Source organism: Coturnix japonica, chromosome 3, assembly GCF_001577835.2.
Source record: "Coturnix japonica isolate 7356 chromosome 3, Coturnix japonica 2.1, whole genome shotgun sequence".
Lineage (NCBI taxonomy): Eukaryota > Metazoa > Chordata > Aves > Galliformes > Phasianidae > Coturnix > Coturnix japonica.
Window position 1 is genome coordinate 41,809,327 of NC_029518.1, and position 144,179 is coordinate 41,953,505.

General features: G+C 39.4%; 3 protein-coding genes and 2 long non-coding RNA genes across 28 annotated transcripts; 2 read left to right on the plus strand and 3 right to left on the minus strand.

Moving 5' to 3' along the window:
* Positions 1 to 3,520: 3,520 nt before the first annotated feature.
* Positions 3,521 to 41,763, minus strand: EPM2A (EPM2A glucan phosphatase, laforin). 6 transcript variants are annotated; one of them, XM_015858171.2, is made up of 4 exons: positions 41,428 to 41,763; positions 32,391 to 32,565; positions 9,875 to 10,116; positions 3,521 to 8,442 (listed from the first exon to the last, which is right to left on the minus strand). In XM_015858171.2, the coding sequence occupies exons 1-4, from the start codon at positions 41,687 to 41,689 to the stop codon at positions 8,162 to 8,164; spliced, it is 960 nt and encodes a 319-aa protein (XP_015713657.1). In that variant the 5' UTR covers positions 41,690 to 41,763; the 3' UTR covers positions 3,521 to 8,161. The 6 variants fall into 6 exon arrangements, with proteins under 6 accessions (XP_015713657.1, XP_032299752.1, XP_032299751.1 ...); XM_032443861.1 differs by lacking the exon at positions 32,391 to 32,565 and adding an exon at positions 39,248 to 39,385 and having other exon boundaries at positions 41,428 to 41,546; XM_032443860.1 differs by lacking the exon at positions 41,428 to 41,763 and adding an exon at positions 39,248 to 39,375.
* On the plus strand, positions 41,647 to 44,241 carry LOC116653237. The gene is made up of 2 exons (XR_004306773.1): positions 41,647 to 41,719; positions 43,165 to 44,241. It is a non-coding gene; the product is annotated as an uncharacterized LOC116653237 (long non-coding RNA).
* A 6,887-nt stretch (positions 44,242 to 51,128) lies between these two features.
* On the minus strand, positions 51,129 to 69,543 carry FBXO30 (F-box protein 30). 14 transcript variants are annotated; one of them, XM_015858148.2, is made up of 5 exons: positions 69,412 to 69,543; positions 68,851 to 68,924; positions 64,571 to 64,675; positions 55,969 to 58,051; positions 51,129 to 55,111 (listed from the first exon to the last, which is right to left on the minus strand). In XM_015858148.2, the coding sequence occupies exons 4-5, from the start codon at positions 58,033 to 58,035 to the stop codon at positions 54,908 to 54,910; spliced, it is 2,271 nt and encodes a 756-aa protein (XP_015713634.1). In that variant the 5' UTR covers positions 58,036 to 58,051; positions 64,571 to 64,675; positions 68,851 to 68,924; positions 69,412 to 69,543; the 3' UTR covers positions 51,129 to 54,907. The 14 variants fall into 14 exon arrangements, with proteins under 14 accessions (XP_015713634.1, XP_015713635.1, XP_015713636.1 ...); XM_015858149.2 differs by having other exon boundaries at positions 69,346 to 69,539; XM_015858150.2 differs by lacking the exon at positions 69,412 to 69,543 and adding an exon at positions 69,052 to 69,248.
* A 20,696-nt stretch (positions 69,544 to 90,239) lies between these two features.
* SHPRH (SNF2 histone linker PHD RING helicase) lies at positions 90,240 to 132,345 on the minus strand. Of its 6 annotated transcripts, none has more exons than XM_015858130.2 (30): positions 132,238 to 132,345; positions 130,233 to 130,906; positions 129,636 to 129,765; positions 127,659 to 127,871; positions 126,948 to 127,026; positions 125,459 to 125,609; positions 125,192 to 125,297; positions 124,435 to 124,691; positions 123,342 to 124,010; positions 119,735 to 119,986; positions 118,253 to 118,331; positions 116,165 to 116,328; positions 115,821 to 116,077; positions 113,044 to 113,165; positions 110,412 to 110,500; positions 108,764 to 108,853; positions 108,467 to 108,574; positions 107,779 to 107,921; positions 106,080 to 106,253; positions 105,450 to 105,512; positions 104,189 to 104,414; positions 102,830 to 102,973; positions 102,377 to 102,478; positions 101,492 to 101,563; positions 100,333 to 100,521; positions 97,223 to 97,315; positions 96,406 to 96,492; positions 95,757 to 95,935; positions 94,982 to 95,062; positions 90,240 to 94,148 (listed from the first exon to the last, which is right to left on the minus strand). In XM_015858130.2, exons 2-30 carry the CDS (start codon positions 130,872 to 130,874, stop codon positions 94,052 to 94,054), a joined length of 5,058 nt encoding a protein of 1,685 aa, XP_015713616.1. In that variant the 5' UTR covers positions 130,875 to 130,906; positions 132,238 to 132,345; the 3' UTR covers positions 90,240 to 94,051. The 6 variants fall into 6 exon arrangements, 5 of the variants coding, with proteins under 5 accessions (XP_015713616.1, XP_015713615.1, XP_015713614.1 ...); XM_015858129.2 differs by having other exon boundaries at positions 127,656 to 127,871; XM_015858128.2 differs by having other exon boundaries at positions 127,653 to 127,871.
* On the plus strand, positions 132,338 to 132,836 carry LOC116653236. Its single transcript, XR_004306771.1, has 2 exons — positions 132,338 to 132,601; positions 132,750 to 132,836. It is a non-coding gene; the product is annotated as an uncharacterized LOC116653236 (long non-coding RNA).
* Positions 132,837 to 144,179: the final 11,343 nt, after the last annotated feature.

The window sequence follows — 144,179 nt, forward strand, 5'->3', positions numbered from 1 at the left end:
GAACACTGCACTTTACTTGGTCACATCAAAACCAATGAAGGAGGTGAATATCTGCTCCTGTCTGGGGGGTCACATCTCTGCCCTTTGTGCACAGACTGCAGCAAAACTTCCAGTCAACTGGCTTGACATCCTTCTAATTGACTGTGAAATTATGCAGATCAAGGGCGGTTTGCCCAGGAACGTCCAACTCAAGCATGGTGAATATTGGCTGTAGCAGTACTCTGGATCATGAGGGCTTGCCTGGATTTTCCATAAGCACCTGAAACATACTTAGTGTTTGCATTCCCAACATCCCGCCTGCTTCACAGACACAACATCCAGCTGCAGCAGCCAAAGGAGCTTTTTGCATTGGCTGCTCTATAAACAAAGAACTTGAAAATACTTCCCTTGCCAAAAAGCATACATAGAAATCCAGGTTTCCACAGGTACGCATTTTTTACCCATTTTTGGAGAGATAAAAGGAGCAAAGAAAATAAATCTCGTGTTTCTGAGGTCAGTGCCCTGAAATCTGTAGGGACAGAAGATGAGCCAAGACAGAGGAAACCCAGTCCCACATCACAAGGTGCCCTGGGGGCAGGAAGCCCTAGCCCAGCTCTGCCCCACCAGGCAAGGTCAAAGCAAAGACCCTTCTGGGTGGGTCATCTGGGATCCTGCCCGATCCACAGCAAAGGGTTTTCCCTGCAAAATGCTACCTGAGCTCCCTCAGCTCCCTTGTCAAAATCTCCCACGTGGGAATCAGTCACAGAAAGGAGGTGAGATACAGGGAAAACCACAGGGGAGACTCATCCTTCCTTCTGTTTTGTATTGAATTACAGATGTTATAATGTGAAATACTGTGATAGGGGTATGCATTATTCCCTCACGAGTGTCTCAGGGGAGGAATTCAAAGAGGAATAGAGCAGAATTTAGGTCTGCTAGTTACAAAATGAATATTTGTGGGGCTGCTCTTAGCCAAATGCAAAAGCATTATCATATATTTTAAAACACCGAGCCTATGGAATAAGCAGACTATAACTAACATAAAACTTAATACTAAACATAAAATTTTCTTCAGTGGATTTCTGTATTTCCTCTGCATCATGCATATATATATATATATATATATTTTTTTTTTAGTCAGCATGACACAGAATACATTAAAGATGTAAGAAACAGATTTCTTGTCTTTAGAACTGAATGCACGCAGCAGACTTTGGTGCATATGCAAGCAACAGACATTTATTAGATGCTGCAAAAACAAAGATCTGGAAAGCCAGAGCCTTTTATTTCTACCTCCTCGCTGATTGTGGGAACACTGTGGCAAAGTCGCTGTAAGGGAAACTGGTAATCACAGCCTGAACCTCTGATTAATCAGCTGAGGCAACTGTTGGGTCAGCTGTGGGAGCACAGGTGAGAGTAATTCAGCTGTGCTCCAGGAAGGGGTGGAGCTTGATTCCACCTCCTCTAGACCTCATTTAAGGGCTGACCACCACTAAGGCAGTATCTCTTGGAGATTGCTCTATGGTGGAGATTGCCTCAGCATTTCCCAGTGAAGGCATCCATATTGGTGAGTTTTTCCTCATAAACAACCTTTTGAATATCTGTTACCATCTTAGTATCATTCTACTTACATTTGCCAACCCACACGCAGGGCAGATTGCATATTTTCATATCCAGTCCTCCTTTGCCTTTCTGTCTCTTGTTACATTTTCAAGATGGCTTCTTCATTTTCACAAATCTAAATGGCAGATTTAATTGCAATATCCCAAATGTGTTCTATGACAACTCTTAAAAGCTTGGAGGCTCACACAATATTTTTAAGCCCTAATTAGCCTCGATTTTTGTGCCAGGCTGTAACAGCTGACGTTTCATAGAATCACAGAATGGTTTGAGTTGGAAGGGACCTCAAAGCCCACTCAGCCCCAACCCACTGCCATGGGCAGGGCTGCCCCCTACCAGATTTAGGCTGCTCAGGGCCTCATCATACCCAGCCTTGAGTGGCTCTAGGAATGAGGCATCCACAGATTCCCTGGGTGGCTAGTTTCAGTGCCTCACCACTATCTGACTAAAGAATTTCTTCCTAACACCTAACCTTAAATCTCCTAACCCCAAAATCTGGAAGGAGAATCTTTTTGCCTCCTGCCTTGCCCTCGGGAAGGCAGATTAATGGTAGGATAAACATACCGATACTGATTTTCCCACTGATGCTCATTTTAAAGCGTTATTTTTGTTTTTCATACAGTTTTTAACACTGTGAGCCTTGAATATTTACAGTAGCACAAAAACACAATGTTTTCAGCAATGCTTCGAAACCCAGCTATTTTTTGGGGTATTTTCTGTGCTACCCAAGTATATGTTTTAGCTTGAAATACAGGACAGTGGTGAAGTAAAAAAGAAGATAATTGTATGTTCTAATTTCAGCAATGCTGTAGTAAACACGGATGATGATAATTAGAAGTACAGAAATTATCTTAGATCTGTATCATTTTAACCAGTTTTTTGTGTGTTTCCTGGAGGCTTTTTTTTTCCATCTTTTTAAATCTCAACGCAACTGAAAGGCATCCTGAAATTATCGCTATTAAAGAAAGCAAAATAAGAACTATGTACACAGTTAAAATGAAGTTATTGATTTCATTTCCATAAGCAGAAAAGCACGAATGGCTCAGCTCAGCATTTTTCAAAGTGTTCTCAAATCGTGTTCCCAGCAATCAAGAGAGACTTAATCAAATTTTTTCTTCTCAGAAATAACGATCGTGGCAGATTTTGTTGAATAGCTTGTAAGGTTTTGCTGCTTCAGTGTATATCACTGAGCTTTCGTTGGGTGCTGAGATGGATTTGTCTCGCTGCCGCATCTCAACAGATTGATGCTTTCTTTAGGTCACGTATTTCCCACTCCTCCTTGAACATCTTTCTCTGGTGTGCAGGCCCAGTACATACCTAGTTCTTACCTTGGGAAACTTCTAGTCCTTTGCATGAAACTTGCAGCAGAGTAACACATGTATTTTACAACTAAGGAAGGGTGAAAGACATCAAAACTGACTATTTTCCATTTTGGTTGTACACAGAGGTAAAAAAAACAAGTAACCCCCCACAACCACTGTGGGTCGATGTACTGAGAATAGCAGTTGTTGTATTCAATTACTGACAGTAAACTGAGGTTAAGAATTCTTCACATCACCGCAAGACCCAAAATGTTGATCACATTTTCAAGTGAGTTGTGGTGTTTGTTATCCCAATTCAATATGTTTTTCATTTACATTAGCCGCAGTTATACTATGTATTTATGTACTTTGCCTTTCTGCAAATACAATCCTTATATTCTTTTCCTAACCTCTGTGTTTATGTATTTTACTGATTTTTTGGAAATTAAATTCCTTTTCAGTGTTTGGTTTGTTGCAGTGACTTTGGGCTGGCTGCCCAACTTAAATATGGTTGCAACTCTTGGATGATGGCCTGGTTGTTAATTATTTCCTTTCTGAAACTGTTAGCACAAAACAAATTTTGTTATAATGACGTTAAATAATGACCACAGAAACCTGCCTGGTGTTAGAATTTTTTATCTTGGCAGCTGTTTTACACTTTTTCCTCACATCACATAAATTAAGAATGAGGTTTCATTTAATATTTTACCAGCTCATGAATAAACAGGCCTTCTATTTTCTTTGATGCAAATCTAACATCAGTATGGAAATAATTACCAAATAATAGACATTATCTTGCCATTTTTATAAATTAAGTCTTCTGAATAAGACAACACATTTAAGCACACAAACACAAAAAAGCTGAACTATATAGAGCTAGGGCTCATTATATCACCATCCTTGTTTTACATGATATAGCTGTTATTATTTCCACATCCAAAGCCAAGCTTTGATATGCATAAAAGGGCTTAAAATACTTCTTACTTATCTTTACAAACATGGCAATTTTTAGTCAGGAGCCCTTTCCAACTAGTCAAGACTGGGATGGAGCATCTTGATCTGGAAGGGTAGAACAAGGAAAAGAATCTATCTCATTGAGAATTAATATCCTATAGGTTCAGTGTTAACATAACGGAAGGTTCAAAAACATGTTTTGGTTGCTTATATCGCAACTATGCAATTATGCTAACATATGGCAACGGCATTGCCCTTGAAAAATTTGCTTTCCTTTGTTAATTTAAGAAGAAGATCAATAATAAATTCAAATGATTTGGTCTTGCTGGTGATGTCATTGCTGTGTCACAGAGCAAAGGAAGAATGATTAATTCTTTTAACTTCCACTGTTCAAAAAGCTGCTCCCTTAGAGCTGCTCCTTTAACTTTAAGCTATAAACATGTGTAAAATAAACCATAATTCTTTCCAGCACAATATTTTAAAGAAGCAACTGCAGAGGTGTTGATTTAACACATGGAATGTAAACAGCTAGAGTTGGAGAAAGTCATCTATATCCTGTCCTCCGCTACATTAATCCAATTCCATTTTAGCTAAAGGCTGTCTGCTGTTCATTATTCTACAAGAAGTTAGGGCTTGCTTGCCAAATATATACTTTTGTGGTAGTTATTATGCTTCCAAATATTTATTCACAGCTTCCCACTGCACAGTCTCAGTGCATTTTTTTAATGAATTAAGATTTTTGTTTTAACTCTACTATTGATATGAAACCTCTTGCTGCAATTTAATGAGGAAAAATAAAAGAAGAGGCAAGGTAATAAAATTAAGGTAAATTTTTTTATGATTTTCAATCAATATTTCTTCTCATTAGGAGGTCAGTAAAGTCCATGTGTTATCCTATAAATTAGAACTCAAAAAGTAGATCTATTTTAGCTAGAGAGTCTCCTTATGGTAATGTACATAGTTCCCAGGTGTGTTTTCTGGTGTGTTGTATGTTTTTGTTATAAATGGTCAGTTCATTTCCTGCTCCTGCGCAACCTACAGCCTAACCTCCATCACACTTCCTCAGGAAAGCATGGCTGGGAGCCTCAAATCCTACTTCCACCCTGTCCTGTTGGGACACCCCAGAGCAGAGACAATAACGCTGTTTCATAATAAGCTTTTGTGCCACACATACAACTCAGTTGCCCACTGTAAGACTTTCCAGCTACTCTGGAGCACAACCTGGTACAAAACCAACAGTCCAAGCAACATCCAGAACTATGCTGTGCTCAGTGCTGGACAAGCAGACAGGGAAGACTGAGAGATTCCAACCTGAGCAGACAAGTACCAAAGGGACCAAAGTTCAAGGTGTGCACAGGAGCAAGGGAGGGTATATGGAAGCCCTGCCAGCAAGCCCAGCATCCTTTATTGAACTGCATCTCTGTCTAAAATCTCATGCAGGAGGTCCACATTAACTGCTTTCTGATATCAAAAGGCAAAATATTCATGAAACCAAACCACTCAGAGCTCAACCTATTCATCAAGGGCTGTGTTTATTATAACACTACCTGTAAGAGCTAGCTGTGCTCAGATCCTTCAGGTACACAGCCATGGGAAAGAACATGCACTTATTGCTGGGCTTATTAATGACTCTGAAGTATTCTGAGTATCCTGAGTCACAAATGGCCCCATCCCATGTAACATGTTGTGCTTTCTTCTTCCATCTTGCAAAGGTGAAAAACTGCTAGAATAGGACAAAGAATACTAATGCTCTTACTAGCAGATAACCATTTTCCTTAACTGATGCTTTTCAATGACAATTTATAACAATATTTCTACCTGGTTCCTGTTACTGTCTGTTTGGCTTATTGGGTGCACTGTAAAATGAGCATTATTGTTTATCTGTGTGTTATTCTTTCAATAGGAGTTGCCCTTCTCTAAGTATCACAGCACGTTTATGACTAAGCTAGTAAAGTATACATGGATGTAAACAACAGAGCTGTCCTCATCGTGGCATCCAAACTGCATAAGGAATCTAGTATGAGGAAACAGCTAATCAGCAGAAGAACATACTGAAAATTGCAATTCTAATAAATAAGCAGTAGATGCAGCTCTATCGTGTAATTATACATTCTATTTTCATATTATTGCTTCTTCTATTACTGTAGCCTGTTCCGATAACCTCTTCAGCATTTAAATTCCCAGTGGCTTTCAACAGACAGAACTTATAATGGATGTTACTTGACAGAGTGGCCTCCACTGGAGAAGGCAAGGAGGTGGCAACGAGAAAACAAAGTGACAAGTCAGCACAAAGGAATTACAAGTCACAAGAACTCACTGCATTTGTTGTTAAAATGATATTGACAAGCTATTTTCATGTATGTTATCAGCTAATGTAATCTGTTTATGGTACACCTCACTACCAGTTTAACAGACAAGGAAACTGAAATGGCAATAAACAATGAACTAACAACCCCTTGCTCAGGATTCCTTCAATATATGGCTTCTATATCATTTGAACTCCTGTACTTCCAGGGATGAAGTCTGCTTCAACTGCCAAGAAAATGAGTATTAAGGAATAACCAATGCAGCATGGTTATATCTTAGCTATATACTCACTCGTGTGCACCATATTATGCACTGTTCAGCCCCCAAGAACTCTAAACAAGAAATATAATCAGCTATGAAACTAATTAAATGCCAGGAACAAAACCACAAGTGTTGGTCACAATAGGTAAGTTGCATCAAATCAAAAGGAGACACGCTTTAAGCTCAGGGTTTCAACTGTGTCCCAAAGGAACTATAAAACTTCAGCAAGCTCCAGTTTCTGCTCCTTGTGGCCTCATCCTCCTCTCAGTGCTTGATTGAGAAGGGCAGAGAGCAGACCCTCAGAACTGGCATAGTGTAGCAGACAAGCAACAGATCATCATCATCATCGAAGTGGCTGGTCCCTCCCCCATACAAAGGTCAGTCATCACCCTTCCTGCTACGTATGAAATTGAGCATCAAATACATAGGACAAAATGGACTACTGCAATCACCACGGTGTTATTTAATGAGTAAACTTTCTCATCCAGTTTTTAAACAGGCACTGTCATTGCAAACCAAAACCAAAACCAAACAAGCAAACAAAAAATGTTAAAAAAAAAACAACACAACAAATCAAAGTCAAAACCACTCATACAGAATAACTTAAACACTTTTTTCCTTTTGAAGACTACTGAAATAGAAGATAAATAAAACATACTGTATAATGCTGGGCATTCTCTATTAGCAGTTCATATCCAAACAGGCAGTATTACTTCAAAGCAAAAACAAAGAAACAAGCCAGAAACGGAGTCGTGATCAAAACAACACATTCAGAATAACTTAAATTGCCACTTCTGAAAATAATTAAAGTAGAAGATAAATAAAACATCATACTATGTTATGCTGGACTTTCTCCATAACAGTTCATACCCGTTTCTATATTAAATATTCAGATAAACTAAACTTATCAGTTATATTACTCTGGCACTGACTGGGTCTTTAGAGGGACAAGTCAGTTGGCTGGGAAAAAAACTCACAAGATTTCACTGAAGAACAAATGTACAGAAATTAGTTTCTTAATGTTTATGGATCCTTAATCCTCTGTTCCCTAGAGAATGCTTTTCCTCCCTTGGTCCATCCTGGACCTATCCTACAGCAAACTGGTTTTGCCCAAGCAGGACTGGGAGCTCTCAAAATATTTAACATTAACAGGAAAAAAAATAAATAAATTAGTTGACTGCATTTTATATTATTTTTTTGCTCAAGAAACTCAGATGAAGTCAGTTTCTGGTCTTTTGCATTAAGACCATTTTTCTACAAAATTACTAGAAAACACTTCAATAATGGACACTCTAAAAAAACTGAGCAGCTTTGACTATCCTCAGCTCCATCCAAATCTGAACCGTAACTCCGTCAACCTCACGCTTGTCTTTCTGAGACCATCTTCCCTTTCTTGTCACTAAAATACTGCCAACAGTCATTATTTTATTTCAAGACTTGCCTTATTATGTCTACCATAACACTTGGTTCCTGTAGGCAAATAGTTAAAATAGAATCTTAGTCTCCTTTTGCAGACCTTTGTCTCATACTTGCAGCAAAAGGTTTAGAAACATGAGTCATATCAGCTTCAAGAACGCAAATGAAAAACACTCAAAGGCACTTCTTAACAAAATTCTCAGGGCTGTTAGGACAAGTATGCGATCTGATGAGGAGAGGCACAAGTCTGATTCATGATTTCTTAATCACTAGGATTCGCGTGTAAGCATTGCTCTTCACCTTCCTTTTTCTCTTCTGCTTTTCTACTCTTCCACTTTACATGAGGAACGAAGAGGTCCAAATTTCTGGAAGAAATCATCTTCAGCACGAATCAGAGCTTCCTCATCTATGTAGACAGCCGGCCTCCTGGAAGCCAAGAAGTACTGCACCTTCCGCAGGCTCCATCCCATCACATACTTCAGCCAGCCACTGACAGCAGCCGTAGACCTGCCAACACCAGCATTGCAATGAACGTAGACAGTGTGTCCATTCTGCAGCAGCCCATGCAGGAGGCAGACAGCCTGTGGCAACATCTGTATTCTTCCTAAAGATAAAAACAGGGTACAGTCACTAGCATTTGGAAAAGTTAGATTCATGGCAGAGATTTTGTTTGCACAGCCTGATGCACTGTAAATCACAAGGGCAAAATGCTATATATTTTTCTGTTTTCTCTCTCTCTTTTTTTTCCCCAAATGACCTTCTACTCTAACCTTCATTTCTTCTTGCAACGTAGATCCACATCATACAAAACCTGTAAAATGCCCACAGTCCTCTCTAAATATACATTCTGATTAACACTGAATGTGCATGGCATATTCATTTTACTGAGATAAGGCAGGAAATTACATCAAGCAGCAAATCTTTTATAGCATTCATATCAGCAATCAAAAAAATGATTTTTTTTAAAGTTTTTTTTATTTCTTTTCCACCAATGACTTGCGAATCTACCCATGCACTGCTGCTTTCCAAAACCCTGTAATGAAGACACTAATGTCAATTTTAAGGGAGGAAGGGAGAAAATAAGAGTGTTTTCCTGTACAACTTAACACTCTCACAATCTAATTGTGTACTAAGCATATGGTTAAATAGTCTGTGAATGATTAAGAACTGTCTTTCTCACTCCCGCAGGGTGTATATACTGTGTTTCTTGATACCTCTCCCTGCTACCCTGGGAACTGAAGCTGCAGACATCAAAGTGTAACTTTTACTCACAGCATAGACAAGCACTGACGTTAAGCCCTTTCAAATCCCTGTCTTAAGGTCTCCTGTCCTTCCTGATGTCCTATTCCTCATGTGACAGCTCCCAGTCCATGGAATTGAACTACACTCTGTTTGAATGAGTAGCCTACCAGCCAAACACACAGTTCCTACCTGCAGGCTAAAAGCAAGATTCTGAAATGAGCATTCCAACCAAGGAATTAAAAATATTAATTTATGTTATGATGCAATGCACTACGGGTATTCTAAATCAATTGCAAATAATTATAGGAATGACTCCCACGGAGTTGCATCAGACTGGGATACTATAGATAAAGAAAAATAATTTGCTTGGAGAAGGGAGTGAATGCACCAGACCTGCAGCACTATCTCTCTCCATTTTTAACCAGCAAGGATGGCAAGCTGTCCTGCTGTGCAAGCTTGCAGTCTTCCACCTACACAGCATGTTTTTGTTATACAAGCTAAATGCACACTGAAAGCACAAGCAGTCAAGCAGTTATCAGTGTCTGGTGGCTTCAACCTCAAATAAACATACTCTGCCAGACACAAGGTAGTTTACATGGCCTCTCCACCTACTAGAAAATGTAAGTAAAACAAAAAAGATTCTTGTGTTGTAGCTGTATTTTCACACAAAACTTTTGCAAGGACAAAATAAATAAATAAATAAATTTTTAAAAAGGCAGCCATGACAGCAACAGCTTAGTAACTCAAAGGTTTTATTGCAACTAATTTAGCTGCAAGACTGGTCTGAGCATTACCTTCTGTGCTCATGTCTGGGGTTGGCATCCAGACATAGGCAAGACCTTCCTCTTTGTACAGTTTCATGAGGACTTCAGGGCTCATAGGTTCTGGGTAGCGATTGCAGCCCCAGGAATTCTGAACAATGTCCCACTCGGTCTGGAAGTTCATCACTGCTGTGATACCCAGTTCATGCTTTAGCTTGACTGTCACATGCTCCAGCTGCCGAGGGCAACTTCCCAGCCAGATGTTTGGCAGAATTCTAGAATGGAGAAGAAATTGTAGTGGATTTGATTAAAATAGGTGAATGTTAAAACTGCCAAATTAAGAGATGTTCTAGCTCAAAACCTGCTTAGCATCAACACATGAATACTCTTAAGAGCAACCTTTCATTTCATGCAGGGAGAAGCTTCCTCATTCTTTACAGTTTAGTTGGTAAGGGTTGATGCTGGGGATCAAGCTCCTTATCTACTATGAAGACAGTCTGAGAAAAAATTCTGAGCAGTTACTAGCACAGGTCCCCAAGGAATGTATCATTCAGTCTGCAGTGGAAACTTAGCAACATCACAAATTAGAATAAGAGAACTCTTTAGATTCATGCAATTTGCAGTGAAGAAAGAGACCCAAGAGATTCACATGATCCAAATCAGAATAATAAGACAAATCACGGAGCTCTTCCAGCTTTGTAGCTACCACCATAATGAGGACAGTAGACAGAGGGGGAAAAAAGAGAAGAAAAAAGACAAGGAAATAAAAACCAACAACCCTTAAACTTCTCTTCTGTGACAAAACTCAAAAAGGAATTTAATTAGTAATTTTCTTCTCCTTGTTTTTCCTTACTAGCAGAGTCCAAGGGGAACCAAGTGCAGAATTTCCCTCAAGGTTTAAAGAACTAGATATTTTCACATGAAAACTCAAGAGATACAGGTGGAATAGATAAACATCCACATTTCCAGTATTTCTTCAAATCAAACTTCAAGACTGCTATCATTCACCCACTAATAATTATCATTAAAATATCCTATGTATGTCCCAACAAATTTTTACATAAACAGAATGCTACAAGCCCTGTTTTTAAATGAGAATATTAAATCTGCATATACAGTTATATTTATGTTATCTAAAATGGATTATTTACATGCATAAATTATTAGTGATTTATTTTTTCTGTATGCATAAACATCTATTTTAAATATGTAATTCACAAACTACAGTAAATATACTTAATAGTTGAGCAAAATTTATTAACAGCAACAAAAACTGAATGTGAGCTATATCAAAAACAAGATCTGCAAAATAAAACATCTGCCATAAATTTCTTAAGGGTTTTTTTTTTTTTTTTTAGGTTCCTCAATTTTAACCTCAGGGACAAATGGGAAAACTCGTTTTTAATCGAGGAACAGTTACTCATATAAACAGCCCTTAAGTCATCAGGCAGCTATTTCTATTTGATAAGACTATGACAGAAATAAGTGCTAACTAGGACTTAATTAAGCCCCGCAATTGGCAATGATTAAATCCTGCTACAGTACTACAGAAAGATAGTCAAACATAATAAAGCACTCTAGAAAGCATGTTTTATTGTTATTGTTTCTTGTATTTCAGCTGCATCTACAGTGAGAAGCATACAGCTACACAAACACAGCCAACAGTCCCACCAACCCCCACATCAGTGAGACAAGGACCCCAATCTCAAGGTACAGTACCTGAGTATGGTAACTGTTAAGTCATGGCCTGAACCACTGCTTGAGCACCTGGGGAATGGACCCGGTCAGCCCTGGGAGCACAGGTGAAGACAGTTCTGCTGTGTGAACAGAAGGTGTGGAGGCTGGCTGCACCTCTCTTAGACCTCATTTAAGGGCTGGCTGCCACTGGGAAGGGTCTTTTTCTGGAGATTGCTCCTTGGTGGAGCTTCCCCTGTTAACCTGGAATCTTCTGATATGGGTAAACAATCTTCTTCCCTTGTAGCACTTTACTATCATGTCAATCCTTTACACCTCTGGTGAAACACCTTTTCCCATCATATCAATCTGTCCAATTGCTACAACCTGAGTCTCAGCTTTCTGGCTTACAGACAGTGAGTGAAAACCAAATAGTTTGGATGACTATATTACATAGCCAATGATCATTTTAACCTGTTGCTTAAAAGAAAAAATGGAAATATTGCTAATGCTTTGTGACTATATGAGGATATTCTTTCAAGAACTTCACTGTCCTTCCTCCAAAGGCTTTCCTGGAGATATACACATGTAGTCTTGATATTTTTAGAATTTTTAGAATTATCTAATACAATAAGTTACTTAATAGGACAGCAAAGCGTGTTTTCTAGCATTTGATTAAATCAGGAGCGATGAATTCCTGAGATAAATAAAATCCTGGGTAATACTCCTGCTTACATGTAAAGCAATAGCTAACAACTTTCTCCCCAGTGATTATTTAGTTGGAGAATAAATCATAGCTGCACTATCCACAAGACCACAGAAATACATACCACTTATTTATTCTGTTGTTTTTTTTTTTTCAGTCTAAAAGTCTAGTTTGCGACAAAACCTTCTGTATTTACCAATAACAATCGTATTTACTTAGTTTTTATCACACTATTTCTCTGTAATTAACCAAACCAATGTTGGCATCCAGAATGACCAGATCAACTGCAATATCCATGTATGTAATACAAGTATCTCTTATGTACTGGTTTTCTGAATAGATCAGAGTTTTGCCTTTGACAGCTTCAAGGCCAAGCTTGAAGCTTGGTATTCAAGCCTCTTATTTATCCAGTTCCAATGACTGTGAACTCTTGGCTTTGCTGGACATGGCTTAGCTGCTCTTTTTCTTGGAAAACAGTTACCCCCACAGAACAGAAGGGCAGAGCTCTCCTATTGACCCACTGATATTAAAGTCTTGGGATAATTCCACAGTACCCATATTTCCATTTGGCTTTAGCTGGTTCAAACCTTAATTTAGTCTTTTATCAGAAGGAAAGGATTGGCACAAATGCAAGTGTGGCAACTGATGAAGAGTTTAGCAGCTGTGTTTTATATAGAGATTACTGACAGCCATACTGAGAGCTGGATTGTGCCAAGGACCATGGAAGTGTTAATTTCAATTTTACATCTCTTACTTTACTAATAAAAAATTCTAGTTTCTTTTTCCAAAGTGCCCTTTCTTCTTCAAGCTGCCATTGTACTTCAATAGCAGCTAATTAGATTGTAGCAATGGAGCTCTTGGCATGAGGAAGAGACCTCTTATTTTCTCCCCTCAACTGTCATGCAAGCTACTTTGAGCTGCTCAACAGCTGCTGCTTTCCAGCTCACATGTGGTTGTTTTCCAGCAGTAGATTAACTGATCCTTACATACAGTCAAAAAAATCCACAACATTTAGGGATTATGCGTGATTGGTAAACCTGTACTCAGTCATTAGTCCTTTTCATATTCCCCAAATATTACAATAAGATCATGTTTAAACAAGATTTTACCTGCAATCCTGTTTTAATAGTAAGCACTCTGTCACTGTACGTGTAAACTCTCTGTTACTAAGGACAGTATACCATACCTGGACTCAGAAGATATGATCAATTCAGTCACAGTTTAGCAATAAAGAAATTACCTACAGCAACATCAAAACATTCAGCTAACCTGGCAGGGTAACATCTATGGATTTTCTAAAAGCTGTTTCCTTAAGGCTGCTTTCTGCAAAGTTTATTTCATCCTGCCTTACAACTCAGTTCCCCATTGGGAATGTGAACATGATATTTACCTACCTCAAGAGGACTTTAGGGGGGGGGGAAGTGCTGATCTGTGGTAAAAACAACAAAATGTGAGACAGGGATCTACTGAATTTACTTGGCTTACAGATCCCAGACTGAAGGCTTACATCTTTATATATATAATATATTTATAATTATTATTATAAATTATAAAAATTATTATACAATTATTTATATATTATATATATATATATATATAAATACTGCATTTTGACTTATAAACCGAAAAACCCAATAACAATTTATCATTACTGAGGAAAAATTATTATAAACACCCTGAAATCACTTGTATCATTATTTGCCAGCTGCAATCACACTTAAATTATTTTTAACAATGCAGCTATACATTGTACTTTGTTGCTTCCCCCAGGATTCTGAAAAGTCCAGATTAAATTTAAACTATTCACTAAGAATTCATCTGGAACAATAAATGCATCCCCCGTAACCAATGCATATACAAATGGTCTTCCCATCCATAAGGGCAAAATGAGTCTGAGGCAATAAAAGATTAGCGTTCTGATACTTTCATTTTTAATGGAGCAGATTGTCATTTTCAGGCTAGAAGAAATGTACCCAAGGAATGATGCACTGAGCATTTCAATCCTAGACCTCCACAGGCAGCACAAAAGCAGTTCAGCAGCTGTGGGGCTCTGGTTCACAGCACAGGTGACCTGCTACAGGGGAAGGTACTGAGTTACTGCATTCAGCTGCTTCTTCACACACTGGTGTTTATACTACTGAAGAAGCTCTTGTATTATTGCCATTGTTTGCAGTTTAAAGTAAACAGACTTTGAGTTTTCCTTAAAATGCTGAGCTATAAACTAGGATGACTTGGGTACTGTTTCCAGGTCCATTGAGTCATTAGTGCATTAGGAGCAATCATGTTATAAAGTCTCTTAAGTTCAGTCAGCCCTTCTTGGGAGTCATGGCTTTTACAGAAAAGTGTAGGATTTAATCCTTTGAGGAACACATTTCATTGGAACACTTATCAGGGACAATATTGCAGATGTCCATTTAGCCGTATAGTTGCCAGATTTAATCAAGAAAGAGGACTTCATCAAACCAGAGGTTTTTTTTTCCACTGGTTATTGGCAACAGAGAGTGATCCATTAACCACTCCATTTGTTTACATTGATAACGTTTTTTGATCAAGATCCAGCATGTTATTTTAAATGAAAAGTGATGGATTCATCCTTTAGTGCCAGCTCAAGATGTAGCCCAGTGTTAAAGCTTGCAATTCACTTCAGTTGTCTGCAATACAGTCTTCTCTTAAATCACATTAAGCATCTGATGACAAGCAGGGATGTGATTTAGCAGAGGGTTGTTAGGGTAGTATGGTTAGGATGAGGTTGGAACTTGATGATCTTGAAGGCTTTTTTCCAATCTAAGCAATTATATGATTCTATGAGTATTAATATACACACAGGGCAGAACAACTTAGTTGAAACTAAGAAAAAAAACTGATTAAATTGGCTGTGTTCTCTCTAAAGGCTTTGGTTTCTTAAAGGTGTAGTATGCAACTATGGCTACATGCAACTTGCTGCGAAACTTATTTTGCATTCCATAAGAATAACATATACAATTAAGTCAATTTGCCCTCAGAGTTTAGTGGTGCTCCTATGCAATATGGTTTTGTACTGATGTGATGCTGTTACCCTGATAACAGCACAAGAAAGCGGTCCAAGGGGAACTTGGCCCTGAAGTGCAACTCAGATGTATTTGCAGCTCAGTAACTACTGGAAACTGCTTCAAATTGCAGTGCATCTGCTCTGGAGACAGAATTTTTTAATAAGGTGGATTTTCAATGGAAAATATCAGTCTGAATCAAAAGACTACACTGCAACATTTTAGTTTTATACAAGTTTAAACTAGTTTAATGACTAAATGTCTGAGAAATAAAGGAAGAGTGAGGAATATAAGAAAAAATTCCTACCTCTTTTCTCTCTCACTTGACAGATAAGAGATTTCCAAAAGTACTGCTTTGGGCATATTCAAAATGAGAATATAGGAAATCTCAGTAGCTGTAGCTGAGATGCTCTTTCATCTTTTCTCTACACTCTGCCTTGTGACAAGACACACACTGAACAGTAATACCACCAGATCATGATGATCCATAGCTATTATGCTGTATGTGCTCTCTGTTCTACCACTAGCATTTTTTTAATACCACACTGCAGCTTATTTTTAAATACACGTGCATCTTCCCCAAAACACCAAATTAGATATCTCTTTCCTGGGCCTTACTTGCTCTTCTCTCCTGATGACTTGCTAGAATTCAAACAGGGTTCCTGTTATTTAGATTCCTATCTGAAGTCCTGGAATACATTTACAAGCAAAAAAAGGTTTTTCAGATGACCACACTGTGACCTCCAATTGATGATGTGAACACTTTCAAATATTGCTTGATATGTAAAAATACACTGACTATCCCTGACTCCAGAAATATTCTCCTAATGTCCAATGTGAATAGAGTAGTCACAGGTTACATAAAATTGTTGTCTCCACTGTGGACATGCAGAACAGATTATTCTCTTCCACTCTTTAAAATCTTACATATCTGGAAATTACTAACACACCCACACAGCTGTGCCTTCTTCACACTAAAATAAAGTAAAACAAAAAATAAATTAATCTTTCCTCACTTGTTATATAGTCAAAGTATTCAGTGATTCTTGTTTGCCTTTGGACTCTCCAGCTGATGAACATCTTTCTTAAGATGCTATTCCCAGTATTGGAAAGAAGCTCTACCAGTTCAGAGCAGAACCAAAGAGTAGTTATCTCTTGTGCCCAAAGGCTACCTTCCTATGTTTAGTTCTGTTTTTTTACAGCACGATACCGTCGATCTATGTTCAACAAGAAACTCAATTTTCAAGTTAAGATCCCTCACAAGAGATGAGTACTCAAGAATGGAACAAAATCTCCCTGAAACAGAATTATTTAAGATCTTATTAGTTACAACTGCCACCATGAAATAAAACTAAATGAACATGCAACAAGAGCGCAGCTGAGATTCACAGTTGATGGATGCGTCACAGGAATACATATTGGAATAAATAATCTCAGCCACTCACACACATCACTTGGGTTTAAGTTAACTATAATCAATTCCAAAAGGAAACAGTACATCCTAGAAGTTATGCTTATTATCAGTGTTTCTTCAAAGTAGTAACGTTAGCTTGAACAAAGAAGTGAACTGAAATATAAGATTTATAATAACCTTCTCAAATCAATGATCTCAGTCTGTGCACTAGAAGTTTGAACCTTCTATTAACTAGTGTACCTTATAAAAGATATAGAAAAATGAAAACAGTGAAAATACAGGAGATACAATCTGTTACCAAGAAAATAATTCCATATGTAAACAGACCAGGAATGCAGAATATTTAAGAGAGAATTAGATTACGGTTTATGGATAAAATAAATTGGAGAGATAAATCAAGTGGCCCTATCTACATAAACAAGGTAAAGATTCTCAGCTTCCATACAGCTTCACCTACACAGCAGCTGCTGAGAGACTAGAAAAACAGGCAGGTGCTTCATTTTTGGGGGGTGGTTTGTTTGTTTGTTTTCTTGTTATTTCCCCAAAATACTGACAACATATGTGGATGTCAAAGCAGATGAATCCCTGGTTTGGTCTTGTACAGCAATTCTGACTTCACTCCAGTCTCTTTAAATAAAGGACACCTCTCACCAAAATGAATCCTTGCCACTGAAATATGACATAATAATGCAGATCTGAGGGGTTATGACATTGACAATTCATTGCATATCACACAGGGCACATGGGTAAATTATTGTGGTCTTAATCCCTTCTCCTGCTGACTTACTGATGAAGTCTCCTTGCAGAAAAAAAGCTGATGAGGCTTTGTGATGAGAGGCTTGACTTAAGTAGGATTGAATGAACACAATCTGATGCACTCAGTGACCCAGCATGCAGGCAAACACTAATGACCACAGTAAGAGAGCAAGGTTTGATGACATTAAGGTTTAACTCACAAAACACCAACCTCTAATTGCCAGGCTTAATAACATCACTCTTCTTAATAAAGATGGGTTAAATGGCTGTAACATCAGCAGAATCTTCACAGAAAAGCACTGATTAATGATAAAACTATATCCTGCTGAAATGACACAGCTGTACATCTTGTAATAACTAATATTTTTGAACAAAAAATTACTTTTACCTAAATGGCAAACACAGAATAAGTCGTTGTACAAATTGCTCTGCACTGTAGCTGAAAGCACGCAGCTTATTTTGATGTCAAGAATTCTACCACAGGGCTTTAAAAGAAGAGAATTAAACAGACTACAGTATATATTGTGTGGTTTGGTTCGGGTTTTGTTTTGTTTTCTTCTACTTATGATTTGGCACTGTGATAAAAAGTAATTAAGCTTGGGCAAATGTTGTTCTTAGACGTAATTTGGTCTACTTATCTAGCCACTCACATGGGAGCATACTTGGCAACAAAAAAGAAACACCTGCTTTTATCACCTTAGAACAACACTCTGTCACCTTAGCAATATGCAAAGTTTCTCGAGCACTTGAGTCCAAGTGCTGTGCTTAATAATATTGCATTTATTCCATGCTCACAAATGTATGAAGGTAGCATTAAACAACCCTGTTTACTGATATGCAGAGCAAACAAGCCACTAAGAACTGAAATTAAGCTGACAACGTGCTAAAATGAAAACAGCTAATAAAAATACCAGAGTGATACCTGAAATACAAGGTTACACGTTCAGACACAAAGCAGTTCCAGTAGTACAGTGACTTAGAAGATTTCTGCAATACAGGGTTGATGGAACAACGGGACTGTAGTCTTCACCCAACAACCTGCATTTCAAGGCCACAAAAATGAACTAAAGGCTGGAGCTCATCTCCTGTGAAGACAGGTTGAAAGAACTGGGCTTGTTTAACCTGGAGAAGAGAAAGCTCTGGGAAGACCTCATTGCAGCCTTCCAGTACTTAAAGAGGGCTTATATAAAAGATGGAGATCAATTTTTTACACAGGCAGATAGTGACAGGGCAAGGGAGGAACTGTTTTGAACTAAAAGAAGAGAGATTTAAATTAGATTTTAGGAGGGAATTCTTTATCAAGAGGGTAGTGAGGTGTTGGAACATGCTGTCCAGAGAACTTATGGATGCCCCATCCCTGCAAGTGTTTGAGACCAGGCTAGATGGGGTCCTGGGCAGCCTGATCTAGGTAACCCTGTGGTGGTAACCCTGCCCATAGTTGGGACACTGCAACTGGATCATCTTTAGGGTCCCTTCCAACCCAAGCCATTCTACAATTCTGTGATTTACTGCTGGTGGTATGATGACTACAAGACAAAATACAACCACGCTAATGTCTAAGCATAACTTTGCACCTCATTCATAATCTTCTGGTGGATTCTAGCTGTGGCAGAAGCCTGTAGGCCATGCCTGTTCTATGGATTGTTCTAGCTTTGAATGCATTAGGAACACAGGATAAAGTAGAATCCACCTGAGCAAAATTCAAGTAATTCCAATACCTTCTAAAGGATGCCTAAACAAAACAGCAGTTGGTACCAGCATTACTCAGAAATGACATAAAATAGGAGCAGAACTAAGGTTTCATACATGTAATCGGGGCCACTGATATGCTAGCATGTGTGAAACACAAAAAGTCAGCATTTTCCATGCTAGAAAGCCAGATTAATTTGAAGCATTCTGGCATTGTATGTGACAGAGTATGAGGAGACTCACTCCTATTCCACTGAATTATTTCTTCATGTACACACAGCCTTGAAGATTCTGTTACTCTGACTCAAGCATAAATGCTCTCCAGACCACAAACTGAACTTGCGCAGCTTAACATCAAAACATGGAAGCACAGAAAGTTAACCAACTACAAAATTTTCTCTCCACACTGTACAACTGCTCTTAGTCTCAGATACTTCAGAATAAGTCAGTAGGACTCAAGAAGCCAAATCAAATAGGCATGAAACTTTCTCATCGCTTTATTCACAGAAATCATAGGACAGGGGATTACCTGCCTAAAGATGCTATAAAATGTAATGTGATAAATGTAATCAGTAAATACTTACAAAGCATCCTTACAAATCTTTTGCCAGGAAACAACAGCAGTCTGATAAGGAGTCTGATGTACTAACAATAATCTGAAGACAGTTGAGAAACTTTCCACAAAAACATCAAGTACTTTGGAAGAGCAAAAAGAAATAGAGAACAACTGACAAGAGCAATCAACAGCACAAAGACAAAAAGGGAGCCATCTGCTTAGCTAACAGACCTAACAAAAAAGTAGATTTATTGTTAATAATAAACCAAAAAATACTGAGATGTTTCCAACTCATCTATTATGTAATTCTGTGAAAAAGGATAGCAGTTTCCAAGCATATAAGAAATGGCCATGAAGGAGCAGGATATTAATCTGTGCTCCATGTCTGGCGTGGAAAGGACAAGAAATAAACTTAAATGGCAAGCTCATAACATTAGGAAAGCATTTTAATGGCAAAAATAGTGAGTTAATTGAATGAAAGAATGGGCCGTAGAATCTCATAACTGAGATGAGATCATGTGTAAGACCACACTGGATAAACTTGGAATTATTTAAATATAATTGAGACTAAGTCAGAGCGAGAAAATGGACTGGATGTTTTTTTAGGTCTCTTTGAGCCTATGATCTATGACACTACAATCCTCTTAATCTCTCTCTCTGGGATCACTACTTATATTTACTTATCAACCTCCATCTTTAAATAATTTAGGTTCTTTGTAATCCTTGCCCTGTTTGAAAGGTCATGCCAGAATTCAGCTACTATCCCTTTGATGTCAGAAATATCATTCTAGTTTACAATCTAAATTCAGAACCAATTAATATCCATTTGATGTAATAGAAAATTCTTACTTCCTTGTACTAATTCTCAAATGCTTTTCACAAATAGAAATACATTTTCTATCTTAATTTAACAACGCCATCTATCTCAGACACTCAAGGCAGACAAACTATGGAAGTACAAAGTTCTTTGCAAGCAAATTTACTTCACTACAAGTTCAGTGCCGTGGCAAATTTAGGTTGAATATTAGGAAACACTTCTTTACAGAAAGGGTAGTTAAGTACTGGAATAGGCTCCCCATGGAAGTGGTTGAATCGCCATCCCTGGATGTGTTTAAGAGCTGCTTGGATGTGGTACTCAGGGATATGATTTAGCAGGGTTGTTAGAGGGTTTTTAGAGTTAGGGTACTATGGTTAGGCTGCGGTTGGACTTGACGATCTTCAAGGTCTTTTCCAACCTGGGTAATTCTATGATTCTATGACAGCTACGTAGCCTCTGGAAGACCCCTCATTTATTCCAAGCTCAGGTATCTGCGCTTTCCCCACTAGCAGTTTGTGTTGAAGGCATATCTTATGTCAGGGAATCCAAAAACAATGTTCCATATTTAAATACATTTGCAAATCCAAATCCTGTCATTCCCACTGAACTGATGATACAAAGAAGACGTAAAGTTCTTCCAATCAAAAGTCTGAGGGATTTTTTTTTTATTATTATTTTCCAGGGGTATCTGAGGACCATGAAGTTTATCTGAAGACAACAGAGATGAGGAGAGATGAGGAAATGTATCCCCATTAACAGAGGTTACATCATTACTTCAAAGGTTAATTATTGAGAGAACTGAAAAAACAGCCTGATGCAGCTGACCTCTTCCATGGAAGGACTAGAACACGACCCAAATTCATCCCCCTTGAGAAACTGAGTGCAAAAGGAACTGTAAGCTATCTTTGCTCTTCTGTCACAATAATAGATAAATGAAACTTAATTCTGCCTCAGGGATAAATGGGCATGCTCCAGTGAATTCGGTGGAATTGTTCTCATTAAGCTCACAGTATACTGCTATCTATACAGGGAAATAAACTTTTCTATCTTCTCATTCACCTCACTCCATTAAGAAGCTTGAAGCCAATGAATTTATATCTCATGCATTTTTAATAATCTATTTTATCTCTGTTCTAGAAATGATCTAAAATAACTTGGTCATACAAGACTTTACACACATGACCAAATTTAAATTATGGAAGATAAAATTTTATCATCCCTGTGTTCAAAGTGAAATATTTTATGTCATAATTCACTGTGTTCTTCTATCATGAAGATAAGATACTGTGAAAATAAGAACAAAATCTTATCTTGCACATTGATGCCTTGTAAGACGTCTACATCCAGCCTTATAGGATACAGTCAGTATTTGTTTCTGCTGATTCGTAGGAGCACACTGTATGCAGGAGAAGACAGTATTTGCCTTTACAGAGAATGACATCTCATGACTTCCTTTGTATAAATGCTATCTGAAGAAAATAAAGTGGCAATTGCAAAAATACAGCCTGAGAAGAGAAAAAAGTTCCAAAGCTTGCACTGAACAATCTCAGGACCTCATTCTGGAAATGACTGCTCATTTGGCTTGTGGGGATTCATATTTAAATGCTCCAGTTTTAGAATCTTGTTTCATAACTGGCTGCCAATGGTTACTTCCTACATATGTCTCCATCAGGTTGCCAACATTCCCATTTGTTTTGAATTAGAACAAATACTTAGAAACGCAAGAACAACCGGCTGCTAAACTAAGCCAGATAGTAATGAGCCATGAATCCCTTGGCAAAAGGAAGGAGAATTTCTAACATTAAAGCTTAGTAACAGGAATGGTGCCACTGCTGGCATCTGTATGTTAAGGCAACTTTGTTAAGATGACTTAAGCTTGGATGAACTTCAAGTTAGTACCTGAGAAGTGTTAGTAAAAATATCTTTCACATTTTTTCAGTGTTTTTTGATCCAATGGTAATGTGTACACACACGCAGTGTACTGGAATGACCTTAGAGCTAGGACACAGACACAGGAAAAAACACACTCATTTCTCCTGGTACCATCCAGACACAACAGAGCAGATGGACATTGCAACTGTGTTCATCCCAGATAAATAATTTATCCAGAACTTCCAAAATTTCAACAGTTCATTTATATTTGTTTAGAAGAGGGAGAGGTGCATTCTAGTGTACCACAGACTGGGGAAAACCATTTTACAAACAGTGAGGAAAAACTGAATCAATTCATCATTACAGTCAGAAATATCTAAAAGAGTAATCCTCCACTAAAAAATGTCTAGTCAAAGGGACAAAGGCTATCTGGTAATATCATACTAAATTGCCAGCAAACAATTTTAGATGGAATACCTGGATACTGAATCATAAACCTGAGATTAATAACCCTGGTGAATGAGTTACCAACCTATGACAGAACTCATATTATAACAATCTCTTTTCCCTTTATTTTTTCCTGATTTTGTGTGTACATGCATGCTTTTCAGCCTAATTAGCTTTCTCCAGGTCCTAAAAAATTAACAGAAATAATAATAATTTAAAAAAAAAAAAAAAAAAAAAAGAACTTTGTCTGCACCCTTCACCCTGACATAAACATCTCTAGTACCTAAAAGTCAAGCATTATAGTAATTTCAATTCTCAGGTCTGCAAACAGGGTCTGAATAATAGAGAGGCAAACATGGGGATGGAGCTGTAGAAAGCACCTTTGCAGAGCATGCTTGGAGTGCTGCACAGATTAGAAAAGAGAAGCTCAGTTAGTACAGTACAGCTGCAGAACACTTCCACAGACAGCTACCCTGCTTCAGGACTTAAGCTAACTCATCTACTGGCACAATTCATGAAGGACAAGTCTAGCTCTGTATTTTCTCTCCTGGCTCCTGGAGGAGCTGAAGAAAGGGGGGAAAAAAACACAATTTACTTGACATTTTATAAATTAACTATTCTGCAGTTTTTATGGGAACCAACAGATTAACAACAAATACTACAGCTTGTCTAATCACAGAATCACCAAGGTTGGAAAAGAACTAAAAGATCATCCAGTCCAACCAATAGCTCCCACTAAACCATGTCCCTCAACACAACATCCAAACATTCCTTGAACACCCTCAGGGTCGGTGACTCCACCACCTTCCTGTGCAGTCCATTCCAGTGCCTCACCACCCTTTCTGAGAAGTAATACTTCCTAACGTCCAGCCTGAATTTCCCCTGCTGCAGCTTGAAGCCATTCCCTCCAGTCCTATCACTAATGGCATGAGAGAAGAGGCCAACCCCCAGCTCACTACAGCCTCCCTTCAGGAAGTTATAGAGAGCAACGTGGTCTTCCCTGAGCCTCCTCTTCTCCAGGCTGAACATTCTCAGCTCCTACGACCTCTCCTCATACAGCCTGTGCTCCAGACCCCTCACCAGCTTTGTTGCCCTCCTTTGAGCACGTTCCAGGACCTCAATGTCTTTCTTGCAGGGAGGGGACAAAACTGGACACAGTACTCAAGGTGCGGCCTCACCAGAGCTGGGTACAGAGGGACAATCACCTCTCTGCTCCTTCTGGCAACACTGTTTCTGATGCAGTTTTTGAAACAACATTTTTCCAGCTTTATTTCTTTTCCTTGTAGTATCATTTTTGAGATTGGAGCATTATTACAGTATCATTGGAGAATTTAATTGCAGGCACTTGAATAAACCTATTAAAGTCAGCTACTGTTACTAAAGTTCTTGCAAATGTGTTTGTGTTGTCAGCTGAAGCATAACTTCGTAAAACATTACTCAGTACTGGATAGTCCTCTACCATCTACATTTATGAGAAGGTTTTTCCTCTTTCATTTTATCAGATTGAAGCAACTCAGTGTGAGAAGAAGCCCAGCAGTTCAGTCTTTGGCAGTGAAAGCGATAGTTAATGTTATGTTTAGGAATGGCCTGCACAAGGCAGACCCTTCTAGCTGGCAGCCTGGCACGAGAAAGAAGAATGTTAAGGAAACTATGAAGGAAATAGTGTTCTCCTCATCAGACTTCCATCCTGAGACAACAAAGGCACAGGTTATAACTGTCCTGCAGAGTTTTGAAAAGACAACCCTGGAGGAGCTAGATAAACTAAATTAAAAGACTCTAAGAAACCCACAAACTTCAATACCAGCACATCATGCCTCTAAACTGAAAGACTGAGCCACTGAGAGTCTTGTCCCTGGCCCATTGCTGATACTCCATGCTGTATGACATCATAAAAACAAACAAACATAACAAAAAACCCACCACCCTTGAAAAATGGTGGGGTGTTGGTCAGTGTGTGGTGAGCAACTGCTTGTGCATCACTTGTTTTGTGAATTTATAGATATATATATAAGTATCGTTACTGTTCTCTTTTTCGTCTTCCTTTTCCATCATAGTAAATAGTTTGTATCTCAACTCATGAGTTCTACTTTGTGTTTCTTTTCCTCTATTTTCAACCACATCCCACTGGGAAGGGGGATTAGTGAGCTAACAACTGCATGGTGCTCAACTATCTGCCAGGTTATACCACAACACTATTCTTCGCTCAGCTACTTTAAACTACAGGTAGGTAGACAGGTAAGTAGGTAGGAAGGTAAACAGATAAAGCAGACATTCTACTTCACTGATGATCTAAGTTAGATTCTCTGTTCTTGTCTCTGTATTAAAACTGAAATGCATATTTGCTCCTTTCCCTCTTCTTGCATGCTTAAAATCATCTTTTTCTATTAGCAGGTTTTTCACATCAAAGTGAAAGACATTTCATTTAAGCTCACAAACCGCTGTATCTTTTGAGCCAAGAAAGAAGAAATCCATATTTCTTATAACTTGGTAACCTTTATGACACCTGACTCAATTTTTTTATCTCAGTTCACAAGAGGACATGCATTAAACTCATGAACAATGTCACGAATTATGTACCTGACTCCCTGAAATTAAATTTCCTAAAGTAGAAGCGTAAAAGGAGGGAACAAGAGAATTTTTCAGTACAGCCTCTTAATGTGCTTCCTAAGAACACAAACATCATTCGTTTCTTTGGGTTTGTTTTTTTCTTGCAGACAGTAAATTATACACAGGAAAATACAGCAGCAATTTGATGATGTTTACTTGCTCCTGGGAAATAAAATAGTTAAGCTTCTGAGACAAACTTGTAACAGAATGGAGCCACATACAAGTTTTCCTTCCTAATAAGTAATTTTTTATTCTTTAAGCAAAATTCCCTGTATTTTTGTATAGAGGACCTTTTTCAAAAAGCATCTAGAACATTCCAGCACAAAAGCTTGTTTTAAGTCTATTGGCACTTACAGAAATTAAAGACAGGGGTAGAATTTGTAATTTCATACCTTCAGGTTGCTACTCTTTTAAGTGAATTATCTTTTACACTTTTCCCATTTCATTCATATTGAAACAGGAAAACAGTGTTGGTTTTTTTGTTTGTTTGTTTTCAGATATTGTGACTTTGAGGTTGCTGGTTTCAGAATTAGAGTATATACTCAGCAAGTAAATACCAAGCAGTGTGGTGGAAATAAACTAAGTAGGTTGCTCCAAAAATAGTACTTTCTATCTATTGGAAAGTACAAGAGATACAAGAACAGGACATCGCTATTTGATAGAGCAAACATCCAGCTACAAAACACTGTTTTTCAACAGTCACCACATTAGCTGCATGTTTTTGCCAGCAATAAACAAAAGCCTGCATACCATGCTTGTCAAAATATGTATATGGCAATCCAGAATGCAGCTTGCTTTTCACATTGCTGTCACCACTGCTGAAACACAGCACCCAGTGCCTCACTGTGCTCACATCCACTGGTTTGTCTACACCAATGTTCAACAAGCATCAATAAATGTCAATGGGTGCAACTTTTTCTTGAATAGAAAACCACACCTTTGCTTCATCCGCACTTCCATAACAGATACCATTGTGTCAGACTACCACCCTGCTTCCATCTGAAACACAGCAACTACAGTAATAGAATACTGGCAGGAAGGTTCAACCTCTAATGCCATACTACCAACATCTGCCTGTGATGTTGTGGGCAAACATAAAAAATACAAGGAATTACTTTTAGAGCACTCCTTATATCTGGTGGTGTCACCTTTCCTATTTGGAGACTGGGACACCTTTAGATTCTTCTCTAAGAGAGTCAGCTGAAGGCCTGCTGGACTAGATTGGCCCAGGAACTGTACCTGTGAAGACCACAGAAAGGTGATATAGGGACAGCCTACATTGCAAATACCAAGTCCCTGGTTCAGCTGTTTCTCTGGTTGTAAATCTTGAGGTTTTTTTAAAATGATATTCTTTCAATAACAAAAAACTTCATGAGTATCTCAATTCCCACCTCCCTGATAAATAATAATAATAAAAAAAAAAAAGCAAGAAAATTGAGTGTTCAGTCTCTCATTTTGAAAAAGAGCTTCTGCTATCTTGAGATAAACTACATTAAGAAACACCAGAGATTACAGTGGACCTGACAAATGCATGTAAAAGATAATGAGAAATAAATACCTGCGAGACCTCTGGAACATCCTCTTTGGTGAAAGCACTGTGCTGCCTCCCTCCCTGCCCGCAGCCCAACTGTGAGCTAAATGGAGCAGGATTTCACCATCTCAAGCAATTTCATTCACAGCCAGCACCACCAGCAAATTGCTTCCCAATAAAGGCAGAGCTTTACTCTCTCACTGACCACCTGAATGCTAAAGACTAAAGAAGCAAGAGAAAGGGCTGAAGACGTTCAGAAGAAATACTGGCAAGGGAAAGGAAGGCTCAGTAAAACAGAAAAATAATCTAGAAGCAGCAATAGGTTTTGCTCCCTAGCAGTGATCCCTGCATAAAATTCATACTCGCTAGACTATCAACATTTGTCTGTTCTATCCCACAGAGAAAAACAGAACAAATAAGTACGTTTACTCCTCAGGTTTCCTTCATGCAGAGTTCCTGGGTTTTGCTCCTGGGTTTTAAGCTTTTCTTACAAGAGAAGGAAATTATTTTGTGCAGCGACACAGCTAGGAAAAGATCCATTTAAAAAGGCAACAGTGGTTTTAAGAAAATATTACCCATTATCAGACAGTTGAAAAACATTCAACTTGCCAGCAACAGTCAGGCTCTGTTTGCAGCCATTTTATTAACAAAATACTCATTTTGTGAACAATCACTTCCTCCAAAGAAAGAATTCTCAGTCAAGCATCAGTTCCAAATATCACGTATGAACAACAGAATGGAAAGAACAAGCAAACAAACAAAAAACAGACAAAACTCACAAGACTATCAGAGCAGCACACTAACTCCCCCTTAGGTCTTGCTGGACACATCCTATTTGGAATTTATGTAGTTGAATTACCATAGTTCACTTTTCTAAAGCACCCTGCAAGTCACAGGCTCTCAGCACACGAAGGAAACTTTTACCTCCATAAAACATAGCTGGTCTTTGTTTGCAGCTTCCTCTGCCCCTGCCATGTCACAGCACTCAGTTCAGCTCAGCTAGAGACTTCCTACCAGGTACACCTGCACACAGCATATAACGCTTATCATTTAATATTATTAATGTAATTCTTGATCCTGGTGATAAATACAATTTTGAAAATTTGCCAACTTTACCTGGCTGCTAAGAAGCACACTGAGCCATGCTCAACTCATGTATATACACATGATCTGGTTTCTAGAACTCACTCTAACAACTGCTGCCCTTCTGAGCTTTGTTCAGATGTGGATCCTTCTAGTGATCCCATTGGTTTTGTTTTTGCCATTCCCAGGTTGACAGTCCAGAAGTGGGTCTACACAGACCTCAAAGTTCATGCCATCCCTCTGACAGACAAAATTATATACTTTTTTTTTTTTTAATAGCTAACAAATGCAGGGGAAAAAAAGTGTGTTTACTACCTCTCCAGAGCTCCTTTCCAACCCCCATGAACCTGTGACTCCAGTACAGGGAGACATCCAAATAAATACAAATCAGATAAGGACTATAAAAATTGGTTAAGTTATCACAGAATCACAGAATTGTAGGGGTTGGAAGGAACCTCTAGAGATCATCGAGTCCAACCCCCCTGCCAAAGCAGGCTCCCTACACCATGTCACACAGGTAGGCGTCCAGGCGGGTCTTAAATATCTCCAGAGAAGGAGACTCCACCACCTCCCTGGGCAGCCTGTTCCAAAGTTCTGAGCTTACAATATGGTTCTCTTCCTGCTCCTCTTCCTTCAGACAAACTCACTATACAAATTCTGCATTTTCAAGAACTTGAATAGAAAACTGCTAAAAAAAAATAAATCACTTCTTACACTGATTTGAAACGTTTTCTTCCCCTCCAGAGACTAGTAAAATCATTTCATAGCTCCAGTTGAGAGTGATAATGAGAGTGATAAAAACCTGAAGATATACATGGGACAAAACCTCAAAACTATTTTTAAACCATTCTGTAAAATATTATTCTCACTGGCAAGTAAACTGTGGACCTAATTTAGACTAGTTTATAGCTAGGTATATTGAAAGCAAACTTAAACAGGCAGTCAGATGTCCTAATTCATGGGATGCATATAACACAAAATGTGGCTTAGAATATTTTAATAACTTAATGAAAAAAGGCCAGACAATTTCACAATTAGAGCCAGTACTGAAATCAAAGCATGAACTCATATTATGTTAAGTATTTTTAATCGGGATTGTTTTGCTAGAATACAAGGGAAAACTTTTGATCTGTAGCTCATTTCATTCTTATTCTTTTCTCTAATATTACCACAAGCCTCTTCTCCAGGCACAGGGGACCGCTAGCTCTCAGCTTTTAATGTTAATTGCTGTAATCTCAGTCGACATCATCACCTCTTAGTTCATAATGTAGGCAAAAAGTATCAGTGTAGCTTTCTACTACAGCAGCACAGTTCACTGCACCAGAGGGTTTTTTTTACAATAACTTCTTCTTTAAAGCTTCTTTTTTCTTCTTTTTTTTTGTTTTAATAATTCAGTAATAAAAGAATTACTTTAGAATGACACGATATAGAAAGGCATTTTGTTCTTTGAATGAATTAAAAACAGTTAAGCCAGAAGAGAAACTCTCCCCAAATTAAAAAGCAAATAAAAGCACTCTCTCTTGTATTTTTCCAGTTGTACAATTCAAAGGTAATTCTGGCCCCATACTGAATTGAGATGAACATTATTCGTTAATGCAGGCTAGGGAAAGATCAGGCTCTTAGACCTGAGGTGTCCTCTGCCATAGCAGTGCTCAATGCATTGTTTGGTTCAGTCTTCCTAACATCCCAGATGTCCTGTAGCAACAGGAACATCTGCGTGGCACTCACAGATGTGACCAAAGAGCTATAAAAAACTATGTTCCTGCAATGTACCAGCTGGAGGCCTGACAGTGAACTCTAGACCATCTGCAATGACCGCAGACATTCAATTTCAAGCAACAAGACACAATAACTGGGTGTTTAAAAGCATCGTTATAAACCATAGCATTAGCATAATCGATGTAGTTTAGAGGCCATTTCAGTTCTTCAATTCACTGCTAAGCAGACACCTAGTCACTGCTCTATATAGACATCCAGAGTCAGTACTTAGCCTTAAAATGAGTACTACCACAGAAGTCTTTAAGAATATCTTAAATTCATCAGTCCCAGCACTTGCAACATACAAATAGCAGTAAATGCAACACAACTAGTTAAATGAAGTTATATTCTTTTCTTCTCTCCAGTGATTCTCAGACAAAACATACCCAATAAGACTGTTTTCCACTCAGACTAAAGATGCATGTCAATCAAGTAGGTGCACATTATCTTCACAGGAGAACTATAAAGCTTTAGTTTAGCTATATCTGACAAGATTCACTCTCTTCACTCAAATTTGCTATTAAATTGCTCACTCTTAGACTCCTCTACAACATAAAGAACAGTGTGATAAGTAGGAACGATCAGGAAAAGTTACATAAAATGTGCAGCCCTAAAATCTCAGTGTAGATATGCAAGTGGATGAGGAATAACCCATTTTCTTGTTTAGCTTTTGTTTACAAAAAACAAAATTAACTAGCCAGTACCATCAGGCTACTTTGTTATAATAACTGGGCATGTGAATCTGTCCCCAGCTATTAATAACTAAAAAGTAATTTAAGGCTGTGTATCTTCAAAGTATTATTATGTAACAGCACTGTTATGTGATATGCTCAATAACTTAATAAAGCTTAAAGATATGAGATAAGAATTACTTACTGAAGTTCTATATATAATACTGTCTTGCAATGGAGATACATGCACGTGAGAGGCAAAGACAGGAGATCCTCTTTGGGCAATGACTACATAACACAGAAAATTTTCTCAAAATACTCTTTAGTGTAACCTGTAGGTTTTTACCTCGTTTGGGAAACATACAGGCATGCAGATAACACAGTATTAAATGGATCACTGCTGCCTCTGGAAAGGAAGATAAGTTAGCCTTTGGTGCTTAAGTATTCTCTTTCTGACAGCTGTTCCTCTTTCTCACAAACTTCCTCTGCCAAGAGAAGATTATTTGGGATTGACAAGTTTCTGTTTTGGAGGAAACAAGATCATTTTTCTGACAGGATGCTGGAAATGGATGCTTAAGATACAGATAACACTCTGTCAGGAGTATTACATAGCTTGAGGGAGTCTCCAGGAAACTGTACCAAGTAAAATATCAAGTCAAATGCATACCTCCATATGCCTAAGAGTGTTTATGAATCTGTAATATTCCAAAAGATCCTAAGAGGGAAAAAAAAAAAAAAAAGAAGTCTTTCCCTTGTTCTCTGCAAGTCTCATGAGAAAAAAGTTCTGCTTCCTCTATTCTGTCACAGTTCAAACATAACAGCTAAAGGTGGAGACAAAACAGTAAATATAGAGTAGCTAAAAGAGAAATCCACACAAAGGAATGCCAAGACCCAGTGAAAGTACAGACTTCGACTTCTTCAAACAATAGGTAGCCCTTTAGGACCATTAACTGCTCTATAGCCAACATCAGCACCACCTGCCATATCAGGGTTGCCCGTGATACAACCATTGTTAATCAAAATCCCTTGCCACACCCAGAACTGGAGACAGGGACAAAATTACTAATGGCCCCCAAGTCCTTGGTGCATACTGCCAGCCAACAGAGCTAAGGCTGCTGCTCTAAATACAACCTCCGCTTTATGTGCAGCCCCAAAGGGTGCATACTATCTTCAATTGAAGCATTGCTGGCTCCTAATTCAGGCCATGGGTTTCACTGGTGAGTCAGCAGTGAGGCATGACAGACTATTTTTAAGCGAATGCTTCAGAGGTATCTGTATCCTCTCATTCTGTTTTCCCTCACATAGCAGCAGTGGCTCTAGCAGCACTTCTTGAACCCAGTACTTCAAAGATGAGCTATGATTACAGCAACCCAAGCTTGCATGGGTCTTTTAGACACAAAAAGCTGTGGGAATCAGTTGGACTCTACAGAACCCCAGGGAAGAACATAAATTTTAAGATTTTAAGACATCCTTAAATTTTAGCTTTTTTTTTTTTTTAAGAGTTTGCATACACTATGTTTAAGATGTATACATATACCTATAAGAGCTGTCACTAATTGCCATTGCTTTCACACATAAGCAATAATATATTCTTTTCTCCAAATAATGTCCTTCAGCAAAATAACCCCCAACACAAACACACTAGATATGTGTTAAATAGATGCATATTTACAAACACTAAATAACTGACAAACATTTTCCTATCTGACACAACAAACAGTTCCTCATAGGCTGCAGGCCTCCTTGGGCACAGAATCTCTTCTTTTAATTGCAAAAACATGATACTTAATTGCAAAGAGGTGTTTAATCTTTCTTCCGATTTCCTGAGGAACTGCTGTATACATATTGCCATTCATTGCTTCTAATGCAAAAGTTTTCTGATGTCACATTGATTCCCTGTTTCAAAACTTGACACTAGACAAGTCTCAGACCACTCTTTTACCTTGAGTAATGGATAGCTTGATGGCCTGCAATATTAAAATAGAAGTCAGTTGTATGTTTCATCTCATCAGTATGTCCAGAGACTTCAATCCAGTGTGCTATTGGGAGGCAGTAAACTCCATCAACTATGTTGCTCTGGTTATAAACACAGCTTCGATCATGATGGGGCCCATTACCTGCAACAGAAGAAAGGACAATCGTAGGCTGCGTATCCAGAACACTTTCCAAAAGATCTGCAGGGGATGTAAACTGAATATTTAAGGCAAGAAGTGATGTTTGCTATATGTTTAGACTGCATTTCTAGAACATGTGATTAACACATTAAATAGCTAGAACACAAGAATGGCCTCAGAACAAATGTTCAACATTACAATCAATTATTGTTAATGAATTAAAGACAGCATTAGGCCACTGTCAGGTTCCCAAACAGTGAACTGTGACACTCAGAATTCCAGGAATAATTAATTTCATTTAAGTTCCTCATCTGATGTGTTGACAGTACTTGACCTCAGCATGTAACATTTCTGCTGTGTGATCTCTCTCTCAGGGGTTCAGCTTTCTGTGATTCAAGGTCTAGCATTGATAGAGCACAGCCTCATAACCCTGCCTCAGACTTCTAAGGAAATTGCTAAGCTATGAGACAGACCTTGGATACACAGCACAGCCACGCAAGATAAGAAAGGTACAAGTGCAAAAGAAGGTAGGGCTGTCAAGGCTGGATTGTTACCGGACAAGGATTCAAGAGAAAAAAAAAAAAAATGGCACAGAATAGTATAAAATCTCACAGGAAGAAAAAGTAAGCAGGAGGAAGACAGCAACTCAGAAGCACTGAAGACCTGGCCAGCAAAGACTGCAACATCCTCCTGGGGATCACAAGCATGCTAATACGTAGCCTAGAAGCCCATTACATCCTACTTGCCTTTTACATTTGCTAATCAATAAATGATTGCTTTCTATTCTTTGGAGTCTCACTGTATACAGGAAAAGTTCCCCAAGGTGATCCAGAGAGAGACTGCTATAACAAGTGAGCACTATTACCTTAAATGATCTAGACTAAAGTAAGAATTTTTTATTACAGTTATCCACTATCTACTATCCATTACCCCTCTGACTTATCTTACATCAAGTCAGAGCTTTATTACAGGCAACCAATTTTTAATACCATGCCACAGTAAGCTATCTAAAATGAATAGGCTCATGTCAGTAGTGAAAAGGTTTGCCAGCTTCCAAAAATCTAGTACATGTACATTCTTCCCCCTCCATTTTTACAGGCTTATTATAATACTGACTGCCATGTAGGAGTTATTGCACCGATTAAAAATGACCCAGTCTAAGGCTTGCTTTTAACATAAACCTGTTACATTTATACATTATTAATAATGTTAGAACATTTTGAGGTAAAACGATGCCTGCAAGAATGCCTTCAATACCATGTAAATGCTTCCAAGCATCATCCATAAGAAATTTCCTAAAGAGCATTTTAGGAGATGTATTAATGCAATGATTAGAGTGTAAGACAAACATTTAATAATCAAGCTGAAAAATACTCCTTATTTCCAGATATAATACAGCATTCCTTATCATATTATAAAATACTATTACTTACCAACCTAAGAAAAGAAAATACTAGGCAAAGGACCATTTTCTCTTTCTATACTTGTAACACTATAATGAGACAATAATTGCAGGGTGGCAAAGTCTTTAGCTACAGCAAACAAGAATGTGCCCAAATACAGCAGGCATGGATACAGAAATAAAGGAAAAGAGCTGCTTACCTTCGGAAGGCCTCAGGTGGGCAGGGATCTCTGGCAAGAGATGCCCTCACCTCCACTGCCAACCCTTAAATGAGGTCTGGGAAGGGGTAGATCCTGGCAATCAAAGCACATTCTCTCTCTCAATTTCTCCTAGGATGCTCGTAAGCCCCAGAAGACATGGAAATCTTCTCACTCTTCAAATCTGTGATCACAACTGCATCACTAGATGCTTAAGAGTTGCCCATTTCCAGTTGCTTCTGCATGAGGTTCATGCACTACCATTTGCCAGTTCCACAGCCCATCATCCTCCTTCAGCTTCGATTCTCAGCTCCTTTCTTCTCTATCATCTGCTCTCTTAAATGGCAGTAGCCTCCATGCCTTGTAATCTTTTCACCTTCACCATGATTCATTTCCTTATCTAGCCTACAATCACACACAGCAAAGCCAGGAGTAAACTCCCTCTATAGACATCTGCCTCATTTGTTCCCTAAACAGAGTTTGTCAACTCTTGCTCTTGAAAGCTCCCTCCTCTAACTGCTATTAATCACTGTTGATTTTCTGCACCACTCAACATCACCTTCCTGCTGCGGCCTACATTCAAACAAGAATCTCTGTATTTCTGTTTTCATCTTGAGTATGCAATAACAACTTGCATTCATAGCACTTTTCATGAGAGCTGCATAGCTCTTTATTTCTCTTAACATTACAGGCTGATGTATGAATTAACACCTCTCTTACTGAAAAATGATGGCTGTGAAACAAAATGAATACAAAAACAAATACAGCAAGATGATTTCAAACAGGAAGGGAAAAGGATAACCACATATAGAAGAATATTACCATAGGGAAGGAAGGAAAAAATATCATAGTGAATTTCTCAGAACACTAAATGCTAAATTCCTCTTCCAAGAGCTATGAAAGAATGCAATTCTTGGTACAAGAGACCAAGATCTCAGTACCCTGGTAACATCCAAAGATCCTACTTCCCCACACAAGCGCTTCCTGCCACCACTTGCTTCAGAAGATGCTGTTAAGAATCAAGTCCTTAGAAAAGTGAAGACTGTTTTATCAGTTTACATTATGCATCTGCTAGCAGAGTTTGCCATAGGAAAACTAATTTTTCTGGTTACTGTGAAACAACAACACAAGGAACGTTTTTTTTATGTACAGCCACACTACAGATTTAGAAGGAAAATGTAAATGATAATTTAAAGCTCCTATAATAGGGGTAAAGATTGAATTCTCTTAACTTTTATCTCACAGAGTCATTTAATATAAAAAAAGAGTCTGACAATTAAACCAGCTTTTATTCAAGTTAACTGATCATAAACAGTTCTTTAAATAGAAAACAATTAGGACCACTTACATTTTCTTCTTACACATTCTATTATACGCCTGCAGAACACATACAACTATGCAAACAGGCACAGCTTGTGGGATGAGCAGAAAATATTAACTACACAACCATCAGTTCTTCCTTCTGCAGCCCTGTTTCTATAAACTTTTTCTCACTAATAACCTCTGTTTGAAGCAAAGTGCTTCAACCTCATGGCACGCTCAGGCTAAGCATAGGAAGTTCCACATGAATGTGCGGAAGAACTTCTTTACAGTGAGGGTGACGGAGCACTGGAACAGGCTGCCCAGGGAGGTGGTGGAGTCTCCTTCTCTGGAGATATTCAGGACCCGCCTGGACGCCTACCTGTGTGACATGGTGTAGGGAGCCTGCTTTGGCAGGGGGGTTGGACTCGATGATCTCTAGAGGTCCCTTCCAACCCCTACAATTCTGTGATTCTGTGAAAGCATGCCTTAACTTACCCATCTCATTTATGAGAAAGTTAACCAACTCTATCGCTCTAAGCCCAGCTCAAGGCCTCTCAGAACAGGAAGAGTTCATGCAAAGAATAAAATAGCTACCAGAGACAGGATAAAACTTTGGTACTGCTTGTGAAACACTTACTGTGCTCTCTCTTGCCACTACAGGCCAAACAGATTATTTTCTGGATTTAACTACTTGCAGCATAGGGCTTCCCCAGACTACAAGTAAAAGAACCAAGAGACCATCACTTCCTCACTCTGGCCCTTTGTTGTTTGTTTGAACAGTATGGTTGGTTAGGGAGGAAACAAACCGTGATGAAGGTAATGATATCAAGCTTAACAGAATTTGAATCTTAGTGCACTGAGAAAGTGTTGCTGCTCTTTTTATTTCTTACCCTCTGTTTAAACACCAGAGAGAAAAGTGGCCAGGGCAGAAAGAAGTGCCATGAGACTATCACATGCAGAGTCTAGACATGAGCTCATGACTGAAGCTGCTCATATCCACATCAACATCCTATTCTACTTAACCCTTCTATTTGCCCTACTCCACATGTCCCAATTGTCTGAAATCCCAGCTCACATTAGATCTTCTAAGTGACTTCACTAAGTCAGTCAGCAGCATACCAAACAGAAATGGTACATTCAGCACAAAGTATTATTTACTCATTTCTCAAAGCATTTTATAATTGCACACAGACTGTATCACAATTTGGAAGAGACGTGATAAGCTAAAGCTTGATCTTTAAAGACAATGAGTAAAATCTAAGACAACAAAATTTCTCAACACCATTAAGTGTCCTGAAGAAAAACACATGAATGAATGAAGAAAACACAAGATTAACTTTTCCGGTGTCTCTGCAGACAGTGGCTTTACAGCAAAGCTGTTTCACATATTGTCTAGCTGCAGCCCTGCCAGCTCCCAGCTTATTGTGCTGCTACTTGGTAGAAGTTTTAATTTTTATCATTTAAGATGTGAATGAAGTGGTTACATAGAAACTACACAGCACAGAGTGGTTGTAGAAGCGCTATGAATCTTATTCTTGCCCTAGACAGAACCTAAACCACATGACTTCCTTTTCCAAACATCCAAGTCCAAAAATGTCAGCGTACTTCTCAGTTCAGAGCTAGCTTTGAAAAACCACAAGGCTACTTAAATGACTTCAGATACACACATTAGCTTCAACGGCAACAAACAAATCCAAAAAGAAAGTAGTCAGGTAACTTTCAGATCATTTACTTTCAAATTAGTGAGAGCAAAAACTTACTCTTTCAATCTTTGTCGTAACTTCTGCATGAACCAGCAGGGTTACGCACGTTGACTCAATTTTTTTAACTATGCTTAAATACAACAGATAATTACACTTGAAATATTAAACCAGCTCTCCTTAAAAAAGGCAAATGAATACCTCAGGTTCAAGTTCAGAAGTTACACTGGAAGAGTTTAGTAACATCATAAGCACTACAAACATTCTTGGAGTAAGGAAATGGAGAGGTATTAAAGAACTGAAGTTTGGCTGTTTTTTTTTTTGTTGTTGTTGTTGTTGTTTTTTGTTTTTAATAATAAAGCAATGGGAAATAAAGGAAACACTGAAAAACTTCTGAAATGAAGGATTTAAAAGCCTAAGTATTTGCTACCTTCTTTACCTTTCATATCTATATGACAGTGAAGAAAATCCTCAAGTTCTCTTTTGGACACAATTCTTACAATTACTTGAATATGCTGCAGTGTAATGTCGTTACCAGACAGTATTTCAACTGGACTTCCACCACTACACTAGCAATATTCAGACTTACTATCCTTTACATCAGATTCTGCCATGGAAGTCCCCCTACTGCCCATTAGAAAGGTATTCAACCTTTCATGTCTGGAAATATGACCTGTCTCAATCCCATCAAGTCTGAATTGCTATTGATTGCTAAAAACCAGATAAGGGAAGCTGAATTTCCCTCACTGGAAAGATATTTCAGGTCAGATATTCCAGCAGTCTGAGTCTGCCATAGACCCTTAGATAGAAGTCCCACCTTTCAAGAATCTAAGCAAAGTCCCTTCATGGCTGGCCTTTATTTTAACATTTCAGACAAATACTTTCAAATAACACATTTGAATTCTGTGTGTCACGTACTAATCCTTACTTGCATGCTCTGCTTCTTAATGCCTTTTCTGTTGTCACTATTCTGTCTCCCCCTTAGATGCAGAAAACAGTAGGCATAATTCTATTTCTTGTATTGCTGCAATACGTAATAATGCTCAAGAGAAAATTGTTAATTTGCCACACTAGCTCACTAACTCCTTGTTCACGCCTGGTTTGGTTTTCAGAAACGTTTCCTTGCACGCGCTAATCCCCTAAAAGTATCCAAAAAGCAGAAGACCATTTCATGGTGAGTTTATTTTCTATGAAACTAAAATAGTGATGATTCAATTTCTCATTCTGTGGACTAATATACATTACCAACAAAATAAGTTTGAAATCTTGTCAAAATCCAGATTTAATTCAAGATTTTTTTAGCCTATTATCCTACCCCTAAAAACATTCCTTTTATAGATTCTAATTACACTAACATTACAAATAAGCGGCCTACAAGAAAGCCCTCTTCAGCACTTAATGCTGTTTATCAACAAGAACTTTTTTTTTAATGAGAAAATAAAAACTTTCTAAGGCAACTTTCAGAAACATCTGTTGTATTTCTCTAAGACTGCTTAAGCACAGGTGTTTCACAGTGGGAGCTGCAGCTATACTAAGGACTTATAGCCAAATGTCCAATCTGATGATATAGACTAAGCCACAGAAACGCAGCTCGAAGGCAATTCAGATCATGAAATGAATGCTCTTTTCATATGGTGGAAATAAGAACAAATGCAAAGATAAAATAATGGATGGTAATAACAAAATACATAATGTAGAAGTCTTACCAACTGCTCTGAAACTCCATATGGTTTTGTACTGTATATTACTGTTTGCTACTTAATAACAAACCAGAAAAGATCACTAAATTAAAGTCAGGAAACAAACTATATCTAGACTGTAACTATGGCAAAATCTTAATCAAAAGATTATCCCAGTTACCTATTTTTCTACTGCTCAGTGCTTTTCAACACTGAAAATAAATTATTGACCCATACTAAATTCTGCTGTCCCTTAGAAGTGAGGAGAAGGAGTGGATAGCAATAAGTGAGGCATCTGCATAATCAATACATTTATTTCATCATTATAACCACAAATGTTTAATAGCCTTTCACAGCAATCAGAGTTGCCCTGCAGTTGTCACTGTGGGTAGGGATGACACATACCTGTCCAATTCATGTGTATGGATTTGGCAAATACCATTGCACATGCTTATTTTCACTCTTCTAATTTTGCAGTTTCTCGGGCAACTCTCCATTGCTTTATACATCTCCAGTCGACTGCTCAGCTTAAGTTGCTTAATGCTGACATACAGACAGAAAGGAAGAAAAACCTTGTTACTAATCATGTCATTATATGTGCTGAGGGAGCTGAAGAACAGAAGACCAGGAGCTACTGTACTTTGTAAACAAAAGCTTCTCTCCATTCATTATGCTGTATTCAGAAGCAGGTTTCAAACTTATTCAGTTTTGCTCATAGCAAAGTTCCCTCGCAGCTGAAAGGTTCTCGAGCACCCAGTACCACACAGGATGCAACAGGCTCACACAATTATTCAGCTATCAACATCCTACTGCACTTTTTGTTCCTTCCTAGACATTATCTTCTTTAGAACAGGACTAGAATGGAGGAAGGAAATAAAACCCCGTGTTATTTTCAAAAGCAGAACAGATGATGCTGGACTAAATACTGATGAGATTTGCGAGCAGTTGCAAGAGAAGCAGCCCCTGGCTGTACACAGCTATACACAGGTAAAATGGCGACACCCAGTGGGAGCAACGCTGCATAAAGCAGCTCCATTAAAAGGGCTGAAGAAACGTTAAACAAACTATTAACAAATCAACAAATTTCCCTTTCCACTTAATCTACGAAATTAGTAGCCAAAGCCAAAATAAAGAGAAGCTACACAGACACTGAGCCACAATCCCCTACAATGGACCATACCAAGGTCAACATCCACAGCCAGAGGCTGCTTCTAAATTGAACTGAAGACTCCCAAGGAACCACAGAGAACCATCTGCCCCCAAAGTAATGTTTGTTATGTGAACATGGATCAACATTTACTTTCCCCTCCTCAAAAGCTCAGGTACCAAGAGACCATATTGCATCATCTCAGAACAGTTTGGGGCATACCCTTAATATCTCCTTTGTTGTTCAGTGGAACATTTATCTTGCATAGTACCTACAGTTTATTTGGACCACAGACTGAAAGAGATGTATAAATCCAGTTCTAAAGAATCTACACCAAAAACAGATTACAGAAATACAGAAAGGATGTTGCTGAAAAGAAGATAGCATTGATATTCCCTTATTATTCTATTGGGTAAAATTCTTCTAGACTCTGAAGCTCAACATCATTAACTGGTTTTTGATAAATATCACACACTTAATCTTCCTGTATTTCAGGCCTTTCAGCTGAACTCACAGCAGGTAAGCAAAGTACCATTGCCAAAGAAACATTATTTGGACCACAGCACATGCAGGAATCACAATGTGAGCCCAAAGGGCCCGATGGCTTTAAGGCACAGGCCCCAGGTGAGCACCAGCATCAGTGTCATCACCTCGGGTCACTGCAAGCATCTGACCCTTTGGGGAAACAACAGCCTCCTCTCCCACCTCATCCTCCTACCGAGAGGAACCAGTTCCCCTCAAGACACAGGACACAAGCCACCAACCTGTCACTCCCTGTGACAGAATCATAGTATCATTTGAGTTGGAAGAGATCCTTAAAGGCCATCTGGACCAACTGCTCTGCAGTGAACAAGAACACTTACAGCTTGAGTAGGTTGCTCAGAGCCCGTCCAGCCTGACCTTGAGTGTTTCCAAGGTCTGAGCTCCCACCACCTCTGGGCAACCTGAGATTGGCTGCTTAAATACACACCCCGAAAAAGGATGAGGAGTAACTGCTCTATAACGTGCTATTCTCTACACGGATTACAAAACTGGATAAAAACGTGGTGAATTCTTTAATCATCCGTCTTCTATTCACCAAGTCTGATCCTTTCCTCAGTGAGGAGAGGTGAATTTCACAGAATTGTAGGGGTTGGAAGGGACCTCTAGAGATCATCGAGTCCAACCCCCCTGCCAAAGCAGGCTCCCTACACCACGTCGCACAGGTAGGCGTCCAGGCGGGTCTTGAATATCTCCAGAGAAGGAGACTCCACCACCTCCCTGGGCAGAATTTACAGCTTCATACTTCTGTATCTACAACAACAGCTCGTAGAAACTGACTAAAGTAACTGAGCTCTTAAGAACACAAGAGAGAAAAGCAGCCCCCGCAGCCCTGCCTGGCCCGGCCCGCCGCGTCAGCTGCCAGCCCCACCCCGCTCCGCCCGAGCCCCGCCTTTACCTTCCCATAGAAGCTGGCCGCCCTCCCGCCGCAGGAACTTGTACCAGAAGGGGCTGGCTGTGTCCTCGTCCGGCAGCAGCACCTCCCCCAGCCACAGAACCGGTTCCTGGGCCGCCAGCGCTGCGCTCGGCCGTGCTGGCTGCATGGGCACGGCGCGCTGCGGGTCCCACTCGCCCAGCTCCGGCCGCGAGCCGGCCACAAGCAGCGCACCGCCGCACTCTGCGATGCGGGCCGGCAGCACCACGCCGAAGCGGAACAGCATGGCGAGCTGTACCGGGCCGAAGGCGGCAGGGTATGGGGTGGGGGGAATGAAGCCGTGCCGCCGCCAGGGGCCGCCCCGCACCCTCACTTCCGGAGGGGGGACCGGGGCGGGCGGGGCGCTCCGGCTGGGGCTGTGCCTCGCTTTGGCTGCCCGCTGAGGGCATGGGATGGGCTGCTCGGCAGCACGGCCTCAAATGTCAGAGTTCAAGGAGTGTTTGGACATTGCTTTCGTAAGGTTTGATTTTGGGAGGTGCTGTGTGGAGCCAGGGTGATTCTTGTGGGTTCCTTCCAACTCGGGCTATTCAGTGCATCCGTGACTATTATCCCAGCAGATAACTAATGAACTGAGATTGCAAAGGGTTGCTCGTTACGTATATTGACTTTAGCGAGCATTACTGCTTTGTTCAATGAAGCTGCTGCAATTAGTCCAGAGAGACTTAATTTAGTGCTGCAAACACCTCATTAAATCACTGCTATACCTGCGGTGTTACAAACAGCCTCAAGGTTTGGTCCCAAATAACGTGCTTAGTGCTCAGGACAGTTATACCTCCTCTGTAGGCAGGGAGATGCCAGCCATGGTGAGACCAGGAATGTGAGGGACTGGTGGGGGCAGCAGGTGGTAGACAGCTCTTCAACAATTCTGCTGCTCTCAATTGCCTGCATTCTAGCTTGCCCTTCTGGCTGTAATTTGGCAGCTCCTACATGTAGCAATATTCAGGGCTTGCAAAGACTGAGGGAAAGGATGCGATCCAACCATTTATAGGACGGTCCTTGTCTGAATACACCCATTTCAGAAGCGTTTAAAGACAGAAACAGAGAAGTAGTAACTTTATTTAGGTCAAGTTCTGGGAACAGGATGAAGGCCTTTCAGTGAGTCAAAAGAAATCCTGCTTCAAAAGGTGGCTGCTTGTTTCCTGTGTTCGATGGCGATGACACACTGAAGAATATGTACTGCCAAATGTATTTTTAAGAATGCTTGAGCTCATTTTCACTGATCCCAATTCAACTTTTGTAAGTGATATGCCACCTCTGTTCCAAACATAACCAAAGTGAAGGGGATTCTGGCAGCCCTCCCCCTAGCCCTGTTGCTTTTGTGGAACAAAGCAACACATTTTAATCCTTGTTTTTGCTCGACCTTACAGTCAAGTTACCTGCAACCTGTCTCATAATTATCCATCAAATATCTACCCTTGTAGCATACACTTTCATTTTAGTATTAAGGGCAGTACAGAGAGCGATGGTAAACTTAGATTTTCTACCTCAAGCGTGGCAGTAGTCCTAAAAGCATCTTGTGTCTACATAAAACCCCAAAGAAGTGGTGGAGTCACCATCCCTGGAGGTGTTCAAGATAAGGGTGGATGTAGCAGTGAAGGATGTGGGTTAATGGGATAGCGGTAGCAGTTGATGGCTGGACTGAATGACTTAGAGGTCTTCTCCCACCATAATAATTCTGAGATATGCAACTGTTCATTCCAGGCACCGTTCGAGCTAAGAAGCTGCAGGATCCAGTAGCGCATCTGATAATTTAACTCCTGGCTGTTGTCTAAACCTTAATGTAAAAAGACCTGCAACACATATGTACCTTTAAAAAAAAGCTTCTTTATGTGTCAAACCCTCATTATAGACCTGCAATAAAAACTATATTTTCAGTCTTGTGCAAAATATTAGCGGTTAAATTAATTGTCCATTTCTTCTCCATATTTCACCATGATCCGTTTTGTACACACCAGCATTGGGTGCTGGATTAAGGTTAAAAATAGCACGGAGTGACATGCTCGAGTTCCTGCAGTTTTTATTGTTGAATAGTTTTTATTGATGAATACTACCAAACTGTGAAGTGTAGACAGGATGATATGGGTCTTCATTAGATCTAAGACCACGCAAACAAGACTATGTAAGTACCATAAGGTTTGGCTCCAAGCTCAGAAGTAAATGGTTCGCTGCGAGCTTTACGTAGTCTATGGATTTCTCATCTCTAAACTGGTGTTTTATATAAGAACCAAAGGATGAAGGGGCAATAGGGAGCTTACACGTGCTGCTGTGTAGTTGAATATTGCAGGAATTGAAGAAATACTTTCACTTCTGGGCCATTGCTTTAAGCCTAAATTCCTAAGGAATTAATGATAAACCAATTTCCTTTGAAAAAAGCCTTATCCTCATACCGCATGACCAGCACTCTGTCCCTGCACTCCTCAACACTGTTCTTAAACCTAAAAGCCTTTTCTGTAAGCCAGTCATCTTTAACAGCCACAAATGTAAACAGGACGATTTCCTGGTTTTGCTATATTAAGTCCCATTCCAATAAGCATGCCTTTCAGGTCCAATCAAAAAGCTCTGGCATAAAGATGCCCAAACCCTACTAATTAAATTGCTTTTAGCTGTCCCAGAAGCTGTTGTTTTCATTCATATGGGAATAAACTACCATCTGAGCGCACCATGGCCCATCTGATTCTGGTAATTGATATTGTGCCTTTGTGTCCTTGATGGCACTATAGGCTGTAGCATTAGACTCAGAGCTGCAGCTCTGTGTGCCTCAGTCTTCCTTAAATCTAACGATGCAGTGATGTTTGTTTTCCTTACTCTACAGAAATCCCTTTGATTTCTTTCTTTCACCATCTCTTCCTGGCATAAAATTGTCCCGGTGCTTTCATGAACTCATACCTTCAAAACTTTCATTACACTCATGAAACTTGGCAAGTCAATTCCTTACTTACAGAGAGAGAATTGCTGGCTGAAATTATAATAAAGACACTAACCAAGAAGTTTGAGAGACCACAATTCAGCTTTCTAAGTTGAATCTTCACCATGGTTTTCTTACTTGAAAAGTGTCTACTAAATATAGAAATAGAACACAGCAACGGATGCTACTGAAGAGGCAGATGTAATTCCATGGTGTAAGGCAGCCTCTGTCCGTAGCATGCATGTTCCTTAGTGATTGTAAACTTTTATACCCTGGGCCTGTTTGCTGCCTGGCACAGCTTTATCTGCTGTTGCTGTACAGTGTTCTCAAACAATAATATTTCCAAGTAGGGCAATGTGTAGCGAAGGCAGAGATTGAAAAACAAAACCAAAACACAGATATCAAAAGGATCTGGTTGGAGAAGGGATGACATTTAGATGTGTTTTTCTTTTTTCCCCAATTGCATGTTTTGGCTGATGTTTAGATCAGCTGTGCTTCCTAGACTCGATTTTACTCCCTTTTTTGGTCATTTTCTTTCTCGTGAAGATATTGGGAAAGAGTTACTGCAATATCTAAATGTTTATTATAGAAAAGAGGCAGCACACTGTAAAAAGAAATCCATGTATGTTACATGGTAAAATCTGAAGACAGAAAGAATTTTAAATACTTAAAGATCCTATTATCAGATAAATGCTGCTATTCCAACTTTTTCATTTTAGCTGCTGCTTCAGAGGAGCGATAACTCCATTTACTGTTTTAGCTGCTTAGTGCTAATAGCAGCTTTCTATGCAGGCTAAGCCAGCTCCCAGTAGGGTTCTGCCTCCCCTGGGGTGTCCCTGCCTCAGGGACCCTCTGAGTTCCACCATCCCCATACAATGCATTTGTGCTGGAGCAGTGGCCTCAGTGAATGGGGTGCATCCCAAGCCCACCTGGAGCTCTGGCAGCCCTCTCATCAGCAGGGCCCTTCTGCCTGGCACAAACAGGCAGAAGGCAGGCCAAGGATTTATTCAGAGGGCTTGCGTAAATGCTTACTGGACAGTAAAGATTTAACGACCGCTAAGTACCTTGATATTCTCAAGTGCAAATTAGTATGTAACAGTAAATGGTTACAATACTAAACTCATTATGAGGTACCCTGTTTGAAACTGACCTTTAACAACCGCTCTTGAGTAACAGATCAAGCAATCATCTTTAAAACATAGGTAAAGTGGTAGGAGGAATTAAAAAAAACTCCAGAAATCACCCTACCTACCCAGCTGTCCTACCACACAACACAAGAAGAACCAATTGTACCACTAGCCAAAGCTAGTGAAGAAGTAGATTTAACACTTAGATAGACAACAGTGTAGAGGGATCTTGAGTATTTACTCCATCATCTGTCTTCTATCTATTAATATGGTATTATACTCACTGTATAGATCTCATACATTGTAGCTTCCTCATTTTCTTGATTTCTTGTATTTACCAGTTTTTCAACTATAGACTTCTCATTTCTCTTTTTGAGAAACTTTATTTCAAGCTAATCTGGCCAGCTTTACTGAATTCACTTACCCAACAGAAATAATCCATGTAGAGGAACAAACACTGTTTTCAACCAGCTTTAAAAACAAAACAAAAAACCACCTTGGAAATATGAAGTGCAGTCAAGAATGAGCGTATAAACAGTCTGAAGCATAGCAACTTTCCACAGGTCATGGCAACAGTTCTCAGCCAAGAGCCAGAAAATGTGTATGGCATAGTTTGGAGACTAGGTCATAGACAGGGGACTCCTACTACTTAATTTGGCGTGTGTATGTTGCTGTGTATCATAGTGACCTGTTTCCACTGGAGCTCGAGCCCTCCCACAGCTGCCTTTCCATTAGCACAGCCAGTCCCCTCAGGGCAGTTCCAGCAACAGGAGCCACAGGTGGCTTCTAAGGAGCAGTACCTCCACTGTAAGTCACCAGCTGACCATTTATCATTGATTTCTCCCACTCCACACCTGTTTTGAAGGAATAAAAGTTTGGAGATGAACCTGAAATTGAATCTGTCATGTTAATGAACAATGTTATACAAGCCTCTGAAGGACAGGAAAGTGTACTTCATAGTACGCATATGAAGATTTCTCCTTGAAAAGTTGCGCTTGTCCACTTCATGTATGAATTCCATTGCCTCAAACAGATATGAGCACATATGTTTTCAAATAACAAGATCCTTGTCAGTACTTACTTTTTGATCCTTATTGCATGAAAATACAGTTGTACAAGCTATCTGAAATTTGCTATGCCCCCCCTCCACCTTCCCCAGTGCTTTGAAATTTACAGGAAAAAGCACATAGAGTTAACTAGATTCCTTCTTGGTTTGCATTATCTGCATACTTACATGGACACAATACTCCTAAGCTAAGATCATTATGGAAGACTTGATACTACAAAAATATTTTCGCCAAAAGCCTCTCCTGCTCTGAGATAAACACAATCAGAAATGTCTATGACACAGACCAACATTTAATAGTCCTTGAATACGTCACATGAGCCCAAACATGTTGTTATTGCAATCACATGCTTTTACACCTTACTGATTCCTTATACTGACACATATTTAAGTGAAACTGATTTCTTAAGTTAACAGAATTAGTTCATGCTTGATAGCAAATTCCTTGTCTTGGAAACTTGTACAATAAATCCTGCTCTGATCTTTTACTTTTCAAGGTGTACAATGACAACAATGTAAAGATGGTAATGGCACAAGAGAGGTGGTAATAAATATCCAAAAGGTTATCTACAGGAAAAACTCACCTGTATAGAAGCCTTCAGTCTGCTAGAAAACACTGAGGCAATCTCCACCAAGGAGCAATCTCAAAGAGATGCTGCCTTAGTGGCGGTCAGCCCTTAAAGGAGGTCTAGAGGAGGTCTAGAGGAGGTGGAGTTAGGCTCCATCCTGTCCAGGAGCACAGCTCAATTACTCTCACCTGTGCTCCCACAGCGGACCTACACTTGCCTCAGCTGATTAATCAGAGGTTCAGGCTGTGATTACCAATTTCCCATACACAACGTCATGCCCACAAAATAGTGAAATTGAGTTTTTTAGCGTACTGATGTATAGATCATTTTAACTAGTCCAGTGCAAACTTTGAGCACTTGAGCTGCTGTCAGCCAACCAACATTTCTTTGTAGTGTGTTGTGGGGTACAAAATTCTACGTGGGGTAGAATTTTGTGTTCCAAGTTCTCAAGAACTTAATCTTGTTTAAAAAAAAAAAAAGTTACTTACACTATATACATTTATCAGCATGTCTGACTTGTTACTAACTGAAGTTATCCTAGAGGTTAAAATATTTTTTAAGGAAGAAAAGGAAAGGGGAATAATATAATCAAGCTACTGCAATGGCCAGTCTGAACTGGCAACCGCAGCACAACAGAGCATTTGATGACGAGCTAGATTTGCCTCTAATATACTTCCTTTATAAGCATCTGCACTTCCATTGACTTAAACTGAAAACAACAAGCAAGCCTGTATTTTCAATTTACACTGTAGGTTTGAATATGTATATATAATTACTATTGTAAACATTCACTAACCTGATGTGTTAAATGGCAAAGAGTATGAACTGTATCCCTCAGCACTTCTAAAAGATCTAGATGTGGTAACTCTACCTGTTGCTTCCATAATCAGAATTTCAGAGAGTGTCAGTCCCAACTGAGTCAATGTTGCAGTGGTGCTGAATAGTTTGTCCTCTGTCAGAAACAGCAGTAAATTAAATGAGGTACTTACTGGCTGTTTATTCCAGCTATAAAAGACCAGTTCCAGCTACAAGGTCCCCTCAGGGCAGTTCCAGCAACAGGAGCCCGTCTGACCTGGTTTAGAACACTTTGAAAACTGCATGGAAGACAATGGAATCGACTCATTTCTCCCGGAACACCTATTTTTCTGTACATTTACTAATAGCATCACCATATGCCGGAACATGAAAATGTACAGCACAAGCATTCTGATTGCTAACAATCTAAAGCCTGTTCTTCTGAGCCCACAATACTAAAAAAGTCTGTTGAAAGTTTTGTTTACATAACAAATCCAGCTGGCATCATTTTCCACTCAAGTACTTCAAAGTCAGATAAACAAGTTGCTGACATTCTTTCCCAAGTAAACAAATTCTATTTAGATTTGTCTGTACTGCTGGTGAACAATTATTTTTGTCTTACATGTAATGTTCTGAATTTATTAATACATGCTTTTCTGTAGCATATATTTGTTCAAACATTACCACCTGCATAAATTCAAGGGAACAGAAACTGACAAACATCTGACACACTGATCAAACTAAGCATAAAGTGCACTAACACAAATGTCACACCTTTAGCATTTCGCTTCATTTTAATGTGATTAAATCCATGTGGTCTGCAGGGAGCAATACATAAATAAAGTTCTCTGTCCCCTCACCCAAGCTGTACTATGGATGAATTAGTCAGAACATCCACTTTAAACATAACAGCAACTTTACAGATCATTGTAATGCTGGCTTTGGGGAAAAAAAAAAAAAAAAAAAGAAAAAAAAAAGAAGTCTTCTACTGTTAATCTCACACTTATGTAAAAAATCAGCAACGATAGAGTGGCATTTTATGCCACAGAGAGAATTAGAAATGACAAAACTGCTGGGGGAGTGCATTTGGCTATGATGTCATGGGCTAGATTTTGGCTCCTAGCACATCCTGCTGCAAATTCTGTATAACAGAATCCCAGGGTGAAACATTTCCTTTGGAAAGGCAGGATACCATGCAAAAAAAAAAAAAAAAGATCAACCATACAGGCTGAATTTTCTAAAATCAAAAAGGCTGCCATCTTCAACAGAGGGAAGCAGATGGCCACTGACTTAAAATAAGAAAAGTCCAGAGATGAGACAGGATCAGATTAAACTGGTGATAAGAAACATCCTACTCATCTGCATCAAAAACCATGTGCAAGGTGAGATCCCATTTGAAATTCTTCTCACTGTAGAAGTAAAGCCACCTTGCTTAGACAAAGAGGTACCCACTCATCCCTCCCTCACACTTGAAACACACAATGAAGTGTTCCCTGACAGCTGAGGCTCATAAACAGCTGCCACTGTACATAACAGCCATGTTTTACCTTAGCCACGGTTCAAATCTCATTGATGCATTACTTCTCATCTGCTGCCAAAGCCTCCAGAATTATATATTGAACATAACAATGTAATCACAATACAAAAAAAGTACACAATATTCAAACGATAACACAGTACATAACTGTCAAACTCTAGCACTTCTGAGCAAAGTCCAACAGATATCAATGTCAGGTCCTTGATTGGTCCTTTGCTAACTGGTCAGTAATCCGATTAGTTCTGTTCTACTGCTTACCCCTTTGCTGTGATGTTCATGTGAAAGTACTAACAAATCTCAGCTTTCATGTTGCTAGTAGAATTTTGTCCATTTAAACAACAATAAATTTGAAATCAGCCCCCCCTTTTTTTTTACCTGCTTGAAAATGTAACTTAGAGGGAAAAAAGCTAATATTAAAAAACATCTATTACAATCTAGACTTTGTATTCCATTACTTTTAACACTGTAAAATACTCAGTTCAATACCACTTCATGACGCTGTCAAACTGAAATAATGCTCTATCAAAAGATATATATCATGATATATAAGATATACAAGAAATGTCACCGTAGTTTAGGATGAAACTAAACACCAGAATATTAAAATACCAGTAAGACAGAAATCACATTTTTCTGATTGATTTTATAAATCTAGCTTTAAAGTGAAACATACCTGAGTGCTAGTTGTTTTGTTTACTTATGGGTTTTGGGTTTTTTTTTTTTGTGTGTGTGTGTGTGTGTGTGTGTTTTCCTCCTGTATTTTGCAACTGATGCCCATTTTGCAGACATTTTTCTACCACCTGTTATCAGTCTGCATATCCACCAGTACATGTTGCTGAATTTGGCTTGTCAAAATGACAGAGGCATGGACTTCTGCTGTCCCATACTGTAACGCATCTGATGATGACTAAAGATGTTTTCTACTAGCAAGTTTTTAGCAAGTGACAGCTATCAGTCTCTTTATTTTGCTTCTTCCACATCTTTGTTCCCCTTTTCTGTGAAAGGCTGATGAAAGCATGCAGGTAAATACTCCATATCAGAAGGATCTTATTGTTCTATTGCTCTTATGAATTACTACCTCTGACACCACTAGCAGGTAGAACCTGCAGCAAATAAATATTTGTATTCAGTAGAGAGAATTGCATTCAACATAGCTAATACTTAATTGGGGAATACAGGTAGCACTTGAAGACAGATTATAACTGAAGTGTAGCACAGAGTAAAAGTAACAGGGTACAGGAGCAGGGTAACTCCTGTTATTATAGAAAGACTGATAAGCCATTAGTAGAAACAGCTGCAGAATGTACATCCTGAAACTCTCTGTACTCTCAGAAACAGTCAGAAGAAGAGTTTTCTGTGCTGGAAATGGATGCCTTTTTTAGTACGTTGAGCCCATTTCTCCATTCAGTATTCTTCTCTAGTTTGGATTTCTACAAAATTCACCACACACACAACAGCCATGCTAAGAAAACACCATTCTTCAAACTGCCTCTAATTACATGCCATAACTTGTTTATAAACACTAACTGAATGCAGTATTCCCTCCATGCTCTTAACAACCACTGAGCTTTGTTCATCAGAAGATGATCAAAGATACCTGAATGGACCTTTTGACTTTACAGTAAGAATTTGAATCATCTTTCTGTTATTATAGCAAGAATCAAACTTTCCATTTAATTTAGATCTTTATTTGGTAAAGTGCATTCACTATGTAAGACCCTATGAAGACAGTTTTAGTAAGGACATTTAAAAACTAGAAAAAGGCAAAATATTCTGGAATACTTGAGGCATCGAGGAAAGTAAAGCAAGACAAAACTGATTTCCTTACATAGCAGTATGCCCAAATACACTTATGGAGAGGAAAATACAGAAGGCTAAACATGGCACCTTGGGTACACTTGTACAAAAAGTAAAATAGCTCCAAATGTGTAACGGTGGTTAAAAACAGCTGTGAGCCATAGCACAATACCGAGCACAGTTCAGATTCATTCATCAGTTATCAGAGTTATGTAGGATAGGTACATTTTTGTCCTTTAAAATCGTCAGTTTATTCATTTTAGCAAACTGCAGGGCCAACAATCAGTTCCTGGACAGAGTCTTCCACTCCAACATTAATGATTCCATGACTTCACTGAGGTTTTGTTTTGTGTTGTGCCATTTTCCAGTCAATCAGAACTACAACTATGTTCTCAAAGCTACCCTAGATTTTTTTTTTGCTTCTGGACTACTTCAAGCAAGAGCTTTCTACAAAAGAAGTCTAAATGAAACAACACACTGAAAATGTTCTTTGCAAAGAAATATTGTAAAACTATAACTTTCATCAGGTAATCTTTCCGACTTACTATTCAGAAAAAACCTGCAGGTACAGTAAGAGTCAGCTCTATATAGTTGAATCTTAAATTGTGGAAGAAAATCGATACCATTTCAGAGACTAAAGCAATAGAAACAGGTCTGTAGTCAAAAAAGAAATGGCTGACCTTCAATGCAAAGTGGGTATGTATGAATTTCTTGCAAATCATGCGATGTTTCAATACTTATCAACGGATTCCTTGATGTAATTTGATTTTTCAAGTATTTAGTAAGATCCTACAGGCGGACACTGAGCACCATGTTTGAACACTGAAATGCTGATGGAAAGCTTTCAAGAACAAGAGCCATACTAAAAGAGAAACTCCAAAAGTTTTATTAGGATTTTAACAGACAAAAAAAAAATTAAAAAAAAAAAAAATAATTGCATAATGATTGAAAACATTTTAAACAAAGATGCAACGTGGTATCAAGTAAAAGAAAGACTGGAACAGCTGTCTATGTGCGCTGTAAGGAAGATGTACCAGAAAAGGGATACAACGTTTTTAAAATTCAAGGGCAAATGTGAACAAGCCACATTTTGATAGGCTGACTATATACCTTAGATGTTTTATGAACTGCATAGCAGTGTTAAAAACAAAAAGCAACAAAAAAAAACCGAACAGTTTTATCCTAGCTATATTGTATTCCTGCATTTGCAGTTTACAAGGCAGAGATTTTGTTTACAACATCGATAATTTTAATAGCTCTGGATTCTTGTAAAAAATAAAACTAATTTAACAACAACAACAACAAAAAAGCCTGTATCTACATTTGAAAACAAAAGTGCATGAATTGAGAAATAGTGTTATTTCTTAAGAAGAACACTGAGTACTTAAAAAGTTCGTTTTAATAAATCAACAACAGATACTTTAGATGTAGATCTGCACTGTGCTACAAGTGAGATTCTACCAACACCAGTTCCTACAACTGGATACCCTCTTTTTCTAAGGAACGAAGATACACCCCTGCCTACCATCACTTATCAGGGTTTTGGGTAGTTACAAAGAATGCCAAGTACCAAAACCACCAAACTGCTGACCAAGACGGACATTTTAAAGTAGATTTTGCCATAAACTTGACCATAAGCTCCTCAGCAATCAGGATCCTTCCAGTCACAACTACTTTTAAACATTGGAGAGCAGAAGCAAGGAGCCATTAGAGCTAAAAGATAAGAACTGATTACAGTCTCTCTCCTGCCTTGTACTGAAGAATTTGTGGGTAGATAAGCACGTCAATGTCCTAAGAGAACAGGGTTGTTGTTTTTATTTTGTACTGCTATTTATATATTTATATTTTTTAATTCCTACCTAAAACCCTGCTGGTCAGTTCTGTACACAAGATTCTCCTTCTCTGATTCTCCTTTCCACATAACTGTAGTAACAGCTAAAAATTACCACAAATACTGCTGACTTCTCTGGTAGGTTTACTCAACTCCTGCCTTCAACCAAAAAAAAAAAGAAAGTGTGGAAAGAACGATCCAGGCAGAGCTTCTGTTTGAGCTCTTGTAATTTAAACTCATGGCACTAAAGGATTAGATTCTTTTTTTTTTCCTGGGCACCTTTAGCACTCTGGATAGAAAAAGGCAGTGAATGTTTAGCTGGACCAGACCCAGAATGGGAAATGCACAGATACCAAAGTTGTGAACTGCAGCCAGGCTAGCCATAAACAACTGTCCAGTACAGAATTTACAAGTAATAAATTTAGCCATTTTTGTAAACATCTCCTTCTTACTAATCTCTTATTTTTTCCTATAATGGAAATACGTACTGTATTTCTTTGTTCTAAGCACTGGTCTGTTTCTGTTTTAGCTTTGTGGCACAGTTGCTAAGTGCAACAAGCTAGAGACACCAACATTAATACAAACAAGTTGGAAAGTCAGTTCAAGTAATTACAGTTTTGCTATACCAGGGCATTTGTCATAGCATGTATTCCCTATTCACAAACGCTTTGCAAGATCTTTTATTATGGAAGACCCAAAACAAACTGGAGTTGTTCATTTAACAGGTATGGTTGAATAGACATTTCTGATATGCTTTATGCAATTAACAAATCATGTCTCATCTTATGAAGATGATACATTTGATATACATACCAGTAATTTAAAATGCTCCTCAAAAAAAAAAAAAAAAAAAAAAAAAAAAGCAGCATTTTTTTTTAGACAAATTAACAGAAAAGGAGACAATACATCTCACAATACCATAAAACAAGTAAAGCCCTTTCATTAGCTGCATTATAAGTTCATAAATGTTCATCACATACTTTGAAATTCCAACTGCTCAAGCAATTTAACCCTCAGCCAATTGCAGGACAAGGAGAAACATTTTAAATCAGATGTCATTGTAGGTGCGAGAATAAAAACTAGCATTCCATGTTTTTAGCTCTAAAAGTTTTGCTCCCAGAAGTGACATAGCTGCTAATAGCTCAGAAGAAAAGTGATCATTTTTGACATGTCAAAAGAAAGTTGTACTTAAAATTAAGCTGCTGCAAATCTGAGCTCACTTAGATCATCCCTATAAAAATTTTTAAAAGCTTATCCTAGGTCACCTGTTAATTAGAAACAGCAGTAAAACACTGATTTCATGACTAAAGATGTGCTTCAGCGCTGAGTTTTTGAGATATCTACCATGAAGTTTTGAATTCTTCCTCACCTTTCAAATATTTGGATTATAATTTGTTAAGAAAAAGAGACCAAATACAGAAGGTGCATTTGGTCAGGATTTTGTCTCAGTACGATTCAGTTTCCTATCTAAACGTGCATACCATTTAGAGGCCATTTCTGAAATGTCATTAGTCAACAGCAACATGGGCACCAGTGAATAAAAAAAACACACCTTAGGATTCCTTTTTTAAATTACATAAGTTAGATAAAACTACCCTGTCCAGCAAGTTCCAAATTTTTCAAACGTTAAGGCAACTTTCATTACTTTCCAGCTAAACGGTATTATAAAAAATAAATGTCACTTCAAACCTTATATACACAGTGACAGAGTAGATTTAGCTAGAAAGTATCTTTAGTACATTAATAAAGTGTCACGTAATATTACCGAGGTTATATCAGGTGCTTGAGTGTATGTGCAATTGGAGTGGCTGCAATATTTAAAGTACAGGTTTCAAAACAGAACGCAGTGAACGTCCTTCTTTAGTGAGTTCTCGTGTTACACACATACATGGCAGTGGAACAGCCTCCTCTCTTCTCTCTACAGCATTATAGCTACATTTCTTCAGGTGGTCAGCCATGCTTACGATGTCAGCAAACTTCCACTCATTCACAGTACAGAAGGCTGTACTGAACCGCCAAACCTAGAAAACAAGTTGTACACAGGCTCAAAATGCTTTAAGATACCCAAACTCAGGCGATTAAATGTTTGCGCTATACTTTCAAGACATGTTTTGGATCTATAAAAAAATCAATATGACAAAATCACACAAGTCCAGATTTTGGATAGTCAGTTTCAGGCTGACTCATATTACAACAGTTAGCTCTGAACACCAGAAAGAAAGCCAAACAATAATATTTAGTGTGTGTCTGCAAAGTAAGTGCTATTGGAAGTTAAATGATAAAGTGCTGCATGATCATCTGTACTGGTCATGACTGGTAACTTCATAAGAGAATTATCCATTTGTGAAAAGATCAGCTTCCGCAATTCCAAATGATTGTTGTGGATATTCTGCACTTTGGAGGGTGGGAAGACTGGAGAAACAACTTACAAAGGTCACTGGAAGGTTTTAAAAACAATTTACATACTTAAGGCACTCAGTCATGACATCAAATATGATCTGAACAGATCAAAATTGCTTAAAACAGAATAATAAATGCAAAAGATGCAAACTCTGTAGGCAACTTTCCCACTTTTATGGAATATTTCAACACCAACGAAAATAACGAGCTAAAAGCTTAAACCTCAAGTTTCCTCAAGATTTTAAAATGTTAATTTATACCAAATAAAAAGGACAGACATCACTTCTACTTCTTGAAGCATGTAGAAAATTGAACCAACCTGCTAGCCATTTATGCTAATTATTCTATACAATAATCTGTTTCTTGAAGGTATGTTATATCAAAAAACAGTAACAACATTAGATCAGGAAGAACAGTAATGGAAAAGCAGAGATGACCATAATTAATATTTTTCCTTTTATGACCAAAAATAACTTACCTTTTCTTTTATTTGCCAAGAAGAACTTCCGTCTGGGCACTTTCTCTTCTCCCAAAGCAGTATCACCATTCCACGTGCTTGAAGCAAGCTTCCACACACATCTCTCATTAAACGTGACACTCTTGAAAGCTGACATAAACTAAAGCCATCTAGAAAATTAGCAATGTGCTGCAAAACCTCAAAAGGTAGACTACTCAAATGGTCATTGTGTAGTCCAATTAAGCAGCTTTTTGCTGGTTCTACTAATACTGTAGATATACTAGGCTGAACTCCAAATGACCGTAAGTGGCGGTCATGAATAATTTTTGCCCCTTGTGTTGAAGGACAAAACCTTCGTTGAGAATATGTACACCCATAATATGCCAAGGGACACCTCTGCTCCATCCAGCCATTAAGGCCAGCATGAATGTCACCATGCACATTCTTAAAATGAGAAGAAAATTCATTCCTCCTAAATAACTGTCCACAAACAAATGTAAACATTGAACGCTGTTTTGTTTGGTATCTAGCCACATATTCCAATACCAAGTCCAGTCCAAGGGTCTGGAACGGACTTGGATTTGAGAGCTGTGGGTTGGCATGATCACATGCAGATGCTGAAGCTATTTCTCCCACCATCGTATTTGTGGCCAGTATAGCTGATGGGAGAGAAAACGTTTGGGTCCCAAAGTCAACACGATACACATCGACAGTGCGACTTTCTGATATTCCCCTACCTCCAGGAGAGTCTCCTAGGCAAAACAACAGAGCTGCAGTGATTAGATCAATTCCCTGAAGACCCATAGGATCTTCTGTTATCTCCAAATCTGATGTATCAACAGCTTTGTCTTCTTTTGGTGCTGACCAAAGGAATTTGTACGATCGGTGCCGCATAAGTGAAAACACATCTACATTTCTCAGTCTTTCCTGCTCCACTTGCCTCTCTAAAATTTCTTCTTCATTAGCATTATGTGGAAGTAGCATATGATTAACATTGCCATTAACTAAGTGATCAGGTGGTATTACTTCTTTGTGTTGTGCTGTTACAGGGAAGGAGCTGCAAGACTGTAATGCTTCATCATCGTGAGATGCAGTACATTCACCATTTGCTACACTGGATGATTTTGAATTAGATACACTAAGATCTTCATTCTGGTCCAGCACCCTTGAAGACTCATTTTCTACATGAAAACCATTACACAAAAGTGAGGAGTTATGAAGGTTTAGATTTAAGTCACGACTTTGTATTGCATCATAACAAATATCACTAGAGCCATTTTGTTCCATTTGTGAATTTTGATGCAGGCTATCAAAGTTAATTCCCCCAACTGCTCCAATGTTTTCTTCGTCTGGATATTCATGGTCAGACTTACTATCCTGAATAATGCCATTAGAAGCTTGTTCTTTAATCTCAGTATCTTCTTTCATTTCCTGTGGTGAAGCACAGAGCCTTGAGTTTAACATACTAATGTCCCTAGTAGCAGTGTTCAGGATATCCAGAGCAGCAGCTAAACTCCTTGTCGTTTCCACAGTAGCTTGATAAAGTGCTCCATAGGACTCTTCATCTACAGGTATCAAACCATTGGAGCACACTGTATCTGGGGCGTTTGTTTTGACAGATGTTTGTTCTCTGGATTCTGACATTTGATCAGCTGCTTTTGACATCATAGTTGCTACTTTAAGTGATTCTAGTAACATGCGCTGGTCTTGAAGAGCCAAAGCCATATCTAGCTGCTCCACTTCATCAACGTCTTTACTCAGATTTTCATAAGATTTTCGGTCTGCATAACTGACAGGCCATCTGTTCCACTCCATGGTGCAACATACCACGCTTGCAGGACAAACTTCCAGATGATCAGCAATTTTATTACGGGCCACTACGAAGGGACATCCGAAGCCACTATTCAAACAAGGCACTCTTTCAAGTGGACATAAAATACGATGTTCCTCAGCTTTACAAGAGTGAAAAACTGCTCCACAGACCAGTGGACAGCCTATCAAGTCGCATGAAATGCCAGGTTCTGGTCTGGTCATACAACGACGGCTGACACAGTTCACACAGTGCAAATGTTGCTGATGTTCCTCCATGACTGTAAATCCAATTCTGAATGAAGAGAAAGGAGAAAAAAACCCCACAGAATATTAACTCAACATTGTTAATATTTACCAACAGTTATTTGCATTTTCTCATTCTCCATATGCATGAAGAAATGCATATTAAAACAACAAACTGATCAGTAGACATTTTAAGAGAACAAATAGGTGAAATTTTACTTCAAACAAATAGTGTTTAAAAGTTCACCCAAAAATTAAACATACACATTTGTACCAGAATACATGCACCAACTGTCACCAGATACATGTCACAAATACATGCCACAAACTATCAGCAGATATTAAATGTGTAACTTAGATAAAGACACTGAATAATCTCCCAGGAAGAGCTCTTTTTCCCTGCCCATTCCAAACAGATGACTCAACTAAAACCAAAGCAACATCATCAACTACCATTTATTACTTAAAATCATGAAACATACCACTTACAGAGAAAGGAGACAAAATAAAGCCAGACTCATCCTCATCTGCACTAAACATCCAGTTCTCTAAACTAAACAAAGTTGCCTGGGCTACTTGGCACCAATTAAGCTTCCAGCACCTTCCTCATGCAGGTCTGTTTAAGGCAACCTGCAGCCCTCAGCATTCATGGCAACCTCCCTACAGTTTCCACACACATTTCTACAGAGAGCAGTCCTTTGTAACAGCTCTTCACTGTTACTAATTTCATCTGTAGCTCCTCTTTCATTTTTACATTTTTCCATAAATGTACTTAAATGCATAGTAGAATGGCTCATTTATTTCACTGAAAATTTTGACATTACCACTACACTGCCCCAAATAGCCCTACTGATGCATCTTCAGTTCAACCCACTGATTTAATAAAGGTAATTTATTTAATGCATTCTACCACTCATCCTATTTACAATACTACCAGTTCAAAGTGTGGGGGTAACATGGCAACTCTCTATAACTAGGACAAACAGCAATAGAAATCCAAACAGAACTGACTACATAATCTGTTTTAACACACTGACATACACAAACCCAATTCTCTCCTGTGCTAACTGCAAAATAAGTAAAAATTAAAAAAAGTTAAACTTTGCATCTTTATATCATACTTCCAGAATCTCTGGAACTGCTTACCAACTTGAGTGCAGGCCTACATAAATGACCAAAGCCTCCCACGTGCTCCAAAATGCTCCCCTGCAGAAGTGATACCACTGGGATTACAGTTCAGAGATACCAGAGAGTGACTAACACAGAGCCAAACCTCAAAATACACCGCTCAGTTCCATCTTTTCCTCACTCCCTAAGCTCCAAATAAAATTCTGTTCTTTGTTGTTTTTTCTGTTTGTTTAGTTTCATTTTAATAATAATAATAATAAAAAAAAACACTTGCAGAACTTAAGATGAATAGAACAGAAATGGTTCCTTACTTTGCTTTCTACTGGCTAAAAAATGGGCTCAGTAAACACTTCAGCTTTAATTCATTAAAGCTTCTTAACTGAAAAGTACTCTAAAAACAAGAATGATGAGTATTATTCCTTTTGTTCAAACTGAAGATAAGAGGAAACAAAACAGCTTTTCAGACACTCCACATTAAATTATTTAAAGCATTTAAATAGAGTTCTGTCCAACGTCACTCAGCTGTATTCTTTTAATACTTTGAAATTCATGCCAACTTATGTACCAATCAGTTCTCATCCCTCCATCCCTCGTAATGTGGATAACTCAAATATTTCAGCCACCCACTCTCTCCGAACACTTCTAACAAAGAAGCATATGTGCTACACTTAGCAGGCAAAACACAGCTGAATTTTCCCCACTGCACCTTTGTATTTATATACTGAGTAAGAAGTTTCTTCATCATAATTTACCAAATGCATCAGTCACCGAACTCTGTGACTAATGGATTGCAGAACATTTCAGCAAACCTTTCTAGCACACAACATGCTTTAAACTTACCTATCACAACTGGTGGCATGTAACAGAAAGACCTTACAAATGTTCAGTACACAAGCAAACAGAACATTACTGGACAGAGAATGCAGTTTTATTTGTAGTTCTTTTAACAAAGCTCTCCTTTTAAGTAATTCCCATGAAATACAACAGTCTACCCGTTGAAAGACCAAAACAACCTTGGAGTTTTGCATCAGTACTAAAGCCAAACTCCAGGTTTCCTGGAGTCAATCAGAGAACAGAGATCAGAAGGATTCTCTTGGATTATGTGCGTATTTTAAAGCACTTGATACACAATGGACACAGCCTTGAAAAAGAACAATGTTAGCTGATAATGAAAATGTCTTCATAGGGCTCAGCCCTTCATATGTCTAAACACAGCCTGGCTTCCAATAAACGAACAGGCTGGTAGCTGCAAGGCTTAATTCGATCTGTAAGCCACAATTACATTTCAAACTAAATGTATGTTTGCCTACTTTGCAAAAAGCTGTGCCCCTGGCTCACTTTAAGAATCAAGCTGTTTCCAGACCAGGCAGCAAGTTTGTTAGCTAGAGCACACAGCTATGCTAGCACTGCTGTCTTGCTTCTAGGCCAAAGCTGGCTTACATTCAGGCTGCTCAGAATGCAGTTAACCAGAGCTCATGTTTGCCTGCACCATTTGTGTAGACATACCCTAAATTAGTCAACTACCATTAAATACTACCTTTAAATAGCCCATGTGAGCTTGCACAGAAGTACATTCTATTAAGACGGTAAAACATCCTCCTCCCTAGCACGCTATCTTGGTCTTTACAAGTCAGATTGTGAAACCCAAGTTGTGTGGTTACACTAGCTTTTCTCAAGCTCCAAGACTCCCTTCACACAAGCTAACCCCTACCAAAACTTAGCAACCTCATAGAAACAAATGAAATTTTGAAGTGTCTGAGAAGGAGACAGAACCTGGTAAAAACTTTAAATATCACCAATGGCTTATGAAGACCACATCAGATCCTAAAATATCATGTGCTACCAACAGGTAGATGCAGGTTATGCAAGTGAACAACTAAACAGCTGAAAAAAATCTACTCTCTCAGTACCTGTAAATTAGAAATTTATTGGCACCTATCAAAACTTTATTGGTATTAAATGTTTCTCCTATTAAAGTTCAAATCCTGTGGTTCCATGAGAAAATATATGATCTAAAAACTATTTGGACATCAGTAGAGCATCAGCATGACACTCAATACTATTCTGCACAAGCCTTAACTTCATAGCACCTGCTGCAGAACTTAGTACCTCTTTGATTCACTGACTAAGTGTATCCACACATGAATCATTTTCCTTTGAAGTTCCACAAATGAGGTATTGCTAGTACTACACACACAGCATGAGCCAACACCTTCTTCCCAAACACTATTTGATGAAGAAAAAACTGTTGGGTAAAGGATAAAGAAAATTCTTGCTGGATGTAGCCAACTCTGAAGCTGTGCTATCGATTACTCTGACAGACAAAAGTAAATACCCCACAAAGTACACCTACAGCACACACATTGCTGACCAGAAGAAAAACAGCTGTCATTAAAACACATGCAAATAACATTTACAGTGTTTATACTCCATTGTGTTTCTTGCCACAATTTGGTGAGAAGACAAAATGTCAAATCAGTGACTATAGCAAGAAGGAACAGCTGTTCTTTTCTGATAGCACAGTGTCAGCAACTAGGTTCAGTTCATATGAGATGCTTAAGTATGCACACTTGACTGTTACTAGCAGAGAAACCTAAAAATACATCCAGTTCCAATGAGGTGACCACTGGTCTCAGAATTTGTGCAATCACTTGATGTTATTGTACATACTATACAGTCAGCTGACCAAATCAGCCAGAGCATGCTTTGAAAATCTGTCATAATTAAAAGGATTAAAATTCCAGCTGCTACAGCCACATGATTTTCAGTTGCTGTTGTAACACAAACATTAAAATAGCATAACAGGACTTTTGAACAGTCACTGCACAATAGTTCAGCTGAAGTGAGAGCTCTGTCTCCTATAGAACAAAGCATAAGCATACTTAGTTCTAACAAAGCTGCAATCTGCTTACTTACTCCCCTCTACATGAACTCTTGGGTTCCAACAAGAAGGAAATCACTGCAATTATTGCCACTGCTGGAATCTCCTTTACTCAGACACCTTCTATTCAACAAACCTATAAAAGCTCAGCTCTCTTCAAGACTCTTCCCTCTATCAAATTTGATTAAATAGACCAACAGGTTCTTAAATTACCAGTTCAAGGAAGTAGAAGAACAGAGATGAAGCAGTACTACAGGTTTAAACTCCCAGAAGCATCCAAAACCACCCACAAGCAACCAAATGTATGCAAATTGTTCTAAAAAATTCCCTGTTGTTCCGGAGATTGAACAAGACACCACAGTATTCCTGAATCTTCCTTCCACCTTTTAACCAGCTCTGTGGCCAAGATTAGATTGCAAGAAGAAGAAAGAGAGCAATATAAAAACGTTTTAGAATATTCTGCCAAAAATAGAATTGGTAGTACTACAGAAAACAACAGAACAAACTATCTTCTTTTTCTACATCCTCCCATGCACAAGAGAGCATCATTAATCTTGACTAGAAAAACTGCTGAAAACAAAATGTCATAGTCTTCTAGAAGGTAAGCTCTTCTTGTCTCAGTTATCTTGCACAAGTATAACAACTTTAATGCTTACAGAACAGACAGAATATCTGTGTTATGCACGTTACACTCGCTTTTTGTATGGTTGTGGGTTGTTTTTTGCTTGGTTGGTTTGGGGATTTGTTGATTTTGTTGTCATTGTTGTTGCTTGGTGTGGATTTTTTAAATTTATTAGTTTTCAAATGACAGATGGATAACATGAACTGGAGGTTTGGTCTTCTGACACCATTCCAATAGGGGGAATGACAGGTATCACCACTAGCTGCCATCCCAGCTTGACGTAAGTGACAATAAGGCAACTCAACTCATCAAACTCAGCTCACCCAGACTCAACAAATAGCCAAGGTTAAACAGCCTCGTTCTGAGGCTTCTTCAAAACCAATGCAGCCTTTGTCCCCCACATTAGGGAGCAGGTCGCCTCAAATCCTACTTAAATGTCTCTCTGCAGCATCAGGAAGGCAAGAAATAGACACATAGATTTTAATCTAATGCTACACTAATTTCCAGCTACTCATTCAAGTGACAAATTCTGGAGCACAACAATCAACATTACAAACTGCTAGATCCTTATGGGGAATAACATTGTGAAGAAGTGACAAATTTATAAGTTATGTACTTCAGCTGTGCAGGTAATAGAGCAGTACATATAGCCATCTTGTAGGATCCTACATATGAGGCAATATATACTTAATACAGCTTTCCTAGTTTCAAAGAGAAGTTCTTTACAGGGATTTTATGAAGCCTTATGTCTTCAAATTGGTTTCCATCAGAGAGACATTGACAAAACAAAGTCCTTTTAGATGCCACACTTAAAACCTCAGCTGTATGCAAGTGACCCTTTTCCTCTATTTCTCAAAGTTCATCAAGACAACCCCAGCTTCCATTACAACCAGGTGCATCACAGTTGTTAATCCAAATATTGTGAATGTAGTTTTAAAGAGTTTTCCCAGAATAAAAAAGTGAATAGCACCATCCCTGGCTGGTAGTGAGTGCAGATATTGGATACATGAGATTGAGTCTAGATTACTCCAAAATTAGTGAATACAGAACAAGAAGCTCAATTAACTAAAGCCCAAGCAACTATCCAAGTAGTATGCTGCTTTCACTGTTACCATCACAGGCTACAGCAATTGACATATAACACATAAAAGAAGCAGAAAATGATCAGGCTCAAAACATGGCTTCTTACTGCAAGGGAAAACATAAGCATAGATCCTTCTGCAAGATCCTGCTTTTATCAGTGGTATAGTACAAAGGATAAATCAAAAACCTTGCTACCTACTAACTGTTTATGAAGCATAATTTAAAGTTATCCATCCATTTAAAAATACTAAGCAAATAAGAAATTTCTAACAAAGCAAAAATAGTGAGCATTAAAATTTAGGGGGGGAAAAAAAGTGCAAATTTTTATGTGTCAACCTTGAAAAGAAGAGCTTTTCTGTATCTATCTCCTGAAAAAATCCATCCTATTATACTAGCTGACCTGTATTTTGCATTCCTTTGGTCAACACTTTAGGAGTTCCTTTTTCCCCAGTGGTAAAACACCTTCCTCCCATTCACAGAATTCACTGAGATATTTCCTTTCAAATCACTGCAGATGAAAAGAAATAGAACCAAACCCAAAACAAAACACTGCTTTGAAGCAGACACTCACTGTGCCATATGTATCTGGACTGCCTCCATTTTACAACAGAACACTTTCTCTATTGCTATCAGGCTCCAAGAATGTTAGAAAAAAGAACATTTAAAAAAAATCATACCCCAAACTAGCAGGCTTTCCTTTCCTTAGAGTACTTTTGTGACAGATTTGCCATGCATTCTTCTTGACACATTCCCCAAGGAAGAAACCTGAAGGCCTAAATGTGCCTTTTGCCACAGGACAATCACACCAGGAACAGCTACGCTTGGTGCATGGCTCAGGCACAAAAGCACTCTACCTGTTGAGATGGTGACAGGGCAGAGTCAGCTAGAGAGCCAGCAGATTTCATGTGTAAAGTACTTCTGAACTTGAGCTCAGCGCAACTCCTTGATTGCTGCAGACTCTGCAAGAAACAAGATCAGAAACAAGGTTTGATTTCTGAGATACAGATTGCTTTCCATATGTACAATCCTCTGCAAAGGTTGTTTGGTTACGCTACCTGTAGCTACAAATGGTTAAACATTATCACATTTTTGCAGGGAAAAATAAACAGGCCTTTAATAGACTTTACAAGTGTAATGCCATTGTAGCTTACTGCTAGCTGTTAGTCACGCTAGATGGTTACTTTGATTTAAGGCTAGAAAAGACTACTCTTCAAAGTTATTATTATAACCTGCTTCACTTTATTCTCTGGTTTGGCTCACCAGGAATCTTCCAGGAAAAACATGCATGAAACTTGAATTAGAGACTGCAACAGTTGGAGAACAAAAAAAACATTCCAAGTTCCAAGTGTTCTTTACTCTAGGTAACATTTGCCCAGCTCCACTCTTCAGACTTAAAAACTTATTAAACAGTTGCTTAATATTAATTAGGTCTTTAATAAACAGGCTTCTTCTATGTGCTCACACCCATGCGCTTATTAAAACTTGACAGCGATGGAGCAGAGGTTATAGATCTGAGCAAACAACATCATGCTCAGATATAAACTCACAAACCTCACAGAAAAACAGAAATTAAAGTAAACCATCCTTAGAAATCAGAACCATAATTACTGCTATAATGTAATGCTTGCTTCATTACAGCTGGTAGTTGTACAACCAGAAGAAACCAAAACTGAATTCTTATTCTTCTCCTTACATGATATTTTAATTCATACACATTGCTGCAGAATACCTGTATTTATATTTACAGAGATCAGGCCAAAAAATCTTGTTACTATTCTGCTCCAGGTCTTACTACACAAGTTGAACCAGTTCCCGTAGCAATGTAAAAAAGCAACTGCAAAATGGAACGTGAACACAACTGCTCTTTGAAACCAAAGCAAAGATGTAGTGTACTCTGCATACATAAGGGTATTGCACTATTAAAACATACACCCCTGATAGTAGCACGGAGCCCGATCACTTTATAAGAAAAGCAGTTAGCATACAAAAGTCTTAATGTCCCACCTGCCTCCTCCCCACCCCATCAGATAATAGCAAAATACAAAGACCGTCCTAAAATAATTTGAACATTTTAAAGTAGATGAGAAAGAATAGGAACCCAAGATCAGAAACAGTGTTAGGAACATCAACCTATTACATTTTCAGGTATTCAACTTCTTGCAACACCTGTTTGGCTTTTCCCCCCTCCTACACGACTTGGTTTTAAAAGCAATATCCAGTTTCAAAGAAACAAAAACCAACCAACCAACCACCACCCACAACAAACAAACAAGAAGCAGGAGAACCCCCCCACCATTTTCTAAACCAAACCAAACCTATCTCAGCCCAGGGCTGGGAATTTATCTCCTGCTGAACGTATTATATGCTGATCTTTCAATGCTTGTAACTCAAATCTAGAACAAGAAAACACACAGTTCTGCACTATAAGTTTATGCAAGGTTTGTGGACATACAAGTCATCAATTTCTGATCTCCAATATAGTTTAAACTGCCCTTCATTAATGTCAGTGGGAACAAAGCTATTACTTTTTCCACAGGCTCCAGCTGAACATTCCCATCCAAATACATCCCATGGCCGACGACAATAGTGACTCAGCTAAAAGAAGTTCTTGTAAGAGCATTACAGTTATGAAAGCACTCCTGAAAAGATCCTATTTGCAGAGAACCTGGCATTCCAACTAATTTCTCTATCCTGCCAAGTTTGGAGCACTACAGTTTATGCCAGAGATGCTGCTAAGTAAACAAATACGAAGCTTAAACTCCCAAAAACAAACAGCACATCACCTGTCTCCTGGCACCTATGTGACAAGGTCCAAACCAGGTATCACTGCACAAAGACCATTGAACCAATAACATAAGTTCGGGTTCGAATCCCCCCTGTGGTGCAAGTGGTAGAAGTGCCGCTCTGCTACACAGGGGCTCAAATCCCGGGGGTTGGACTCGATGATCTCTAAGGTTCCTTCCAACCTGCACCAGACTGTGAGACTGTGTAAGTTCCAAACAGAATTTTGTGCGGTCTGTTCAATTAGATGTCCTACAGGCTGTAAGGGTTTGCATGGTATTTTACATTCAGATGGCATTAAGAGATTATAATGAAATGAAAAAAAGGGTGTTACCCCAAAGACTATTAAAAACAACAGCTCACAAAGTTAGTCAGAATCTGGAACTCCCTTGCAATTTCAGCTTCCTTGGTCTGTTTTATACCACAAGACTTCACAATCCACGCTGGAAAACAGCATGCAAACACTTGAGAAAGCTTACATAGATCTCTCTGTTATCCTCATTCAATTTTAAACTCTTGCTTTAAAGTCTTTAACAATTTGTGGTCCTCCCAGGAATATCCAACCACTGCATGATCACTCTGTCTCACTGACAGAAATTCAACTCATCCTTACTCTTACTGTTCAGATAAAGAAATCAAATCGCCACCAATACAAATCATCATTACATACGTGATTGTCTATGTTCATCTTAGTCTCCTTCTCTGGAGATATTCAAGACCCACCTGGATACCTACCTGTGTGACATGGTGTAGGGAGCCTGCTTTGGCAGGGGGGTTGGACTCGATGATCTCTAGAGGTCCCTTCCAACCCCTACAATTCTGTGATCTCCAGATCACTGTATCCCACTGCCAGAGGCAAAGTGCATTTGCTTCATCTGAGACAGAACTCACCAAACAAACGTGTTCATCAGTAAGAAGGAATTTATGTTGTGTTGGTTTTCTTTCAGTTCAGCTGAACACAAAAGCACGTGTTTGTTATGATGCTGAAATCCCCAGCAGCTGCAGAAGAGCACTCAAAGACTGACATCCCTATGCTGTCACAGCCACGTGCTTAACATAGGTACTGGGAAAAGCCCTTCAGGACATAGGTTAAAAAAAACCACAGGTTGCCTTTAAATGTTCAGAAATCTTGCCAAGATACTTTCCAACCAGGTCCTGCTAGTTAGACTTATCACTCATGAAACTTCTATCATCAAAGTAAGAGGCAAATTACAAAGTTAATTGAGTAAACCAATAATTTAGTTCCGAAGAGAAAGAACATCCAAGAAGCACAGCAAAGTCACTGCTTTTGCTTAGACTTTGCCCATTCTGCAAGGATTCTCCTATTCTCTAACACCTTCCAACTTAAGAATGAGGCAGTGGCCCCGCAAAAAGTCTCAGTTTGCAATACAACTTCAGTCCACCCTGTGAATCTAATTTCCTTTCCAAGTACAGCCAGACCAGTATTGGAAAAACACTCAAAGCCATTTATCACAGAATCACAGAATTGTAGGGGTTGGAAGGGACCTCTAGAGATCATCGAGTCCAACCCCCCTGCCAAAGCAGGCTCCCTACACCATGTCACACAGGTAGGCGTCCAGGCAGGTCTTGAATATCTCCAGAGAAGGAGACTCCACCACCTCCCTGGGCAGCCTGTTCCAGTGCTCCATCACCCTCACTGTAAAGAAGTTCTTCCATACATTTGTGCAGAACTTCCTATGCTGTAGTTTCATCCCAAGACAGACTAAAGTTGCCTGTGTATTTCTCAGTCTTCTGGCTTACTTTGCTTAGCAACCAAAGCGCTTAACGATACTTTTTGTACTTTTAGATGAGAAGCGTAGAGAGGAAGACCACAGAAAAGCATTACTACACTCTTATCACCATACAGCACTGGGGATACACGAGCCTTAACCCTCCAAATCACACTATAAGGTGTATAATATGCATCAGATGGCAGCAGCTGCACAGGGAAAGGATTTGAGCACTAAAAGTGTTCTCCAGAAAAAAAAAAGAAAGGAAGACAAGAGAAAGCAGAGGGAGATCTCCTTCCTTAAGCAGTAGCTAAAGCAAAGTGATGCTGTTGTTAGAGGAATACAGGCCCACTTTAGGATCAGCACGCTCACACACTCTGATTTTGGCACAGTAACAACACAATCAGCAAAAGGGAAGCAAGGATTACGAAAAGCTTCTCGGCCAAACCTGCCCAGAACTTTACAGAACAAAAGCAAACCCTCTGGCCAGCCCACGGGATTTCTCCCCAGAGATTTCAAGCAGCGGCAGCATTGCAACTTGTGAAATAGAGGCTACAGCACCTTCAACGTGCGTGCCCTGCAACAAGCCCCTGTCACAGCCCGACACGCCGCCGATCACCGACCTGCGGGGTCACACGAGTGCAGCTACGCAGCCTTCCTCGCCTTTACGTGGCAGACAGAAGCTTCCAGCACAGGCCTACAAGCCGGTAACAAAAGGAACGGAGAGAGAGACAACATTTCTGAGAAAGCACAACCTCTTGCATAATCCGAGCACGGCGACCGGGAACCCGGGGGGGGGGATTACAGACGGCTTTCGGCAATACCTCTGGATTACTCCCGCTCTTCCCTTCTCCCCGCCCGCACGAAGGGCACCCGCCGACCTCACCGTGCAGCCCCGGCCTCGCCCCGTCCGTGCCGGCGGCAGTGCAGGCGGCAGGGCCCCGGCAGGGCCGAGCGCGGGGGCGGGGCCGGCACCCTACAAGGCCCGCTCCCACCGGCACCGGGCGGGCAGGGAGGAGGGGACGCGGGCAAAGCGCACCCCGAGCCGCCTCCGGGGGGCTGCGGCCGGCACCGCCCCCTCGCCGGCCGGACCCCACGCCCCGCCGCCGTTTGTTTACCCCTGGGCTGTCAGGCGGCCCCGCTGGGAACGCAGGCCTCGGCCGGCCTCTCCAGTGGCGGCTCACCCGTCGCCGTCGCTCTGTAGGCAGCACGGAGCGCAGCAGGGCCGCACCGCCGCGCCGCGCCCTTTCCCCGCCAGGATCTCGCCGAGCGCCGGGCTCACGCGCGGCCCCGCTGCCGGCCGCGCCCCCAGCGGCCGCGCGCACCAGGCGGGCGGGCACGCGCGCGAGAGGCGATGAGACCGCGCCTGTTCGGCCCTAAGGGGGCGTGGCCACAGGGCAGCGCCAAATCATCACAGTGTCACAGTGTCACAGTGTGGTGCGGGTTGGAAGGGACCTTAGAGATCACCGAGTCCAACCCCCGGGATTCGAGCCCTGTGTAGCAGAGCGGCACTTCTACCACTTGCGCCACAGGGGGATTCGAACCCAGGGCCTGCGGTGTTGAAAGCGGCATTGCTACCACTGCGCCACCGGGGCACACAAATGCCCGGATGTCGCGTGCTTCCCTTCCATCCCCCCCCACTCAACCAATGCGCGTGCGCGGTGGTGGCTGTGGGCTGTTGCTTAGAGCGTGACTTGTGGCCTCAGCGCCCAGCGCCCTGTGTGCGCGTTTGGCCGGGCTCTCACAGCCCCGCTGAGAGAAACGGGTCGGTTTATTTCCTAGAAACCTGGCCTGGCTCCCGGAGTCACAGGGCGCTGCCGGGCCAACTGTACGGCAGGGCTGTGCAGGCAGGTGGGGGGCACGCCGTGCTAAAGGGCGTCTCACAAAATACAGAATCAATACGAGTTTATTGACTTGTGGCTGCCCCATCCCTGGAGGCATTCAAGGCCAGGCTGGATGTGGCTCTGGGCAGCCTGGGCTGGTGGTTGGCGACCCTGCACATAGCAGGGGGTTGAAATGAGATGGTCATTATGGTCCTTTTCAACCCGGTTTCAAGAGCAAACTCAACAGATTCTCTTAGGACATGACTTTAGTAGAATCCTTGGAACTTTTTGTCTCTTCTTACTCTAAGAGAGCGTGGAAGAAAGATGTAAAAGAAGCCATTGTGTTAATGATTGGAACATAAGAAAACCTAGGATGACCTCAACAGAAGGCATCATTGCCAGCTCTTCCTTTAATAAGCATTCTCAGGGTTGCCCCACCCTTATACTACAGCCTTGATCATCTTTGATCCTGAGGACAGGCCGTATATTTCCTTTATAGGTTTGATTATAGGACTGGGATTAATCATCAAGACAAGTGAGCTCCAGAAAATGGTAGGGATCAGCTCAGTGACTCACAGAAGCCAAGCAAAATAATTTCATCTGCTCAGCAGGCAATTATACAAATTGCTGGGCAGAATCCATGTAGGCACTCACTGGTTTTTGCAACTGCTGCTGCTTATTGGTAATGTCTTCTGTGGGACAGATGAAATCTGCTTTGCTGTTGCTTCTCCCCACAGCAGAGTGTACTCTGTGACTGACAGATCGACCTGCTGCAATGGTATTAATTACATAGGGGTACTGTAGAGCTTTTGTTTCTTTTGGATTGTGTGTAGCTACCAGGCTTCTATGATGGAGCCTTCTATGAGCCTTTTTATTTTAGTCGTCTCTTTTGAATGAAGAGAATGAACTTCTGTGGTTTAGACATCCCTCATGACTCAGCTGAATCTCATCTGGTCCTTTGGTCTATTCAGGGAAGAGTCTGCTGCTTCTGTAATGCTTTAGTGCATCGGCATGAGCCGGCCCTGAGCGAGCCCATTCTGGCATTCAGTGGGATCCAGCAAGTTGGAATCTCACCATTTGGCTTAGTTCCATTCCCCTACAAGCCAAAAAGTCTTGGAGGATACCGTCAGTTAACAACTGTAGATGCTCTTTTCCACTGGCTTAAGTCCAAAATGAATGAAACTTCATTCTGGTTGTTCATAAATGGAAAATGAGCATCTGGCCTGGTATTGTTGTGTATGTGACACTGACACTGAGGTTTTCAGAAGAGTGAAGTGTAAATTGATTCTTGTGGTAGTGTAATTCACTTCTTTCCCCCGGTCTGAAGCAAAACCTGTATCAAATGGTGAAGCGATCAGTGAGATGTGCAGTCTATCTCCTGTAAGATGCTAACTATGCATGAAATAAAGCAGATTTCTTCCTGTGGTCATAAAAGGTGCAGTCTGCCAACACGCTTTCTAATAAAGGCAAATAATTTAGGCACACTCTAGTTTCACATCCTAACAAACCACAGTTGTTTTCTCTGACAGTTGTTTGTGTCTGGAAATTCTTTTTACATGGAGGTATAGAGGAAAAAGAAATTATAAATGTTTCCAATGCATTTGCAAGTAGATTTACTAATGCTTGAGTGTTCTTATTTAGCAGCATGCAAAATAAACAGCTGAGATCTGCCCACAAAGCCTCGTAAGCAATTTACACTGCACAGCTTTGAGAGCAGAGTATTTCCAAACAACAGAGACCTCAACAGAAGTTATTTTCTACCTTCCGAGTTCACGTTTTCAGCTTAGGCCCAACAGGAGACTTGAAACTTTACTTAATACCTTTATGGTTATAAATCTCCTCTAAAATCCTCTCCCCTCCAACAAGGCATCTCTTCTGTCATTAAAAAACACACATACATAACCTATAAACTTGAAGTGATGTAGGAGTCAAATTCTCCGTTGCAAAGATTTGATGGTAACCATGTTTAAGCTTTTAGAACTTCTGCTATACAGACTGTGTAAGAGCATCGGCTACAAAAGCTCTTCAGAATTTTGGTGTTTATGGTTGTTTTTGTATCATTCTGTCTTCAGCATGAGGAGGTTTTTATGGTGGGATAGTCCATGTTTGCATCGGGTCAAATGGCTCAGTTTCAGCATAATCGCCTGCCTACCTGGTTACAACCATAGAAGCTGTGGTGGGTGTGTACTGCATATGTTCTGGGGAATGTTTGGTGCTCCTGCCTAGGTACTAGGATATAAATACCTTCAAGTCAGTATGGTTTTAATCAGTCTAACTGTACTCCCTTTGCCGGCCACAGACCTATGGAGTAGCAAGACAGAAAAGATCAATGCTTTTTCACAGAGCGAAAAATAATGTTACTGCATGGGAACTTGTTTTGATCAAAACAAAAGTGAAAACCATCAGGTGATCTCTGAATACCTTTCTTATGGGTTAAAAGAAAAGGAAAAACTACCACACTATAGCTGTAATAAATTATAGCATTCATACTTCAGCTGGTCTTAGTGAACTACGTGGGTCAGAACTAAAGTAAATACTGAAACATCAAAATGAAACCAATGAAATCTAACTAATAATATATTATCTTGGAGGACATCAGGTTTCCTCACTTCAAAAGCATTTATGAAAGAACATTCCTGCAGTAGGAATTATCGCTTCAGTGTTTATCTGAGGGGGAAAGGAGCTAAGGATCAAGTGCTGCATCAGGTGATTGAACTGGGGAGTACCATGGAGGGCTGCAAGGGAAAGCAAGGGTCAGAATATCAAATAGACGCTGCTGCCAGTTGTGCAGTTCTGTAGCTTATTTCTGTCCTTGGCAGCATTGTGATAGACTGAAAATCATCAGACTTGTATATGTTTCTTTAAAAAAAGAAAAAACAATTGCATTCTTACACAAAAACAGTTGTTTAGAAACAAAAGGTCACCAGAAGTTTACCACACAGCTCAGTGAGGCCCTACAGAGGAACTGTTTTCTTTCAAGAAAGAGCTCTAACACCTATATATGCAAACCAATACATCACGTACACCAGAGACACAAGACACAACTTGTCCTGAAGCCAAAGCAGGAGTATCTGCTACTGAGAGGACTTGCAGTGGAACACTAACTTTGTTTTTGTAGACAGGCTGGTTCAAAGTCATTTGAGGACAGCAGTGGCCTGAGCCTGCTGACCAAGGCAAGGAGCTGCAGCAGCTTGCATGGGTATAGCTATACCACAGTTCATTGTCTGCCTCTCCAAATCAAAAGATTTGTAAGAACTCAGTACAGTTCACAAAGAGATAGAAGCATTGCATCTCTAGAATGAACTCCTAATCACATATACTTTCAGTCATATAGGTGGGTACGCTCAGCAAAAAGAACAGCGAAAGAAATGTATGGGGTCTAAGCCTGAACACTTTTGTTTCACACCTCACACTCTTCCATGTGCAGTTACATTTCAGATCTATTAACAGCAATGCCAATACATTGGCTGGTCACATCCTGTATGGGAAAGATCACTGCTATGTATTAGATTATGAAATATTAGGGTGCTAAAAGACATACTAGAAGATACTTTAGCATGTATGTGTATATATACACACACTTACATATTTATTAGTATATGTTATAAAGAAATATAGTTTTATTTTGTCAGCACTTGCTATTGTCATCAGTGTTGCTATTGATCTGGTACTGTATCTGTTACTGTTATTTGTAAACGTGGCATTCAGTAGTAATTTCCCTCTTTTCCGCTCTCTCTGAACAAGCTGGCTCAAACGATACTCCCTGCATACTGAAGATAGACCAATTATTCATCTTAAATGCTTCTGCCTGTAATCACAGGTCAAATTTGGCGTCCTGCACACTCCCATTTTCCAAGAACAAAGCCTCATACATAGTGATCCAGTTCTTGAGAATGATACCGGGGAACTCCTCTGAGCAATGCCAGTGAATCTCTTAGCGTCTTGCTTGGATCAGGGCAGGGAATTCCCAAAGTGCTCAGTCATGTGGGGAAAGACCTTGATATTCGTGGCATTGTCCTGGTACAGAGATACCCAGTTCTCAAAAAGAGTCAATTTCAAAAACCAAGACTGAGGATTAAGGAAGAACTTTCACTATCCACAATAAAACATATCAGGATTCAGAAATTCTACCCCTTTCACACCCTTGCAACATACCCAGGACTGGACATCCAGGTCAGCTGCAGAGATGAAAATAAACCTTTGCTTCATTGGTTGGGCTCTCAGCCCATAATTCCCTCCAGTCACAGCTGTGCAGGGGACTTACTAGGGCTCTAGCTGTCCCTTCTCCTTCATAAACACAAATTCTGGAGGTTTGGAACTGTCCAGTTAAAGGCATTGTGCAGTACTGAAGAAAAAAGTCTACAGAATGAATCAGCAGGCATAGGACTTCGTTTATAGCTGTAAGATTTCCTACAGCAGGCCATTTGCTTTCCCATAAGAGAGATACTGCTTCTTCCAGACCTGAGATATTACAAGCATTGACAACTGGCTAAGACCTCAATGCTACTTTGTTCCAAAGCACAACAAAATAAAAAGATCGACATGGCAAAAATCTGCTTCACTTCACAAAAAGAGTGGAGTCAGCTACAAATGCTGACAACATTAGGCTGCATATTCTGAATAAGAGGCAACATTGGCCATACATTTTCATGTTATCTGGGTTTTATTGTCCTCTGAAAATTCTGCTCACTTGTACATGCAACATAGCTATCATTTATTTATGCTAATACAAATGAAAGGAGATTCAAGTCCCTTTAAGATGACTGCTACTGAATAACTCGTTGTGATGACATCAAAAATGGGTCTTCAGATGAATCCTGTGGGGAAAGCTAAGGAATCTTTGAGCCTTACCTTAGTAGTGGTCACTATGGAGTATGCCCTCCTTGCTATGGTGCCATAGCATCCTTCCTTACCTCAGTGCTGAATTGGATTAGGCTAGGTCCTACCAGGAAAAACAAATAAATCAGAAGCAATGATAAGTGCCCTTATGCCCTTGAATGTATTCCATTAAAACCTGATAACACTGATTTACCAAGTTTTTGAATCACAAGATGAAGTGATGTAATAGGATCACATGTTACTGAAGGTTTTGTGCTTTGTCTTTTCAGAGGAAGTCTATGCTGTTGAGTGGACAGCTTATGTAACAAAGTCTGAAGCAATAAAAGACATTTATATCCAGAATAAGAAGCAGTTCCAAGTGTTGTTTTTGTTTTTGTCAGACTTTTCTTGTTGGGTACATTTACAATCTTATGACTTTCAGACCCAGCATGCTGGCATTTCATATTTCCCTTTAAAAAACAAACTGGCTCATAAAACCTTGCTGTCACGAGGCAGCTGCCATTAACATCTAAACTTCTACCACCAGAAACCAGTAAAAATATGTACTGTATTTTGTGTCATCTTAATAACGCTGAAAATATAGCATTTTATGCTCCAATCTACAGAATATTCCTTTCTGTGCTTTGACTAATAAATCTTATCTCTGTTACCATAATGAAAAGGATTCCACAACATAAACACTTTTAAAGGAATCTCTTTTTCTGGATAGAATATTATATTGCTCCTATTAGAAAACCCCTGTTTCAGGAGCCCATAACTCATTAGCTGAATGCTTGTAAATGTCACCCAGTTGGAACTCAACAAGCAGGTTCTAATCTGTGCTTTCTGGTACCACATTACATTGTCCGATCAGAGAAAGACAAATTCTTTACTGTTTGTTTTCCTTTGGGACTTCAGATGTATAATTTAAGATGTAACCTAGCATCAGTCCAGATCTTTTTTTCTATGCACGGCATGCTGTGGACATGCTGCTCTAAAAATACTATTGAGTATCAGTCCAAATAATGTAAACAAGACACAAATAGATTTCAGTGGGACTTTTGCCTGTTTGATCATGGTTAAATAATACAATGCATAACTACAAGTTTAAAGTTAAAACAAAAACCATTGCTATTGCTTGTTGTTTGCATTTCTGCTGAGTCACTGCATAGGCTTGCAGCAGGAAATATTATTCTTGAAAATGGGGACACTAGGGCTTTGTGGTTGAGTGCCTTGTTCAGGGCTACACACCAATTCAGTGATGACCACTGGGACTCAGAAACTCCTATGTGAGGAACACGCCCTCAACTTATAAGGTCGGCAGTAAAATAACTTCATCTTTATCCTCACATCACATGCAAAGAAAAGCTTATGGGTTTGCAGACAGCTGCAGTATTGTGACTCATATGAACTTTGCTGCGTAGAGAAATGGTGTTGTAAGAGGCACCAACAAATCCGGATATCTGAATCCTAAACACTGCTTCCACTCCTTCTCTATTCATTAAAACAGAAAGTGTTTCATCCTTGACAACTTGTCGGCAACTATATAAAACAAAAGGTATGGCACAATAGGATCCAAAGGCCACAAAACCTGTACTGCGGAACTGATTCTATCAGACATCGAAGAGATTTAACTAAACAGGATCCAGTGACTAGACTTGATATTTGATCCCACAAAATAATCAGAGTTAGAACTAAAGGAACCAAAATCAGATTGAGAAAAGTAGGAGTGAGTGAGAGTGCAGCCACCGAGAAGTTCCATTAAGGATTATATACATTGAGTTACAGGCCCTACGGGAAAAGGCATATATAAATACGGGTGTAGTGGGGAACAGCTTCTGCAAGCTTACCTGTTTGGCTCATCAGTCAGTAACCTGCTTCTGCACCCTGGTCCAAATTAAGACTTGCTGCTATTTAAAACATTTGACTTCTTTTTTTAATCCAGAGGTCTGAGCTGAGTTGGTAAACCAGCAGAGAGAAGGTTTTGGAGAAGAATAAGTGATGAACAGCTGGGAGACAGCAATATCTTAACCTGGATCAAGAGGAGCTCACAGTCAAACAACAGCCCACTTCCCTGCAGTCTGCAGCACCAACTATTGCTCATCTGCTGCTTGACGTTCCATTCATTACTAGCAGATAAACACATTGCTTGGTGTTTCCACTCAAATTATCATCAGTGAAAAGGCAATAATACATTTAAATTAGTACCAATCTAATTTTCAGAGATGAATTGCAAGCCCCTTTTTGAACTTGGTGTTTTGTGAGGACTTATGGAGTGCAGATCTACATTTACACAAATCCACCCTTACACAGTGCAAATCTGTATTTACTTAACATGTTCTAAGTTTGATATCCTACCTGCTTTAGCTGGTGACTATTATAATGCAGTCTCAAATTCTGGGCAAAAAAACCAACACATTTTAAAATATGACTGTTCTTTATAAAACATTACCTTCAAAATCAGTTTGGAGAGAGGCTAAACCAACTCATTTCAGTTCTGCAACTAGTTTTGGCTACTACTGACAATATTCCTTCATTATAATGCCTGATCCTTTTCCCTTAAATACTGGCTAAATACCAGTGAGAGCTCTATCAAATTCATGGTGAAGCGCACTGGCTGTATCAGCTGTTTGGCACCACTGCCTCTCTTCCAGTCCTCACCTCGAATGTATTTGAAAACAGAATTAGTCACAGAAGGTACCAAATTGATTTTAACAAAAACGTCTTCTTCCATACTCAAAAAGGGTATAGTAGCCCACGTATCCTCAAACTTCAGATCTTCTGATACCAACAGTGAGATACAGAAATTCCCATCTTCTGTGTTTAATGTAACCATTCCATGAACATTTCAGACTGACCACAGGGTTAGACAGCCCATGAATGGACTACAAGAAGTGTGTCTGAACTATAAAATTGCTTGTTCCATACCTGAGTACTATACATTTTAATCTGGATTTTGTTTCTTGGGTGGCTGAAGAGCCTCTTACTTTAAACATACAAAATTACTGCTTTTAAATTCACGTGAACCAGCATATTTAATGAACAAGGATAGTGCCAGACACACTGTGCTTCTGCTATTTTCATTTGCCAGATGATATGTGAAATTGAGTTTGTTCCAGGGCCCCATTCAGCAAAGCCATAAATTAAAACCCAAACCCTACTCAGTTCATGAGGACAGTGGTGTGGGGGAGGCTTTATGGCTGGCTTAGGACTTGTCTGTCCTCCCCTGAGGGGATACGTCTGTCCAGTGTTCATCATGCTCCCTGCAGCAATCCAAGAACTTTCTGACTGTGTGACTTTGATTTACAGGAAGATTTACAGGAAATTTGTAGGGTTGTGTGGCCTAAATAGAGACCGCAATGGAAGTTAAAACCTCAGTGCACTAAAGAAGTGCATAAAGCAATAGAGAGACAATCTGAAACAGACCAAAGCAAACACTGCTAGCCTCGCTCCTCATTACAGCAGATGATGCACAGCAAGATGAAGCCATTTGCACAAAGCCAGACAGGAGGTGCCGGGTAGAGTCAGACAGCAGATGTGGGACTGAGTCAGTCCAAGCCTGAAAACCCCGCGTCTGCCCTGGATAACATCAGCTGTCCATGGGTGATGGACAGGTAGATCCAGATGGGCTCGGCTGGAAAGGCACTCTTTAGTCAGAAACATCACTAGACTTCACTTGGCTGTCTCTCTTTGGAAATCTTTAAGCAGAACAGCTCAGTAGCACCAGTTAGGAAAAAAATTACCTGATGTCAACGGCGACCTTGTTCTCCCCATTAGGCCCTTACTGCATGTAAATAGAAGATTACTGGCAAACAAGTATTGTACTGATAAAGGTTCTTGAAAACACATTGGAGAAATTGCTCTGTACTGTGTTTGTGAAGACAACATGTGCATCATCAGAAGTCTGAAAGTTAATAAAGAAACATTAGGAGACTTGCCAGCAGTTGCTGCTTATGTGAAACCATCATAATGGGAACATTTGTATCATTGCGCTCCACAGAGCTCCATTACAAGTAATCACCATTAATAACAATTACGTTTATTTTGTTAGCAATGAGACACAAAGAGTGAGCTCTCCTCCCACTGTGCAGAGCACAGACTGCAGACAGCCTGTGCTGGAAAGCTTCCCACCTTCATGTTCAGGTTTGGCTCTGTCTGCAGAAAGAGACAGCGTCTTGTCATTTAAACCCCCCCAGGAACTGGATAGCTAGAAGGGGACCTTAGGCCAATACTCCAGACTTGCTTTTGCCCTCATCCCAGCCCACCCAAACACCTCGACACATTACAGTGATGCACCCAAAGTAGCAGATGAGCCTTAGGGAGTAGTATAGATCACACCACCTGTCTGCCAGTGTAGTTCTGGCTGCTTTTGAGCCAGGTTCAGCCACATCTGACAGAGGTATAGTTCCCAGAGACAATGAGGTTTCGCACACACCACATGTAAAACAAGTAGATGGAGAAAGAAAACCTCATTAGTGCTGACAGAGAGTGGTGCCACATCTCTCTTCCCTTTCCCGCCCTGAGTGAGCTGCTGGCCTGGCTGGCATTGAGCTCACCAGCCACCAGACTGACTGGCCATAGCCCATGGCAGGATGGGTGGTAAATACCAGGGCAAGTTTTTGAGGGACCAAAAGGGATGTGAGGGGAATTGGAGGGTATTGCACAAGGGCCTAAGGAAAAGGAGGCAGCAGCCTTGGCTAGATGAGGACCCAGAGAACCTTATCTATAGGCTGATATTTAACAGAAGCTGGGACCACTTGTCTCCACAGGCCCCTCCAGCCCAGCTGCACTGTGGTCAATTCAGCAAACACTTGGCAGAGGGTGGAAGATGCAGAAGACTTGAAAGAAAGCAGAACATTGTGGTGGAGGCAGCAACAGGAGCTGATACTGCAGCAGTGAAGCAGAGGCAGGAGATAAGATGCAGATCCTGAGGGAGACAGATATTCTTGAACCAGAACAGCTCACGATGAAAAAAAAAAAAAAAAGAACATTCCTTAAAGTAATTTTAAGCTAACTGTTGGCTCTAGACGTGACTAAATCCGCACATCAGACTGGTTGTAGGGCCAGAAAAACTCAGTGACCTTTTTGGTGATAGGTGCCTAAAACTCAGCAACTCTCAAAAACTCCTTTTTTTCTATATGAAGGATCCCCTATGAAGTGGCTGTTGAGTTTTGCAGAATAATGCTTTTGGGATCGTACTAATGATGTTATTCAAACCACGCATTGAGTTTATACAAACTTTTCTTTGTCACTGAATTTTCTGGCAATATCAGCACTTCTCATGAATGTTAGGGTGAATACTAAGAAACTATTACAGATCAGCAGTGGCAAGAGAAGAGAGGGAAAACACACAACTGTTTGCTTCAGCATCAAACACCTGTGTTGTTCTGTAGCTGAAGCCCCAGCTGCAGCACCAGAAGCAATAAACATGGCATTTAGGAAAAAAAGGTTTCTTTCCAACAGCAGCCCTTTGTATGCATTACTGCTCTGCTTTCGCAGTCTGTCAGATTGGTTTTAATGCTGAACACGTAAATGGTTCCTTTTTCAGTACCACAACATTTAGGCATTGTTCAGGTATAAATCAGACATCTGGAATAAAACAATCGTTCTTAACAGCTTGTTATGTTTTAGCATCAGCTCATTTTATATCTAAATGGTCATTATCTTATTTATGCCCATTCCAGCCTCCAAAACAGAGCATTTCATTTCTAAGAAACAGTGCAAATAAGGAACTATTAATTTTAGCTAGGCATATGAGGAAAAAGCCCCTCGTCATTCCATTATGTTGAAATGGGGCTTGGGTCTCCTCTTAGTATCAAGTTCTCAACTACTATGAGACAAAATGTGGCTTGCAGAACCAGAGGATGTACAGCTGATGACTTAGAGCTGCACTGGCAGAGAACAGCAAGTGGCCATTCACTCAGAATTCCTGCAGTAGTGGCACAGAGCACACAGTTAGGCTCAGTGTACAGCCCTGGAGCAGTGCAGTTCTACTGTTGAATTGCAAAAAGGAGAATCTCTCATTTCTCATCATCTGCTTAGACCGTCTGTACTGAAAACAGCCGTGACACAATCCTCTAAACTTGATTTAGGGAGCTCCAGCAAAAACCTTGCTCCTTCCTTACTGTTCGGTTTCATCCTTTCTGCCCGTTCTTCCGACACAAACACTGCCAGTGAGACTTCTACATCCAGATTAAAGTCTGGAGGGCACTGCAGAGTGAGGTCCGCCATGACTTCAGAAATACCTTGCACAGTCTGTCAAAACTCAGGACGTTTTACATTATTACAGTAATTCTGACTGTAGGAATATGCAGCCGTTACTGATATCAGATGAAAATATACTGATTACAAGGTAAAAGACAGTTGGAGGCATAAAAACACTTATTTTATGTAGATGTGCTCATGGTGCCATGAAATCACTAAGATTTGAAAGGACTACAAAGATCACCCAATCCAGCCACCAGCCCACCCCCACTACACCCAGTGACCACGTCTCTCAGTGCCACATCCACACGGTTCTTGAACACCTTCAGGGACAGTGACCCCACTACATCCCTGGGCAGTTTTTGCCAATGCACCACTACTCTTCCTGAGAAAAGCTTATCCTTATATCCAACCTGAACCTCCCCTGGTTCAACTTGAGGCCATTACCTCTTGTCCAATCAAAGCAGTATATATACACATAGTATAGTACAGTATATATGGGGTATTTAACCCAGTGCTTTAAAAGGAAAGCAACTGAAAAACAGAACAAAACAAAACCCAAAGAAAAAATTAAATAAAAAAATACCCTTTTAGATGGAACAGGGTATTGTGTTGAAAATGTATTTAACCTAGAAATTACACATCAGCTCTAGAAACAAATGTGGAGTAACAACTCTAGTCTCAACTTACTGGTTATACTTTATGAGTCCCTAATTACATGTGCTAATACATGTACAAGTCCAACTCCAGCACAGGTTTTACTTTGAGGAAATAATTCTTTGGATCCGGTCAGGACAATCAAAACTCTGGGGTAACTCCAGGTGTGGCAGCACCATTTCCTTGTGGTCTGCTTTGCCTCCTGGCCGTGGCCATGGCTCATGATGCCTATGCAGCTGTATGGGACAGCACTGGGTTTGCAGCTGCAGCTCCAGGTTGCCTGAGTGGGTGACTCAGATTGCTCTCTGAAACCTCACCATGCTCTGCCCTGACCTACCAGTTCCCTAGTTTGGAGATCGCTGACACAACATGCCAGGAAAGCAGTAATTACTGCCTCACACCTTATCGCACCAAGGAGGTTAATGATCACTGAAACCTCGCCACAACCCACTGGTAGTCGTAGAGACAAAATAAACCTTTTATGTGTGACAACAAATGACTTTCATAATCAAAACGGTTCTGTTACTTCATCTTTTCCAAGGCCAGGTTGGATGGGGCCCAAGACAACCAGATCTAGTGGATGGTAACCCTGCCCACAGTAGGGAGGTTGGAGCTCGATAATCTTTGAGGTCCCTTCCAACTCAAACCATTCTGAGGTTCTACGATCTTTAGGCCAATTGCTACAAGATTTCTCTGAGAACTGCTTATGAACCTTTTAGACCCGATGCCTTCTTTCTCCTTACCCAGACCACTCAGGGCAAGATCCTTAGCAAAGGACTGTCCATCAAATTGAAGTAACACAAACCTTCTCCTTCATTCAGACAGCAGTTGCGGCACAGACATCAAGACGCCAGGCTGGCCCTATGCTACAGCAGAGGAAGGTGGCACTGAGGATAAGAGTGGCAGCCAAGCAGCGGCTCAGCTGTTGAGTGGCCCAAGAGTGCAAGATGGAGACGTGTGGCAGCCTGAGGAGTGGCCAGAGGAAAAATAACATCATCTGCTAGATGTAAGCCAAGGTGTTTATTTTCAGTTTCATTAGCACTGCTAAATATACACTCTGGGGAACTGGAAATTAGCTTGGAGAGATCTGGTGTGTTTATGTTCAGTTAAATAGTTACAAGCACTCGTTTGCCCACATCTGTGCCCAGCACAGGGACGCTGTGTACTCTGAACCTAGACAGGAATGTGAAGAGCATCCCATGGGCTTCCGGGTCAGACACAGGACACTTCTGTCCAGATCTCAGCAAATGGTGCAAGGAACTAATCGTAACTTGGAGTACATAACAGGGGAATCATGGTTTGTGTTGCAGGTTCTTCCTAGTACCTATGCTATCGGTGCTGAAGGCAGTGTGGCAGCTCACATACTGACAGGCAGTACAAGGACTAGACTTAAGTACATGAACAGGAGCTATGAGACCCAGAAGGTTCACAAGTACTTACAGCTTTGCTTGGGATAGAGAGCAGACCATGCTGTTGAGGGGACATTCCTGCTCCTCATCATGAGACGCTAATTTTGATGAACATCCAGTAAGGCTGCTGGGACCAGAGGCCTTTGGAGGCATCCACCCTGACATCAGATGACATCTTGGCACCACTCCATGAGCGCTGCCCTGAAATGCCCTCTTCCAACCACATGTCATCAGCCTTACAGGTGAACCAGCAGAAAGGCCACTTGTAGCCTACTACCAGAAAGCCTGCTCTGAAAAAGGACTCCTGCAACAGGGAGGCACAGGCTTGTCTGGAGCAGACTGGAGGACTGTTCAAAATGTGGGAGGAGCACTGAAAAATAATCTGATAGTGAGAAGTTTCTGCTGCGCTTTTCCTCCATTAGGGTATGTATGAGTATATAAGAAAAGTAGCAGTGAAATCATGCGTTGCATAGGTAGATCAATAGACAGGTGATGTTCAGCTTCCTATCACTGTTACAACAAATCCAGTTGGTGCAAGAGATGATCTCCAGCAATGGGAGGCTGTTACTCACGTTCTGGGTCATGGGCTGCTAGGGCTGGTGAATTCAGCATTAAGGCACTGCGGCCTTTCCCCTTCTGGCAGGGCCCCAGGTGAACCTCAGGCTGAAGGCTGCCGCTCAGATCCCACAAAGGCAACCATGGCAGGAAACACTTTAATTGTTCTGAGCAGAGTAAGGAAAACATTGTGCTTTGCATGTGACCTTTGAATTGTCCATAAAAGCTCTGGCATTTTGGAAAAAAAGAAGGCTGATTATTTCTTGCATTTACAGAGTAAGAGCCCCACTCGCTGCTTAGCGCTGAGTCACCCTCCCAGCAGCGACAGACAGCAGTCCTCTCCATTCTGCCTCAGCAGGGCAGCTCCTCCTTGCTGCCAGCTCACCCCTGGCACAGAGCTACAGCACTTCTGCCACATCCTGCTGCTTTGTGAGCAGCTCTTCCTGTAACTGAAGCAGCTGATGGAGGCCTTTAGGCATTGTCTTCCAGAATGGCACAGTGGCTATTGGTTTTAAACCTGTGTTCTGGAGCTGAGGGGGGTAACTTGATCTGTAACTCAGAACGTCTCTGAACTTTAGACCCAGATACAGGGGAGATCTGAAAGCCAGCACTGCCTTTCTAAACATTCAGCATCACTGTCAGTTTTCACTGTAGCTCAGTTAGCCCTCTCTTAGGACAGAGACCCAGGCTCTGCTCCCACTGCCATTCCACAGACTTAAGGGCATTAGTGCAATTAGAAAACGCAAGGCAGAGGAACTTCTCATGCAGGCGTTTCTCTACATGAACAGATAGAAGCTAATTTTAATCCTCCTGAATGTAGGTTTTCCTACAGAACAGAACACTGAAAGCAGATGCTGTCCTCGAGTTCTCAGATGTTTTTCTTGGAAGAAACCTTATGCTCCCGTGAAATGGTTAGCAGGGGCCTGATTCTTCTCTCATTTCTATAAACATCACAGTGTTTACAGCAACATCCCAATGTTAAGTGTTACTGTACCAAATCCAGATGTCCCAACTCATATAAAACTTTATGAAGTCAACAGGAATGCTTTTGTGGAGAAGGCAAGCTGCAGCTTGCTCTAGATGGATGTAACCAGAGCCAAAGTTTACTCTCACAGTTGCACTGGCAGGAGGAGCACAGAAACTCCACCAACCCCCTGATTTACAGTGGACTGACTGACAGCAAAACGTGTCCCGTGATACTGAAATGTACTCCAAGGAACAAACTTGTTTTAAATCTCTTGCTGGAGCTGGCACACCCTCACTTTCGATAGGTCACTCCAGTCAGGAGTCTCTGTTGCCCTCTTTGCTTTCTCAGCCTCTAGTCACAGCCTTTGCAGCAACACAGCCCCAGCTGCTGACACCTGGCCTGCATGTCTCCCAGCATCAGAGGCACCTTCTGGCTCTCAGAGCAAAAGCCAGGTATGAAATGGATGATTTCAGGGTAATCCACTGAAATCCTACTTTCCATTTCTCCTCGTTTACATAATCCTTCAGTATTTAAGATTAAATGAATTTCTGAGAAAGTTTGGGCTTGTTTAGCATGGAGAAGAGAAGGCTCCAGGGAGACCTCATTGTGGCCTTCCAAAACTCGAAGGGAGCTTATAAACAGGAGAAGGAACAGCTGATTACAAGGGAAGACAGTGATAGGACAAGGGGGAATGGTTTTAAACTAAGACAGGGGAAGTTTAGGTTAGATTTTAGGAGCAAGTTTTTCACTTGGAGGGTGGTGACACACTGGAACAGGTTGCCCGAGGAGGTTGTGGATGCCCCATCCCTGAAGGCATTCAAGGCCAGGCTGAATGTGGCTCTGGGCAGCCTGGTATGGTGGCTGATGACCCTGTACATGTCAGGGGGGCTGAAATGAGATGATCATTGTGGTCCTTTTCAACCCAGGCCATTCCACGATTCTATGAAAATAAGAAAAAATAATAATAATAAAAAAGGTGGGAGAAGAACTCATAATCCTCTCTTCCTCAGTGAAAGTGCTGGTACAGACAGCTACCATAAGATACTGTCATCACACCGACTGCTTGTCACTCTCACCAGCTATTTTCCTTTCAGTTCAAGGAGACCCCCCAGTGTGGACTGTCTACAGGAACTTCCTTTCAACAACCAGACTCCAAAAAGCCTCAAAGCTTTCTTTTATCACATTTAACACTCAGTTACATATTTATTTCAGCATACGACACGTCTATAAAAACCTGACCAGTGAGTGCAGTGTTTTTGATTGCTGCAGTCCTTTGACACAAAACCTTCACCCCCTGCCTATTTATATCAGAACCATTTCAGCACATCACTCTGTAAGATGCTCTGTTCTGCTAATAGATGTGTTTTTACTAAGTCATACCATCTGGCAAAAGCTGTAAACTAAATTGTGGGAACACAGGAGACAACCTTGCTCTGCCTGCATGCAGCAGCAGGGAGCAACTGAGAGCCTTTGTGGAGCTGCATCCATACACATTAACACAAACAGCAGGCAGAGGGCCCTGCTGTTTGCCAGCAGGCACAGTGTGCAACAGCTCCAGCTGAACACCTCCAGGACTCACTGTGCCAGCAGCGTTGTGTGAGAAGCATCCCAACATCAACATATCTGACCTGGCTTCCCATGGGTGAGGGGTCTCCTTCCTCCACAGCAAGCAGGGGCTGGGGTGTCGAGCTGCCCTCTGCCAGTGCCCAACTCTGGGTGAGCCCTTGAACTCCTCGTGTCCTTCACAGCTTCTGTGCACTTTGCCCCCGTGAGGGAGGGCTTGCAAGCAGTTCTGCAGACACTTAGCAGAAAACATTCCATCTGTCTTGGATTTGGAACTTGGATGACATCCCAAGCACTTGCCCAGTGCCCGCAGAAATGAGGACCTGCTGGAGTGCTGACTTAATGCTATCTGAAAACACCTTGCTTCTCATGCCTTGTCAGAATTTCCTTTTTTGAAACATTCAGTTATTTTCCTCATTCTGACTAAAAAGAATTTTTGCTGCTCTTTCACTTTTCATTCATTTCATAAAATGTTGAGAGGAATTAGTAATACCCGAGTTGCAGTGCAGCAGTGGGTTCAGGAGGATCATTATTACACTACAGTCTTTAAAAAAAGAAAGATTCCTTGTGCATTGAGGTCGACCAAGCATGACTTACAGTTCTAGGAAGGCAAACATGATACAGTGGATCCAACAGACAGCTTAAAGGTATATCAGCCCTGGTTTCTAGGGAGCAGGGGACTACACTGAAGAAATGCTATAGAGAAACGTTTGCTGCTTCCAGCAGGCAGCAGTGTTAGAGCTGGGTTACCCATGCTGAAAAACATACTGAAAAACTATAGACTATTGGGCTTCTACAGACACAACAACTGTAGTTCTGAAAAAACAATTATTTACATATGCAGAGCATTCCTATTAACTGGCGTGCTTTAACAGGCAACACCTATCCGACAACTCAGTGACATGTTAAGGAAAAGTATACAGATTAGTAAGCAGTCTCTTCTAAGAGGCACCAGCTACTTTAACACAAACCAGAAAGGAGGAAAGAAAATGTCATTCAGTGAATATTACTGTGGTCATCAGCAGCAACAAGACAAAAATTTGTGTTCACAAAGACTTTGGAAATAGCTGCAAACCGTAAGTGATGATGTGATGCAATTCTGAAAGTAAACTGAAGGTGCAGAGTGAAGGCTATCGGCAGGAATGTAAAGTTATTCAGAGACAAAAGGAAGATTATGTTCTACCTTTATATGCCACTGGATTGTTTCAAGTAAAAACAGTAGTTTTGCTATTTTGTAGATAAATTAATTCCTTAAGTAAAATGTTCTGTTAGATGCAAGGAAAGCGGTCAGGTAATCCAAATAATCATTCTTGGCTCATCACCTAGGAATGTCAGTCTTGGAACACAGCTGAAAACTGCTGCTTTCACTTCCATGGGTTGATTTCTAGAAGACATTAACTCATCACTGCATAAATGATGAATTTCACTATCCTAATAATATGACAATTATACCCTGTTTCCACAAAGAAATCTGTAATTATCAGATAGAAAAATAGAAAAGTGCTCATAAATAACAGACAAAATATTTCATAACATTTATTTACATAGAACAAAATTTAAAGAAATATCTGAGGATTAATCTGCAAATATACTTTAAACTTAGCATTATTACAGTAACCAAATCATAACAAATACATGTAGAACCAGCAAAGCTGACACTTAAGATAACCAAACGTGGCATTTCAAGATCTGTTTCTACTTATATGTAAAACATTACAAAGGCTCCAGCTGCCAGATTAAGACCAGGGTCATCATTTTGGTCTTTAAAACCTCTGCACAGAAAGAAGCATCTCAAAAAATGAGCAAATGGTGTCCTATGCCCTACAGGATTCCTATAGTGCTACATCAGGGGAGACCAAGCCTACTCAGAAAGCTTCTAGAGTTGATCCCCCAGGACAGGACTCACCCCAACTTGCATATTTTCCTCTTGTGCAACAGCAGCAGAACAGTGTGTTCGTTATTAAGTATAAGTAGAGTCTCTCTTACTTCACTCACCATCTGCCCCTTTGGTACTTTATGTCATTCAGTTCTGCCATGTAAGCCTTCCATGAGAGCTGTAAATGAGTCAGAAGCACCCACCTTGGTTAAGAAGGAGGAGAACAAATGAAATAGCAATCGTAAACACTGGGAATGATAGAAATTTTAGGTTTGCAGATTTACAGCAAACCTATGCTTACAAGATGACTGATGGTTAGAGCATACAAAAAGAAAAGATTCCCCCCAAACATCTTTGAGATGGCCCTCACTGACATAGCAGACTCAAACCTTTGGCAAAGTGCCTCCGCACCATCTCCCTGTAGGACAAGACAGCTCTGCACTTACTGCCTCCCACCTCCTCTGCGGTTACTAAGCCTGCTGTCTTGCTCCATCAGACACCTGCATATTTACAGCAAAAGTGATCAATTGCCTTTCCTTTATTAAACACAATTAAACAGCTTGTTCCAGGAGGTCCACACACTCACGTAATTTGACTTTAAACTCTTATCCTTCACAAATCCATGCCATAAGTTTGGCTATAGTGTCCTATAAACTTTATAACGCACATATCAAAGCACGCACATATCACAGGGCTACAACTTTTCAATATTCCTATTTTCCCAGTCACCACAAAGCTGTGTATGCTCATATCCCAAGGTTTCAGTAGGAAAACAGCTATAATCTCAAGCCATGAACACACAGAAATGTGCCACTGCATTAGATGAATGCTGACCTCCAGTGAATAAGTTACATACAGGATCTGTCACTCTTTGTTTATTCATTGTTCATATCAGTGACTCATTCCTGCCATGTGAAAATCAGCAGAAGGGCACTCAGATTTCTTTGCCTATTTGTTTTTACTCCTTCAATCTCCTCTCCCCCCAGCTCCATCCAGTCTAGGTTCTTGCTCCACAGCGGCAGATACTACCACAGCAGCAAGTATGAATGGATCACCAAGATTCACACGTACTTTTCAGGCTAGTTGAAATGCTGTGAGCTCTTCTGTAAGAGGAGCTATACGACAATGTCTTTTCATCAGATCTAACATTTTCAGGATCTCACAGTGCTGGCATGTGTTGCTTTAGTATGACATTCTAGAATACCAGAAGAGACAACACAGGTAAATCCTCTCCTCGCTGCTGACCCACTTCCTGTGGTAATACAGCCTGTCAAGTGGACTTGCTGTAAAGCTTTAACTGCATATGAAGGAAATGCTGAAGCAGTGGTCCCATATCAATGTATAGTTTTGAAAGCAAACAGTTGATTACCTAAGACTATATGCTGAATATACATATGAATGCTCTATTTGTGCAGAACAAGCCATAAAAGATGGATGAATGCACCTTGATGGCTTAGTGCCACTTTATGCTTGGAGACTTGACAGGACAAATCTCTACCAAGGTAACAAGAACGGCAGCCTATATTTTCTTCCTTAACCTACTGATGTAGCCATAAAAAAAAACCCAGGTACATCAACACAAGTTCTTTGACAATTAATGGCAACTGGTTGGCATGCAAAGAGGGCAATTCACAGTGGCATAATGTGAATCCTAACTTTCTAGACCCATGATGGCACTGGAGGAAAAGCAGAATGAAGAAAGCAGTCTAAGCCAGCTTACATTAACAATCAGCCAGACCTTATATGGATAATACATATGACTAAGGAACTTGGAATTCCAGACCTGGCAGGTTAACATCTTTTATATAAAAATAAAGCCTGAAGTTGTCAGAAATCAGTTAATTTTCAAAATAGTCTTATTCCAGGTTTCATTTACTTTCTTCCCACATAACGTAATTTTAAAGCCACAAGTTCAGTTAACTGTGCTCTGTAAAGTACAACATGTAAAATCACTGCCTGGTACTGAACGCAGTACTGCAGTGATGCAAGAGTTCCCTGTTCTTGGTCCTTCTCTGAAGAGGAAGGGAAAAAAACACTGGATGCAACTGGACATGTGATAATGGTTCATTTGCTCTATTTTAATCCCAAACTTACAGATGTCACAACTTAAAAACAAGTAAGCCTCACTGATTGCTCAGTATTTAGGTTACTAGAACTTTTAATATGCAAGTTGTACAACATAAATCCAGAAATATAAAAATTAAGACACAAATTCAACATCTACAGTGAAGAACAGAGGTAAATAAAGATGTTACAGATACCAAGCAACCAAAAGCCCCAGCAAAACTCCCCATGAAAACAAAACCCACCAGGCTGAAATTCTCTTCCTGCCTGACACTTTTCCTCTGACACCATCAGCCAGTTTTACTGTAGCCATTTCATGGGTTGTGACTCACCGACTCTACTTCCACTGAGCAAACACATTGTGTGCAGTAAGCTGAACAAGCTGTGAGTGGCAGAGAGGGAGACATGGATTTCTTGGATCGAGTTTCTTTCCACAGTTTGAAATTCTTTTAAATTACATTTAAAGAACATAATCTTGTAAAGAACATACCTGTTTCAGGCAACCAAAAAAGGAAGAAAAACACAAGTACAGTGTTTTTGCAGCTGGCTTTAGTGTCTATAGAAAAGCTCATCACGTAGATACTAAGCAGAAGATTTTTAGATTAAGCCTCCACAAAAACACACACATATATATATGGTTTTGTTTTTTTCTTTAGGAATTCATCTAATTCCTTACTTTGGGGGAGCAATATATTTTGATGTTACCTGACATTCTTCAATACAAGAACAATCTACTCTTTTTGCCCAGCTCTGACTTACCTGAATAATGGCAGCTATTAAAGGAATAATTCTGAGTCTTGTGGAAAACATATATAGTCATAACGACTGCTGAAATTTCACAGACAAAAAAAAAAGCCAACTTATTTTCCAGATAGAGGACTGAAAGAGATAAAAGATCAGGACTAAGTTCTTTGGAGTCAGTTGGATCATCGTTTTTAAAGGGACTGCTCTGGATAAACAATATTGTCAACTCGTATTTACATGTTTTAACAGAACACAAGACTTTAATATAGGTTATGGATCTATTGATATAAGCCCATAATAACAGTACAGTCAGTATTTCCAGATTTCTGCCTTCCGTGGAGACACACCATTTCTATTGGCATACTGAAGCTATTAAGACAGGGCAACATTCATTCCCAACTAAGATGCTGTCTTTCAGGAGTGCTCCTGGTAAGAGCAAAATCATCACAGCGCCATGAAATGGAGCTTACTCTGTTGCTGGTAAGAGAAAAGCACTGCAGTGGCACAAGCTGCAATCTTGGCAGAAAATCAGTTCACTTCATGAGCCATCTTAAAAGCATCTGAAAGAAAATCTTTGTTAAATAAGTTAAATGTTGCAAAAAGCGTTAATTACTTCTCAATTTCTTTTCCAATATTACACTTCATATTTAGTCTATGTACTTAATGTAATGAGACATTTGAAGACACTGTTTTCCTACTGATACTGACAGTATTCTCCAATGATTCAGCTTTACAATTGCAAGAAGTGCATTAATGCTGTATCTCCAGACTCTGCATGCTCATATTCCAGTCCTCTGAAAAGTGCTTAGAATTATGTCTCTGGCATTGCATGCTGTTACGTAAGCATTAAAAACACTCAAGACTAGAAACTCTCATGCACCAGTAGATGAGAAGCTATGCTTTTGGCTGGGAATCCCAACCCCACATTTTTGTGAATAAACATTCAAACAGCCATCTTTATGTAAGCAAGCCAAGAACTTGCAGAGCTTGGGAAACCTCTCACAGAAGACTTATCACTCCGCTTTGCCTTCACATTAACTGACAATTATTATTCCCACATCCAGTTATTTAAAAAGGAAGCTATAAACATAAGCACTATTTGCTTCCACATTGTTTTAAACACAGACACATCATTTCCCACAGTGAATAGCAGCTCTTTGTTCAGCCACGTTGCACTGTAGATATTAAAATTCTCTGAGGATGATGAGAAAACTGGAATGTTGCTGCCCTTAGAGTTCCAGGAGTATCTGTACAACATAATACCCACTGTATAATAATATACTGTAAAATAATTGAATCCGAAAGGGATCCATGGAGGTCATCTGGTCCAACACACCACTCACAGCAGGGCCAGCTCTGAAGCTAGATCAGCTGGCTCAGGGTCGTTTGAGTTCCAAATATGTTCAAGGACAGAGACATCACAGCCTCTGAGTAAACTCTCTGATCAACATCACTGAAAATATAAGACTGTTACCCACCAAGTTTCCCTTATTACAAACTGTAACTTGCAAAATATTGGTAATTTCCATAACAAAAATATATACACATACTCATACATAGTACAAACACAGGAAATAAGGATGTACTGACTGTAAATTTACTCAAATAGTCTTTAGAACAAATAATCTAATTGGCCCAGATGAACAACCAAAAATGCCAAAGATGAACTTCTTGATACAACATTTTCACGTAATTCAGTTCACATTTGTTGTCAGCAGAGAAGAATCTGTCTGCCACGCAGATAGACCTAGCAAACAAAGGGCAGCATTGTGCAACTTAAAACATAGCATGCTTGAACACAGTAAACAAGAATTATATGGCAAGTCTACTCAGCAGACAAATAAAAAAATAAATTCTAACATTAATTAACATAAATTTCTTAAAGAATCCTTAATTTCAATCCCAAGTACACAAAAAACAATGCCTGCTGAAACAGTAAATATTTTAATCTGAGGTGAGTAGCCTGTTGCTTACGTGTAGCTTTCCCAGTTTCTAAACATAAAGTTGCTACCACTGTGCAACTGATCTTCCTTGATGGTAAGCAAATGCATGTCCATAAGCTTCTCCAAAGAGTTTACAATTTAGCTTGCCTACCTTCAATAGTCTAAAAGTCAGCCTAGATTTGTTCTCTAAATTCTCTATATAAAGTGAATTGAGATTGGCTAGTGATCTCACATCTAAGATTGGAAAGTTTCATAAAAGTTTCACTTCTTTACTTTATTACCTAACTTAGACTGGCTACCTACTACTTAGGCTGACTAACAATATTTTGAATATCTAGATTGCTGCAACTTTGAGGGGCAGAAACAGACAGAAACAGAATCAGGATGAGAAAAAGTACACAAACACCAAATCATTCAGTTACCAGCTGCTTAATCACTTCTCTAAAATTCTGTGACAAAAGATTAAGAAAACTCCAAAGCAGTAAATTAGTGATGGTTTCAATAGTAAGTGAAAAACATGTACATTAAGTTCACGTGTTTTACTGATTTCCAGACCAACACACATCCAAAAAGCATAATTTAATTTAACATGATTTTGCAGTGAGTGAGCATTAACAATGAAATTTGTCACACAAATCTTTATGAATATCTAAAAGTCTAATACAAATATCCAAATAATTAGTAAAGATTAATTATTTAAAGTATTACCAGTAAGACGTTCAAGAACTTGGCAATAAATGCTAACAACTCTAGAAGCCCTTTTCAGTAGAATATTAATTTACAGTTATTCTTCCTAATAATTCTTTGTACAGTAAAAAAAAGTATATTTCTGTTTTTCTGCTTCTCTTCCCCACCCCACCACCCAACAGTTTTGATCTCAGACTGAACCACCAGCCAATCAAACCTGATGGTAAAAATCCAGCAGTCCCAGTGTTAGCATCCAGCTCAAATGCTCTTTGGGATTAAAATACACTTTTTTGTTTAAAGCGTAAAGTGCAAGTTTTCTCCAGTGCTATCAGAAAAGTGTGCTGCTAAGAGTGTCAGAACAGAATAAAATATGAACAATTAAGAGACTTATCTATTTCCAATAGCTCTCTTTAGGGCAGTTGTTAGATAGTGTTTAAAGGAACAAACAACAGGTCAGTATTATATACAGGAGATTATTAGATAAGGTACTTTCTGATTTCGTGAGACAATGTTTTCACTCAAGTTCTTCAGTTTCCTCTGTAAAAAGGTCAGCCAGATCTGCCACCGTCAGAACTGAAGCTTCTGACTGTTTCATGGAAGAGCTTGTGTGGCTGTAGGAATAAAATTACATTCAGATATCAAAGAAAAGATTCAACTTAAGTAACAAGCAGTATGTGCTGAAGACAGGCCTCGTGTTTCAGCACCCAATAACTGGCTATGAGCTAAGCAGAAGAAAACCCTTCCTACTAGGGAAAGAACATACACTGAACAGCCACTTCTCTTGTACAGATTGAGCCCATCTACTGCCCTTAACTGTGGAGAAGACCGAATACTATGGAGGCAGCAGAAGATGGGATAATCTACTTGGTGGTCTTAACATCTGAGGTGCTGGCTTCAGAATCCAAGCATAAGGTTTGATTCTACTTTCAAAACATTATCTCTCACTAGATCATTACGTCACTGTATATTCATCTGAAGTTTACGTGCAAAAGTAGGGTTGCTTCACAGATATGGAAACTGAAAACCATTCATTCAGAGCTAAAGGTGAAGCCTTTCATAAATAAAGCCAAAAATTTGGTCCACTGGCATGCTTAGTAATATTCCATTTGTTTTCATGCTTTTACAGTAACAGAAAAAGGTAAGCCGAAAAGGCAAATCATAATACATCACGTATTAATTAACTGGTCTTTTCTGAAGTACAATATGCAAAATTTAAACAAAATATTCTTCAGAGAATTAGGATACCCTAAGCTTCCAGTTTCCCGAATCAAGTTAAAAAACAACAGTTTCTCAAGCTCTAAAATTTTGTTTCAATCAAAAGAATTTGAAGGAGAATGAGTGTATGTTTCTAAGACACTTGTATCTAATTGTAACATAAGTATGTCCAAGCATCACCTTTTCAATTTCATTGCAGTAATAATGTTTTAAAGATTTAAACACATACCTTCTATCCACAGTTTTTAGCATAGTCTGCATTCTTTCTTCTATCGTTGCTTTTATCAAGAACCTGTGGACAATGGTAGACCTGAATGTGATTAATAAAAAAGAAAAATAAAACAAAGTGGGTATCAGATAAATCATTACACTGAAAAGTTCAAGACCGCTTTTGTCTCATACTAATTATTTTTTCTACTCTATAGCCATAGCCATTTGCTAATCAAGTACCTGCATCAGATGTGGTATTTAGGAATTTCTCTTCTGAATTTGCTCTGTCTCTATTAACTAAGCTACGTACGGGCAGAGTACTAACCTAAAACAGTGACTAGGGCATTCTCCTAAGTGGAAAGTACAATTGAATACTGAGGCAATAATAAAGGCCAGAATGTTAGCCTCAGACATCCTGGTGAAGGCTGCATTTTCTATAAAGAGAGATTATTCTCACTTTAACAGCGTCAATTTCAAAACAAACATTAAGCAACTTGTGATTCAGTGCTGGGAATGACCAGACAGAATTTGCCTCTCAAGGAAACCAGGATGGGCAAAACCTGAATGTAGCCCCGTACAACAGAAATACTGAGTTGCTCTGACCTGCAGATCTGAGACATTTCTGGACATGCCTAGGAGTAGAACTTCAAAGTAAAAAACTAAGGCTTTGAAGGCAGACAAACTTCCAGTATCTCCAAAACTAATAAGTTTAGAGAACTAGATTTATTCTGACCAAAGTACACAGCTCTATTCTGGACCATATCTAAACCTCTTAAAGCAATTTGAATTCTTACTTTGTCTGGCCAATACGATGAACTCTGCCAATGGCCTGAAGCTCATGTGCAGGATTTAAAATAGGTTCCACAAGCAGAACGTGAGTTGCTTCTATTATGTTTAGTCCATTGGAACCAGTGTGAAGAGGTAGCAGCAAAATATTTATCTTGGGATCATATTTAAATGCAGAGAGATTTTCCTGAAAGGCAAAGACCAAAACAGCGTGATAAAAGCTCCTAAATAAAGACTGCGGAAGACAGCTTTACATTTTCTAGTAATTATAGCAGATATGACAAACTCCATACTGACAGTCTTGCAGTGTGATCGATTCAAGACCAGTCATAACTGAAGAGATGCAGGCAGGTTATCAGGAAGGCAAGCAACACTGACCACCATCTCATCCTTAACATTTCAACACTGGCATGAATATGCCAACATTACATTTCAGGAGGGAATTTATTGTCTTTTAATCTCCAAAGGTTTTAAATTGTGGATTCTGGTAAATACAATTTTTAGAATTAACCATTTGGAGATAAAAGGTTCTGCTAAACACATTTCCTGCTCTTTCAGTTTCACAAAAGAAACAGTGAAGTACAAGGATCAAATTAATTTCTGTGACTTGCAATTTTCTCCCAGTAAAATAATCTAAGAAAAATATCCTTTATGTACCTGAAATTTACTAATTCCATTGATTTGAGAAAATGTCATATTGTTGTCGTACAAAGCTTTTGCAATTATGTCCAATACATCTTGCCACTGTAAAAAAAAAAGAACAATACAACAGAAGTAACTCTATTACAAACAGCAATGACAGCTTAAATATACTAAGGCTATTAAAATTACTAACACTTAAGGTTTAAAACAAAAAAAAGAAGTTGTGCAACAGAAGCCATACCTTTCCTAAATCAAAACAAGAAAGGTAACTAAAATTTGGCTTGAATAAAAGAAACTGTCAGTCAACACAAAAGTGGTTTTACGATCTATCAAAAAATATCTGAATATCAAATTTAAAAATATATAGAATTTCTAATTTCTAAATTCTCCCATTCAAGCATTTGTTGAATAAGTGTTATATCTGTTCACATGAATTATTGATCATGCCTCAAGAAAATGAACTGTTCTACAAAGTCTCAAAACTATCACACACGGAATCACACAGAATGACCTGGGTTGGAAGGGACCTCAAGGATCATGTAGTTCCAACCCCCCTGCCTGGCAGGGCCACCAGACATACACATTTACTAGATCAGGTTGCCCAGGGCCCCGTCCAACCTGGTCTTGAACACCTCCAAGGACGGGGCATCCACAACCTCCCTGGGCAGCCTGTTCCAGGGCCTAACCACTCTCCTAGTAAAGAACTTTTAAGAGGCTTCACAGAATGACTCGACGTTCTGGTATATAAACTAAGTCCCTGAGAGTATTATGACCATTTTAAACTCACAGAAAACACATACACAAAAGCAAGATAGAAAATGATGATCAATACCGTTGAAAAAACCAAGGACTTAGCCCCTGGATCTTTAAATTGAATTCTCTTCAGTGTTCGAACCACGGCTTCCACTTTGGTGGAATGACTCCCCTTTGAAAACAAAAGAACAACATTAGCAGAGTAGTAAGTTAAAAAATGCCTTCTAAATCCATTATTATATTTAATAATTCTGTATTAGGACTCTTACATGTCTTACATCTCAAAAAGACATTGTCAAACTCTTTCACAAAGCTGTGCTTTTTAAAAGAGAAAAAAGACAATACTTAAGATTTGAAGATTCCTGACCGATCTAGATGACAATCTTCCCAGGTTATCACCATGTTCTTCACAGAGTTTTCCAAACTGGCCTTTCCCGCCCTTCAAACTTATGGAAAGTTTTTCGCAAAAACAACCTGCATGAACCTTTTCTCTGTTCCTTCTGTTTCTCATTCTGGCATCACTAAAGTTATACTCAATACTATAACTCAAATTATCTCAAAATATTAAGAAACTAGTATGTACAACGAATGTAACTACTGAAGGATTGTGCACTGCCATGAAAACAGATTCTGCATTAGTAAGTAGTTCAGTGCTTAATGAACTCAATACTACATTCTTCTCCTTGTTCACTTTTGTTTCTGTAATCTTCCCATTCCCAATAAGCTGGGAAAAGGACTCTAAAAATAAATTAAAAAAATTTCAGTATCCCCCTCTATTTCTTTCAGCATTCACTTTATATTACACTAATTTTACCATATAAACACATGTAATGTAAAAAATATAATAAATTATATATTAAGATGCCCATATTTAATTGCTTGTTAGTTCTTACATGTACAGCAATTTTGAGCTGCACAAGATTCAACTGGACAAATAATGTTTTATTTCTGTCTGCACCTGTCCTCTGAACATCGAATTAGCTATGTTGGCTTGCTACAATGATGGATCAAATTCACTCAAGTTATGCTGCTTGCAGAACTGGTAGGGAAGGATAACAGCAGTCTAAGTACAAGCTGGAAGCCAGTGTTTGCCTGCATGATCATTCATGTGTTATACAGTTAAGTGAATGCTCCTGGAGACCTTCTGTAGGCTGACTTATCAAAGGCTGCAATAAGCAATACCACTGTTTTTCTGACAGTCTTCCATAATGATTGCAGCTCTGTGTCATAGGCATGACACCTCTCTGAAACAAGTCAGCTTTCACCATTTTTCTAGTAGTTTCTTGGCGCCTGTAAGTTCTACGCCCCCAGCCCTAAAAAACTCCCACAACCTTATCAAGTCCAATTTTTCCTTGCTAAAAGACACAGTAGCTGCAGTCACTGTTGTTGATTTTTCCAACCCTAGACTTCCCGTGACTCACACGTTACAAATCTGACTTCTTACAAGACCAGTCAGAGGAACTCTGATGGAGCAAGAAGCCAACATAGTACAACACTCAAAGTGCTTACACTCTTTGCTCTATATAGCAAAGTGCACAAAGGTTTTCATTCAACTGCTTACATTATACTAGGAAACTATTTTAGACTTGTTATCAACCAACAATTGAACACAGCTTTGGATCACAAAACGCACACACACAAAAAAATTTGCTCTCAATAATCACAGTGTGGCGATAGCAATAAGGTACCCTATTATGAGCTCTTGAATTTCAGTTAGCCTTTACAAAAAGTTACTCAACTCATTACCCATACACCTTGAAGTCTGTTATTTTCTGGAATATCCAGATGAGAATGTATAAATAGATTAGACAGTTCTAGTGACCAAATGACACATTTGAATCAAAACTACAAACAACGTCTCAGATGACAGGCTAGCAGTACACACTGTAACACTAACCAGAGACAAGAAGCCTTTACAGAAGCAGAACACACAAAAAAACCTTTCTCTCAGTATAAAACACTCCCTTTTACAGTAGTCCTTTCACATCTAATTCAGTAACTTCACATGGTTAATGCTGGTAAAAAGCAGCAAGATGCATATGGCAAAAAGTAAAGTACTGAATATTGAGAGACTGGAATGACTGAAAACCTTCAGATGAAAGCATAAGTGCTGAATAAATGACGACTTATACATGCAGCTGAAGATATTAATCTTACCCTCAACATTTGACAGAAACCATAATGTGTTAGTTACCTTTTGTTAACAAGTGTCCTTACAGGAATATAAAGTGAAAAACTACTAAAAATAATTCTGTCTGATTTGATAGTAGATACAGTGAAGCTACAATACAAATCGTTCATCTTTAATGTGATAATACAAAATGCAAATTCATACACCCCAAGTTTCCAATGCGGCCTTTTATGCATGACAGTAGATGAACTGTTCCTTCTGCATTTTACTATAAGAAATTAGTTATTTCACCTTATTTCAATTATTTCACTTTATTTAAGTAACTTACAAAACATATTTGAAGTTTTCTTGTTAGAATCAAGATGGTATATCTAAGCACTTAAAAAACAGTATTCTCAAACATGTATAAAGTAAAGTCTTCATAACCAGCACTTCAAAAATGCAGTCTATTTACTCCCCCTGGTGCTACATGCTGTCAACTACCTCAGCTCTAATGATTTGATTTAGGAAGCATCTACTTAAAAAGAAATTCCAGTGCAACAGGAAGGCTGATGTAACTGGCACAAGTATGGCAGCATTAACTACAGCAAAAGTCAGCAACTCTAGTATACCCACAGGGTTCAGTGGAGACTTGCATAGGTAATATGGAAGTCTTTTAGCATGTTATTGCTTTTAACTATACTAACCAAACAAAAACTATGATTGCTACATCCAGATAATGGATAATCACATTCTAGAGAAGACAGCAGCATCACCTAAATCAAAACACTGCATCTTTTACCTTTGGATTTTTAATCCAGCACAGCCAGAGCCTCCCCTCATGCTTTCAGTTCTCATTTGCCCATATTTAAAGAGTTTAATTTTTTTCCCCCCTGGCAAAAGTTTGTACAGCAGACATTTCATAGGTAATCAAAATGCAAAGTAACTATTGTATACAAGAAGCTCAAGAAGCATATCTTTGATGATGACTGATATCATCTTTCACATCACTTAATGTTTTGCGCAACAAAACATTTCAGTATTAAGTTTGGGTCCACAAGCTTATAGAAACATTTTACCTTTACAGGAATATCATCCTCCTGATTTGCAGTTTCGGCAGTAAAGACATATGATATTTCTTTATGAGATGTTGTCTGCCTGCAAATGGCGCATTTAATTGAGCTCCGGCGGGTGCCAACACTGTACTGCTCTATGATGATAGCTATACACTCATTACAAAAACAATGCCCACACGTCAGCACAGCCCACTGTACAGGGAACAGAAGAGTAACAGTTTCACATAAGCGCGAAGGAAAATAAGTTCCTTAATACATATTAAATTACATTTTCATAGCGAAATTATTTTCATTGAAGTAATCAGATTGAAAATGAATTTTAGAAACATTTTCAGGATGTTAAACTAGAAGACTGTACAGTCTCATTTACTATAAATGCTGATATCTAATACATAGGCACACAGAGTAATAACTCGCAACCTTTTTAAAAAAGATTATGCAAACGTTCACATTGGCCTATAAAAGTCCAGTGTGAAATCCAACGTGGTTTGGATTAGAAGGAACCTTTCAAGATCATCTAGTCCAGCCTTCCTGCCACAGGCAAGGACATCTTTCACTAGATCAGGCTGCCCAGCGACTCATCCAACTTGACCTTGAGCACTTCCAGGAATGGGGCATCCATAACCTCTTTGGGTTACCTATGCCGATGTCTTCAACTACATTTTTTTTTTTTTTAATAATAGAGATTAAAAAAAATTAGAACATCTTTGGATTTTAAGACTTCGAACAGAGAATACAGACCTTTTATCAACAACCTTTTGCTTCTAGCACAGAAACTATTATCATTGGAGGGATTAGATCTACACCTCACCTGTGACCTCCCTTAGCAGAGAAGTAACTTATAAAACAACTTTTTTGTGCCACCAATTAGAGTCTAAACAATTTTTGCAGGTCCAAGTAGTAGAGGGAACTGACAGAATGACTGATAAGCAAGAAAGTTACATTTTTAGGCTTTGCAAGGTTTTTCCAATTAAGTGAATGCAAACAGGACTGCTCACAAATGTTATTTCAGGAGAAAGGATGGTACATTAGAAGAAAGGGTTAAGTTCCCATTCTAACATAACATTCAGTTAAAACTATATGTTGAAAAATTGATATATAGCTGACTCAGCTCCAGGTAAAGACTTCATAAAAGTAAAAACTGCTGACTGAAGCATCTTACCTGCTTTCCCAGTTGACGCGCACAGATAGGACACGGTTCTGGATTAACTCCCCCAGTAGTTTTATGTTGAGACTACAGAGTACAAAAAATTATCTTTGTGTTTCAAGAAATAAAAAGTTACTTTATACTTCTATACTTACAACAAGTTTCTAGAAAAAAAATGAATGTTAAAATCCTTGAAGTATGTACATACATTCAATAAACTTCACACAAGAAGACCTAAGTCCATCTTGAAGAATAAAAAAAGCACAGTTCACAGTAAATAAATGAAGTGCTGCTCATGCAGCTGTCCTTCAGATGGCATCTGCATCTCCACTACAGCTTTAAACAATCTGAACAAAATAAGCTTTAAATGAGATGCTCCTTATACTTTCCATCAGTTTGATACTGTGGGAAAACAAATATACTTAATCATGCTTCCTTAAGCAAAAATTGTACTTACTCGAACAGTAAGATTAACACTACAACATATGTGGAGTTTGATTTGCCTTTTTTATATTCATTCAACCTATGAAGCTGCTTTTCCTGTTTACAAAGATAAGCTCTAAAAATAGCAAGGGTACCTGAAGAAGTACGTAACTTTACAAGGCTTCTGCTGAACACAGTCCAGTTAATTTAGTATTTTAACTGTCTGTAAGTATTTCATAGTTTTACGTTTGTGCAATTAAGTGAATGGCCAAAATATATAATGCAGCAACTATGACAACACAGTAACATGGAGAATAACACACATTTTCGAAATATATTGAAGCACTCTCAAGAAAACATGTTTTCTGTAAAGAAAGTTTTAAATGAAAATTTTAAATGAAAATAATGGCAAGTTTCTTCAGCTAGGGAAATAAACATCAGTTTAGTTTGGTAAAGAGCAAGAACCATAAACCTTACTTTCTCCAGATTAGTGAGATATAGAAGCTGTCCTAATTTCTTTTGAAGCTGTGATTTAGCAACTGCCTTATCGTTCAGAAGTTTCACACGGTTTTGCTCTACCTATGGAAACAGTATTAAAAACACGTATAAAACAATCAGAATACACACAGATGAAATGTCTATTTTCCAACATTGAAAAAGAAAGGCTTTTTTATCTAACACTACAAAATAAAAATAAAAAATAGGAGATTAAATTAACCCATCATTTTCTCCATGCTCATGAATGGAAAACTACATTTCATGTAAAACAGTATTTTTCTTTTGTCTTCCCAAACACTCTAAAATTGAAACAGATCCATGTTATAGACCTCACATATAGATCTTGATACATCTTGTTGCTCTTTTCAGCTATAATCTTTATTTATTCTTTCAGGAAAAAAAAAAAAATCTCTTTCTTGTGCATTTGTTTACCTCATGAGGCTCTATGATGTGGAGAACTGGTGGATTTGGTTTTGGCTCATCAGGATGACGCACCCTCAGTCGTTCTGTAGCCATTGCTAGTTCATCAATAGCAGACACGTGATCCCTTAGTACCATCCAATATTCATGAAGTAACTATAAGAAAAGCCTAAACAAATTAGCAGCAGAACTGAGTTGAGATCCCTTTATACGAGTCCACCGTACAAGGCATATTATGAAAATATTTTTGGAGTAAGAGATGATATTTCTTTACAGAAATTCAGACACCACAACAAACTATGAAGGAAGACAAGATATTTCCTATACCTTTTGCTTGCTTTCTTCTCCAGTCTCTCATTTCTTCTACAACTACTACTACAATAAGCAATACAACTAAAAGTACAAAAACAAAAAGCCTTGCAAGACTAAGCAAATGTTGAATAAAGGAAAACAATTAACCAGTTTTTGAAGAGTTTGCTATTACAGCACAAAGATCAAAAGTGAAGTGGCAAAGTATGTTAGCAGTGGTCTCCATAAAAGAACAGACAAGCAAAAGGTGAAGATTAAATCAGATTCAGACTTCTCAAGGAAAAGCAAATGATGACTTCCAATAAGACAATGACTAGAACTGGAAGATCAGAATACATACCAGTTTACAAATTTCTGGTAACACTGTAAAACACCTTCCCAAACTTTTCGTAATTTATGTACTATATCAAGAAGTCCTTATTGACCTTACTGAAATTCCAAGACCTTTTGCAAATGCCAAAAGTTACTATTTAATGATCAAAAATGAAAGGTGAAACATTCAGAAGAAACACTTTTGATTGCAGCTATCTTATGACACTTTTGTGAACAAAAGCTCATCCCCTTACTCCATCACTTGTTTCCTGCAAGGAAACCCAGTCATGCAAGCGTGCATGAAGAGAGTCACAGTATCCTCAAAAAGGATCAGAGGCTTTAGATTATACTGTTTGGCAAACAATATCCAGGAAAAAAAGCAATAGCGACATCTGTCAGTAGCAGGAGACAGAAGTTAAACTGAATTAAAGAACTGACCAACGTTTGATTTGTGAGTCTTGCTACAGTCTGATTTAACTAAATATAAAAATGCATTTAATTATGTCTGTATACACTGCCCTAAGAGAAACAACAAAAGCGCTTACTAAATTGCTTAGCTACCAGTATGGCTCTTTTAAAAATCCTTAAATCATATATAAACCATTAAATCAATCTGTGTAACAAGAACCATGAAATGGAGAAAGACTTTCAGGAGAACAACTTAGATAATTACTCATCCACAGTTTATATTTCTTTATATTATATGAAATGAACTATATAACTGTTTCTTCACAATCTCGGCTACTGTACCTTATATTCCTTTTTCCATGCTTCAAAGAGTTCCAGAAATATGCTACCTTCTTCAGTCAGCTTAGCATCTAGGCGGTGTGCTTTAGCAAAGGAGAGAATAGCTTTCAAGGCACGCTCAGTTTCACTAGCTGCCCACAGTCCTCTACTCGTGGTGGGCAAACGATCATCAACAAGCCCTTCTTCATCTTCTATCATCTCCTCAAATATAGCCATTTGGCCTTTAACACTAAAAAATAAAAACAGCAACTTAGCACTGATACAGAACTTCACATCAGTTTCTAACTATTCACCATACATTTCAGCCTTCTAATATTTGATTAAAAGGAAAAATTAACGAATAAGTATAGACATCTATTTCATTATTTGACACCCCAAGAAACTTACTTTGAACAGAGCAAACCTGGCACCAGCAATCAAATCACTGTATGTGCTATTTTCTCAGCTTAGATTTATTAGTAGCTTTTTGTATATACTTAGGCATCTTAATTACTTTAATTAGTTAATAATGATTCTGGAATACCACATTAAAAAAAAACACCAACAACTGACTTCTTTAATCAGCAGCACAAGTGAATTCTGAAGCAAAATAAAATGCTGTGCATTGCACTGTAGAACAGCACAGCTTCTCTGCTAGCTCCTTAACAAACAACGCCTATTCAGAAAACACCCTAATGTTTCTTAATGATTCCACCGATCGTAACAAGATATAACAGAGAAAAGTCAACAAGAACTCAGAAGGCTTTAAATCCACATCTCACTGTTGCCTATGTCTATTTCTTTCACAGTATGGGCCGGTGCAACCCTTCCTTCAGGTCACAGCTGCATTCAGACCTTCAAGGTTTTAGTAAAACTGTGATGAGTTTATATAGAGTAATAAAAAAAATTCAGAGAAAGGATATGGTATTACACCATTTATAACTGAACTACAGACAAATATTTGCACAAACAGGGAACGCCTTCATTTAGCATACCTGTAGTTATAACATGCACTTTCTGAACACTTCAACACTGCATTCCAAATGTACTGCCAAGTTATAGCAGCCTGAGAAAAAGTGGCATGTATTTGTTCTATCTAGATAACTTTTTCAAATTCCTTTTTACTCAGACTTAATTTTCTGTGTAAGAAATTGCTATCTAGACAACAGGCAAGAAGTTGCTGTAATCTGTTCATAAAGTATCTCAGAAAAAGTAAAGCAGAAAATAAAACAATCCAGTTCACTTCTCTTTTTGTAATAAGAAATTTATGAAGTGATGTACTTACGTATGAGAGAAGAGCTTTGACTCGTATTCTGTGAACAACTCATCAGCCTTACAGAAGACACAGCTGCAATATAGAAGATTGAAAAAGAGCACTCAGAATTTGATCAGGAGACATAATTTCTGTAATTTCTTATTTGAAAATATAAACAGAAACCACAGAGAGCCTTAAAAAAAAAAAAAAAAAGGAACATAAGTCTTGCATTTACACAGTAAAGCATCTGATGACAAAACATTTTATAGGCACAGCATTATTCTATCATTTTATAAAGTTCTCATCTGATAGGGTGGTCAAGCATAGGAACAAGCTACCCAGGGAAGTAAGTGGTCATGGCTCCAAGCCTGTCTGTACTCCAGAACTATCTGGACAATGCACTTGAATATATGATTTAGCTCTCAGGTTGCCCTGTGTAAACACTGAAGTTGGATTTGATGACCTTCACAAGTTCCTTCTAACTTCAGATATTCTACAACGACAAAAGTAATGATTCTAACAGTCAGACCTGTGATGTCTGTGTAAGTATAAATCCTGAATACAAAATGAAGACTTTAATCTTTACTCTCATGTCAAATTAAGGGAAAAAAACAAACACTAATACATCTCTAAAATATATTTTACATTTCCTAGACATACTTGTTAAGTGGAAGTCTAACAGGTCGCAAGTGGCAGATAGTGGCAGCCTCAATAACCTCCTTTGAGGGAGGGCCCTCTAAGTTTTTCACTGCTTCTCTTACAATCTTCTGGAACTTCTTCACTTCATCCATCTGGGTTGTGAGCAGGTACTGAAGGCCTCTACAGTCTCTGAATCTGATGTAAAGAAAAAGGGAACTAATAGCACACAGTCACCCAATCCAAATTTAATTCAGTATTTTGAAGAAGATAAGTAATAGTATTTGACAACAGATTAAATTCAAACAAATGCTTACTGCTTCTAAATGTAATGTTAGCTGTTAGGAATCATTCTGTTGCATCCCTTGAGATGATGCCTGGTGTTTGTTGAATAAAAAGACTCTTTTCCAAGGCTTGAGTTTGATCAAATGTTAGTAGCCAACACTAACCAGCAACATTTTGAGCCACGCTACAAATCTACTGAACGCAAGCAACTATGCATTCTCATGTGTCTCATTTGCATTTGGTGACCAACAAACTTACTTTCAATAAGCTGTGCAATTCACAGCAATCATGTGTTCATCACAAGTACACTGCTCATGAGGAACTTGGCTTACACAAAATTATTAAGAATGGACATTAAAGTGAACCATTTTCCCAAAGCTTAGCTGTCTTTCTGGATTATGCACGGAACATGAACTAAAGCACTTCCTATGCTGCGTTTTACTGTGGGCTCTTTTACTGGCGATGCACTGTTCCTACAATGTCTGACACTCATATCAAGACAGTGTTTTGCAAGACCGTGCTTCTGTGCCACAAGGGAAATTTAATCAAAAACATCCTTTTCATAAAGTGAGTAGAGAAAAGCAAAGGTTTGCCAACATTACTGAAGCCTGGTTTTCGAAACAACCTAGTTAAGCAAATATGAGTTTGCCTAACCAGGTAGCCTAACATTAAACACATACTGGAATCACAAGTCTACTATTAATAAAAATCAGCTATTTAATATTCCAGATTTACCACATGGGACAAATCGCCATGCAAGCTAATCAACATTAATCTCTGAGCAAGGGTTGGAATCTATAAACAGAGAGTTCTGCAAGGTGACCTCCAGATGTCGTTCTAATCCATTATTATATAACTTCACAAAAACTGGAATTGCTTCAGAGTATCACACAAATACTACTAACTGCTTGACCTGATTTTCCATATCAGAAATTCCATTCTGTACAAGTACAATAAAGAGTACCCAGTAAGAGAATTTGTTTACATACTATGAGCCTTTAAAGCACTGCTTCCTAAGTTTAGATTCTTTCTTTTTAATGTAGTGATGCTATTTTATGTTGTTACTTAAAGACTTCCTGACATAGTCTGTTCATTTCCCATTTCTGCAAGTCAGATTCTTCTAGAGGTCATCCAATTATAATGTAATAAACTTTCAATCTCCCATCCAGCAGTTGCTATAAAAACTATAAAGTCACAGTAAGATCATATAAAGGAACTCTTTAAAGAATGCTTATCTAGGAGAAAAGTGTAATTTTCCTGTTTTCCTTTCCAAGCCTAGGTAGTTATGATTTTTTGGACTGTAATTGAAACTTAATTGCAGCCTAGATGCACTGAAGCCTAAGTGCCTGCTATTTAACTGCAATTGTTAGCACAAACTTATTAGAAGACTTGAGCAGACATAACTGCATTCATTAGCCTATTTCAGCTATTATCTTACTTGTCTGCCATGGAGAGTTTATTTGTCTGTTGCTTGTAGTTGCAGGTTATTTCATTTTGCACACGTTGAACAAGCTCTTCATCAATGGCATACTGTATTGCTGTCTGGATCACATCCAACCACCAAGGAGAACTAGAGTGTATCTGTCCACAAACAAACAGATTTATCTGTGAACATTCAACAATTAATTTACACCTTGTGGTAGAGACTTATACTGCTCTTGAAGCTACACTTCAACACAGAATCCTATATTCCCATTCTGATATATACATGGCAGAGAGGCTGGTGCCACAGCAGGAAATTTGGTTTCTTCGACCCTGGGGTGGTTTACTCAGTGCCTGGCCTGATGGCTGCTGATGGGGTCCACCTGGGTCATAGGGGGAAAAGAATTCTGGCCCAGGAGCTGTCTGGGCTCACTGACAGGGCTTTAAACTAGGTTTGAAGGGGGAGGGGGGGTGTGATAGTAGGACACCTTATCTAAAAGTAACTGAGCCTTCAGCATAATGACTAAATGCACATAAAAGGAGAGTTCTTTTAGAAGTAACTGAAGTACCATCTGCCTAAATCACACTATAAACAGAGCTTCAAAGAACCTTTATAGACAATAGGTGGCTGGAATTCTAGATAAACACATTAATTTCAATAGTTAGAAGAATATCCAGTGACTAAATATGTACAAGGTACCTGCCTTTCTCTGGAGCTCCCGGATGGTCTGTAAAACTGGTTGTAAAGCCTGATGGGCTTCTGCAACTTCTGCATTGGATTTACTCATATAATGCTGTCGAAGTTGTTCTGCCTGTATGGAAATGAGAGTTTAACTTACTTATCCACAGTTCGTATTTCTGAAGTATAGTAGAAAAATGCAGAAGCTGCTCAGCTACCATGTTTTTTTCTCCAGCAATATTTAGCCTTTAAGGATAAAAAAAAAATAAAAATAGAAAGGTGTTCTTCAAAACATATTTATATAAAAATGAATGAGATTTACCTCTGCTGAAAGCTGACTATCACGCAAAGTCGGAGGAATGCCTGTGTGCTTTGCCAACAACTCCATCAAGTTGTGTGTGGAATGAAGTCTCTAAATAAACGAAAGTCACAGTATTAATGAAAAGATACATTGCAATAACTGCGACAGGAAATGCTTAATCAGTAATGAAATCTAACAACAAGAGATCAGTATTCATTTAAAATGAATTTCCCCCTCCTTAATTTAAGTCTTCAGATTCTGTCCTGTACTCATTCTCTGAATTAAGACTATCTTTGACTATTAAGGAAAAGAAGTTATCTTACTGCACATTCTCAGGAAATAATTCAGAACATTATATGTAGATGGCACATGCTCTACTAAAGCAAAATAAAATATAAGTGAAAAAAAGCTCCAGAAAATTTTAACAATTTTTCATAAATAAACAGTGACGGCATAAAATAATGTTTTTGTTTTCTCTTCAAGGAAGGAAGAAAGAAAAATGCTGTATTATTTCAAGCCAGTCTCTTCCCTCTTATCCCAGGTTCATCCTATCTATCCTAAATCAGACTCCTAATATTATGCCTGTATACTGCCATGTTTTTGGTCCCTTCTCACCCTCCCTCCCCTGAATTCACTTCATCTTTGCCCTGTTACTACATTAAGCCACTCAAGAACACCAGCCAGCACAGCAGTGGCTTGCTATTTTCTTAAAGAGTTGAAGCTACACCACTGGGATGCACGCAATAGGAGAATTTTATTACACAGAGTCAATAATATTAGGCAATGTACATTAAAAAAAAACAAACAACCCAAACTGAAAAGCTTTATATTCAATCCAGTAAAACAGATTCATTAACTACCTTGTTACAAGTTGCTTAACAAATTTAGGCTGATATGGTTACATTAGCTGAAAAAAAACAAAACAAACAAACAAACACCTAAATTTCACAGAGATCAAAGAAGCACAACAGAGGCATCAAATAACCAGATAAAGTCACTGAAAGACTGAGTTGCTTAATGGAGCAAGCAAAGTAAAGAAACAGATAACAGATCGCACCTGAAATCTTGTCACACTGAAAAGAATTTTGGTCAATTTAGAACTGGTAATTCTTGAAATCCATAGCTGTAACTGACAGCTATATTAACATATATTCATATTTTCCTACTGTATTCTAAGTATATTCATGTTTTTCCTGAAAATTAATTCCTCCATGTTTCAATAATGTTTCAGAGAATATCTTATCCAGTGCAACGATTTTATTATTATCTATCATTTGGCACATTAATATCATTCTTAATGGAATCCCAGCATCCTGTATTTGCCCTAGTGTGTAAAATAATACCATTAACGGGGGCAGTCATGGTCACACACACAAGTCTAGGAATTCAGCTTGTTAAGTTTATTACAGAACAGCAGGTGGAGATCATACACTGCTTCTGGGATATCATTAGGACTGAGAAGCAAGAGCTTTCTAGATATACAACAGCTTTTTAAAAAAGACAAATGAAGGTCACTAGAGAGATTCCCATCTAAAGACCCTGATAATGACAGCTGGCTGTAAGACTCAATCAGTTCACCACTTGGGAGAAAGAAAGGCGTAACCTTAAAATGAAATCTAGAGTATTCCAATTATTAACTATGTCTCTCCATGTTATAATGTTTACTCACTTGCAAGGAATCCGTTTTGAGTTTTTCTTTGTGTTCTTCAGAAGAACGTAACACTTCTCGGTACAGCTCTGCAGCCAATGCATATTCTCCTGGATTAAAAAAAAAATAGAGTAATCAAAACAAAAACATCAACATATACACATTGTGTTGATCTTTAAATATCCTGGCTGCCAGGACTGGCCATCCATCATTTGAAATGAACTAAGATATTTTCAGAGAGAATGCATAACAAACAGCTTGCTGTCAAACAAACAATCCATAGTCATTCTTCTTGCCCTAGAACAGGAGAAGACAAACAGCATTGTATCTTACAAAGGGCAAGGAAGTTTCCAAACTAAGTATCTTTTGTGACTGCAAGGTTATAAACTTCTTGATCTTAAAATATTAATCCACAGTTGCCTACATAAAAAAATCTTACACATTACACTAAAAAAATCCACCGTCTACAACCCATTGCAGGTATTTCAGAAGGGGTGGTCAGGCAGTGGAATGCACTGCCCAGGGGGGTGGTTGAGTCACCGAACCTGGGGGTGTTCAAGGAACGACTGGTTGTTGTGTTGAGGGACATGGTTTAGTGGGAGCTATTGGTAATAGGTGAACGGTTGGACTGGATGATCTTTTAGGTCTTTTCCAACCTTGGCAATTCTGTGATTCTATGATTCTGTTTAGTAATAGATGTGCAATACATGTGTTAGTCAGTCTTTCAGAGTACTAACTACAAGAAAAATGGTCATGCTTCAGAAACAGAAATAATTACATATACGCACACAGCATTAGTACAGATGGTGCCAGTATCACAATCGCTTCTCAGAAAACAGATTAGATAAACCCATTTCAGAAGAAATACAAAATTAACGTGGTGAATATAAAAGCAGAAACATTAAAAATGTGGGTAAAAGTGGAAGCTGACAATGAGTAATTTGAAGAGTCTTAAAGTAAGGAACGCATAAGGGCATAATATGTATAAAAAACACTAAAGTAAAAACAGAAGGTCATCTTTCTCAATATCTGGAAGGATAATGACACTACTTCTACAAGATTTGTTCTTCCATACACCAAAATAGTTGCCAGTGTTAAGGGTTTCTCAAAATACTATTACCATAACAGGCCTGTCAGGCACTCTTTCAGGATTTCTTGGTTTGCCTTCTACTTTGCTTAGCAGTGGCAGCAATTTCTCTAAGTCACTAGGTTTCTATGTCTGATTTTATTTTATTTTTATTTTTCATTTTCTTTTGCTTATCTGTGTGATACAGCCATAGTCTGATACAAAATAGCGGCTTGTTACTGATGTCTATGTAGGATGAGCTATTTGCAACTGAAATCATAGAGAAATGCAGGTCTAGCACAATAGCAGAGGTTTTGTAATGTAGAGATACAGGATGCAGAATAGAACAGACCAGTGAATAAGGAAACCATGGCTGGAAAAAAAATTCACAGGCAGATGAAGGAATGCAGACCTAGAAGTGGGCAAAACCATTTTTAGGGCAACAAAGATAAGGAGAAATAGTATATTACATTAACAAAAGGCATTAGCATATACAGTAAATTTGGTACTGATGTGAAGCTACAGACAAATGAAGAAAAAGAAAGGTACGAAAGCACGACCGCATACAAAAAAGACACTAGCTGCATCCTTGAGTGAGAAATTCACACACTACATTCCTTCTAATGGACAACTTCACATGCTAACAACTAGCCTCACAACTCTCTTCCCACCAGAATGAAACCGCAAGCACCACAATGCAGAGGAGCAATGGGAACCAAGTGTGACTACAGCATTTTTAACTATATTGCTTTCTTTTTCTGTCCATAACAATTCAAACTAGTAATGATTAGGTTCATAAGATCTCACTTACGCTAATAATAAATGCTTAAGTATAAAGGTATGTTTCGTCCTTGTTGACCAAAAACACATAGCATAACAGTAATGCTTGGGGGTGGAAAAAAAAAAGCCCACACAAATAGAGCCGAGTTCTGTTTTCAATTAATGCAATTACTTATTTATTTTAAATCAATCTGCTTCTCAAAGAAAGTGAGCTGAAAAAAATTCAACCATCTTCTCAGTTTCAGAATAGAAGATAATAGGCAAAGAGGCATTTCCTTCACATCCATGCCATTCTATTTTATTATTTTTTCTTTTGTGGAACATACAAAAATAATACAACTGTTTTTGTTTTCCATTCAAAGCTTTTTTTCTCCTAATTCACATAAAACATATTGACAGAATTGAATAGCAGGCACAGACTTAACTGCTAAGCAAAAGCACAGACTCTGAAATGCAGCAAGGAGACTCCAGATTTCATTAAGACTCTTACATGGTAAAGGACACATAGGAAGCCCAGAAAGAAGGGTGCTGATAACACATAAGCAATTTAAGCCCGGTTACACATGTGATTTCTTTTATCCTCCCAGAACACATAAATGACAAAGACAGAAATAAAGAGATCACCGCAAGAAAATCAGAAGTACTTTTCTCCATCCCCCAGGAATGTTGGTTTTGTTGCAAACTCTTTAATAAGACTAGACTTTTCCCAGGATTTCACACATGGAAAAAACTCCAATTTCAAAAACCCTATCAAAACCATTATTAGCCACTAAAAGGCTTAAATACACAACAGCTATCCAATCTTACCTTTAATGATATGGATACCAGCTAGGCCATTAAGAGCACACACCAGCTGTCGGTGAGCTTCCTCACACTCTGTTCTACATTTCTTCTGCAGAGATGTAAGCAGTTCTTCCATGGTCATGGTGCTGGAATAGAGACCAAGTGACTCAAGTTTGAAATTAAGCCACATGTATGGTAACTGTTAAGTCACGGCCTGAACCACTGATTAAGCACATATGGAAAGGACCCAGTCAGCCCTGAGAGCACAGATGAAGACAATTGTGCTGTGTGACCAAAAAAGGTGGAGTCTGGCTACACCTCATGTAAGGGCTGACTGCCACTGGGGAAGAATCTCTGGTTAGAGCTCCCTTCTTGGTGAAGCTTTCCAGAACCTGGAATCTTCTGGCATAGGTGAGCAATCTTTTTCCCTTTCTTTACAACACTTTTCTTTTGTGCTGGTTCTTCCATCATCCCACCTCTGTTGTAATGCCATTCTGAACAGATTGATCTGTCCAATTGGTACACCATAATAAAACAAAATTGCCGTGCTGCATAGCATGAGATACTAAATTACATATGTGCAACAGCTCTGCAAATATTTATTAGAGACTAAACATTAAGAAAACAGATTTTATAAGCTCTTCTTCCAGATATAATTGTTCCCTAAAATGAGTATGTTAAGAGATTGACATCTAGTAAAAATAGGAAGGGGTAAGACAAGAAGATTAAAATCAGGCAGAACAATCTAACAGAGGGCAAAATATGTTGCCCTGTTATAGCAGAGAACTGGAAATGGTCAAAAATAGAACTCATTTTGCTAGAAGATGAGAGAACAAAATTAAAAATGAAAGCAGTCGTGAGAGACTACATTTCTCTATCAGTAATCTAAATGTGCAAAGCATATTAAAAATTGAGGTAAAGTGTGTGTGGAAAGAAGACAGCGATGATTAGCAAGAACTGTTTTAGACTTCCTTTTCTACATTTGTTTGTAGTTGCATTTCTTCAGAGGAATTTAGTTAAGAGAAAATCAGCTGAACAGAAAAATAAAGGAAAGAGAGAGATAAGAGGGACAAGAAATCTCTCAGTGAGGGGGAAATAAAGAGGAAGCATAAAGAATAGCTTGAAGTAAGGCCAAGGGACAAACTCAGGCAGGAAGAGGAATTATGTAAAGAGATGCAAAAGTAAACAGCAACAACAATCTATGACATCTGATCTGAGGCTGCATCTATGACCAACTAATTAGTGCTGTGAATTTGGATAATACCCTTCCACCCACCTGAAAATCTGCTTCTCACTTCATTCACTTAAGGAGAATTTGCTACTCAATGTGTATTGCTGTAGAAGAAAGTAAGGGAGATGCCATTTGCATGCAGTTCCTGCCCAAGTATGCTGGAAGGGTATCCCTGAACATGCCTTTCTTGCAACATTGTTCTATTAATGCAATTTGTTCCCTGAGTTTCCATTCTGGTGTCATAGTAAAGTGGGCTTTAAATTACCAAAATGACAATTTATAATAAGCATAATTCTACAGATATACTAATAAAGACACAACACACCAGCTTCTCATGTTTCTTCTATTACTGCCTCCCCTTTTGTTCTCAAAACCATCAGTGTCTTCAAGAAAAATTACAATAGCAATTGTAATAGCAATAAGTTTGGTATACATTATACAAATAGGGCTCAGAAACAACTTGTCACAGTATATGTCATCTTGAGATAGATTTAATTTTCACTGTTAGTTTTCTTTTTACCACAGTTACTGTGCAGCTGTCATTCCACATGTTTTCTGCTAGAATTACTGCAGCTCACTAAGCTGTTTCCAACGTGCAGTTTTACATATTTCTTTTATACTCTACTAGCACATCTGAATACAGATTATGTTGTAGGAACATTAATTTCATTTCCCCTGCCTTGTTCTCTTCTCTTGCCTCCACATTAGTAGAATGTGAAACAAAGTGGCACAGCACAGTGACTACTATTGGTCCCTGGTGAAATATAGCTGATAAGTCAGAGCTGCTTAGACACACTGAAGGTGCCCTGTATGAGGAACAGGAAGGAACAGACAAAAATTTCACAAGAGGGTGGAAAGAAACTGAAAAGATGGCCAAACAGGAAATAGTAGAAATAATATTACTATTAATGAAGTACACGTTCTTCCCTGCTAGTAGCTGAAACAACATAAGCAGTGCTTTAATATCTTGGAATAGAAACATCTTGTTCTCAAAAGCCTCCTCCAAAGGCAGAAAAACGTAAGTAGATACATCTTTCAGAGAGTGCTAGTAACACAATTTAGGCCTAATAAAGGCTGAGACCCAGCTGGCTGCTACTGGCACAGCACCTATGAAAAGGGTGATCATAAAAGCATGCAAAAAAAAAAAGCAGCTTTCACATTCTGATCTGTATTGATGTGCAACATCACATTTAAAAAAATTCATTTAAAGAACAAATCCTGTTTATTCATTTTCTTGGTTGCTCTTGAAAATAATGTTTTATTTCACAGTATATATGTCACCTGCAACGTCCTAGTATGCAATAGCATCATAAGCCTAACTTGTTACTGCACAATCAATTGTCTCTCAGTACTATTTATGTTCTTTAGCACAAGAATTACACTAACTACCCTACTGTCTTTTATACAACTTCTGATGTTAGTTACCTTGGCATTGACATAGTTGCCTAGTTAACTCAAGAAGTTTATTAATAGGCTTGTTTAAAAGCTTTATAAGATAATGCATTGTTAGGGACAACTGAAGCTTTGTTTTAGATAAAGCAAACCGCTTAGGAACTGATTATAAACTCACCTTTTCTGTAAGGGCAAGAACTCTCCTCGAACAGCTTGTGGATGACAGCAGGCCTGCCTCAGCCGCAACAAAGGGTACAGAATAGATGTCACAGTCCTTCTATCAAGGCTACTAAGCTTAAGAGTCCAATCTGAAATCTTCCTGAGTTTTGCCAATGCATCCTGGCAGCATACTTCATGCTGGCGATGATAGAAGTGCCTCTCCACAGGAGAAAAGTGAAGCCAGTGTACATTTTCTGTCTGAGGGGGAATTTGAATCTGCAATTAAAAAGAAAAAGAAGGAAACTTGTAAATAAAGCAATAAGACATTTTCATAAATTTTAAAACAAAAGCTTTCATTCTTACTTGGTCAATCACATCCTTCTTTGCTGATCTCCACATTATCTTGGCAATCAGACTGTAGAGAGGCTGGGAATTTTTCCTACAGTAAGGTCGATATAAAAGCTGGTCCCACCAATGTTTGACCCAGTAAGGATCAATTCCAAGGAAAAGGACTAATCCATATAGATCTGCCAAGAAAAGGAAGTTTTAGATGTTTTTAATGCTTCAGAACATGCCTTAAAAAAAAAGAAAAGTTAATTTGTGCAGAAATTTAAGCATATAGGAAGGAACTACATTTTAGTCATCACCTTCTCCACTTATTTTCCAGTCATTCCCCCCAAAAAAAAAAAGTTACCAGGAGGCAGAAGACTAAGTGTGGATGTGGAGCCTCTCCTTTAGTTGGTTGTTTTTATTTGTTTTGTTTTTTTTATTATAGAACCTGTTGGAATATGGCTGTTTGTAAGACAAGTCCCTGACTTCAAGTTCAGCTGAACAGACTGGTGAACCTAAACCTACTCAAAGTAAGGGTGAGAGGCAGAGATTACATGACTGCATATGGTTAGCTAAGTTTGACAGCTTTTTCTAAAACAATATTCCTCAGTATTATTACTTTACAGCCTGCTGTGCACCAACTGTCTGCTCACCATCCTAAAGTGGCTGCAATTCAGGAGATGCTCACTCTTCAACTGCAGCAGCAGAAACTAACAAATTACTTTTTTTTTTTTTTTTAACCTTGCCAGAACATGGCTCGCTAATTCTGCCTAATTCAGAAGTCCATCATTTTAAGAGGAAAAACTTTTAGAACACACTAACTTTAAACCTGTACCTGAAACTTACTGGAAAACTACAGGAGTACATGTAAAAAGTGCTTCACACGAACAACATGGAAACAGACATACTTGACAGTATTCTCAATTTCTTTAAGACCTAGTAGTCGCTACATTCTTTACTCTTTCAGCTTGATGATGATCTCACTATTCAGCTGAGAGCCATAAGACATTTACCGTATACATCATAAAGGATGGGAAGCAAACCCCTAGAGCCCTATCTGCACAGGAAGAGAGTGATTTTTACTTTAATACAGCAGTGGCAGGTACAGATTCAAATTAGTAGTTCTCATGTCCTGGATGGCAAGGGCCCCTATGTCTGAGTGCTTGACCAGCACATATTACAGACAGTATGTTTCAGATACATATCAAATGAATCCTATCACACATAAAGGACTCAATCAAGGTAATCATGATAATTGAATCAGTCACTTTCTACTACAGTGTTTTCTTTATTAATTATGAATGCTTTAATATATGTATTCATACATTTTATTCACATTTCCATAATGCATTAATATCCAATACTGACTCTTACAATGATTTCATATCTTAACAATAGACTAGGAATATACGTAAATGTTTACACTGATTCGTTTACTTTCAAACTGATTGCCTTAATTTGTAGCCTTTATTCCTAAATCCATCAGAGAACACAGGGAGATCAAAAGATTCAGGCAGCTCCTTTTCTTTACTCCTATGTTTGCCTAAAGCCTATCTACAAAAACTGAGTACCTCACAAAGAAGACCAGATAAATGACACCTAACATATAGCTCCCTACTCCACAACTCATCTTAATTCATAACGTCTTTATATGAGGACTTGAAACACTTTCACAAAGCTTTATTTTAAAATGATTTCTAGAATATATATTAATGGTTGGTAAGTACGTAACAGTCAGTGCCCACAGTATTTCTTACAAGGTTACATCAAAAGCAAACACAGCATGACTTGCTGATTTTGACAGATTCTACAACCAAAGCAAACTCTTCAGCTGTAACAGAGAGGTTAACATTACCCACTCTGACATGAAAGAAAAGGCCTGAGACATCTGCTTGTCACATAGGTTCTCCTTCCTTAAAGTATTTTTCCTAACTCAGGGAAATGAGGCCTCAGCTCTGCAACTTTTATATCAATATGTTTATTGATGACTTCATTAGATACTTACGGTTTCTGACTTGCAAAATCAGAGTAAAACTTGCAGGCGTTTCAACTGCTTCAAACAATCGCCTGATTATTAGAATAAGGAAAACTCAAAGCTGACATTGCAGCATTAAATCTCACCTTCTAATCCTCGCTGCACAGGAGTGCCACTGACACACCAGCGGTTGATTCCACTTAAACGCAGTGCCATTTCAGCAGCCTAGAAAAAAAGGCAGAAAGAAAAACCAAATATTACTATTTTCAGACATGTGTTCCCCTATTTTTTGTTTTGTTTGAAAATTATCAAACAGGCATATAATATGGTGAGCTAGTTCTTTGAACTGTCAGTATAGATCAGGCTTTTTTGAGCAGGATATATTTCACAGTCTGCTAAAATTTCAACAGAAGAAACAATAATAAAAATATCCAACAGAAAATGTACCTTGAAAGAAGATATGAGGACAAGTGATCCAAGCACGGTGAATGTTAGGAGCTTGGGGGGGAGGGCTTATTTAATTACTTACACTAAGCCTTTCAAAACCTTTTCTTAGAATCATAGAACCGCTCAGGTTGGAAAAGATCTAATCATTGAGTCCAACCATGACCTAACCATACTACCCTAACTAGCACCCCTCCACTAAATCATGTCCCTGAGCACCACAACCAAATGGTTTTAAAACACATCCAGGGATGGTGACTCAACCTTCTCCCTGGGGAGCCTATTTCAGTCCTCAACAACACTTTCTGTAAAGAAGTTTTCCAACCTAAATGTACCCTGGCACAACTTGAGGCCATTTCCCCTTGGCCTGTCACCTGTGAGAAGAGACCAACCCCACTCTCGATGTAAGCACCTTTCAGGTACTGGAAGAGCAATAAGGTCTCTTCTCAGCCTCCTTTTCCCCAGACTATACAGCCCCAGTTGCCTCAGCCTCTCCTCATATTCTCCAAGCTCTTCACAAGCCTTGTTGTTGTTCTTTGGACCTGCTCCAGCACCTCAATGTCCTTCCTGTACTGAGGTGCCCAAAACTGAACACAATACTCAAGATGAGGCCTCACCAGCACCAAGTACAGGGGTAATAGGTAATTGTCTCGTGCGGGTTAGAAGGGACCTTAGAGATCATCGAGTCCAACCCCCGGGATTCGAGCCTCTGTGCTGCAGAGCGGCACTTCTACCACTTGCGCCACAGGGGGATTCGAACACCCGGGCCCCGGTGTTGCAACGCGGCATTCCTACCACTGCGCCACTGGGGCACACTGGGGCAGGTTTACTTCCCTAGTCCTGCTCACCACACCATTCCTGATACAAGCTAGGATGCCATTATTGGTCTTCTTGGCCACCTGGGCACACTGCTGACTCATATTCAGCTGACTGACCATCAGTACACGAAGGTCCCTTTCCATCAGCCACACCTCCCCAAGCCTGTAGGGTTGCCTGGAGTTGTTGTGACCAAAATGCAAGACCTTAGACTTGGCCCTACTGAAACTCATACAGTTAACTTTGGCCCATCGATCCAGGCTATCCAGGTCACTCTGTAGTGCCTTTCTCCCCTTAGGCAGATCAATAATCCCTCCCAGCTTGGTTCAGGTTAAATAACGGATGACTGGGAATGTCATACATTATACCTTTGCAGTAGTACATTCAACCATTTGTGCTTCATCAAGGCAGATCCTCCACCACTCCACTGCTACTAAAGGGCTCGGGATGGCCATGTACCGCTTCTGGTTCCTGAAACGGCGCCCATCTTCACTGTTGCTATGGGGTATGTCCACATAATTCAGTTCAGTACGGAGGACATCATATGTTGTGATAACCACATCCTGCTCTGCCAACATATGCGGCTGCAAAAAGCCATGCTTCTTCACACCTTGATACACCTACATTGATTAGTATGCAATAGTAGAAGCAAGAAGAATCATCAGTATAGCTTAATACATGCATACTTTCACAAGTGTTCTTCATAAAATAAGACCTGTATTCATAAAGTATCATAGTGGAAAAACTTGAATAATACAGATAATAAGTGCAACACATTGATGCAAATTTTATGTGTAATCATTTATGTACGTACAAGACATCAAACATAGATTCTTTTTTTCTCCTTTGAAGAAATCTTACGATTTGCTACAACAGTTATTTGTTGCAACAGTTGCAGGCTACATTGTAAGTATTCAGTCAGTGTCACATGCTCTCTCCTCTCATTTGTGGCATCTGGACATCACCTTTCTCCTCTTATTCCCCTTATCAACTACTCCATAAGAATTCCACAGAAATGAAGGCAAAACCAGTACTATGCCATAAAATAAAACGGTTCAAGACAAAATGATACTTTGGGCAATCCCTTATCTACAAAAACCATCTTTAAAGAGGGTCATGAAATGGAAAGAACACCCCAGGGAGAAACAATCCCTGTGCACTGATGGAGTTCTACTAGAAATCCTTCATAGTGGCGCTTGTTCCAGTATCAGTGTTTTCCTTATCTCCCTCATCATTTTAAGTTTAATCCTTTTGGAAACATACAGCAGTTTAAAACAACAACAAAAACAAAAATTACAAGTGAAATCAAACGTTCTACTATGTTTCCCCATTATCTCATTCTGTATCTAAAGAAAACACACCTAATATTGTGTCTCAATATATAAGAATATCAAAGCATGATAAAGTGTGGCACGAAAGACAATTTAACCAATAAAATATATGTAGCAGAAACACGTTCTCTCATCTTCAGCATTTCTAGCTAAGCGCAATGACTATATGAGATGCAAAAGGGGAAAAAACCCACCACATTGTTTCTCTTGTTTATCTCAGGAATGTACCTGAAAATAACAGGCATCCATTGTTTATTTCAAAATGAGTACACCTTGCTATTCACCTAGACTTGAATATATTAATCCTAATATTAAATTATTTAGGATTTTCTTCTCACAGATTCAGGGATATTCCCCCATCTTCTTAAGAAGAATCTACAACTCAGTTTCATCTTCCAACAGTGATTACCTTTTTGTACTTCTCATTCTGAGACTTTATGATTATATAAACACTTCAATCAAGACAGTTTGTTCTCATCTAAAATTCATAGTTTCATAGTTTCATAGTCTTGTGCGGGTTGGAAGGGACCTTCGAGATCATCAAGTCCAGCCCCCGGGATTCGAGCCTCTGTGTAGCAGAGCGGCACTTCTACCACTTGCGCCACAGGGGGGATTCGAACTCCGGGCCCCAGTGTTGCAACGCGGCGTCTTTAACCACTGCGCCACCGGGGCACACTAAATTGTCTACAAACGCTTGTTTTTATTAAGAATACCACACCGCCTCCCTGGTCCTTCAAAGCATAACAAATCTTCAATGTGCTCTTAAGACAACAAATAGTTAAAAATACCAAAATTTATTTGATCCTATGAATCCTTATTAATTCATCCTCCCTCTTCAGCCCTTGATCTGTTTACCTTCCACCGCTAATTTCAACTGTTTATTGTCACTGTCACACTGCAATAATCTTCTTGTTCCACATTTCTGCTTATGCCAACAAAGTTTTTTGTCAACTGAAATTAATTCTTGCAGAAAATTCTTGTTCAGGTTAATGCACATGAAGAAGGGAGAGAGAAAGACTAAAACCAAAACACTGAAAACACAGCATACTCACAGAAGCAACTGTTAAGAAAAAAAAAAAAGCTATCAAAGTCTAATGATCTCAGCATTTGTGAACAGATTTTCTGGAGGTCTGTAATATCACCAAGCATTGGCTGTTTCCACAGCAGCAGGAAAAGACAGCCGGCTGCAAAACAAGGCCTAAGGATAAATTATAATTCCTCATTCTATTATACAAGACCATTACAATTTATACAGGTCACAAGCAGTACAAAACACGATGGGAAAGTGGTTCTTTGAAATGCCTGAGCTCTTTTCATGCCAACTTCATAGAAAAAAAAAAATAATAAATGGAAACAGCAGTGAAAGCCAGCGTGGATGGCTTATAGTTAGCAGTTAAAAGAAAATGTAAGCGGCATCTTAGTATGCAAGACACCACTATTTTAAAGAGCTGACATCCAGTATTTAAGAGGTTTTACTGCTACTATTCTTACAGTTTTCAAAGCCAGTAGAAAACTTGGACTGGGTCCCAGGCAAACTGCACAGGTTACACATTTGTTAGCTGTGGCACCAAAGCCAGTTGTCTAAGCTAGTTAGAGACTACTCACACAAACAGCTGGCCTAGATTCCAGTTGTACTTTGGTCATCCATGCAGATGTCAGATATATTCCTAGACACACAGACCCCTCTCTTTATCAACTTACAACTCCTGCCATTTTATTCAAAAACAAGGGAGCTGTGGTTCTCTGTGCACTTAACCATTACATTAGGAAGTATTACTTCTCAGAAAGGGTAGTCAGGCACTGGAATGCACTGCCCAGGGAGGTGGTGGAGTCACCGACCATGGGAGTGTTCAAGAAACGTCTGGATGTTGTGTTGATGAATATGATTTAGCTGGGAAGTATTGGTAATGGTTGGACTAGATGATCTTCTAGGTCTTTTCCAACATTGATAATTCTGTGATTCTGTGATTACAAATGTTCTTGGTTATTATAAATATGACGGACAAGACTTGACTACATCATTAACCATCTAATAGCTTGCATTGGAAGGGACTTTCAAGATCTTCATTTCAAATGCTTGCCTGATTTAGAAATAAATAAATTTTGGTAAAAGATGATGCCTTCTCTTGAATACTGCCTTAAGTATATTAATAAAAAAGTACACTCCTTATCTACTGAAACATTAGAGAAACACCAAAAAAACTAGGAACTAAACTGGAACTAAATGAGAAGTAACTATCAGGGAGCTATGGGCATAACTATGCAGCTGACTGCTGGAACACTTCTATAGTCAGGCCTCTCTAAGTCATTCTCTAGGAAAAAAAAGATAACAGCTTTCCTTCATAGAATTCACGTTGTTCTTATTACAGGAAATTTGCTTCTATAACATAAAGACATATAGTCTGCTGTATAGTCTCCCAATGATCAACGAGTAAAAAGAATAGAACAACTAAATGCAATGACAGTTTGTTCTGGAAACAAATGCACTATGTGGCACCAAAACAGAAGCATTGGTCTAATAGGAAGAAGTACAGAATTATAGGAGAGAAGACAAAGACACCTCTAAACTTTACATAATATAGAGACAGATAGGAAACTGAACCTTGATAAAAACTCTCCAGAATATGAAGGTATCTCATCTTACCAGAACTCGAAGAGATGATGACCTCACATGCCTGTTGATCTCATCTACCCACTGATGACAAATGGAACTTGGAGAAATGATCAGAGTTGCTCCTGTAGAAACTGGTTTCATTGCCACAAGGCAGTGGGGACAGTAGAAGGGCTTGATTTTTAAGTTCTCCTCTTTATAATTTACACATTCTGCATGCTGCCATAAATGGCATTTCAGGCACTGCACACGAGCTTTATAGTCAACCAATCCAAGCTCACCACAGATGCATTCAAAACGATATTCAGAGGTATTAAATGGAAACACAGAGCTAGTCCGTTGTACGCTACTGCTAGTATGTTCTTGTGAATGTGAAGACCTTGGGATTTCCTGCTGGACATCAAAATCAGAATGACTACTAATGTCACCAGAAAGGTGGAGCTTGCCATGGAAGTCAGGAGATTTTGGGACCACAGCTTTCTCCTGAGTGTTATTCTCTTCCATAGAGTTCTCATTATCCGTTTCAGATTTCCTGTCATTTTTATTAGTTGCACAATAATCATGTTCTTCTGTGGCAATACTCGTTCGTAGAGGGATTTTAAGGACATCTGTAGAAGTGACATCACTATCTTTTGATTCTTTGGTTTGAGTATTAGCATCAGACAACTGCTTCTTCTGAATCTTTTCTGAAGTCTTCGCTATCTACAAAGTAAAATTAACCAAGATTGTCAGACTTTCTCCTTTTATTAAAAGAAAGAAAAACAATAACATCAATATGTTGATTTTAAAATTTTAAATAACTGAACCCTGAAACCAGAGATTTAATGCTTACCAGAGTTTACCACACAACTTCATGTTAAAAACCAACAAAACTGCCTGCTTCTACAGCAGTATTTCAAAAGTATTATTACAGATGCAGTCAAATGTTCTTATGCCAGATTTAACCTTCTTACAATCTCTGCTTCTTTGCAGAATTTCAAAGCGAATGGTGCAGGGTTTGTTTTTACAAGTAAGCTAGCATCACAGAATCTGCACACACAGGTAACGCTGCTGATAGTGCTATGCAAGCAGTAGAAAGATCTGCCTTCACAACATTCTTGGAAGTAGCTACTGAAGCAAGCTGTACCTGTTCTTTGGTTTTCTCTCGTCTCTTCTGTTCCTTGTAATTCTTTCCAAGCTTGAAAGACCCAGCCAGACCGTGTCCTTTCACTTGTTCTACTACTTGTTCAGCAATCAGTTTTTCCAGCGTTCTTTTGAGAAGCCGTCTATTTCTCTGTATGTCATACCTATATACAGCACTGATATACTTAAATATTGCAAAAATGGATGCTCCTTTCTTCACGTTCATTTCCTTTACAGCTGCTAACACCATCACTCTTAAGCCTGTATGTAAAATCAAAGTAAAAAAACTAGAGATCAGAGAAAATAATGGCCTTGAAGAATGAATATTAAATGATCTCCAAACACTACCTCTGCTCATTGAAACAGAAGAAAAACAAGTGTAGAGGCAGCAGCTCTGATTATGTGCTTTACTTGAGGCAGTATTACAAAGCACTCCAAGACAATACTGAGATACTGAGTAACAATAAAGTCAGTCCCTTCTAATTTTCTTATTTAAGTTTATTAAGACAACGTATTTCTGTTTAATGAATAAACTCTTAAAAAATGACCTCAAGGTACATGCAGTTCTGTAGCACAAACATCTGAGTTGGTAACTTAGCTTTTAAATGCAGATCACCTGCTTGTAGTACACAGTCATACACCACAGGGCTTTGCAAAAGAACCACTGAATTCTGTAGAAGCAAAGAGTGCCCCTGAACTCACAGTCAATGGCCATGAATAATGCCAAGTGCAAAATGTAATAAGTCATGAAAAATACTTACTGGGATATTGTATTTTTTCCTTCAATTTAAGTTCCATTTCCCCTGTTTTTTTCTTTTTACTTCCTTGTGAAGGTTGAGGTGGAACAAAGAAATTCACAAGCTTGCCCTAATGCAGACAACAGCAGACTGTTATTGGTTCACGTCTTTTCACAGTAATTCCAATCTCAAGCAGAAAACAATGAACACAAGAGAAAAAAAAACAACCCAAAATTTCACTAATTCTGAAAAGTATTTTCTTTGTAATAAACACTCCCACAGTTTTCTCACCTCAGGTAATGTTAAATCATCTTGTTTAACGTCTTGTCGGGTATGAGTCAGAATAAGAGCCAACACTTCTACTGTTTTTCCAAGACCCATCTCATCTGCCAAAATACCTCCAGGCCACTGAGGTCCAGCGAATGGATATTCGCGGATAACACTGAAATTCAAGTATATTCCCAAGTGAAAAATCAGCAACAGAATGGTGTGACAGAAGCATGTTTTGAGACAAACACACAGTACAGCTTCAGTAAAGTGAAGTCACTAATAAATGATGCCACTCCTTGAAAAGCTGAGCTGATAAGAGCTAGCAAGCTTTTTGGATCTTCACACCTAATAGAGATGAATGCATATGCCATGTCTTTTTGCATTTTTCCCTCTGAACAGGCCTAACCATGATAAATTTAGTATATTATAGCACTAGTCTCTCCCTCTCTCTATGTTTATATTTACTTAAAAACCAAAAATTTACTGCAACAGCAAAAAAGCAAACTAGCAAGACTCTTTTCTAACCAAAGTAAAAGAGCTAACATGTAGGTTGCTCCAAAGGTAATGCCTCCTATTTGATTCCATGGAAAATGTAACCAATACAAAGAACACAATTACAGTATTTGATAGTGGAAATTTTCAGCCATAAACACTTTTTCAGCACTGTCACAACCCCACATTTCACCAGCCATGAAAAAGAACTTGCATGCAGCAGTTGCAAAAATCTGCACCAGCAAACCCACCACCTTACTGTGCTGACATCCACTGTTTGGCCTCCATTAGTGTCCAGCAAGCATCAATGAATGTCAATGGATGCAAGTTTTTCTGCACTGAGGAATTTAGTTCCATGCTTCATCTGCACTTCTGTGTCAGACACCATGTTGGCCAGACTGCCCCCTCTACTGCCATCTGTCACATGGCAACAACATTTAATCGAATGTTGGTGGGAAGTTCAACCTCTACAGTCACATAACGGGCCAACATAAAATAGGAAGCATTACTTTCAGAACAGCCCTCATAAATGCAACATCCAGCATTAATAGATGTTATCACACAGAATCACAGAATGACCTGGGTTGGAAGGGACCACAAGGATCATGAAGCTCCAAACCCCCTGCCTGGCAGGGCCACCAAACTTCCACATTTCCTAGATCATAAGGGCCAGGGCACCATCCAACCTGGCCTTAAACACCTCCAGGGATGGGGCATCCACAACGTCCTTGGGCAGCCTGTTCCAGGCATTATATTGCCTCCTTCTTTTAGCGTTTTGAAGCATCAAACATAAAGGCTGAAGACTCTAGCACTGTTTTCAAATTATAGCACTAATCTTGTAAATATACATCTGTACTGAAATTAAGACAAGCAGCTTTAAGAATTATGTCCTCAAGATTTACTTATGTGTTATATAAGCAAGTTTGCCTTTAAAAAATAATTAAATAATAATAATAATAAATAAATAAATATAAAATCCTTGGGGTGTTCTCAGAAATAGATAAGCACAAAAACATACCAGCCAGTAAAGGGATTATAGTAGATTTTTTCTCGATCCAGAGTGATGACTTCTCGCCATAAGAAATGCAGTGCATTTTCTATAGAGAAAGAGGTCATGTTACTATGACAAAGATTTCTCCGCAAACAGCACACTAATTAGAACCACTTAGCCATACAGTGACACTTAAACACAAAAGGCAGACATCTACCTTCACCACGCTTGGTGAGCAACAAGACCAAACAGCTGCAGCTCAAAGCAGGTTTATTTTCTCATCTACTGTACTACTGTATGGGAGACCGGTAATCACAGCGTGAACCACTGATTAATCAGCTGGGGCAAGTGTGGGGTCAGCTGCGGGAGCACAGGTAAGAGTAATGTAGCTGTGCTCCCAGGAGGGGTGGAGCTTGACTCCACCTCCTCTGAGACCTCATTTAAGGGCTGACCCTCACTGAGGCAGCATCTATTGGAGATCACTTGCTAGTGAAGATTGCCCTAGCTCCTTCAGCTGAAGTGTCATTATTGGTGAGTTCCTCTTTTACTTATATCTTCTGTACATTTGTTCCCACCCTTGTAGTTACCACCTATACAACTACCCAACAGCTTTTATAAAAATGGTAATAAAACAATTAAGAAAACTTCTAATGAAATAGCAATAAGACATTCCACTAACAATGCAATGCCATTTTCCTTGACTATACAAGTTTTCAAGTCCCATATACTTGCCACCACCTGGAGTGCTTGTGAAGTTCTCTCGGTGAAGCATCCAATTCACAGCTTCACTTTGGTATGGCCTTAGAATGGGAATTAAGGCAGGATGCTGCACATCCTCTCTCAGTAGTTGGACATCCTGCTGGTGTGTATGCCTTACAAAGTCATAAAGCTCTTCAATATTTTGCCGCTCTAGCTCCATGTCAGATTCTTCCTCATCTTCCTCCAACACATCTGCATACACAATAAATGCATTATCATTCACTTTTGGTCAACATTTCAGTAAGTTTTGCTGCAGCTTATCTAAATAGGAAATGAAAGCAAAACCTCTTCTAAATATAAGTCATGATTACACCTGACTAAGCTACCAGCAGTTTCCTAAAAGCTAATGTTAACACACTATAGCCATGACAGAGACATACATAACTGGTAAAGCTCTTCCCTTAAGCACCCCAGGGAGGTGGTTGAGTCACCATCCCTAGACGTGTTTAAAAACCATTCAGATGTGGTGCTCAGGGACATGATTTAGAAGAAGGTTGATAGAGTTAGGGTAGTATGGTTAGCTTGTGGTTGGACTTGATCATCTTTAAGGTCTTTTCCAACCTGAGCAATTCTATGATTCTATTCTATTCTTAGAATTCAGGAATAGCATGACTAAGTCTAATTTTACAAGCACCTTCTCCTAAACATTTTTACCTCATACGGGATCACAAATAACATACATTTCAGATTAAATCACATTTCAGATTAAATCATAGAGTTACTCAGATTGGAAAAGACCTCAAATATCATCAAGTCCATCAAGCAGTACCCTAAATGGGTTGGTCTTCTTAGAGAAAGAGAGGGGGGAAAATAACTGTGGGCAAAAGATTTGTACATTTTTCAAGAAATAAGCCCTTTCTTGATAAGAGAACATATCAAAAACATCAAGAAAAATCTACTCAATCAGCCTAAGTGTTACTTTTAAATTATTTGTCTGATCAAAAAAATGGCAACAGTGTGACAACATGCGAGTCTTACCCTTTGCATCACTGTAAGAAATCCAACAAATCATACTTCAGGAATTACAATCTAGCTTCAAGAGATGTACATCTAGAAGACTTAGAAAGGTCTTGTATTTCAAACAAAATCTGCATGTATGGGCATATGCAGAACTTCAGCACCGTAGAACAAATATTCATGAAAAAATTCAAGGGTCAAAATTTTAGGAAACTGAAGTAAGACCAAGCAACAAACGACTTAATGGACAAGTTCCAACTATGTTTTAGGTCTCAAATAAAAGAAATGGTACCAGTAAAACAGCTTTTAGTACTTACCCAGGAACAGCTGTACAACTCTGCAGTTCAAGGAAAGATACAAAGCCTCTCTAGAACTGGAGAGAAACCCACTGTGTAACATTCTTCTCAGAAAACTAAAATTAAACCATCTACAAGGACATGAACAGGATGGGTACACTGAGGAAAATAAGTACTTAAAAACAAAATGTAGGGATAAGGGCAGACATCTCCTTCATTTGTGTGTAAATCTATAATGCAATTTTCATTATAACGACTTCAGAATACAACTCCAACAAAAGTTTTGCCGCCAGAGTTGTTGTATTGGGCACTGACCTAGGAACAAATGGTTAAGGAGTTTAATTCCTCTCTTTTTTAAAACAGCTCCTATGTAACTTGGATGAGTCACCCTAAATCTAGTCAAACAATTCATAAGAATTAGTGAAAGTTACATTTACTCCCCAGACAGTAAGGTCTCAAGCTTCTATATGCCTCAGTGCCTTATGTGCAGAGAAGAAATGTTATTATGTATAACCATAAGTTAATTAATATATGATTAATGACCAGATATTAGCACAGGAAGACTAACAGTGAACAATATTACTAAAAACACAGCTGCTCTAGAGGACAGGAACAACTTAAAAACGTCCCTTACATTTACAATTATTAAAGTGACAGTTTTATACTTCAAATTATTCATCAACATTCAATAAAATCACATTACCTGGAATTATAAAACTATAGAACTTTTCCATGAGTTTTTGAACTAGCTGATTAGCTTTTTTGGGTCTTCCACCTCCATCACTGAGAAACTCTGGTTTACTTAGCCCTGCTTCCAGAAGGTAGATTCCAACCTAAGAAATGGTTATAAAATTAATCATTTAATAAATTAGCTGGACACCAAGAATATTATAAATAGAAGAACATGAAAATAATAGTGCTAACCTTAACTACCACATTGTCAAAATTAGCAGAAGCAAATAGGTACAATGAACTGACCAAACTAGCCTTGTGAAAGATACAAAATATCATAGCCAAAAGTTCCCTTGATTCCTTAAGTAATACATAAGTAGGAGTGCAACAGTAAAAGGTAGTTTTAGGGGAACAAAAAAAAAAAAAAAGACACATGAAAAACATCTGCAAAAGGATGTAGAAACCATATATCTCATCACATTATAAAAATACAATAGCTGCCAGACTTGTTAGTGGCTTTACTTTTATGTGTGTGTGTGTGTGTGTGCATGTGTGTACGCATATACGTATATGGTATATGTATATATATATAGTTCCAACCAATAAAAATGAATATAAGAATCAATACCTTTAGAGCTTGACCCTCTCCAGGTCTTTGATAAAGTCCAATTATCTTTTTATTTTGCAACCACCTCAAGCCTTCCAATATTTCACCACCTAAAGCTGGTTCCACCAAAACAATTTGCTCGTAAGCATCAAGGCATTCTTTTGCTCCATTACTGTACTCTTCTTCGCTTCTTTTATGGACACAGACCAGCAGGTGATTGTCAGAGTCTCCTCTGATTAACGTAAAGCTCCTTTCATGGAATTCCTCACTTGCAATTTGCTCAGAAGGAAGATAAAAAGTAAGTTCTCCCAATAAAACTTTCCAGGACCCATCCGCACGGTATGGCGAGACTACAATATTTAGCTGTACTGACATGGGAGTCGAGGTGGAATTAGAGTCTTCACCATCATTAGCTGTCAAAAACTTCTCAGATTTTGAATGACTGTCAGCTTTTTGAATGAGATCTTCATCAATGCTATCATCATTTATTACAAAGAAGGATGCAGAAGAAGTGCTGGGACCTGGAACATCATCCCCAGTAGTCAATTCATCATCTAATGTTATCAACTCATTTCTCCGGTCCTCATGCATGTTCCAACAGAGCAGTTTCTTTCCCGCCTCATCTATCTTTGATGGAGGTGCACGCTTTCGACGACTACTCATTTTGTCGTTTTTCTCAGCGGTATTTTCAGTCTCTGTGAGATAAATTAATATTAGTCAGTGATAAGTACTGCAAAATCAAACACCCGCATTAAAAGTTCACTGTGCAGGAACTGCTAAACTCTTTAGTACACTGTTTTACAGAGCATCTCCTGTTCCTACACAAAAAGAAACTGGACACCAAGCACTTTCTTCACAGTCTGTTTCATTCTGCCAGACAGTTACAGAGCAAGATCAACAAGAATGCTGCATTTCAAAGCTGTTACTGAGACTCTTGTGGGACAGATATAAAAACAGAAGCACTGGAATCTCTCAATGGTAGGGGTGGTGGGAGACAGTAAAAGTGACATCATAAACAAGCAGGCAGGGTGAACAGGAGATTTGGAGGCGGGAGTGGGGAGAAGGCACATATTTTTCCTTTTCCTTCAAAAATTACATGGGAAGTACACTTGAAGCAAACTCAGCAGAGGGCTTTGTCTCCAGCCTATAGTTTAGAGCCCAAATGCTCAAATTCTGTCCTTAGAAATCCTTAATGGCATTCCTAGAAGTATCAAAGACTCGACCTCCCCATAAACCTGTACATCTTGAGACCTGAATATACAAATTGCTTGCAGCACAGCACTTACTTATTCCACATGCATTTCAGTGGGACCAATAAGCAAAGTAAACACATATCCTTACTGATTCTGACTAACCACAAAGTTAAATCCAGGTACTCCTCCAACTTGGGCACTAAACACATTTTTTAAACACACTTTCTTCAACAGTAAAGATAGAAAAATACTTAAGATATTCATGCCAACTCAACTTCTGCATATGACTGTAAATAAAACAGGGACACAACTGCTGATGAAGCATTGGATGATGCGGATCTAACCTACTAACTCCAGTATTCCATACTCTAACGTTACAGGGTAATCCCAAGAAAAACAAACAAACCACCTGACTTTTGACAAACCTATAAAAACCAAACATTCGTCGTTTGAAATAGAGGGTTTCCTTATGAGCTACTTCAACAATTGCTGCGTCTGAATTTCAAACGTAGGAGAATTAAGGTTAGAAAACACCTCATGTTTTTCCATCATAGCACTCAGGCGCGACGAGAGAGTTGCTGACACTTAGAAATCAAGCCCCAAGAGGTAACATCTATCAGAACCGAAGCAGGAAGATTCCAGCCATCAGTGCGGCTCCTTCACACCGGATATTCCCCAGATGGTCCGGCCCCCCCCGCCCTCAGAGCCCAATAGGCCCGTTCCCTAGAGGCCGCCAGGAGGGCCCCCCGCCGGGCGCTACGCGAAGCCAGGCGGACTTTTCCCACAGCGGGGACTCGGAAGGGCCCCCGGAGCGCAGCCACCAACCAACGCACCGCAGGGTGAGGCGGCGTTCCGCCCTCTCGCGAAGCTCCTTCCCCGCTCACAGCAGGGCCGTGCGACCAACGTCCGGCACAGGAAGACCGGGGAGGGGAGGGGAAAGGGGAGGAACAAAAGGTACTGTCTGCCTTCACCCCGTCGGTTTCGTCTCCCGCGAAGGGGGAGGAGAAAGGGGAGGAGGGGAGGGACGCTCCAGCCTACAGTGAGGTAGGAACGACCCCGAACGGGGGGGAGGTGGGCACGGCCTGCCGGGCAACCAATGGAATCCGCTGACGGTGACAGCTCGGCCCGCTTCGCACACGGACGTAGCCGGCAGCGTGATAGCGCCGAGGCTGAGCAAGCGCAGTCGGCCCCCGCTGGGTAAAGGGGCGGGGAGTGTGGTGTTTGCCCACAGAGGGGCGGGGACGAGGATGAGGCCTGCGGGGCGGAGTGCGCAGGCTTACGGGGGAGGGAGCATTGCTAATGGGGCTGATAGATTTTCCTTAAGTGGTTGTTATTATTTCTGCAGGAACTAGGAGCATGTTCATCTTCTTCTGAAATAAGCAGATCCACGCGTGTGCTTGTGAGGGCTGTAAATAAAGACATTGGAAAGTCATTTAAAATCAGAGCTTCTTTTCCTTTTATTAGCTGCTCGGCCCATTTGCTAGTCTACAAATGAAGCCAACTGGATTGTTTTTGTGGCTGGTTCTCCACTGTTCCCAGCCGTAGTGCTCCTGTGCTGCCCAGCCCTGGGTAGGCAGCACAGAAGGAGCATTTGGGATGCTTGCACCCTTGTGGCAGCAGGTTGACTGCTTTATTCCCCTGTGCATGGGTTGCTGTGTGGCCACTAGATGCTCCTGCATGAAAACTAGCTTTGAAATCATCACTTAATCACATTTTACAACTGTAAATTGACAGTGAAATGGGCAGCTACTTCATACTCCTCATTATACGTTTGTAACCAGAGTAAGATAGCAAGGGAGACAAAGAGGAAATAACCTGCTGGGAACATTACTTCTAACAGCTGAAAATAGAGATGTCAGAGCTGCCTGTGCTTCTGTCAGGGCAGGGCCTGCAGCCCACCTTGTCCCCCCCCACTCACCAGCAGTATGGCACCAGGGGGCTGGGGTGGGCTGAGGCCTTGGCATGGGCTTGCAGTGGGGCAGGGCTGTGGGCAGCTGTAGCCCAGCCCTGCTGTCACCTTGATGGGGACAAGAATTAGTGGCCGCAGTCTGATGTGGGGGTTCTGTTAGTCTGAAAAGTTGAAAGTTTGGATAATTACAAGTGCAACTCACCACAGTACCCATGTACAGGGCTGTAGCCCAGACCTGTGAATAATGAGTGTGAACCTGCCTTCACATGGGGCCTGGGCATTGCCACACACATTGTTGGCTCAGAGTTGCCTTGGGAGCCTTTCTGTCTTTTCATGACCAAAAGGTCTCATTAGATGATCTTTTTTAGTTTTTACTTTTAAATGGAGGGCTTGGTCTTCTGGATGTGCCTCTTTGGGAGTTAGCTGCTGACTCAGTAAGTGAGAGAACGAGCAATTACCACTCTATGCTTCCTTAGGAATTTCTGAAGCTGCCATGTTTCACTCCCACATCCTGGCAAGCAGCCATATGCCTGGATAGACTGTTCCCACCAAGGGATGACACCCAGGATCACACTTTAAGTTGTTAACATCAGGTTTTCCAGTTCTTAAGTGGTTCTCTTCAGTGAAAGGAGCTCAAGCAGTTAGAGAACTGCTCCCTTAATGGCTACTGAAGTGCATGGGCCACAGAAGTGTTGTACTGTCAGTCTGGGACTGGGGAGATTTCCTCAGACCTGAGACTCCTCATACAAGGTTTCTGCACCTGCTGCTGGCATGAGAGACTGGGACCCACTGTGGGTGCTGCTCGTCCTCCTCCACTTGATGAAATCTGGATTACACCAGCGCTGGGAAATGGGAAAGAGAAGGGAAACCTTCCAGATGGAATAAACCCTCTTTTCTTTAGCCCCTAACCAAAGGTACGTGCGAATACATGAAATATATAATTTATTCAGTTTACTGTGGATCATTTGCCCTTTTATTTTGAGTTTGGTTGGCTCCGAAGTTTTGTCTCTGATTTAGCATTAGTAGTATCGTGCTACCTGACTGTCTAGTTGTTGAGATTAGAAACCAGAGGTTACTCCAGGTCTGTACCCTTATAAAGACAATGCAGAGGCATTCACAACAAGGAGGGGCAAAATATGTTTCAGGATACTTCTCATGCTGAAGGTCAGTCCTGCTTAAATGCAAACTGGCTGCATCTCCTTCTTAAAGGCTTCAGGTACAATATAGGCTGTGGCACTTGGCCAGGAACTGGCCTGTATCCACTGGCTTGTCTGATAGAGACTATTTGTGTGCAGCCTAAAGGGCTACCTGTAAGGATCCATAACTGCTGTCAAATCTAATCCTAAGGCTAGTAACAGGAAAGTGTTATTAATATCTACAACTAGCTATAAAGCTAACAATGAACACTGCTATGCCTTATGCTATTATAAATCTGCAAAGCCTTCTTGAACATGATGGATCTATCCTGCCAACTCATAGTTTTGCAATTCAGGATTTTCAGCCATCCAAAAGCTCTTTGTTAAGTTAATTTTTTTTAATTTCTGAAGGAACTGTAAACTTTTGGCATGGGCTTCTCTTCTGCATCCAGCAGGTGATGAATCATCCAGAGAAATTTTCCTAGTCTCCTTCATACTGAAAAACCCAATAAAGATTCTAGCAGTATCCATTTACCTAGCCCTTACTCTAGCTCTCCCAGGACATGATGACCATCAAAACTTAAAATCCTTCCCACAAAAAGTGCAAAGAATGCTTTTTTCACTTAGATTTCTCTGACAGAAATATATGGCAGCACAAACAGTAGCAGACAGAAATGCTTAAACCAAAAGATCACACCAGATTCTCTGTAAGAATTTTCTTTAGGAAAAAAAAAAATAAGAAAAAATAAGCCACGCACAAAAATCACAGATTGCAGTCAAGTCAGTCACCCATTATTAGAAACTCCTCAAACAGCATACACTTTAAGAATCCATGTAGAAATAGCAGACAACAATCTGTGCTTCAGCAGGCTTTGTTCACAGGCTAACAGCTGTGAATCTCTTAGTTCTCATCATTTAATTAACTGTTGTATTTCTCTATTATGCATTTCTTCTCCAGGCTTTGTATTTGTGCTTTGGTTTGCTGGGCATTTTTTTTTGCGCTTTTTGGTTTTCTTTTGTTTGTTAATGATTGTGTTTTTTAAAGACTATAAATAAAAAGCACTTGTGAAAGTGAACTTCATTTATCACCTTGTCTGGGTGTCATCATAAAATTAGTAAGCAAGAGTAACCTTTCTGCTTTCAAAAAAGGGGAAAATACAGTGCGCCAAGAGGGTGCCTGTTATGCATTAGGATTTCTTCCAAAGTCTCTGTTTTTCTATCAATCCCATTCTGTAGGAAATAGCTTCACTCTCAGGATAAACGAGCTCTATTTTGAAATAAGGGTCAAGAACAAGTGGAAGAATGCCCATTTGTATTCAGCAACTAAGAACTAAGGATTCCAGTGATTAGTACCTAGTAATTTCCCTCCTGTTCTATAGAACATGAATGCATGAAAGAAGATAATTGCCATTTAATTTAATGAAATAGAAAGGAACAGTATGAAGAGAGGAAAACGTGACATAAAAGAAGACTGTGTGGGGTTTTTTGACCACATCTGAGAACACAGACTTTCTTCTTTGTGGAAACAAATTCCACTTTGCTCTCAATATCAACTCCTGTTTTCCAGAAGGAGTAAGCAAATAAAAGCAGCGAACGTGCAACTTTGTAAGAATTTTCTTTTTTGAGGGTGGATGGAAAACAACATGGTAGTCAACATACAATATTTTAGAGTTCTATATACTGATATTTTAATTGAAAAAGCAAGCAGAAGTTTTCTAAAAGAAATCTAGATGGTACTTTTCTCCAAATTGGCCGTGGCAGAAGGAAGTGTGAATGGTTGCAGTATGAGAATAAAATGGAGGGTAGATGTACTGTGTTCCTTGTGCAGCAATGACTGTATATTGTGCTGAAGAGCTTACTGAGCCTCTGTGTGCCTCAGCGAATTAAGTAAAGGAACACTCGCTGTGTTAATTGGTTTCTTAAGTAATAAGAGAAATCTTTTGAGTTCTACAAATGAAATCACCGTATAGAGGAAGTGAAAAAATGAACCACAGCAGAAGCACAGTCTGTGGTCTATAGAGACTTCAATCTGTTCCAGATAAGTAAACTAACAGTCAAGATTCTGTACACTGGTAGGAAATTGTTTGTAGGATCAATTCTACCCACCTTCTATGGTGTTCGGTATTTCAAAGTAAAAGTATTTCAAAAAGCTATCATAATGGGGTTTTCTAAGTGTGTATTGTAGAATTGCTGCCATTCACATCTATAACACTGCTTCAGGGAGCAGTGGAAGATATAAATATTTTTCAGAGATCTATAAGGAAGAGAGTGTTTTTGTTTGCCAAAAGTAATCATGTAAGCCAGTAGGCTAACTCCCCAGCATGCACAAAACAATACCATGCAGCCATGGGATTTCAAACCTCTCATTTTTCACTTCATCTTTAGTGTTTCACTTCTGTGGGGAAGGATTGTGAGGAATCATAAGAAAAAAGTTTAATATATCACTCATGTCCTTCTACCTCTTAGCGCAGCATCTCCTGGAGGAGCCCATCTACACCCCACAGGATAATGCTCTTCGGGCCATCTGTCTCAGCTCACGTGTACGCACAGTTCTCATGCACCCTTGTCCATCTGCCGCACAGCTGAGCTGCGTGCTGGTTTTGTGGAAAGCAGGTGACGCACCTGACCTCAGGACTGACAGTAGCAGCTGATCAGTCGCTGATGGGAGTTAAGCCCATCTCCCATCTTCCAAGAGAAGAGGACAGTTAAAAAGACTATCTAAATATAGAGCAGGAGAAAAAAAAATAATCATGTCATTGCATCTAGGACATTGCTGGAGTTACAATCTAGGATTTAGAATCCAGTTCTTGAAGTTATTTAAATATATACATAATAAGGTTATTTCACTGCTTTAGCATTGCTCTTAGGAGCCTTGGTTTTTTTTGTTGTTTTTTCTCAGAACAAAAATTGCATAAATGAATAGTTTGCAGTTCCTGAGATAAAACAACCCCTCCAATAAGACAGAAACTGAATAAGTAAAATATTTATTATAAAATCATTGAAGGCATTTGGAAATGTAGATTCAAAATATAGACATTTATGAAATGATTAATGACACTGGGTTAGAGAAGAGCTGAAGGACATTCATAGCTCGTATTTCAGACATTATCTACATTTTCTCCACAGTTTTGTTTTTTTTTTTCCTGAGAAAAATCTTAATTTTCACACTCTAGCAAGAGGGGATTTGAATTCACAGCTGACTCTGATATGGATATTAAACCAATCAAAACTCTCTTTTATGTAGAATTCTTCTGTGTGGTCTGCACTGTGGGTTAAAAGACAATTCAAAGTGACACTGAAGGCAAAAGGTACGGTCTTCAGAGACAATTTTCCTGTGGCCATTTCCCTTTATAAAGAAGTGAAAAGCAGTCTTTGCATCTTCTGTCAAAGAAAATAGGAATTTCACCGGTGATCAGGTTGTTATTTCCTTGATTTAGAAGCTGAGAGGTACACTAAGAGCTGCAGTACTCAGACCACTAACCAATGTATTTAAATAACGCAGATGAAAATCTGCCAGTAAATGTTTTCCCTAAGTTAAACAAGGCTTGGCCTTAAAATTAGTTCATAAAGATTGATGTTGCTTCATGAAAGATTAATAACAGTTCTCTTCAGAGTACCATTGTACTTAATTATCTGTCCAGAATTCATCTTTGATCTGCTTGGATTATTGCACTGACTCAGGCAAACCATTTAGTTTTATGCAGTGGTAAGAGGTGTGTTTTGCAACATACAGTATTTGTTCTTTTTCTGAGCTTAGGAAAGAGCTAGTGTTGATTCTTGCACTGAGCAGACCGTGAAACAGCCAAGGAGATTCTACAAAGCTGTCAGCAGACTACTCAGTGCTTCAGAGTTCTATGTTATCTCCACATTGTTAGTGCCAAGCAGTACAAGACAAGGATGTTTCTAACTGCAGTGGATTGTGCAGTGAGATAAAAGAAGCTCACATGGCACTACACAATTCACAAGGGAATTTCAGCAAAGCAGTTCTCTCCTAGGCATAAGAATTGGCTGCCTTGAACTGCTTATGCAATGGAATCCGGTCACTTATAGTTGAGATATATGTCAAGATCGTTTAAGCCTCCAGCCTCCTGTCCCCTGGTGCAGTGTGGACCCCTGGAGGAACTCTCTTGGATCTTGTATTTGGTCTGGTGAAAACGAGACTGAAGTATCCTGGATATGACCTTTTACTTTGGCCTGGAGCATTAACTTGCTAAGGCAGCAACCTTAACCAATGAGAAAGAATAATCTTTCTGGATATAAATGTCCTTGTGCTTCCAATAATGTATACGCATACGCTTTTATTAACCAAACCATGTTTATGCATGTCTTTGGCCTAAAGTGCTCTGAGAGGTTTTGGTTTTGATTTACTTTGTTCTAAAGTGTTTGTTTTCATGGTGTCCCATCTATGGGCTGTTCATACCTCTTGGTTGGAACTGGTGGCATCCACCATCTCTGACTGAGGAAGTGAGTCAGCAGAAATGACCATGAATCATTGCTGAATGCAGTCTCGGGGGGAAAGCAACTTGTCACCCAATAAAACAATGAAATATTACTTCTCACAGCCCTGCATGAACAAAAACAAGTCTTCATAATGGAGAAGGTAATTGGTGCAGAGAGATGGGAAAACAGGCTTTTATTTGAAAAATGATTGTGTGAGAAAATAACAGGGCCTGAGCAAAATAATGTTTTTACTACTTCCCCTCTAACTCTCCCACTCCACCCCAACAAAGTCTTACTTTTCACTTACTTGGGTTTGTTTCTCTAGGCAATAGGAACAGAACATAAAAAGGTTGCAGAAATATTCTGGTAAGATGCTTACGGACCTGTGGATGTTCTTAAGAGATGAAGCCCTGAGCGTGCAGCACAGATGGAGGGTGATAAATGATTAAGATGTTATAGGATATAAATAACAGTACTATCATGTTGTGTGTAGAGATGTCAGCAGAAGTAGGAATGCTTCTAAGTATCTTGTTTATGGACTGTCATAAGTTTCAACAGTGCTGGTCCCTGCCCAGAGTGAACCATCTATATTAGGGCACTGGGAGTACTGCCAGCATGAACTGCCCCTGCCCAGCTTCACAAGGCAGAGCCAGCCCCACGCTGAGCTCAGTGCATCAGCAAGGTGTCAGGAGACTTGAAAATAGCAGACGAATATTGGTGGTAACACACTAAAGGCTGTGTTAATTTCAGAGAGTCATTTAGAAGTTATTGGCTAAAAGGGATTTAATCCCAGAGTTTTGTTTTTCTTTGCTACTTTGGTAATTCCAGGAGAGTTGTCTGCAGCTGCTGGTGTTATTTCAAAATGTTGCTACTTATTCTTAAGTCTAATAAACACAATAATTAGAGATGAGTGATGGGGAGAATCAAGGGCAGCATCTGCATGAAGCGAACCTACATAATCTCCCAAGACCTTTTGCCCCAGCTTCTTGTGATCGATGAGTTTTCCCAGGAGGCTCCTGCCCAGGCAGTCGCATTGTCCAGTTCTGCCTAATTCTGCTTCTGCAAAAGCAGTGCAGCTCTCTCTGGAGCCATGCTGATGCTTTCCCATCTATGACTTGCATTTCCGAGAGGTTCTGGTGAAGTTAATGTTGTGGCAAGCGAGATAACACCAATTTGAATGATCACTAAGCTATCTGTAATGTAAAGTAATATAAGGTACCATCTGCTCCAAAGTGGTCCTTATTGTTTGTTCTACAAATCCAGACACTTTCCTGTCTGATAGTCCTAAAGTACTACATGCTAAGCAAGCGCTTTCTCCTGAACAGCCATATTCCAATGTACAATTACTGTAATTAGTGTAGGTATCATACATTTCTGTCTACAGAGGAAGAACTTAATCTAATGAAAATTGTCCCATAAACTATATAAAGACGTGATACTCTTCAGCAGCTTTGAATGCATACTGCCTTCAAGAAAAGGTTTCTGAATATATTATCTATGCTATGGAATTAAAAATAGCCTAAAACTGGATAACAGCTTCCTCTCACCCACACTGCATATCCCCATCCAAGACAGTTAAAATGTGCAAAGGGAAAAGAAAGTTTAACTTCAACATTTACAACCAGGAAATGTTAAGGGACTCTTCCATAACACCCCTCTGAGATCTTCCATGTTCTCAAAATATACTTTGTCACCACAAGGAGCCAAGGTGAACCCCACTCCTGCAGCATCAGGCCTTCCTTGCAGCAACAAATAGACCTTTATGTCTCACTTTCCCCCTTTGGGGGTCTTAAGCTAGGAAGGGTGTACACTAGTAGAAAGCTTAGCTGTAATGCACAGAAAATCTATGTGGTGTTCCTTTAATGGAGTGGTACTCCTTCTGAGTATTTACTGTGCAGATCTTTTTTTAGGGGTTATTTATTCATGAAGTTTTTACTGCGTTAGAAATGAATAAACAAAATTAAAAATGAAGTAGACAACTGAAGCTGAAGGCTGTCTGCTGAGCTCGTATCCCTGAATACCTTACCCTCCTCCTCAATTTCTAAAGAAGAAAACTGAGGGCACAAACTTAAAAGCTCTGTTTAATGAGAGTGGAATTAAGTGTATGCCCAAATACTCTTTGGGATTAGGTTCTACGTGTTGTGCCATTAGTCTATTTGCATGTAACCACAAAATGGAAGCACAGGATAGATTTTTAATGCAAATTTAGGCTGAGTTAGGAAACAGTTTGAAAATGTTGGATAAATTATCTGAATAGCGGGTACTCAATTATCTGGTAAGTGATACTAAGAAGGAATGATGTGCAGATTTGTTTCCTCTGTTGACAGTGGCTGGGATTTAGAGAAAAATAAAAGCCAGCTAGGGAATAAGATGTTCATTTAGGCCAAGAGATCTAATAATACGTTCAGAAAAATACATTTTCCTGTGATTGAGCACAATGCAAGAAAGACAAAATCAGTGCAGGTACCATTTAGAAATCAGAAACACAATAGGAACCAAGATATTTCCTATGTAGCACTAGCAAGTGTCTGCTGAATTTAAATAATGACATGGAAATCAATCTCTGCCCATTCCTGTAGCAACAATTAGAAGCTGTTAAATCAATTGAGCTGGTTTGGGATAATTCATTGGTAACTTAGATTTGCAGCTAGGGAAAAAGTGCAATGAAAATAAAAAAGAGCCTTTTTAGAGATTGTTGCCAAGAAAGAGGAAAACAAAAATGAAAACAAGTGCATGCTGTTGCTATCATGATGATGCCTACTGGAATAAAAATAAAAGGCTATGCTATTAAATTAATATGGTCTCACACAACAGGAGTGTACAAATGATTTGAAAACCATAAGGCCACTTTACCTTAAACTCTCCATTGCGTGTATACAGATGTTCTCTAAATATAACAACTAACTGCTATTTAGAATTTTCTCCTTAGGTGAATTCTCTTAATTCAGTGAAGTAAGTATTAATTACATGTATACTTTTTGATTTGCAGGGTGATGGCAGAATACCTCAGCCATATGTCCTTCCTGTTTCTCCATTCATTGCAAATCAAGTTTCACTAATCACCTTATGAGCTACAATTAGTAGCCTATAAATACAATTTACACACTTGACAGGATTAGTGTTTCCATAAGGAGCCCACCTCCATAACCAAGTTGGGTAGTTATGCACACACGATCCATCTGCCTAATGATCACTCCATCCTCCACCTCTGGTGAACATTTTCTCTTTAGTCCCTAGGGCAAAGACATCCCATCGCATGGCTGGCCCAACATGATGCCAACCAGGCACCTGGTTGTCAATGATGATTATTTTGCCTACTTCTCGGTGTGGTTATTTATATAGGCCTATTTCTTCTATTCAGCCACAGACCTTCACAAAGTTGAACAAATATGTTTATTTTTGAGACTTTTTCAGACTTCACTGCATTTTATTTTCTAGTTTTCAGACTGAATAGCTTCTGGTATTTGGGTGGTACAGGGGTGTTACATCAGTAGGTAGAGTAAATACAGCAGCTTTTTCTCCTTAGACAACTAAAATAAATTGTTCTGTAATTAACCATACATGAAGTTCTTCTCTGCGGGTTTTATTCGTTGCTTCTGGCCTTCCTTTTTGGTTATTTTCAGTTTAAGTCCCTGGCTACAGACATCAAGTATGATTTTCTAAAGAAACAGATAGGCTTAGGCGCATCATTTTTCTTAATGTCCTAATAAAAGTGTATGAGAAGATCTGAAATTTCAGAGCATTTTTACTCAAGTGTTTACAAAATATCAGGGCCTGTTTGTGTTTCATAGCTATGCTTTTCTCTGTAAGAAGCAAAAAATTTGTAACAGCAAAATGTGAAATCAAATATGCTTTTAGGCTTAGGTGAATAATTTAAATTACAAAAGTATGAAAACATGAAAAATTGCTATGAAGGTCTTGGACGACCAGGTTTGCTTGTTATCAACAGCTACCAGTGACATGCAAAAAATGAAAATAGCTTGTCTTTTGTTCAGTATGTTTAAATTTAGCATAGTGATGCGCGTCCATGCTTTTGGTTCTGTAGCATCACCAATTATTCAATAAGTAAATGAAGACTTTCTCAGCTTTGATTCCACAGGACTTCAGCAGGTGACCCAAGCTACCACCTGGCTCCTTCATTATTTATGATTCCCCTTCCAAAGAAAGTGACAAGCAATTGTCTTCTGCATTGTAAGTTGAAAATCATCCTAATGGTGCATTAGAAGCTCTACTGTCTCTGCACATCTACAGAGTGCTCCTGGTTTCACCAGCATTCTGAGCATCTTCCTGATCACAATAGTGTAGCATAGCGTAGCATAGTGTAGCATAGCATAGAGAGAAAAAAGATTTGGCAGTTTGTAAGACCTGTAAGTCGACATCTAATATGTGTTTCAAAGACCAACAGGCTGAAAATCTCTGAACAGTGGTGTAACGTGGTCCCTCCCATGGAGTTACCACAACTGTTCATCCAGGAGGAGGTCTGCCTGAGGAAGTGAGAGAGCCTCAGCCTGCTCTCAGGCAGATATGTATAGCTGTGTTTCCAGCTGTATTAATTTTCCATGTGCTCTCAAAACAAAATGTTCATAAGAGCAAGAATTATGCACCAAACTAACACAACAAAGGACTGCTGATCCATTACAGGGATTTAAAGGCCAGTTACATTGTCATCAGTACCAGCATGGTACTGTAATGGTCATGAGGTGCTTCAGAGAAGTATTTGAGCCTACAATAATCACAGCAGGATTAACTGCTGGGATCTGGGGTACAGAAACTGGCTGAGATATGACCCATATCAGACTCAAAAAAAGGAGGATTATCAGTCATATAAGAAAAACATGCAAGAGAAAAAACACCCAAGTATAGTGTTTGAAGGCCTGTGACTTAATGCATGAACCAAATAGGAGCCATTCATCCTAAGTGGATTGGAGAAACAAAGAAAATAGTTATCTAATGTGTGTCAAAAGGCAAGTAGCTGTTGGAAATGCAAGACAGAAAGCATTTGATTATACATACTGAAACACAGCATGCATAATGAATGCATTCAAGCTGCTGGACCACCTGGACCTTAGCCATTTCATTAGCAATGCTGGTGTTATGCTTAATGTTTCTTATTCTGCCTTAATGATGGAAATTTGATGATAAATCCAGCATTAAGTAGAGTTGCATAGCTGGACAAGTGTAAAAAAAATCTGATTCCAGAGAAACTCAGATTTGAAGCACCATAAGGCCCAGGCAGTTACATCTTGTGGCTAAGGAGCCAGGTACCCCAGGTGAGGAGCAGGCTCTCAGC

Bases quoted from the DNA above. Each gene is read 5' to 3' on its own strand.
- EPM2A (XM_015858171.2), bottom strand. From the start codon at position 41,689: ATGCTGTTCCGCTTCGGCGTGGTGCTGCCGGCCCGCATCGCAGAGTGC. The intron at 32,566-41,427 runs GTAAAGGCGGGG...CTTCTGTTGCAG, and splicing joins CGGCCAGCTTCTATGGGAAG to GTAATGGGCCCCATCATGAT. The intron at 10,117-32,390 runs GTAAAAGAGTGG...TCTCCATTCTAG, and splicing joins CAAGCTATCCATTACTCAAG to AATTCTGCCAAACATCTGGC.
- SHPRH (XM_015858128.2), bottom strand. From the start codon at position 130,874: ATGAGTAGTCGTCGAAAGCGTGCACCTCCATCAAAGATAGATGAGGCG. The intron at 116,329-118,252 runs GTGAGATTTAAT...TTTTCTTGGCAG, and splicing joins TGTGCAGCGAGGATTAGAAG to ATCTATATGGATTAGTCCTT. The intron at 113,166-115,820 runs GTGAGTTTATAA...TCTCTATTCCAG, and splicing joins TTCTTGCCCTTACAGAAAAG to CACCATGACCATGGAAGAAC.
- FBXO30 (XM_015858152.2), bottom strand. From the start codon at position 58,035: ATGGAGGAACATCAGCAACATTTGCACTGTGTGAACTGTGTCAGCCGT. The intron at 55,112-55,968 runs GTAAGTTATTTT...CTTGTTTTCTAG, and splicing joins CTTGGCAAATAAAAGAAAAG to GTTTGGCGGTTCAGTACAGC.